At 43.5% G+C, this 144,179-nt stretch overlaps 1 long non-coding RNA gene across 1 annotated transcript; it reads left to right on the top strand.

The window, feature by feature from the left end:
- Nucleotides 1-81,442: 81,442 nt before the first annotated feature.
- On the top strand, nucleotides 81,443-129,688 carry LOC124090907 (uncharacterized). Its single transcript, XR_006851277.2, has 2 exons — nucleotides 81,443-82,022; nucleotides 128,088-129,688. It is a non-coding gene; the product is annotated as an uncharacterized LOC124090907 (long non-coding RNA).
- Nucleotides 129,689-144,179: the final 14,491 nt, after the last annotated feature.

Raw genomic sequence — 144,179 nt, 5'->3', positions numbered from 1 at the left:
ATCAGTGCAAAAACCGTCCTGCCCTTCCATTGTCTTGCAAGATGCACTATGGCCCACACCCCTCCTGGCTACATTATCTCCAGAAGGCCACGTCACTTCCAGCCACAAGACCTTTCACCATGCTGTTCCCTCCACCTGGAGCACCCTACTCATGCTTCACATTCCATCCAAGTCACCTCCAGGAAACCCCCCTCATGCCCACTCCCCTCCCCAGGAACCCAGCTGTCAAGTACTCCCATGAAATGCTCTCCAGAGGAGCTTCAGGGCTACTGGAACTCACAATCGTGATTCTAGATCTACTTGGTGGCTATTTGATTATTATATATCTTTCCACCAACACTGAGCACTTGGCCCACTAAAAGCAAGGCCCAGGATGGGCTACCCCTGCACTCCCAACCCCATGCCTGGGGCTTGGCAAGTCATGCGAGTTTAGAAAACAAGTGAATAAAGAATCAAATCCATCAGAATTTGCTGAGAACCATGCTAGATGCCTCAAAAACTAAGTTTTCCAAAATTGGAAAGGTGGCACTATCTCACTTTGTTACCTCTCAGCACAATGGCCTTTAAGCTACTATAAGCCCACGTGGATGGAAAATTACACCAAGTAGGAGATGCCCGTCACCTCACCCACTCTGACCCAGTACCACATTCCTAATTCTGTGTCCTGTGTCCAGCTTATGCCACACCTGTAGGCATCGACAGGCTCCAAAAATTGAGAAGCCATTTAGTAAAAGCAGCCCTGTTCGACTTACGTGATTATGTTTTTAAACTGTACTCCTGCATTTTAACTCCTATTTCTAAACCCAGGGCCATGATTTTAGATAGCAGTAAGATTTTTAGATAAAGGGAATAAACTTTGGGTCTTCAATACTCTTTGCTACAAAGCCGATACCAAAATGGAAGAAATTCTGACTTAAAATTTGAAATGCCATTCTACATCTAAAGTGACACTGAGCAGATTCATGAAAGTGGGAAGTGCTCAAAGTAACTTTAGTGTTCTTCTCAGATTTGTCATCCGAGTTTTGAGTCCAGTTGAATCCAACTTTGTAATAAAAGTCACATGATACTAGGGAAAAAGCACACGCCTTAGTGAGCGTTTTCCTTCCGTTTGAAACACACAGGGAGGGTAAGAGCACATAAGTGAGTCGGGGTTAGGGTAATCAAATTTCAAGGAATGCCTGAAAACAAGACAACCCCCATCTGGGTGAAAAGATCACTATGGCAAGTGGCGGCGGCCCTGCACTCCACGGGAAAGGCCCCACTGTGTTCAGGGAACACAGCCAATCATGCCTCAGGACACAACCAGAGCAAGCTCCATGGAAGGCAGAATGGGCTGGGAACAGGCCGACATGAGGCCCAGAGCACCTCCAGGCCAGGTCCTACACGTGTTCTGAAGTGTGACGTCCTGTAGCTCAGGAGGGAGGGGTACTGTCTACGGGCCTGGCCCTGCACAGAATCCACAGTGGAGCTCCGAGGGGTAAAGCCCACACTTCATAATGCAAATGCAGGGCCCTCCGCTGCTGTGCAGCCCCAGATGACAGGCCACGGCAACCAGGAAGACATGTGAAGTGAGCTCCCATAAAACCCACAGCTTGGCAGAGACCTGGAGGAAACACCTGAGGGACACTCGGGAGGGAATTCACTTGATGTAACCTCAAGAAAAAAAATGACGAAGTAGTCTCAAAGTATTTGAGTACATTACATTCTTACAAAGTAGCCAACTTTCAGTGAGTGCAGAGATGCAAACAGATAACAAAGGCAAAACACGAACATGGAAATAAAATCTACGGTAATAAAGGAATGAAGTGGATTCCTTTAGAAATAAAATCTGGTGAACCTGCAAGAGTTGATTTCACTGGTGAATTCCAGATTTAGACAGAATAAATCATTCCAACTTTGAACATGTAGAAGATGGTTATTACACATATAAAGTACTTTATATGTGTAATAACCAAGTCAGAGAAATTATGAGAAAGGAACCCAAGTCCTAGTCATGAACATCAATGGGAAAATCGAAAACACACTAGCATTCCAAGCCCAGCAAAAAAATAGAATGCATTATAACCAGTCTGGGATTCTTCAGGAATGGGAATTTAACATTGCAAATAATCAATTTGAGATATTCATAAATCAAAGAAAAATCATTTAATCCAACAGATGCCGGAAAGTATTTCATAGAGTTCAATCATGATGGGCATTAAATATTTTTAGAAAATTAGGAATAGGATTGTTTTCATACGATTATATTAGGACAAGACATGCTAATACACTTAAAGTTTTCAGCAAAATAATGCATGCAAATCTTCCTTGCTCACATAAAGAAATGCCTATAGACTGAAAGCAGACCGAGTCCAAAAAGTGACTCAGACCTAGCTAGGAAAAATTCTGGCTTACTCTTCCGACCACCACTCCTATTCAGCACTTTTCTGGAAGTCTTGGCTACTAAGTTTAGCAAGAAAAATAGAAGATATGAGAATTGGAAAAAAAAACATTACATTCAAAATCCAAAAGAACCTTGGGATCACTAGCATAAGACATTACAAAAAAGGGTAGATAGCCAAAATTAACTGCTTTTGAATGTGACATATATACAATAAACTTTCATTTCCATTAATCTTAGTGAACAGCCCAATTATTTTCTATGTATGTAAATGCAATGTCACTACCACTCCAATTAAGACATAAACATGTCCCCTCCTACATTTTCCAGATTATAACTCTCCATTAAGGGGCCACCAACTATTCCATCACAAGCAATTAGCTTTGCCTGGTTTTCATCCTCATAATTGGAACCATGTAGTATGCTCCTGTTTTACAATACTTAAATAGTAAGGCATAGCCAGGTGTGGTAATGCTCCCTGTAATCCCAGCAACTCCAGAGGCTGAGGTAGGAGGATCAAAAGTTGGAGGCCAGCTGGGTGTGGTGATGCATGCCTGTAATTCCAAGCAGCTTGGGAGGCTGAGGCAGGAGGAGCTGAAGTTCAAATCCAGCCTCAGCAAAAGCAAGTCACTAGGCAACTCAGTAGAACCCCATCTAAATACAAAATAGGGATAGGGATGTGGGTCAGTGGCAAGTGCCCCCGAGTTCAATCCCCAGTACCCTACCTCCAAAAAAGTTAGAGGCCAACCTCAACAATGTAGTGAGACCTTGTTTCAAAATAAAATGGCTAGGGAGGTAGCTCATGGTACAGTGCTTGGCTGGCATGTGCAAGGCCCTGTGTTCAATCCCTAGTACCACAAGTTTTTAAAGATAAAAGGGCTAGGAATAAAGCTTAGCAGTAGAGCACCCCTCAGTACAATAAAAGTTTAAGAGACCCAGGGATATAGCTCAGTGGTAGAGTGCCCTGGGTTCAATTCCCACTAGTACAACCACAAGAAATAAGGCAAATTGTCTATCAGCAGCAAGAACTCCTTGGTTCTGGCATGGCCCTCTATGCAGCCACTGTAGCCCAGGGTATCCTGCAAAGCAGTGGTATCTGGCTTCACTAGCTCTGGTTCCTGTAGTAAGTTGCTTCTTAGCACTGAGCTCCTGCAGTGCCCAGCATGTGTCAGCTCCTCTTGGTATGCATCTCCCCACCCCACAGCTGTATAGTGGAAGGTCACCTGTGAGGCACACATCCATTCCCGACACCTCCTTGGTAGCTCTGAAGCAGACTACTGTTGGCAAGGATGCCGCTATCAATGACTTTCCCTGTAACCTCATGGTGACTTCAGTGATTTTCAAGGTGAGGTACAATAGATGTCTTTCCCCAGCAGCCTAGAGGGAGGACTCCCATAATGCATGCAACTCTTCCTTGCTCACAGAAAGAAATGCCTGTAGACTGAAAGCAGAGTCCAAAAAGTGTCACAGACCTAGCTAAGGTGCTCTCCATTAGCAGAGCACCTTAGCAACTTTGCCACCCACTGCACCCTGCTTCGACATTAGAATTCAGGAAGTAAAATTATGTCTGGAGCTCACTCTTGAGGACTCCTGGGGACCAGACAGCAGAGAAGAGAACCTCTCGTCTATGTCGGTCTTCAGGTTAGTAACTACTTCCTATACTGTCAATTCACAAACCTACATCAAGTATACAATTTCTCTGGAAAATATTAGTGACAGAAGTCCTGTACAAATCCATTCTACATGAAACAGAGGACCAATTTTACCTCACTAAAGCCCAAGGCCCGTGGAGTTTTTACCAAGTATTCCACTCTACCATGAGCTATCTCCCTAGCCATTTTAGTTTATTTTGAAACAAGGTCTAAGTTGTTGAGGTTGGCCTCTAACTTTTTTTTTTGGGGGGGGGGGGTGGTAGGGGTACTGGGGATTGAACTTGGGGGCACTTACCACTGACCCACATCCCTAGCCCTATATTGTATTTTATTTAGATGGGGTCTAAAAATATTAAACTGTCAATGAACAGCTAGGTACAACAGTTGCATGAATAGTATTACTGATGGCACCAAAGGATATTATAACATCACATAAGATTATCAGCATAGAATTCCAAGAAACAGAAACAGGATCTAATCACTCATTAAAATTATAATGTACCAGGACCAGGGTGTCCCGAGATGTTTTCTACCACTGAACCAAACATCAATTTGCTACATTAATGGATGTAGGAAGAACCACCATAAAGTTATTTCTATAGTGGTTTAAGAAAACGGCTTGGATATAGTTCAATTATATCCATTCTTTATTGTTCTCAAATAGGAATAAGCAGCTATTTGCCTTACACTCAAAGTCACCATCTTACCTGGCTTACTTAATGGCAAAAGCTTGGGGGCATTTCCACTATAGTCAGGAACAAGATACAAGTAATGCCTCCACTATTACTGAATACTACATTACTTAACACCGGTCTAATCAGCCAACTTGGTTAAGCAAGCTCAGTTAGAGACATTAGAATTCAGAAAGTAAAATTATGTGCAAAGGATAAGATAGTATACCTAAAGTATTTCCACAGTGATGGGGCTGGGGCAGTGGCTCAGTGGTAGAGTGCCTGCCTCCACACATGTGAGGCCCTGGGTTTCATCCTCAGCCCCACATAAAGATAGTGTCCATCCACAACTAAGAACATTTAAAAAAAACAATTTCCTGAGTGAAATGATTTAGTAAAGTAGCATGTTAAACAGTAAAGATGATGTATTATATTTAGGAATATACTTAATAAATTTGCAAAAAAAATCTACAATAGTTTTAAACACTTTTTTTTTTTAAAGAGAAAGGAGGCTCCAACATGCAAAGACATTATTTGTTTTTGGACAGGATAACTGATGTCATTTTTTTGGGTGGGGGCGGGTACTGGGATTGAACTCAGTGGCACTCAACCATTGAGCCACATCCCCAGACCTATTTTGTATTTTATTTTGTTTTTTTATTGGTTGTTCAAAACATTACAAAGCTCTTGACATATCATATTTCATACATTAGATTCAAGTTGGTTATGAACTCCCAATTTTACCCCAAATACAGATTGCAGAATCACATCGGTTACACATCCACATTTTTACATAATGCCCTATTAATAACTGTTGTATTCTGCTACCTTTCCTATCCTCTACTATCCCCCCTCCCCTCCCCTCCCATCTTCTCTCTCTACCCCATCTACTGTAATTCATTTCTCTCCTTGTTTATTTTCCCATTCCCAACCTCTTATATGTAATTTTGTATAACAAGGAGGGTCTCCCTCCATTACTATGCAATTTCCCTTCTCTCTCCCTTTCCCTCCCACCTCATGTCTCTGTTTAATGTGAATCTTTTCTTCCTGCTCTTCCTCCCTGCTCTGTTCTTAGTTGCTCTCATTATATCAAAGAAGACATTTGGTATTTGTTTTTTAGGGATTGGCTAGCTTCACTAAGCATAATCTGCTCTAGTGCCATCCATTTCCCTGCAAATTCCATGATTTTGTCATTTTTTAGTGCTGCGTAATACTCCATGGTGTACAAATGCCACATTTTTTTTTATCCATTCATCTATTGAAGGGCATCTGGGTTGGTTCCACAGTCTAGCAATTGTGAATTGTGCTGCTATGAACATCGATGTGGCAGTAAATGAATTCAGCAAAGTGGCAGGATATAAAATCAACATGCATAAATCAAAGGCATTTCTGTATATCACCGACAAAACTTTTGAAATGGAAATGAGGAAAAACATTCCATTCACAATATCCTCAAAAAAAAATAAAATACTTGGGAATCAACCTAACAAAAGAGGTGAAAGATTTATACAATGAAAACTACAGAACCCTAAAAAGAGAAGTAGAAGAAGATCTTAGAAGATGGAAAAATATACCCTGTTCATGGATAGGCAGAACTATCATCATCAAAATGGCGATATTACCAAAAGTTCTCTATAGGTTTAATGTGATGCCAATCAAAATCCCAATGGCATTTCTTGTAGAAATAGAGAAAGCAATCATGAAATTCATATGGAAAAATAAAAGACCCAAAATAGCAAAAGCAATTCTAAGCAGGAAGTGTGAATCAGGCGGTATAGCGATACCAGATTTTAAACTATATTACAGAGCAATAGTAACAAAAACAGCATGGTACTGGTACCAAAACAGGCGGGTGGACCAATGGTACAGAATAGAGGACACAGACTAATCCATAAAACTACAACTATCTTATATTTGATAAAGGAGCTAAAAGCATGCAATGGAGGAAGGATAGCATCTTCAACAAATGGTGTTGGGAAAACTGGAAATTCATATGCAACAAAATGAAACTGAATCCCCTCCTCTCGCCATGCACAAAAGTTAACTCAAAGTGGATCAAGGAGCTAGATACTAAACATGTAGAAAACATGTAATACTTACAGAAATTAAAGGAAATGTGGGTGAACAGTCCTGCCAGATATGAACACCACATGCCTTCTTACAACAGGGAGGGAGCAGCACATGAGGACAGAGGGACCAATGGGATAGAATTAAAAATCCAGAGGCAGGGGCTGGGGTTGTAGCTCAGTGGTAGAGCACTTGCCTATCACGTATGAGGCACGGGGTTCAATCCTCAGCACCACATAAAGAAAATAAAAGTATTGTGTCCATCTGCAACTAAAAAACCTAAAAAATTCCAGAAGCAGACCTCATTACTTGGAGATTTAGTATACGAAATGGACCATCTCAAGTCACAGTAGGACAACAAAATAGCTGCAAAAGGTTAGATCTGGACTTCATCCCATGTGTAAGAACCAACACCAAGTGGACCCGAGATACAGATGTAAAGTTTTAAACTAAAAAAGGGCTAGAAGAAAACATGAGGGATAGTAATGATCATCACATTCCACATCATGAATTACCCCATGTCCCCTCCCACCCCTCTGCCCTATCTAGAGTTCATCTATTCCTCCCATGCTCCCTCTCCCACTATGAATCAGCCTCCTTACAAAGAAAACCTTCGGCATTTTTTGCGACTGGCTAACTTCACTTAGCGTTATCTTCTCCAACTCCATCCATTTGCCTGCAAATGCCATGATTTTATTCTTATTGCTGAGCAATATTCCACTGTGTGTGTGTGTGTGTGTGCGCGTGCCACTTTTTTAATCCATTCATCTATTGAAGGGCATCTAGGTTGGTTTCATGAAAAATTGGGTTCTATATGTAGTAAGCATAATGCATTCTGTCATATGTAAATAAAAAAATTTACATGAAGAAAATAGAAATATCCCAGAATTCATTATTTAAATTAAATATAACATGAAGCCATGAGATGTTATAAACAATGATTCTGAAAAAATGTATTACTTTAACCATAATTAAAAATTATGCATAGTTAAAAAAAAATGAGGGAATTTCTCTGTACCCTAGATATAAAAAGCAGCTTTCTAAGTATGATTAAACTCCAGATGCATTTTTTTTTTTTAAAAAACAGGTTAATAAGTTTGACTACCTATCAAAAAACCTCTGCAAGATGAAGAATGCCATAAGAAAAACTGGGAGGAAGTGTTTAACATAAAACTCATATATATATTATATATATAAATAAAACCAAAAGTTGGACAGAGGACAGAGGGAAGCAAAAAGCTCATAGAAAAATGGATAAAATTTATGAATAGGTAATTCATAAAGATGGTTCTTAAATACATTAAAATATTTTTCAGTTTACTCACAAAAGAAAAGCAAATTAAAATTACAGTGATACCACCTCACATATCAGATCAAAAAAGTGAAAGTTTGAAAATACATTCTTGCTAAAGCTCTGGAGAAATGGGCATGCCCATGTGTTGGCATACAAATTGTTACATCCCTTATGGAAGATATTAGGCAATACCTCAGTCAAAAATCCTACCAAAGCATTTATCTCTTAACTCCAGCAATCTCACTTAGGAATTCAGACTTCAAACAAAATGAAAGTACATGTGCATATTGCAGGATTATGTGTAATAACGAAGTATTGGGAAGAATACCTACCTACATATAAAGTTGAATGAACTACAGTATATCCACATACTGAAATACTCTGCAGCTGCAAAAAAAAAAAAAAGGATCCTTATACATTATGAAGACCCCTGCATATCAATGTGTAAGTGCAGAAAAGTAAAAACACCTCATATTCCAACTCAAGAAAGGGATAGAACTATATATAGCAATGTTCATGCCTATTTGTATAGAAAAACTAATGAGATTTGTAAGTGGAAATGAAATAAAGGGATTTGAGGGAAGAGGGACAGTTTCAGTACACTTGTGTAGCTTGGCCTTTTGGAACCATGTTTCACATGCTCACACATCACCTCAGTGAGGCTGAGAACACAAACTGCGGGAAACTCTACAAACAAAAGGGCCTAAGATGTTTAACAGGCAGACTGTTAGGGAGAAAGGTTAGAAGATGGAGAAGGCATTTGGAATTTTAAAGTGTGAAAATTCTAGAGCCTGGGGGTGCACACATGGTGATAAAACCATGAAGGCAAGGAGGCACTGGTCAGGACAACAGTTTTTGGGGAGGGAAAGAAGAATTGTGTTTTAGGACATAGTATGTGGAGAGCCTTTAGGTTGCTTAAGGAAAAAAATTGACCTGGGGATGATTGCTAGCGGCCCGACTTACAGTAAGCTGTACAGTTGTTCTGAGTGATATTTTAGAATTCACTTAAAAAAAAAAACTGTTGTAAATACAATGCCTGATCTCTCGTCAATTCCCACTCAAGTGTTCAACTCTTTACCTAGTATTTTTCTGCCACTCAATACAATTTCTTGACATGTTCTTTCTATTGGCTGCTGCAGGTTTGATGAACATTCTAATTTTCAGATTAGCTTTAAAAAAATGAATAGGCTTTAAGTATTACCAACATTTGTAATGCATTCCAGTACCAACTATAAATTCTAAGTTGTATGCTCAGTCAGCTGTTTTAGATTATCTGCACACAATTCTTTGGTAGCACCGATTATAAAAATATAGCCCCATTTTGCTAAAAGAGGCCAAGTGTTTTTATACAAGATAAGGCCCGAAGTTCTGTGAACTCTCCAGATATTTGTAATCTTTATAATCCTGGCTGCAGGCAGTTTTGGCTTGAATGGCTCTGAGATTCTTGATTTGTACTGGCATTTGATCATTTAAAGCATTTAGGAGGAAAAGCAAAGTCAAAGCTGTTCCTATTGTCCAGCTTCTAGCAGCTAGTTGTGCAAATTGTAACCGATTATCTAGTACCTAAGCTGTTAACAAATGATCATGGAAAGGGTTGACTTTAAAAGAGGGGGTGCCACACGAGCTGGTGGGTACCTGCATGGGTACCATTTTCAAAGGGGGCCTTCCCATTCCAAAGGCGTTGTCTTATTCTTACTTTGTGCAGTCAAGAATCCTATAACCTCCCCAAAACGCCCCTCAGAAAACCCTGGCAGAACTTCATGGTCTCCCTGTATCCTCAAAGTCCCCAGAAGTCTGGATGAGGGGCAGGAAATGTTTGCTTCGCTAGCAAGGCAACCTCATGAAAAACAGCAAGTTTCACTCTTCCCTCTGGTTCTTGCCACCTCGGGGCACCTCCAGTGCACGATGGCAGCACCCAGGGAACACATCGATAGTGTGAGCTCGCCTAGGTGGGCTGCCAGGAAGCTTAAGGAAGCAAAGCTCCAGGGTTCCTCCCCTGTAGAGCCCTGGTTAGCACCCGTTTTAGAATTTTGCAATTTTTCCCCCCTAGCTAGGACCCACTCCTCCCCACAATTCTGCCAACTTCAACAAAACTTGGATTCACTTCCGTGAGTCCCAGCATGAAAACCAATTTGGATCTCATTTCTGTTTCTTGTTAACAGGCAACTTAATTCCTTTTGTTTCTTTGCCTCAGTTTCCTCATCTGAGAAAAACTTTAATTTTGTGGCATCATCAGGATTAACTATGGTGACACAAGAAGATCACTTAGCACTGAACCTATTCATTTTAAGTTTCAATGTTGTTTATCACAGGGGTCCCTCTAAAACTAGGGCGAGTTCCTTTAGCCAGAAGTTTTTCTCCCACTCTGGGGACTACAGCTGCTTTTAATGCATATTAAAAGTGACTACTATTGGTTCTCAAATTTCACAGCATTAAACTTAGAAGTGTGTATACATCATTAAAATATTTCCAGACATTGAACCGTTTTTCATGCCTTGGTATATTTGAATGTTTAAGTTCTTACAAGTGGGTCCCTCGGTGACTGCCCCCATGAGCACGCCAAGGACTTCGATGCTTCCAAGAAATGACCAAGATGTGGTTTGGGTGCAAGAACACTTGCAGATTCCCTGGAAGCATCCAGTTTTCAAAAAGCTACATTTTCAAAAAATTAAGTATCTACAAGTTGGTCTACCTATTGTCTAGGACTTGATTCTATAAAACTCCACCTGAGCATTTATTTAACTGCATCCTTCGTTCATTTATTTTAAACATAAGGTTTGAACAGTGGTTGGTTGCCCTGTAACTCCCCACCCCCCCAATTCTCTCAAGAAACCACTTTTTTGAAAGTATAGCTCAAAACATTGGGTTTTGCAGCAAAAAGGAAGCAGAAGATGCATGGAAAGTATAAATGTCAGAGTCTACTCCCCCGACTCCGGAGATCAGATCATAGTGGCTCAAGTCTGCTTTTTAAAAATTATTTGCTAAATTGTTCTCCCCGTTTAACACTAAAGGTGTACATGGAGCCATTTACGTAAATTGACCATTAGGGAAATTTTTCCTTTTCAGTATCTGGATCATTTACAATAGCTTTAGCTGACAGAACACACTATTTCAGAAGTATGCTAAGGCAGGAAATCATTCTTGGCTACAGCACATGACAAAGGGGAAAAGGTTTAAGCAGCAAATGACAGTTTTACTATAAAAGCTACATTCATTCCTCCCATTCCCCCACCCACAAGTCCAGGCTCTTACAATGGACACCGAGAAGAGCCCACATTCCTGTCCCGTTGTTTAACAAGATTGTTGCGGCAAATTCTATGAACAGCCCAAGGACACTTACGGTTTGGATGTGAGGTGTCCCCCAAAAGCTCACGTGAGAGCACAAGAAGGTTCAGAGGAGACACGATTGGGTTGTGAGTCTTAACCCAGTGAGTTAATCCCAATAGGGAGTAACAGTGGTAACTGAAGTGGTGGGGTGTGGCTGGAGGAGGGGGCACTGGGGGTGTGGCTTTAGGTATGGATGTGTCTGGCAAGCGGAGTCTCTGCTGATGTCAGCCGCTTCCCTCAGCCCCTCTCCCCCCGCCAGGATGTGCAGCCTCACCTGGAGCCCTGAGGAATGGAGCCAGCCTTCTACGGACCAAGACCTCTGAAACCGTGAGCCCTCAAACTTTTCCTCCCCTACAATTGGTCTGGTCGGGTCCTTTAGTCAGTTAAAGGACTGAAACAGACTCACCCAGATAAGGTCACCCAAGGGTGCTCCTCACTGAAATAGCCGTGGGGAAGCATGCATGAATCCACAGATGAATCCGCAGACCAACAGGCTCGAGGACATTATTATGTCATCTTCAGGAGGGGAAGGCAGCACCTGTTCCACCTGTGAAGGCCTTCACAAGACCTTGCCGTTTTTGAGTCCGCCGAGCTTGGTTCCCAACTCCTGCACTCATAACTACTGCCCACATCAGCCTGGCAGATTCCCATGGGATTCACCCCCACCCCGCTGGGTCATCTTAGGCTAGTTCTCTCTCCTGGCCTCCATTCTCATCTATTCAGTATAACCAAAGCATCAAATGGTGTTGAGATTAAATGAGCTAATGCCCCAAAAGCACTTTATATTACTAGATTCCTAAGAGCTCAATAGCCATCAGCTGACACAACTTGGAGTCAGAAAAGGAAACAAGGGGCAAGGATAAGGCTTGAGGGGAAAAGAGGCTCGTACTGGGGAGTCCCAAGGGGAACGTGCAGAAGACACACTAGTTGATCTTTATAGCGAACCATGAGGTCTTATTACTTCCGTCCACAGACACGAGAATTCACGTCAGACACTGAACACAGCTACCCAAGGTCGGGCACCAGGGTCAGAAACTCCAAAATATTTAGTGGTACCCTTCCTAACAATCTGGAAGAGGGGGTCAATAGTGCACTTCTAACCCGTGAGGGGCACAAGTTGGAGCTTCACAGTCTGAATTTCAAGGGGATGCAGAGAGAAGGAAAAGGAAGAGGGAGACAGCAAAGACAGAACAACAGGGTCAAGGGACCATGGTGGACGTGTGCAGTGCTGCTTATCACCCGCCTAGTGTCCATTCCTCCCCCATCCACTAACAGCACTGTATGGGGAAGGGTCAGCAACGGTGAGCAGAGACCAGGTTAGCAAGTTAATAAAGGGAGTTACTGCCAGGTACTGTGATCTGCACAGTGGATTTCAAAGCTTGGGAAGGCAAGCGCTAGGTTAAGCTGCACAAAAATGTCCCCATCCCCCAGGGATCACACTGTCCCTGCTACAAACAATCCATTCACCCACCACTGAGAAGCTGCAGAACTATAAAATTGCTGGGTCCCAAATTACAAGGCCATGGGCAGAGGAAAAAAGTTAGAAAAGAGGCATGATGAACAGATAAAGGCTGGTGGTGAGGGATTTGTGCATTTTTATAGTGAAGATTTATAAGTTATATTCAGTTCTAGGCCTCATGCTGGGTGCCATCAATTCCATCATCTTTCTTGGAACTAATGAGCTTATTTAGGAGATTGTGTATAAACACATGCACATTCAATTCAGAGACATGTAGTTAGGGATCCAGCAGGCATCTAAAACTAAATACCCTATGGGATAAGAAGGTGCTGGAGCAATAAGATGAGATACAATTTATCAAGACTAACATTCATCCGTTTCTCCACATCCTGCTTCTATCCCTCAGCAATGTTAGGAAAGAGCATGAGGTTCTAGAGTCCTCGTTTAGTCCTTCCTTCTTCCATCATGATCCATTACAATTGCACTAAAGATTCAAAACACCAACATTTATATTTGTAGTTCTTTTATATGAAGAATATAGATGTATTATAAAACCACTGGATAAACCATTATGGTTTGGATATGGTTCGACTCCCCCTGAAGTTTTATGTATCAGAGCTTGGCGCCCAGTGTAGCAGTACTGGGAGATGGTGGGGCATTTGAGAGATGGTGCATGATGGGAGGTCCTTAGGTCACTGGGGACCACTGCCCTTGGAAGGGAATACTGGTCTCATGGGAAAATTCTCCTGAGAGCAAGTTATAAAAGCTGACCTGAATGTCTCTGGCTTCCTGTTTGAGTATGTAATAAAGACATTGTAATGCTCCCACACTGCCACCATTGCCATCTGCCATGATGTGATAGAGCACAGAAGGCCCTCACCAGAGCTGAGCCAATGTCAGTGCCATGTCCTTGAACCTCAAACTCATTTTAATGTTTTTTAAAATATTAATATTTTTAAAAACTTTTTTAAATCTTCATGCCTAAGTATCCTGCCTCTGGGTATTTTGTTATAACATCAAACTGAATAGTACAGAATAGTGCAATAAGTGAGTGCATTTTCTCATTTATAAAGATAAAAGATGTCACCCTGTGAAAACAAAAAATACATCTAATAACGGGGGAGTATGTGATAAGACATTTTAATTAAAAGGAAAAGCCCAAGTTAAGAGTGGGGCAAAGCTGAGAACGTGTGGTCACCACAATAACCAAGAAAGGCTTCATGAGAAACCTGAGGCATGAGAAAGACAGGGCAAAGTGACAGGCACAGGGAAAATGACACCACAGAGAAGCCAGGCCCAAAGGGATGGCATCTGACTACCAGAGTGATCCAAGCAGCCACAGGAAGAGTGGAACATAAGTTATCTTACCCCACAGCAGCAGGGCCTTACCACCACGGAGAGGGATGTACAGAGGCCATCATCTCTGACCCCAAATCAGGACACGTGGTCCGACAAAATGCAAGATGGTGCATCCCAAAGATTTTGGGGATCGAGTCAGCCAGATCTGGGCTCAAAGCCCCATATCACATTTACAGGCTCGGTGCCCCCAGACATGTTGCCAAGCCAGTGTCTCGAACCACAAATAAAGTTGGTAACACCAACCTCATGGTGTTATCCTGAGGACTGAAGGACACAGTGCTGAAGTGGGACCCACAAGCTCCCAGGATAAAAAAAGATGCTGGAGCCATAAGTATACTCCATTTGTTAGCTACTCTGACACACAGGTCTATTAGAACAAAGTACCTCATTTTAAACTATCCCTAAACAATTTAGGGGGCATGCCCATCATAGCCATATGCTCCCCAGGCTCTCAGAAAATTCCAGATGACCTTCACAAGTAAAGCTGACTCCTGCAGCCTCCAATGTCAAGGCATGGAGTTTGGTCCCTGGGGCTTTAAACTCTAAGTGGTTGAAAATGAGAGAAGCCAAGTGCTGCAAGGATTCATGAATTCATGTCAACTGGGCCGTTCAGGTCCTTGGCTGAAAGGTTTTAGTAAATAAAGTTTTTATTATGATTCCAAAGATGATCATTCTCCTCCACCCCTGTGAGGAGGCAGAATTTGGCCTTTAGAGATAAAGATGGCTCATCTCTCCATAAAAACATGTGACTTGAATAGTCTCTGGCCTTCTACAAGAATCTCTCCCTGTTTTAAGGCCTTTCAACTTCCTAGGTCGTTTTCAAGTTTCTGCTCATCTTTAAGTAATTACAGAATTATCTACTAAGTAATTATATGTCCCTACATTGTTATTAAATCCAGCGAGAACACAGAATGAAATCAGCATCATCTCCCTACTACAAGGTTGTTGTTGGTTCTTTTCCTCACCCCAGAAAACTGTTTTAAAAAAAAAAAAACACTGTTTTTGTTAAGAAACAGAGCCTCATACCCTTGTTTAGTTACTGGAGACTAAACCTGTAAGTTACCAAACAAGGAGAAAGGAGAGTTCAAACATGAAGGGGATCCAAGGAAGCACTCAGAGCCTGAGGTGAACATCCAAGCTCTGCTCTGACTTCAAGGCCTTCAGCCTCCATTTCCACATGCAGAAGGCATGACTCTGGGCACTGTCATAGAAAAGGAGTGCAAAGCCTCTCAATGCACGTCACTGTTGTTGCCTGTGACTTGTTTTAAACAATCTGGGGGGAAAAAAATCCCTCCTGTGTTTCATCTCTTAGAAGGTAGAAAAAACTGGAAAACGTACCTATCTCCACTAGACCCTTCCTTATTTGCTTAAGTGGCTCCCTTCTTTATTCCCTAAAAAGGTCATTGCTACAGGGCCACGTGAACTGCAGACAAAATCTCCTGCACCTGCCAGCAAGGAGTGTGTTGCTCCTGTGGATATAGCTGTGCAACACATGCCCGAGACACCCTTGTTCAGAGACCAGCTTCTGAGGGGTCTTACACTGACCCTCCCTATGTGTCTACTGGACAGATATAAAACAAGATCAAAAAAATTCAAAAGGAACGTAGTCCAGTGGTAGAATGCCTCCAGGTTCTCCAGTACAAAAAGAATGCACTGATGACTCCTTCAATATCAGCTATTGCTGTACGAGGCTGCAGCTACCTGTATTTGAAAGGAGAATTAACTCATTAGCTATTCAAAGATGTGAAATAAGCAGGTATGAGATTTAGTAAAGAAAATGGCACTGCACCATATGATCACTTCAACAGGCATTTGCTTCAATGTTCAACTTAAACTACTCCTGAGGATAATTGAGGTATTAGACCAGAAAGCTTGATTCTTAGAAAGTGAACTGTGCACGGCCTGGTTGTGCCAGCTTTGCATTAAATGTATTTTAAAACCGTTTCAAGCGTTTGAAGACACATCGTTCACTCTTAACCAGGTATTGATAAGGAGATTGGAAAGACCCCCGAGGGCAAGACCCCCATTTTACAAACCACAGACCCAAACGCTCACCCTGAAGGGTTAAGTAGTGCTTTCACTAGAGCAGCTGGTGACTGTTCCAGCAGATGTGACTGCAAAGGTTCAGGAAAGCGTCCACTGCAGGACAGTACAGGAGCTGATGGACCTGCCCTGTAGAGTGCTACTCAGTGCACTGAGGAAGAGTCTCCATCCAGCGGAGACACAAACCGTGGTCTTGATTTAAAAAAAAAAAAAACCATCTTCTAGAACATGTTACAGGTAAAAACTAAACTTTACAATCCAAACCTGACCACTCCTCCATTTGCTGAAAGCCAGTCACTGTGGTAGATGTCAAGATGAAGACAGGTTATGTCCCAAAGGAGCACAGGCAGGTGGGTGGGTCGAGGTGATGAACCAGGCTCCAGCCCAAGGGGGAGCACCTTGCTCTGCAGAGGAAAGGTGTTATGCGGGGACATCCCTCTAGCCGAGTCCCCAGGGACAGAAGAAGTGGTCCAGGTGGACACAGGGTGGCAAAGCCAGGCTGTCACAAGCCATCCATGGGCTGTGCGTGGACTATGTTGTGCACAGTAGCTTAATGAGGGGAGAAGGCTGGCATTGGGATCCTCCCCGGGACTGATCACTTGATGCAGTCAACTTCCTCAAGCTCTGCCAGAGATCCCACACAGCACCCGAGATGGGCATGACCTGCCAAGATGTCCACCAACCTGCTGACTGCAGGACACTGCCCTTGATGTTCCTTCCCCCTCACGGAAATCAAGTGCAGGTTCCATTTTGCCAGAGTACAGAAGCTCGATCCGTCTGATCTGCTTTCCCGTCCTGCCCCAGCTTTCAGAACTACTTTGTGTCCTGTGATTTTGTTTTAATTCTTCTTAGCTTTTATTTTTCAGCCCATTCCACCGAGGGGAACCCCATTTCTATCACCTGCGGGATGCAGATGAGACTAGGTGATTTGGGGCAGAGATAAGCAGGCCCTGGGGACAGCTCTGCAGCAGGCTGGCATTCCCCTCCCCTGCTATTTCTCCCTTTGTTAGGGCGTTGCTGGAAAGCCAGGGGAGTGGAAGATGACAGCTGCCTACTTAGAAGTCTCCGGGGACCCTCCTCTGCCTCTCACTTGTCCCAACACATTCCTAGATGGAGGACAGAACTATGTCCCCACAAGCCCTCAAAACTGAGGCTCAGGATATATGTGGGTCAGAGAAAAGCCAGAGGATGCCTCCAGAACAGGGGACAACTGCTCAGAGCAGACTTGGGGACAGCCTGTCATCCTCCTGGCCCTGTTTCTGGAAGGAAAGTGGAAGTGAACTGGTCCTCTGAAGAGCTGCCTGGGCCAGGCCCCAGCTGTTTTTTAGACCTGCGACCCTTAGGAATCAGGATGTTGAACCTTGCCAGCTTTTTGCCTGAAGCATGTTACCACTCTCACGCGGCAGTCACGAATTTCCGTGATGATTCAGGATTGAACTCTAGGTTCCAAGTTAAGACTATGCTTGTGTGACAGTCATTTAATTCTTAACTGTTCATGATTTCAGATAATGCTGCCAAAGCTCTAAGGGCAGAGGTCACACCTATTTTATGCATACTCCATGACAAACTTTAGAGGCATTAGAGCACCCAGAAATTCATTTCCTTCCTTAGCATGGAATTCCTCAACTGACAGGGACAGTGACCCTGTCATGGGAAGCAAAAGGCATCTGTGGCAAAGAAAACATCCACAGCAAACCACAGCGCATGTGTGAAATGCAGACTTCCTGGGCACCTTGCCGGATTGTTCAGAAATCAGGCTTCGTTTCCATCGTCTACATATTTAATGTGCCCGTTATGACATCTCATTACAAAGTGTCTTCAAACTAAATCAGAAGTGCAACTTTTCTTCTAAGATAACGTTCATATAGATCTCTCCACGATCCTCAGGCCCCGTCTTAGAGCTCATTGAGTACTGGAGATATTTAGCATTGCCACTGGGCAACTGGGTAACATACAAAGGTTACCTTGTACCTTGGCAGGGGTGGGGTGGGGTATCAAGAAACTCTCCAGGGGCTTTATTCTAATCTCGGATCTTTTGTTACTCCAGCTGTTTTAGAGTGGAAAAAACTCAGTAAGTCTTTATCAGAGAAATCTCACTTCAAGCATGACTGCTGCTTTAACCAAAATGGGTTAGCCTTACAGAGGCAAGATGAAGAATCAATAGTCTTTACAGCTGCTAGAAGAGATCTTTTCTGACAAATGCCCACACTCAATGAATTAAATTAGACTTGGTAAAGGGAGAGTGTAGTACTTGGTCTTGAAAGCAAAGGTTGACCCCCAAATCCTGTCCAGGACTCCTACAGACAGGGTGTATTTTTGCAATTGCCAGTTTAGTTTAATGCTGCAGGTCTTTGGCTCATTTAGAGAACCACATAGAGATGGCACACGAGCTCACATATGGGAAAGGCCCTCGAGTCCTGGATCTTATCGACTAAACTAGCTATAGGTTGGATTATTACAGGCTCAGATGAGCTAGACTGGAGCCCTAACCACTGTTCATATTTTTCCAATCATAATCACTCCGAATTTCAAATAGACAGTGAACAACTCACATAACAGCTGGGGACTTGCTGCATAGATAAACTGCAAAACATGGTCCTATAGATCACCCTTTAGCAGGGCATAGATGGACAATCATTCTCTTACTCCCTTGAGCTGCCCTTGACAGCCTCAGATGTCACCACACTGGGGTTTGAGAATGTGGCACTGGTTAGACAGATCCTGGAGTTGATCTAAGTTCAAATTCTAACCACGTCCATGACAACATTATTAGCCTCTTCCAACTTCAGGTTGTTAGTTTATCATGTACAAAATGGAGATTAACATAAGCTTTTATTAAGAGAAGTAGCTAACAAGTGACTCAATACAGTATTTTACATAGGGCTCAAACATTAGGTGCCATTGTTTTTTTTCCCTCCACGGAATTCCTTCCCCAGGATTTTTTTTTTCTTCAACTCTAGGTCAACACCACAATGAACTATCCCAGACTCCAGAGCCTTACTTCCTGTTTGTGATGAACACAGCCTCAATAAACTTGTGTTAACGTGAGACCAAAAGAGCTACCAGAGAGCATCCTTGCACCTCTAAGGAGTGCTACCCTCAAGTCCTTCTCACCTACTTAGGAGATGTTTAGGGAAAACAGGGGAATAAGGCCCAATTTTTATTTTCACATCAGACATGCAGTGATCTGGGATTCTTTGTCCAAAACCCAAATTGTCAACTGCTCAAGAAAGTTTAGGATTTCTCAGGGAAACTATAGAAGCGAACAAGGCATTTGTGGATGGAGGAAAACACCTAATGTCTGAAAACCCCAGCTTCACTGTCTTAACACCCTAAGACACCCATTCTTTCATACACATTTCCGTTTTCCTCATTTAAATTTTCTGTGACCAAGTTTTCAGCAGCCCTGTGACAGACACCGATCTGGCTACTGGGATATAAAGATGAAGCCTGTATTTAAAGGCATCTCATGAGCAGTCTACACTGTAGGTGAATAAAATACATCTTGGCAAAGGAGCTCAGGAGGACCACCACACTTGGCAGGAAGGCTGAGGTTTTACTGGGGGAATTGCCAGGGGGACTGGAGAGTAGCACCGCCCAGAACCTTATGCCGTAATCACTCTAGTCTGCCCCTGTGCTGTCCAGTATGGCGGCCATGAGCCCCACGTGGCCACTGCCCCTGCAAACATGGCCAGGATGACTCCAAGCCAACTTTTTCCAGTTTTCAATTTAATTAAGCTTACATATCCTCAAGAATGGCACTAGCCACTTGTGGCTGTGACGTTGAATGGCTTACAAGTGGAAGCTTTTCAGGAGTAGTGGTGATGATCTCTCAACCATCTTTGGAGTTTGTAGGGACAGAAACACCCTCAGCTTCCTGGCCTCCCACATTACAAGCTTATCCACATATAATCAGCAGTCTAAGGTGGGAAAGGAATACCGTCTGTTCCCAAGGATGCTCCACCTTTTAGACCCCATCCCTGCCCACCTGTCCGCCAACTCTCTGCACTAGTGCATGATCATCTTTCCCTTCTACACTGGTCTTTTCCATGCACCAAGCCACACTTTTCTCAACCCTTTAAGCACTCCCTACTGTCATCCGTTTCTCTCAGGCCCAACACAATCTCTTGTGGTCTGCAGTCTTGGTCCCTTTTCTCTCATTGTCCAGTCTTTACCCATCTATAACCTGGCTTCTTAGCCTAACCTCTACTGATCTGGCCTCCAGAAGTCAGTGTCCTCTGATACTAACTCTCATGGACTTGCCCTGACCCACCCACCCACATTTGGTCCTGTTGACCAATTCCTCCTCCTCGGAATTTCTTCCTCTGTTCAGAACACTTTTCTCCCTCCTTTTGGTAATCTCCCCCCCACACACACACGTTTCTGGACTCTCCATGTTTCCTCTCCAGCCATCTTCCCTTCTCCCCATGCACTCTCCCTCCTGAAGCGGCCTCAATCACCTCCATATCCCAGTAACTCTCAAAAGTCCACCTCTGCCTCAGTCATCATTTCCATGCTCTAGAGTCATTCAGTTGCTTTCTGGACAGTTCCTCCTGCATCTGTGTCACAAGTCTAACCCACATGATCATCTCAACAGCCACCTTTATCATCATTTGAGCAGTTGCTTCCTAGGTATTCCACCTGGTAGACCAAACCAGGCAGGAGTCGGTCCTGCCCCCTCCCTCTGCCCTCAGTCTCCCACCTGGACCACCAAGTACTAGTTTCTATTCTCTTAACATCCCTTAGATCCTTCTTTCAGTCCCTATTGCCACGTGTAATCAGGGACATCATACTTTTTGGTGTCGTCTCACATTATGTCTACCCGTTCCACCCTCCCCTACCATTCATTCTTACTATGTCATTTATTTAAACCATTTTGCAGCATTTCTTGTAGAGAATCAACAGCTTTTTTTTTTTAGTTAGCAAAAACCTTCCAAGTCTTAGAATATACCATAAATACTCATGAAGGACTGGACAATGATCCAGTCATTTCAACGTGATTAGGCAAAGACAGACTTCCATTTTTGTCTGTACCAATAAATGCCTTCTCTGATTTCAGTGTGTTCATGCAATGGAGAATTATAGAAAAGTGCCAAGGAGAGCTACATGGTAATAGCACACATGCCTAATAATGGGCAGGAAAAGAGATACACAATATTCAAACAAAGGTTAAAATGTGAATACTCTGTCACTTCAGATATACGTATGTGAAAATGTAGGGAACAGTATGTGGGAAGAATACATCCTAAGTTTGGGGCCATGACTATGTGGCTGGAATGGAGAGGGCTAAAATCAGGACGAGGTGATTAAGGGGTGTATTGTCTTCACCGAAATGATCCCTTTCTTAAGCTGGGTGATGGGTATAAGGCATGTTGTATATTTCCTCATACGTTTTTTAATATGTATTAAATACCTTGTTCCCCAATTTCCAGGAATTTTTTTTTTAAACGTAAAGACCATTTATCAATATTCTACGCTCAATTACCCATTGATCCCTCCCTCCCCAAAGTTTCTCTGTAACAAAATGACAGCAATATACCACTGGACAGAAAAGCTTGCTAGAGCCCAAAGGGACTCACCCTCAAGCAATGTCTGCCCAAAACAGACACACACCTTCAGACTAAAGGATTTGAGTCCACCAGGATACAACATGGCTTAAGGGTTTGTCTGAGGGCTCACCTTCAGAAAGGCTCTCGTTTCACACATCTGATGTAACTACACTCCTGTGACCAGTCTGAACAGGGAAAGCAGCACGGGTACCTGCAGCCATTTCCTGAGACGGCTCCAAAGCCCATCTAGAAGACAATCCCATCAACCCCCAGGGGGGACATGCAGAGCTGAGCCTCACAGACGCCAAAGGAGAAATGGTGCATCATCTTCTGAGCCAGATAGCTGTCCCCAAAAAGTGCATTTTAGAAGGCAGCTCCTCCCTGTCCAAAGCCCATCTAGAAAACAATCCCATCAACCCCCAGGTGGAGACAGTCAGAGCTGAGCCTCAGACACCAAAGGAGAAATGGTGCATCATCTTCTGAGCCAGCTAGCTGTCCCCAAAAAGTGCATTTTAGAATGCAGCTCCTTCCCTGTCCAAAGCCTGGAGTCATGGGATGCCAACAAGCAATAGCCAGGATTCAACAGGGTTCACACCTCCTTAGGCACCAGAGTCAACGGTTGAGATGCCCCGAAGCCAGTGCCTCCTTCAGTTCTGCTTTCTCAATTGCTTTCACCCTGTGGGGCCTCACACCTTAGCACTAGGGAAACAAGCCAGCCAGCTCAGCGCACCTGGATGGTACATCAACCAGCCCATCTCCCAGCTGGCTCTGGCTCTTCCAGCCTGAGAACAGTGGCACCTGGGCACGTGATTTTTGGTTTAATCAGGTGTCACTCCGCTGTCACATTCAGCATCTGCTTCTGGACAGGCTGACAGGAGCCTTAGTCAGGGCTGGAGAGTGCACAAAGCAGAGGACCTGGGAGACCCATGCTCGCACATAGCCTTTCTGAGCCCCTGAGCAGCGAGCGAGCTTAGAAATAAAGCAACCCCAAGTTTTCTAAAAGCAGGAAGATCACAATTCAAAGCTCTTTGCCTGGTGGGGGTTGACGGGGGAAGGGATTGATATCACCCAAATTATTTCATTGTATGTACATACTGTATATGTAACAAACTCCACATTATGTACAACTAATACACCAATAAGAATGTGAGGGGAGGCTATGCTCTTTTCAGGGAAACCCACACCTAGGCAAAGCAGAGCACCATCATGAAAAAGTACTTATGTTCATGGAGGGCAGGAAAACAGGATTTGAGACCTTGAACTAAGGATTTCAAAACTGACCCTGAGGCTTGAGCACACAGTTCAGAGTTACTGACTGAAATATATGATCGCCAAGAAAACACGTGGAAAGTCTTAGGATCAAGGTGAGGTTTAAAGCTATTCACTCTCCACCTCGGAGTTCTGCTCAGATGTGATAGGCAGCTGGGACTTTCCATGTGTCTTGGCCACAGTTTCCCTTCACTGTGACCAAAATACCAAATAAGCACAACTGGGAGACGGAAATGTTTACTTTGAGATTCCATGGTGGGCTCACTCCATTGCTCTGGACCCAAGAGGAGACAGATCATCACGGCAGAAGACTAGTAGAGGACTCCTCCATTCAGGGTAAGCAGAAAGCAGAGGGGAGGAAAGGGGCCCACAGGGAAGATGCACCCTTCCAGGGCACATCTACCCCCTCTGGTAATTGTAGGTAGGAGGGGTGTGGCCAATCAGTCGATTCAAACTAGGATGATCCATTAGGTCACAGCTCTCACAACCCCAATGATTTACCTCCGAATACTCCTACATGGCCACAGGAATGTTTGGGGGACACCTCACCCCCAAACCATAACACCATGGTTCTTCATGACCCTGAGCCAGATGATACTAAGAGATCCTGGAGTTCACAGGCATAAATTGGAAACCTAGGGTATGGACTTGGAAGGCATCTTCAAGTTTTGTTCACTTTCTGATAGTGTTTGCCCTAGTCACTCTGAACCTAGGTGTCCAAGAAGCACCTCATCCTTTGGAAGCACCGGTTCTTCACATTCCAAGGCACTTGCTCAGTGTTGTAGCAACAACTTGGAACGAGTCCAGACAGGACCCCACCTCTGGCCTTCTGCAGGGCAGCAGTAAAAAGGTAACAGGCATCCAGGTCTCCAACAGAGCACCACTGCCCCTGCCCCTCCCCTCTGGGCTGGCCAGAGAAGAACATCCCACATTGCCATTCTGCTCTTCCCTAGAATGGTTGAAGTTTCTGGACAGCTGGCTTTACCAGCAACAATGAATATTTATGACCAAAGCTTTGTGATTTGCCAGATTCTGGGGTAAGGCCCACAGAATCCAAGGCTTGGACAGCCGAGATAACACAGCTAGGAAATAGTGAGCCAAGATGTGAACACAGAGGCATTCTGAAGCCTCAGCAGAGCTCTAAGCCGTGGGAGCCTCCTGCTTAGAAGATTCTTAAAATATGCCCTGTGTGACTTCCTGTCCCCAAAAGTGGTTAGGGAAAAACCTCAAGACAGCCCAGAGAGTCTTTAGCTTATCAGATGGTTGACATCAAGATGTGGGGAAGAGGAACCAGTTCCTGGTTTAGTTGGAAGATTTACACACACTGAAAGAATTAGAAGCTATCCCAAAGGGGTATATAATTACGTGCTAAATTGCAAGGTATGGACTTTAAACCCTAAAGGAATTCAGACAGAAGACAGATCTTGAGGAAGCTCCCTGAACAGGGTCGGGGAAGATAGTGACCGGCACTCTGGGGAAAATGACCACAGTCAACACAGATGTGCGTGCATGTGCGTGCAGGTGTGCCCGGCTTGGGGAGGGGTGGGCCAGGTGTGGACACTACAGACACTTGGTGGCAGGCAGGGCACAGGGATCCCTCCCACCATTTCAGCTGTGTCAAGATACAGTGAAATCTATTTGGTTAGTTTGGTTTTCTGGTACTCTTGAAAGTGCTGTGTACAGAAATCAAAGTTATTTTATTGTATTTGAAAAGTTACCAGTTCAACGTATTCAATTTGAAATTCAGATCCCTACTTTTCTCTGGAGAACCAAAATAAAACTCCCAAATCAGGAAGGCTTCGCTTTTGTTGGAGGGGAATTTTTTTAAAAAAATTGTACTGTTAATGTTTTAATCTGCATTCAGAACTTTTAAATGTCTCATTCCTTTATAATACTTCAGTTAACTCTTAGAATGTAAAATACCACCATGATTTGTTCTTCATGTCTCATGTTCCCAGAGTTATAAGTTTGAATCTAGACCTCTTTTAGAGTACCATTTCTCTAATGGACAATGTTTTAATTTCTAAGTATCACTAGTACATAAAATATAATGTACAGTCAAGAAAATTAAGTTTAAAATGCTCTCCCACTGAAGTAAGATGTCTTCCTAAGCTCATGTTGGAAGATCCTTTCCATCTGACCCAGCCCCTTCAACAGAATCTGGAGCAGCAGACGCTTGGGGCGATCTCCCCCAAGCTGTTAACACCCCCCAGGAGGGGTGCCACAGGAGCACCTCCCAGCACTTGCAGGCAGGTTAGAGACCGCAGTTCTGGTCAGCCTCAGCACCAGGACCACAGCCAAGCTCCTCCAAGCCCAGCTTGCAGTTTTCATCCCAGAGGCTCTTAGACCATCTCTCCCTCAAGGTTTGTCCGTCTTTGTGGCCACTTTTCCTAAAGCTGAGCTGATGCAGACTATTCTATCTATTCACTTGTCATACACTGAGGTGACATTACCCAGTGTCTCAGGGTTCATTTCAGAACAAGTGTTAGTGTGAGGAAAACCATGTTTAATTCTCAGCTTATATGTTCCCTCCACCTCCACAAGGACCATAGCACATTCCATTTCCAGTTGGATGGCACACCTACAAATCCAAGAAACCAGGAATACTGTGACTCCTGTCCCTCCCCCACATAGCACAGCCAGTTATAATGCCTCACAACCATATATCCAGTACCCTGTCCATGGAGAACAGACCCTCACAAGTCTCGATTTGAAGACTCCCCAAGGAGGTGTTCTTCACTGAGTCACCAAGGTCTCCTGCTTCAACAGTGCTCAATCCTCAGCCTGGCCAGCCCGAGCCACGGGGCCCTTTGTCACCACCTCACAGCACCCGCAGAATGCCCCAAGGCCTCCAACACCACTCCAGCATCAAGCAGCCATCGGCATCCCCTGGCCGGTACACCCGAACTACCACCAGGACTTGGAGGCCTCCTATAGCTACCTGTCCACATATTACTACTTTGATGGCAATTACGTGACTTTGAAGATCCTTTCAAGCACTTTATTCACAAACCTCATGAGAGAGCATACTGCGAAACTGATGAAGCTACAGAACCAAAGAGGTGGCCGAACCTTCCCTTAGGATAAAGAGACCATACCATGGGGACTGGGGGAACAGGCTGCTTTCAGTGGAAAGTGCTTTATACTCAGCAATCCTCTGAGAAAAGCAAAGCAGGCATCACAATACCAGACCTCAAATCATACTACAGAGCCATAGTAACAAAAATGACATGGTATTGGCACCAAAAACAGACATGAAGACCAATGGTATACACAACCAGTGTAACGCCATAGAAGACAAACCCACGATTATCTCATACTAAACAAAGGTGCCATAAACATACATTGAAAAGAGCCTCTTCAACAAAGGGTGCTGGGAAAACTGGAAATCCATATGTTGCAAAATGAACTTAGACTCCTATTTCTCACCCTACACAAAAGTGTATCAAGAACCTAGGCAGACCAGAGACCCTGCACCTACAAGAAAAAAGTCGGCCCAAGTCTCCATCATGTCAGCTGACAAGCCAAATTCCTCGAGACTCCTGAAACATAAGTAAAAGTGAAGAGTAAATGGAATGGTGTCAAACTAAAAAGCTTCACAGCAAAGGAAACAAGAATGTGAACAGAGCACAGAATGGGAGAAAATCTTTGCCACTTATACCTCAGCATTAGGCTCTAGGATGTATAAAGAGCTCAAAATGAACACCAAAAAACCCCAGTCCATGAGTGGGCAACGGAATTGAACAGACACTACACAGAAGATGAAACATAATCAGCAAATTTAGAGAAAGGTTCAGCATCACTTGCAATTAGATAATCAAGTCAAAACTACCAAGATTACATCTCACTCCAGTCAGAATGGCAATTTTCAAGAATACAAGCAGCAATAAATGTTGGCGAGGATGTGGGGGAAAGGTACATTGCTGGTGGGACTGCAAATTGGTGCAACCACTCTGGAAAGCAGTATAGAGATTCCTCAGAAAAACCTAGAATGGAGCCACCATATGACCCAGTTGTTCCACTTCTTAGCATATACCCAGAAGACCTAAGGTTATCATACCATAGTGACACAGCCACAGTGTTTATAGCAGATCAATTCACAAGAGCTAAGCCATAGAACCTACCTAGATGCCCTTCAACAAATGAATGGATAAAGAAATTGTGGTATATATACACAATGGAATATTACTCAGCCTTATGGCATTTGCTGGTAAGTAGATAAAAATAGAGACTATCATGCTAAGTGAAATAAGCCAATCCCCAAACCCCAAAGCCCAAGTGTTCCGATATGTGTATTCTGACTCACGATAGGCAGAGGGAAGGAAGGAGGGAAAGTTCACTGGATTGGACAGGGAGAGTGGGGAGAAGAGGGGAAGGGAATGGGAGAGACAGGAAAATTATGTCTTACTCGTTTTTCCAGTGTTCATGTGAATATGCAACCAGTGTAACTCCACATCACATCCAACCACAAAAGATGAGAAGTTATACTCCATGTGTGTATGTATGTATGTTAACATATCTTTCACTATGATGTATAACCGAAAATTTTAAAAATAAGTAAGAAAATGTTTTAAAATAAGTAATCTGCTTTACATTTAGGGAAAAAAGGGAGCCTGTCACTACTGGAACTGTACTAACTGGCCACAAGATCAACTCACACTTGAGATGCATTATCTGATTAACCAGGTGAAATCCAAAGAATTGAGTGACCATGTAACTGACTTATACGAGATGGAAGCCCCAGAATCTGGCATGGCAGACTATCTGACACGCACATGTTGAGAGATGGTGAGGAGAGCCGAGTCTCAGGCCAACCTCCTCATTCCCTCTGGTAACCTCCCTGGTCACCAAGATGATGCATTTTGGGGTTACCTTTACTCTCTCTGTAAGGCATACAAAAGCCATCTACTTAATTTGTACCATTCCTTCAGATCAACAGATTTGGTTATTTTCTCCCAAGGCAGGCCCCCGCCCCATGGCTTGGAATCCCAGCCAGTCCCTCTAATACAGGTGACCACCCAAGTGAGTTTGGGAGCACACAGCTCTGGTGGCATCGGCCCATGAAGTGTAATACCTGGGATGGTCTCCAGTTAGCTGCAGGGTCACCCCCCATTATTGATCCAGGCTCCATTTCCAGGTCTGTTCCTCTTTGTTCCCAACACCACTCATTCAGGCTCACTACTCTTTTATCCACCTACTTTCTTCTCAATAGAGCAACCTTCTGTTTGCTCAGACACCACTACTCTAAGATCACTTCTAGCGTCATCTTCACTGGTCCAAGCTGTCAAGAAGAAAAATTAATGGAAATACCTAAGAGGTGAGTTAAGTATTTTGAACGCTTATTTCTCTTAAATAGGTTGTGAGCACAAGGCCAGAAGTTATTCTTTTTCCATGCAATACTTGACATGTATTTATTTAACTTGCTGCCATATTCCATAAAGCATATGAAGTTATTCCTGGCAGAAAATAGGTGCTAAATAAATCCTTCCCTTTCCCAAACCCATCAAAACCTTAGACACATTGCACTTGGGACCTTTCTTTTTGGGCACTGACATGGCTGGAATAGTGCACATCGTAGGTACTCAGTATTTGCAGAAGATAAAGGGAACAAAGATGATAGCAAACAAGCCGTTTTAGGGGAAAATGGCTTACCCAGGGGGCCATTGTTATTAGATGTAGGTGTGCTCTCTCTCTCTCTCTCTCACACACACACACACACACACACACACACACACACACTCACTCACTCACTCACTGTGGTTATATTGGGATCAAGAGGAAAATGGAAAGGCCTCACAGAAGCCAGAGCTAGTTGGCTCTGCTGCGGTCTAATGACGAGTCAGACCCTGTGACACAAGCACCTAGCCCCCCACCCGCCCAAGCACACACCAAGTGCATCCCTCTCCGAGGGCTTGCTTGCAGACCAGTGGGAGACAAATCCCCCCAGAAGTGCAGAGTGCAGTCTCAAACAAGCCAGGCAGCCCTGGGGGCTCTACGGGGAACATGTGTGCAGGGTGGAGGGAAAGGGATCGAGAGGTGACAGATTTGGGAGATGCTTGTTTCAAAGGAAAAATTGGCAAGACGGAAAAAGAAAACAGAAAGGGGAGCCAGAGGGTGTCCTGGGAAATGGTGGCTACATGATTTATGAGATCCCAATGTGATCAACACAAACTCTCAGGCGAGAAACTTCAGGTGAAGTAGCATTATCTAACATTTATAAAGAAAATGTTTAAGAAACAGGATCAGCTTCAAGTATAGTTACTAAGGACGGGACACACTCGAGTACTGCCCTTGTTCTTGGAGAACATGCTTCCCCAGGGAGAAGCAGGTCTCTGGGGCTGGAGGCGGCAGCACCGTCTGGGCTAGAATGTGTCTCTTGTGAGACTCCAAGGCTTGGGGCCAAACCCACTCCTTCAGTTCTGGCTCTAAGGTCCCAGTTGTCTCTACCCAGCACCGGGAGTTTGGGGCTCAGGAGACAGTCTAACAAGGTTGAAAAGGTTCCAGGACTAAAAAGCTCCACTGAGTTTCCCAGAAACATTCTTAATGTAATAACCAAAGAATTTCACACAGGGGCCACGGCATGACAAATGGGTTGCCAGACTTCAATTTCAAGGCCCACTCCAAGGGAAGCCTTTGTTTCCCATCCCAGCTCTGCCACTGACCAATTATATCCCACAACTGGGCAAGTCACTTTGTCCTTCTAGGCTTCTGCCTTCAGAGCTGATGCCACCCATTCTCTGTTGCACAAACCGAGTTGTCCAGCTTTTACCCCCGATTCACCAGGATCTCTAGGTCTGGAACCCAGGTTTCAGTTGTTGAAGCTTCCCATGATTCAAAGAAGCCCCCAAAGCAGGGAATCACAACACCTGACCCATTCACATGATGATGGCCATGCTGGAAATGATCCAGACCATCACTGATCATGGGTTCATGTGATCTGGAAATTCAGAGAATTACTCAGGCATACCTTTGAGGAGCAGGGACCACATTCCTTTTGTTTTTCCATCATTAACCTGCAAACCATAGACATTCAGCAGCTCCTTTGATGTAAATTTGACTTACAAATTTTAGTCTCGGACTCGGACTCGTTGCTTAGCAAAACTGCCTTTGAAGATGACACCTAGGCGATCACAAGCCTGCCCTGTGGCAAGGTCATCATTTTAAGACCTGTTCCTCAGCTCAAGGGTCAGCTTTAGAGAAACAGAACAGGAAACACGAGAAAGGTGATTCTGTTTAAAATGGAGAGAGATGCAATTTTCCACCATGGGGTGACTGCCTGTCATTCTCTGGCCAAAAGCAGGTCACAGGGCAGGTGGTGGGATGAAAGCAGGGGGCAACACCGCTTCGGGCAACTTTTCCGGAGATTCCTCGCAATGGGTTAAAAGCAATGCCCATCTGCCCTTGCCTTCCTCTCAGATCAACCCCTTTTCTTGGTGACTTGACCACACAGGCTCTTAGTTTTGGGCCTCTAGGGACCCAAATTAGCAAGGACACTTTAAGTCAACTTTCCTCACCTGGGGATTACCGAGTCAAACCCGTACTCATCTCACCCTGCCCCCTCTGAACACACTAGTATTTGATCCACCGCCCCCGGCTGAAAGGACAGGCCCAGTACCTGGACTAATCAGCCCAGCAAGTAACTTTCCTGACATGCAGAATTAGTCAGGTGTTCCACAACCTAATCAAAGGATCATGCCAGTCTTCCAAAGATTTGCTGAGTAAGTGGATCTAGAATCTACATGCTCTATTCAAAGTAGTTAAAAACCCAGGAAAAACCAAGAAATAACCAGTAACTAACCTAGAAGAGATTGTGTACAAAAAGTTCAGGGTCTCCCACAACTAGGCATTAATCCAATTTTATGGTGGTTTGTATGCAACTTAAACATGTAAGATTTGGAATAGACAATGAACTCCCAGGAGCCCAACAAGGTGACCTACTGACACATTTAAAACATCCTCATCAGAAAAGTCCTCCTTTGAACTAAACCTTGAGGGTCATTAAAAGGTATCCATCTTCACTCAGGATAAAAGAAAGTGCACAGGATTTATTATGTGTGCAGTGACCAGCCCAGGCTTTTTTTTTTTTAAGCTATAGTTTGATGTTGAAATTTTATAATTATGCTTTATTATATGTAGCAAAGGAGACAACAAATGTCTGCCAATTCTGGTACTGAATAAAATGCCATCTTTTTTTCAAAGTTATATTAAGATTGTTAAGAGAGTTTATATTGGTCTTTGGCATTTAGAAATTTAAATTTCCTTCCAATACATGAAGTATAGCAGAAACTGGTTGCTTCTATACGATAGTTCAATCACATCTACTTCCTGAGGTCTTATAGATGGAATTAGAGATACAACTAAATAATTTATCTTAATGTATCAATTGTATTGGCTAACATTAGCTTTAATATGATAGCATTTTTAGAACTAGAGTTTTTCACATAGGAATAAAGTTGTTAAACTGAAATTTCCTTAGAATAAACCCAAAAATGTTAAAGAAAAATATCAAAATCTTGGAAATGTATTAGCTCCCAAATGTTTACTCCAAAAGCATAATCACATTGGAAATGATGCCACCATTATATATTATGTACTTACCCAAATCCTAAGAGCAAATTTCAAAATTTGCTATTTCCCAATCTCTACTTGAATAATCATGTGAGAAAGTACTATTTTCTTTTTCAATTTGAAAACCAGTTGTACTAAACCTATATAAACAGTTCTTTCCTGGTTTGATACCCACTTTATTATATGTTAGAGTCAGAGATGTGAAGTTCTTTGATTTATTCTATTCCACTTGACTGTTTTTGGCCAACACAAACTGACTGAAAAGCAATTTTTAGCACTGTGTGTACATTTACTATCTGGTCAGACTGGCCACATCTCATAATTTTTGCTTGGACTTCTCTTACATATTCTTCCTGGTAGATGGCCCCAGATAAATTTTAAATGTTTTTAAAGCCCATAGATTTTTAAGACTCCCCTTGCTTTCAGGAAAGGTTTAAAATTATGCCAAGCCAGGTTTAACTTCAGCTTTGATGAAACCATGTTCACAAACTCCCAAGTCTACATCACTGATGAGATTTCAGGCCAAGCTGGCCAAGCAGAGGGGTCTCGGGGCAGAGAAGTGGACACAGGGCTGGTCTACAGCTGCAGGCTTTGGCACCACTGTAAGCCTATTCAAAACAGGTTGGGGGAGGGGCCGGGCAGGGGGAGAAGAGAGGGAAAGAGGACAGACATCCGCACACTTTTCCCCACATTATAAGCCTTGGCTCCAGGCTTCTTGGGGTGCCGGCTAGGAGTTTCCCCTGCACCTCAGCCCCCAGAGCTTCCTCATTCTTTACTCTTCTGGTATGCTAGAGAGCCCTAGATCAACAGAACCCCACTTCCTCTAGGACTAGGCACATACCGGTTGAAGAACTTTGAAGCAGCTAGAAAGGCCCACTGACAGGGCTGAACTCCCCTCTGCGGTAGAGCCACCGCCCTGCAGCCGGCAGTGAAAGCTGTGCCCAGTTTTCCTTTAAAAATGAGTTATTTTAAACCTACACGGGACTGCACAAATCCCAGAGTTGTATGATGTGGCAGCATGCCAGTTCAGGTGTCAAATGGGAAGGGTTTCCAGGATAATGTCCCTGTGCTGGCCAGGGACATCAGGGCAAACAGGCTTCACAGTGCTATGGAGGAAGCCACAGAGGCTTCAAGCACACGGGACCAGAGGAGGAGGAATGCCCAGATTCCAGGGCAGTGCGACTCAGCAGCCCAGTCCCCGACAACAGTGAGACATGGACACAAGGACCTGGAAGCCCACACCATTCTTAGAAGGGCTTCTCAGGACTCCAGAGCCTCAGAGCAGGTGGCTGGGGCTCAGGGGCTGCAGGGAAGTGATCCATCACTTCCAGGTGGACCCAGCTCTGAGACAAGCTGCTAGAAACCAACCCTGCAGCACACTCAGACCAGAGGGAGGAGACACTGTTCCTGCAGCCAACTCCGGTCAGTGTGCAGAGAGCCAGCCCATTGGGACAGGATCAACCAGTGGCTCCTTCCCCTTGGACTTGGAGTAAGTCTTATGAATTGTTCCTCTGTCCACAACCCACCCTGGGGCCTCTGGAGTCACAGGCTTTGAACTCAAAACCATCAGTGAAGCTGCTGGTAGATGGATGAGACTGCTGAGCACCCACTCTTGCCCCATAACAGAGATGGGGAACAAGTAAATCTCAAGGATAGTTGACACTCCTACGTCATGTGGCCTCAGCAATAAGCAATCCCCACAATAGCCATCAAGAAACAGCATTGGCTGGAGCTGGGGCTCAGTGGTAGAGTGCTTGCCTCACATGCTTGAGGCCTGGGTTCAATCCTCAGCACCCCATAAGATATTGTGTCCAACTAAAAAAATGTTAGAAATGAAAAGGTAAGAAACATGCATTGGCTTCATTTTGCAAGTGAGCACCAAGAGGCTCAGAGGTGCCCAACCTACCCCAGAGCCACACTGTAGTCAGTGGGCTCAGATTTCTTTATATACCCTTCTACCATAAGTGGCCAGAGCACCAAAGAAAGACCTATTTTCTGGGGGCCGCAGCCACTGCCTCTTTATTCTTTGCCTTAACATCAGAAACGAAGCTTCAGTAGATCAGCTTAACTCCACGTGGGGAGCCTGCTGCATAAATGATAAACCACAGGCAACACATGACGTCGCCCTTGGTTGCAGTCCAGCCATGGACTTCCCCTGACACTCTGCCTAAATGCACTTCCAGCACCATCTGACATCCTCAGTGCAAGGAGATTCACCTAAATGCATGCTCCCCAAGCTGCAGCTCTTCCCGTCCTCACAAAGACTAACCCAAAGCCACTGCTCTCAGCACATCCTTTTCCGTCCCCCTTCACCTGCCCAGGTCAGGTTTCACACCTGTTATTCTTTCTTCCATGGTAACCTCCAAGGGCGCTTCCTGTTATGAAGATCCATGTGCAGGGCCGATACAAGGCCACACCGCTCTGTGCTGCTCAGATCAGACAGGCACAGCCCTTCAGACCGACCTGTCCAAATGAGCAGCCTGCCCTTCCAAGTGGCCGCCTGTGTCATCCAACCATCCTGCCTCTCAGTATTTGTGGGAGAAGTTTCTATGGCGGTTTTTAACCTTCTACAATATTGTTCTAAGTATTCTCAGGATTAGAAATTCAGATTTATTCACATTTTCTGGACGTCAAAGAGCCAAAATATGATTTGAAAACAAAGGTAAAGGGACAATACTGCTTAGTTTTTAAGAGGTGGTATGAAAAGGTTACATACTGTAGGATTCCAACTAGATGGCGTTCTGGAAAAGATCAAACCAAGGAGGCAGTGAAGGAGGACCCTATACTGCGAGTTTGCTTTAAACTCAGTCTCATCCTGTTCCTGCTGGGAGACCCCCGGCTGCAGGGCAGCACTATGGGGGCTTCTCCTTTGCCTTCAAGCAGCAGGTGAGGGGGGCCTTTTGTTTAGACTATCGCTTGCCACCCCCTCCTGGCTGAAGGATAAAGGAGCCCACCAGCAGCTAGCGAGGGGCACATCTGAACTCTTGAAATGCAGCTGGTCTGTTTTTAAGGACACACACGAATTCAAAGGAATGCCTGGTTTTGCAACCAAAAAAGTACAAACTGAAAATAGAAACCCACCACGTCACCAGAAACTTCTCACTTCGAGATGGGCCAAGGCTATCACAGGGTGAATCGGGTGGTTTTCATTAACTACGTTCCCCCGTGCACAGACCCAAACCACAGGCCGCTAGCAGTAAGGAGTTCCAAATGATAAGTGGCAGGGCCTATAAACTTGGAGTTACCTTTCTGGTGGGGCCCTGGCTGAGATCACCAGAACGCAACCGAAGAGGACATGTAGCTGCTGCCCACGTTGCGGAGCTCCTGTTTTTGCAGGATACCCGCCCAGTCCTTCACTTCAAGGCCACGGACTGGACGGTGACACTATTGATGTTGTTTCCCTCTCACTGGCCAGACCTTCCCATTTCAGCCTGAAACTCTTTGGCCTGCGATACAGCTATTCCAAGGCTATGAGGGAACACGGGGCCTCGGCTGCAAAGGCAAGAACATCTCAGGGTAGAGACGAGGCTATGGTGGGAACAAGGGACAGTGGAAAAAGACGAGGCCTGCGATAGATTTAAGCTGATTTTTAAAGTTTTAAAAATGTTTGTGATTGTTGGAACCACCAACTCCTAGGGAACACAACTTTCCAACCTTGCTGTACTCCGGGGGCCACGGCAACCAACTGCTGAGTCGGGCTTTCTGCCATGGAAGCTGGGCACAGCAGAGCTTCTCAGCATTATCATGTAGGTGGCCACAGAATGAAGTCCCAGGTCCTACGGGAGCCACCACTTCCTTATAGCACAGTACAGAGTGGCATCAAGCATGCCAAGTTTTTCTTTTGAAAAATTTATTACACATCTAGGTGCCAAGCACATGTGAAATAACTTTCAATCAAAAAAATTAAAATCCAATTCATGAGATCAGAAATGTTTCTAAGGCAGTGGAAGTTCTATTCTAATATTTAAATGAAGAACTATTACTGCATTTCATATTTTATTCTTCCCTCATTTCCTTTTCCACTATTCTCATCGACTTTGGATCTTTAATGGGATCCAGCCTGGACTCCATGGTGATCAAGCATTTCACCTCCAAGTTTCTTAATGTTGGGGGAAAACAGCCTTGGAAAAGCTCAGAGACTTTTGCCACTACTGTGGCCCTCAACAAAGTGCCACTGTCAAGGTCCACTTATACCTCCCCCAGATTCATCAGTAGTTAAACCTTCATCATTTCTGTCACTACCTGGGGTACTTTCAATACACTAATCTGAAAAAAAAAAAGAAAAAGAAAAAAAAAGCATATAGGCCAGGCATCGTGGTGCATACTTGTAATCCCAGCAATTCCCCAGGCTGAGGCATGAGGACCTCAAGTTCAAGGCCAGCCTCAGCAACTTAGTGAGACCTATGTCTCAAAAAGGGCTGGGTATTAGCTCAGCAGTAGAGCATCCCTAGATTAAATCCCCAGTATTGGGGGAGGCAGTTGGGGGAAGCAAACATGTTGTCATGGATAAACAAGATAATAAGTTATGGTTAGAAATTGATGGTGATGTGCAGGAGTATCAAACGGGCATTTACAAAGGAATCACAGCTCGGTTTCTAGAATGGGGTGGGGTATACCCACAGCCTTCATTGCTTGATCAGCATGGGGGTCAGGCTGGATTCCAGAGATCCAAAGTCTGAATAAGAACAGTGGAACTGGAAATGAGAGGAAAGAATATGAAATGCAATAATGACTCTTCCTTTAAGTATTATCTCAGTGTAGAACTTTCATTACTTTAAAAGTTCAGAGAGCTGAGGATGCAGCTCAGTGGCAGAGCTCTTGTCTAGAATGCACAGGTCCTTGGATTCAATACCCAGCACAGAAACAAAGCACACACTTCAGATTTTTTTTATTTGTTCTTAATTGTAATGCATTCTGCGTCATGTATAACTCATACACAAATGGAGCACAACATTTCAATTCTCTGGTTGTACATGGTGTAAAGATATACCATTCATGCAATCATACATGTACCTAGGGAAATAATGTCCATCTCATTCCACCATCTTTCCTACCCCCACTCAACAAGTATCTCTAATATGCTTAATATGCTACCAAGGCTGACACCAGTGTCACAAGTGGAAACCAGAATCCCTCGATATGAAAGCTAAGATTAAGACAGGAGGTTGGGGCGCAATATACTGATGCCTGCAGGGCTTCAGAGACTTTTTTTTTTTTTTTTTAAGTACAGGCAAGTATTAAAAATGAGTGCTGGGCTGGGGACATCCCTCAGTGCTTGCCTAGCATGCAAGTTTTCTGGTTCTGTTCCCCAGCACCGAACACACAAGCACCAAATTAAGTCCTTGGACAGTGCAGTGAGACATCACATCCTGTCCCCATGTCACAGCTTTGTGGGACAGATGGTGGTCATAAGACATGATGGGCTGGAACACATTCTGAAACCCAATGCTGACGTCAGGAGGTGATAAGGCTGGGAGGACAGGGAGATGGGCCCTGGGGAACTTCCTGGGCAGAGGAGCACAGACAGCACCTGCCGATGTTTGCTAAGAAACTTACAAAAAGGTGGTTTTTAATCGGGACCTATGTAACTGAGGTCCATGCCTCTCCAAAGAGGGGAAAATGCCTGTTGTTTTGATTGGATTAAAGGCTGCATAAATACTTCATGGACACTAAATGCCTGACCCAGGATTGGGCAGGGGGCCAACTTCCTGAAACCTATAGCTCTGTATAAACCCCTAGACAATAGCCACTCCGGGGTATCCCTTTCTTGGGACCCTTCCCTCTTTACTCTCACCCTTCTGTCTCATGAATTTGAAAAAGGAAATCTACAAAGAACCCAAGCCCAGGCTACAGTGACAAAGCTGTTTGTCCACTCTGCCCTCAGGCCACCCAGCAGTCTTTGGGGAAGGGCTTCATCACAAAACCCTAGTCCTCACCCCTGGCCACCAGGTCTGTGTATCCCCTCTTCCCACTTGTAATCTCTGGATGGCCAGTACTCCTGCTTTCTATACGTGAGGTGGCCCAGCCAGAACTGATCTTCTCCCAAGGCTTTCTAAGCTACCCCGCCCGTCTAGTTACACACCAACTCTGAAACTCCAGCCATTTTTCACCTCTTCTACTGCCATGGGCCCAGTCACCATCACTCCTCTGTATCATGACAGCAGCCACCCATGGCATCTCCTGTCCCTACAGCGTATTCACAGCCACCAACTGGAGTGAGCTCAGCCATAAGTCAGATCCTGTTGCTCCTCTGTCCAAACTGTTCAATGGCTCCCATGCCTCGTAGGCTGGGAGGTCCTAGCAACAGCCCCACAGGGCTCAGGCCTCATCTGTGAGGTTGTGACATTCAGTCCTCCTGCTACTAACCGTGGGCTTTGCACTAGCAGCCTTTTCCCAGAATCATCTTTGCCAGATACCGTGGAACCGACCTCACTTTCTGACGTTCAAGGAAGCCTTCTTAGACTGTTGTTGCTACAAATCCCTCAACCACTCCCAGGCCTGTTCTTTTCATTTATCATTTCCCCAAAAACAGTTTTTTTTTTTTTAAATAACCAATCGCCTCTCTCCTGCTTTAGAGGGTGCACATCAGCTTTTGGTTGCTGTGACAAAATAGCCAAGAGAAACAGGAGGACAGATTTTAGCTCACCATTTCTGAGAATTTAGTCTATGGTCCACCAGCTCCATTGCTCGGGGCGTGGGTGAGGTGAACACAGTGGCGGGGCACAGCAAAGGAAAGCTGCTCACCTCACGGCAGTCAGGAAGCAGAGAAAGGAAGAGATTGAGAACAAGGTGTGGTTCCCAAGGGCATGCCAGCAAGAACCCCTTCCCTTCAGCTAGGTCCATCACTTCGTTTCCACCGTCACCCAATAATGCAATCAGCTCTAAACCCAATAATAGAGTTGGGCTGATGAGGTCAGAACCATCATGATTCAGTCATTTCCCAAAAGCCCACCTCAATACCATTGCACTGGGGAACAAGGTTTCAACACATGAGCCTTTGGGGGACAGTCCAAATCTAAACCAGAGGGGATAAATTCCACAATCACTGAAGTTTGTTTTGTTCATGAACTTACTCCCAAAATCTAGAGCACTGCCCAGCACACCAGATGAGTGCCATGAACACTTGGGTAAAAGGAAAGACCCAATGGAACTGCCATCTCAATCTCTTGCAGCAAGAAACTGCATACCTTTGCTGTCTGAGGTCAGCAATAGGAAACAGTATTTTAGGAGTGGTCCCAGTAAGCCCTGGCTAGGGGGACTGCTTCTTGAAGAGATGGCAGGTTCTCAAACACTTGCCCATGGACCTGGCTGTTCTGAACAGCTTGTGGAGGTGGGGATAGTGCTTTCAGCGGGAAGAGACGAGGCGGCCAGGAGAATGCATCTGAGCTGGGTCTAAATCGCATCAGAAACTTCAGCCTGGTTTTCTCCCTGTTGGTTACTTGCAAGGCTCTTGAGAAAGGGTGGGTAGGTCATCTGCAAAAGGCAGAAGACAAATGAGATTTCCAAAAAGGGAGCCTACTTTAAATCTTGCAGTACTGCCGACACTGTGCCGGACCGCCAAGATCACAAGGAAACAGAAGTCATCAGGTCTCTCAGGACCTGTAAGCCAGCCACCATCTGCAGCAAAGCTGTGACAAGCAAGTGAAACTCCAGCCCCTGGCTCGTGCTGCATTAGTCTCCCAGAGATAAAGGGGGCAGCTTGCCAACCAGCTGCTGGTGGGAGGAAGATAAATTTATTATCTCACAGCCTTTTGGGAAAAATAGTTTAATTTTCTTCATAAATATTTGAGTTGAGATCACAGTCAAAGTATTTTTGAAACGTGTCTGGTCTTCACTGTCTCATTAAGGTATTAGAGATGGCAGTTTGCTCGAGTAATCCATTGCTGGATAACAGACTACCCCTAATTTAATGGCCTAGTATGACCACCATCTGGTTGTTCCACAGTCGTGGGTCAGGAATCCAGGAAGGGCTTAGCTGGATGGTTCTTCTGTTTGGTGTGGCAACAGCAGTGGCTCCACAGCATCACTCAGCTGGTGGATGGAGTGGGCCAGAGGATCCTTTGTAGGGATGGCCAGGAGGCTCAGCTCAAGCTGGGACTGTCCCAATCCTAGAGGTGGTCTCTCCAGTGTGGCGAACTGTTGAGCTTTTTCCATAGTAGAGCTAGGCTCCCAGATCCAGCACCCCAATGAACAGGGCTGCATGGTCTCATGACTGCCAAGTGCCACATGTTATATTGCACCAAAGTCACAATCTCACTGACTGGAATTGAAGGCGAGAGAACACAGATCTCCTTGCTGGAAATGGTTTCAGAATATTTGCAGCCATGTTCTAAAATCACTACACAGTTCTTTTTCACCCAGTGTCTGATTTTCTGCCCTTCTCAGATTACTCAGGTAGCCTCCCTTCCCACCAGTTCCTCAAGCATTCGCTCTTATTTATCAAGCCTACCTTAGGTCTCCTGCAGTGTGCAAACACTAGCAGATACCAAAACAAATGGCATGCTGCCTGCAGGGGTTCACAGCAGCCATGTCCAAGGCCATGGCCATGTGGTGTTTTTGCTAGTCTAGAGATCATTCTGGAATGATCTCTTCCCCCTTTCGTTTTATGTGACTGGGTTGGGCATATGACCCAGACCAACCATAATACATCAGTGTGTCCCAAAGCAACCGACTCCAACACTGACACACAGAATAAACTCTAGTTCTTCCAGATTGGAAGGAGGAGACAGCATGTGGGGTGGGGAAGTGAAGGGTGCCAGATGAAAAGGCAGCACCAGAAAGTGTCTAAGAGTCGAGTCAAGAAGTGGGAAGAGGCTGAACCCCTTCACGTGCCTCAGCCAGCCAGCCCCAGGGGAGTTCTATTGCATCAGCCAATAGACTCCCTCCAGAGGCTCTAAGCAAGTCCGAACTGGATTTCTTTTGCTTCTGAAATACTAACTTACACTCAGGGGACAGTAAGAGCAGCAATGTCATGGACGGATATACTGCAAAACAAAGGCACCATGGAATGAACCTCCAAAGCTAGACATGAGAGGCCACTGGGGTAAGAGAGGCCTTTGAACAGCAGAGCCCAGATGGCTACAGTCACATCACACAGGGCGACACCTACTGCCTTATGCTGAAGGGCAGCATGGTTCAAGTCACTTTGTTGCAACTCTAAAAAGATAACTTCTCAGTCTTGAATTAAACAAAGAACAGGAGGTTAAGGAGCATGGGAAGGAACAGTGTACAGTTACTACCTTTTCCCAGTAGGTGGCACCCCTGCACCAGGGAGACAGGTGGGGGTTAACAAATAAATTGAATTAGGACCTTAAAAGCCAAGTACCAATAGTTTGATATTTCAGAGTGAGAAAGAAATGTAGCAGAAAAAAATCTGATACAGCCACCATTTGTTTAGCTTATTTGAATCCTTAGGACAATGCTAACGTGTGTGACCTTGTGAATCTAAGTATTAATCTAAATCATGTTAAGGCAACACCTGCAAAAGCAGCATGGTCCAGAAACACCGATCATTTGTGCCACAAGCTAAAAGAACCACAGGAGTCACATACCTGGTGTTAGAAAAGTCATTCCAGACCACTCATTCCATTGATGAAGAAACCAAGACCCCAAAGGCCGTAGGGTGACCTCATGATCCCAGGAGAAACCAAGGACTCACTGTAGACATGGGTTCTGGCCATGACTTGACAACTGGGTTCAAGTTTATGAAGGAAGATGTGAAGTGGACCAAGGGGAGGATCACAACAGACAAGTCAGGCCTCTCCTGGCTTTATGTATTCTGTGCCTAAATAACCTCATTCAAAGGGAATGATCCACACAGCCTCCTCCTTCCCAAGCACCTGCAAGGAGTCCATCTCCAGGAGCTCAGAGGTGGGACATCTAAAATCCAGCACATGCCAGAAGTGACCTTCAGTGATGGATCTAACAGATTTGAAGCAGTAAAGCACTACACAGCACTTACTCTTATACAGGGGTGAGAGTTAAGAAAACCAGAACGTAACACTGCTCAACTTAAGACCAAGGAGCTCACAGTGGCAGCCATGGTTTAGCTCTCCAGTCTCCCCTCTCACATTTCTTCCTTGAATCTAGTTCTCACTCCAGGATCACTGCTCTGAGAATCGCTGCAGATCATTTTCCCAAAGACAATTTTCCTCAAGTCCAAGTTCAGGCATATTTTCTTGTTGTTTCATTGTTATTAGTAGCATTAGTTTTTCCTTCTGCTATTGTGCTCCTGCCCCCGCTGAGAATAGAACAAATCCCTCCTTTAAGCATCATCTGTACATTTCATTAAGCTGCGTTTCCAGGCTCCTTTGGATCCATACAGTTAGTGAAGGATATTCAGCCAGCAATAACCCCTGAGGCAAGACATTGAGAGCACTGTCTACATAGTTCAGAGGTTGAGTAGCAAGAACTGGCCAATCTATCCAAAGACAGGCTGCTTTTTCCTGTACTAATCCCCACTCTGATTTTTTTGAGAAAAAAATAGACTTATTGTGTCAACATTCTAGTTAACATGGGCCCCCAACAAGTAGGTTTTATAAATTGCACAAACACCCAAGCTAAGGAGAGCACATGACTTAGCATAAAGAAGTGTTCGTCACTGACCCCTAGGGAAATACAGGCAACATGGGAAATAAAGCAGGCCTGGCAGACGTGTGCGCAAAAATTGTAGGAAAGAAAAATAAAGGACTTCTACGTAAGTTGGGTCTCAGCCTGAACATCCAAGGAACCTGAATCCAGCTGGGAAGCAAAATCTAGAACAAAATGAAGTCAAATCGTCATTTTGCACAATGGGCTTCATGAGGGGAAGAGTTAGGAAAACCTGGCCCCTCGATATGGGGAGCTAGTAGAAAACGTCTAGGCCTCAGTGACAAATGGCGAGCAAAGGTTACTCTACAGGAAACCTAATTCTAGACCTATTTCACAGCTCCAGGGTTTGCATTTACCCCAAGTGCATGATCTGGGATCCCCAAAATGAACTTACACTAGTCCCTACTGAAAGCACCTTGGCTTAGTGCAAACCCGAGACTTCCTAGAGAATCGTGACCACAGGCAGGCAGGCCTTCCAACAGTCCTGTAGACAACTCAGTTCCCCTCAAATTAGTGAGAAGTACTCAGAAAACAAAACTTCAACTAGAGCTGTTGAACGCAAGGAACAGCAAATTAGAGAATCAGAACACCCCCGGACTCTGCAGATGACTAGGATCTTCCATAGTATGCAATAACCAAATTTGAAAAGATTTGAAGAGTTGAAACAAAATGAGCAAGGAACTTAAGTTGAATGAACTGAGATCTTAGAATTTCTAAGTATGCAACACACATGTTTAGTCTTAGTATATCATAAATTCAGAAATGGGCTAAGTAGATTAGGCAGTTGAAGAATCACTTCTCAGAAAACATCCAAGTACACAGAACAGAGAAAAGAGATGAAAGAAAATAAGGTTTAACGTGTCTAGTTTGGAAATCCAAAAGGCAAAATAGAAAGGATTTAAAGAGCTCAGAATTCCCCAGAGTTGATGAAGATAAATCTTCAGATTCTGAAGGCACAACTATATTCTAATTAGGGAAGGAAGGAAAGAAGGGACCTAGTGACAGAGTTGAAATGGAGAAAGCAAGGAGTATAAAGGCAAAAGAGAAGTACAGATTACTTCAAAGCAATGACAATTTGTTATTAGACTTTAATGGCTCCAAATGGAGGCCAGATGACAGTGAAATGATAACTTCAAAGTGCTGTTGGGAAATAACTATCAATCTAGAATTGCATACACACTGCTAAATTAGCCTTCAAGAAATTGGACAGAATCGTTTTTAGCAAATGAAAAAGTCTGAACAGCTTCAAAGGAACTGAAGGATGGATCTAAGAATCACGGGATCTGAAGTGAAGTAAGAAAAAAAGCAGAGAAACTTAAACATGCAGAAATTCAAAAGTCATCTACAAACTAACAGGTGTCTAGGGAACTGAAACATTTCTAAAATACCGATTAAAAATTACTGGCAGAATAGAAAGGAATGGTCAAAACAAAACATTCTAATGAAATCCTGGATTCAGGAGGAAAAGGTAAATTCATTTTCCCTACAAGCTACAATATACTTCCCTGCAGTGTTCCCTAAGGCATTTTTATAGGTAGGAAGTAGGAGGCTCTATAATATATACAACCTAAAAGGTGAAATTCCAGCCTCGCACTTGGAATTTACACATTCAATTATAAAGTGAGTTCACCATCTTACAACATGAACTAATCTTAATTCTTCATGACCTGAAGTATTTCCACCTTTGGTGATCCAAGTTCCATTAATCTCACATTGTAATGCTAATGATCATTTTTTTAATGCAACCAAATTGAAGTCAACAAAAAGTTTCACTAAAACAAAAGAAGGCTTGGTAGCCGATTCATCCAATTACAAGTAAGTGTTAAAATCTCAGTGGATCCAAAAGGAAGCAAAAGAAATAGGACAAAAAACTTCAGCTATAGACAAACGAGAGAAGCCGAACAAAGCAAAGTACAGGAGGCTAAGGCAAGAGGATCCCAAGTGCAAAACCAGTTTCAGTAGCTCAGCAAGGCCCTTGGTGAGACCCGTCTCCAAAAAAAAAAAGAAGAAAAAAAAAAAATCAGTGGTTGGGGATGTAGCTGGGTAGTAAAATGCCCCTTGGTTTAATCCCCAGCATCCCCCTCCCCCTCAAAAAAAAGAAATAAGTACACTGATGAGAAAATCTTAAAGTTTCTTTGTAAAGAAAACAGGGAAACCCCTGGAGAGATCAATGAGAAAAAAGGGATAAACTTTACATGCAGATTTTTTAAAGTCAGTATAATGAATAAGTCCATGCCTAGAATTTAAAAACTGATTTTAAATCATGAAAACATGGTTCCTAATGAAATTTAACTTAACAGTTCTTGAGCAAGTAGGACATCAGAACATTCCTATAACTATTTAGTACATCAAATCCAAGCAAAAATATAAAAAACCAGGTCCAGATCACTCCCTAGTAAGCTCTACAAAAATTGTAGAGGACAGGTAATTCCAATTTACAAACTCTTCCAGAAACAAGGGTGATAAGTTCCTGAAGTTAACATACCCTGGATAACAACCAAAGATCCAGAAAAAAAATTACAGAAAAATCCTACTTGTGATCATAGATGCAAAAATATCAGCAAGTCGAATCTCACGAGGTACAACGAAAGAGAAGCATCATAACCAAAATGGGGTTTCTATCCTAGACACAGGAGCCTAAGATTAGAAAAATGAGTGATCAAGAAATCAAAGTGATCAATAAAATTTGACAATTTCATAATTTCAAAATAAGATCCAGTATATAATAGAGCTGGATTTCTTTAACTCACAGAACCCTCTAGACACACTCCTTGCAAATATACTTTAGCTTAAAAGAATACTTAAGCAATTTCACCATAAATGATATCTTCTTTTAACCAAGTCAACTGACACTGTACTGAGCAATAGTTCTGAAATCATCCTACTTATCTTTCAACCAGACTTTATTTGACTGGTTCTCAAAGTCTCCCCCAAAATAAAGACAAGCTAAAGAGGCTATTTCGGCAGATTCTTCATTGGCTCAAAGGCAATTGATTCAACCTGAAAAGCATTTTCTCAAGAGCAGCTGTTAAGGAAGGCATCTGAACCTCCAAAGAGGAGGTGGCCCAATATGACAAATGCATAGCCCTGACACCAGAGGCAGAGGGTGTTCCCCAGTTGAACTTAGGGAAACACTTTAGTCCAGTTAAACAAGTTTCTGAACTACAAGTCTCACAACCTTCAACATTCTGGTGTTGGCTGTGAAGTCCGGGATAGACCAAGTAGTACTTAATGGATGCATTTAGCCACAGACCCTTCCTCCCTCCCAGTAACAGCCCACAGGGTTAGTGGTTTATGGAGCACATTTGAATGTGGAAGTTTCGCTGTTCCTATGCTCTTTAGATATACAAGGCACCCCTGCCAGATGCTAGCCTGGCACCTACTTTAACCCGCTTAACAGTGAAGAGCTGGGTGTTCCAAAAGGACATTTTCCCATTCATAAGTATCATTACTTCAGAACAATTTGATTATCCAATTGCATGTGCCTGTAGTTAAGCCTTTCAAGGACTAGTTGCCCTTTTAAGCTCCTTGCTAAATACAAGTTTATCTTGAACTGGTACAACATTTCCCTGTATACATGCCTCCTTAATACCTCCAATTCTCCCTCCACATCTCCTTCCACCGACCTCCAGCTTGGTGTGTAGGGTTGAGAAGAGACTCCACCTATGTCACTCTTCCCATATGGACATCCTGCTAATTCCTCAGAAAAAAAGTATTCTTTACAAGCATGTGAAATCCTAAAGATTCTCCTGCTTCTCACCAGGTATTAGTGGAAAAAAGAGGTATCTCATCGTTGCTGTCCATTCTTATTCTCCTAGACATAATGATGCAAAGTTATGCCCAATCTAAGTCACCCATTGGATTGAGAGAACCTAGGAATAACACAGGTTTGCATATGGCTTCTGAAAAGCACTTTACATCTGGTTGAAGACATTATGATGGGTTACGAAAAATGTGCTGAAGCAAGTCCCTCCAGCTACTCAGTGAGAAAAAAGACTTTAAAACTACCCTTTTCCTTTCAGATTCAGTCCTGTAGATGCTCCCAGCACACCTGTAGCACTTCTCAGTCCAAATTCCCTCCTCTACCTTGCTCTTGAGGTCTCTCAGCCATGGAGAGAACAATCTAGGCTTGGATGTTAGTGGAATACTTTCCATCTCAGGTCATCCAGAGGCTTCACAAAGCTAACACAAACCATCTGTGGCAAGGATTTTGCCTCATTCCACAGAAGCTGCAGGCCACTTAGGTGAGACACATGCATGGTTGTGCAACCTAATTCAAGAGCCGTTCTGGAAAACCAAGTGAAGTTTCTCAAGTGCCGCTTGGAATTCACAGGGCACAGCAACTAGTGGTGGAATTGTGTGGAAAATTCTAAAAGTAGATCCCTTTGAAAAGTTATCAGGGCCAAGAGTGAGCATTTTATATGGGCTACTTTCAGACCCAAAAGAGGGAGCAGGACTGGACTGCCCCAAGAGGGACCTGGAAGAAGAAATGTTCCCAAGAAGTACACGACCAAGAACTACTAGGAGGTGAATCCACGTGACATGGCCGTGTGGAGGAACCAGGCCTGTGCTCAGAAAAGGCTGCCAAGAGGCCGATGGGGGCCTCAGGTAGGGAGGGGGGCCAGAGCATCTGATACAAGCCTTCAACCTGGGAACAAGCTTGGGCAAGAGGAACTGCAAACCACGTGAAATGCAGACTTTCACATGCATTTTATTTGTTCAGAATCACAGAAGTATGTGTGCCCTCGTATGAGAATAGCTGCCCTAAAGGAATAAAGGGCCCCCAAAAAACCTCAGCAGAGATTGACAGGTGTCTTGAAGCAATAGTTCCAGAACTATCCTTTCTGACACAGGCCTGGGTTATAGCCCCCCTCTGTAGCTGATGAGATGTCAATCCAAAGATTTCACAGCCAGCCAGGCTGTGAGTGGGATCAGGGTCATGTGAATACGGAGGACCTATGACCATGCTCAGGGTCCAGATGCATTTCCTCCTAGAAAGTTTAGGTCCACGTGAACCCTGATCAAGCACAGGGGACCGCCAGTCTTAACCAAACCTTGCCTCTGCATCCACTCTGGTCATTGTATGGGTCTAAAGGATGGGAGCGTGAATTCCAGAAGGAATTTGCTGAGTGGATTTGTCTAATAATAGAAATGGTGACTAAAGCAAAAAGCCAAAGTCAGACGCTTCACAAAAACTGTGGTAACAGTTTCCCAGACCCTTTTTCTTTAATCTCTATTTACATTTGGCTTCATGTCTGCCTAAAAATATCCAGCACATATTCAATAACAGTAAGTTCAGCCTTAAGATGTTCAACAATAAAGTGGAGTTTATTAAAAGTAATCCCCACATATAATTATTCCATGTTAGTTAAACGGCTGTATAGTTAGTGATATGGGAATATGGGAAATGTTCACTATAATTTTAAGTCAAAAACAAAAGTTGGTCAATGTATACTCAGTCATGGTTAGAGAAAAGTTGTGGGGTGCTACTGCACAGAAAGGCAAGTGCAGATAGCCATAATGAACTATGTTTTTCAAAAAGCTGCTAGTATTTTGAATGTTTTAACCATAAAAGGAGTATATGATGATCTAGGTATATTTACTGATTTAAACATACAATATATACATGCATTGAAACCAGGTACCCCATAAATATGTGATTTTTTACTTTATATCAGTTAAAATACATAAATGTTTTGGCACTGGGGGTATATATGATGACTGGCATGTGGAAGGCCCTGGGTATTGTCTAAGAATTTTAAAAATTAGAGAATACATAACATGATCAATAGGAAGGGTACCAACAGTATAGATGCTAAAATAATGTCATCTCTGATCCAATTACAGTCAGATTGCTTTCATCTTTCATGGTGTTCTATGTTGTCCAAGCTTTTTTTTTTTTTTTTAGAGTCAGCATTTTGCTCTTGCAATTAGACTCGAGAAAACTTAAAGCTTGGTAACTGAACAATTGGACCACATAAATGAGTCCCAAGTCCAAAGAAAATGCACACATTATAGGCTTGTCCTTCCACCTGAGAAGGATCAACTCCAATTTAGAACGTGCCACTGGACTATATCCTCAGCCCTAGGACTGTCTTCAAAATCTCAATGTGCTTACCTAAACAGAGGGGAAGCACACGATTACCATGTAAGATACAGGAAGCTTCCCTCCCTCTCCATTTCTTGGAGGACAGTGGCCACCAGTGACTCAGGCACTGCCCCTTTGAGCCTGATGGTCGTGCCTCTGGGCTCAGCTCCCTGGCCCTCCCAACTGGGACTCCCTCACAGCCAGCTTTGTAAGCCCTGCATATACACTAGGTACCCCAGCAGCCCGAGAAGCCACCTGACGTTCCCCAGAAAACGCAGGCTCAATCAAGGTGAACCCACACCCCACCCTCTTCAAACTCACGTGGCTTTTCATTTTGGTAACTAAGGCTCTATGCCTGACAGCAGCTATTCACAGCACTCTAACGATGACAGGCACCCAGACATACCAGCTTATTTCCTCTCACAGCAATCATTTTACTAATAGGCAAACAGACTCAGGGCCCCACTGCCTCTAACTATCAAGGGGCAGAATCTGGATTCAAGGCCTGCTTTTTTGGATGCTAAAGCCCAGGTTCTTTCAACCATACGCTCCCGCGACCTCAGGCTACTGTTGGATTTCACATAACACCCTTCTACTCTTCTCATAAGAAAAAGCAGCCAGAGTAGATGGATGCAAATGGCTTGTGCTGTGGGGCAGGGGCCACTCTGGTCAAGGTGCTGCAGCTCTAGGAGCACTGGGCCAAGGCTACCATCATCGGGGAGCTCCAGCCTTGTGTTACCCATGGCCAGAAATGATGGCAAAAAGGTTGTGTGAAGGGGCACATGGGTAGGGAGAGGCCCGGACAACCTTTGTCACTTGTTTTAGTAACAGTTTGGGAGAGTGAAGAACCATCTTTACCCAGCTGTAAGCCACCTACCAGAGCCTTCCCTTCCTCCTCTGTGGGGTCCCCATGCAAAGCCATAAGGATGACTTGAAATACCTCAGGATCCATGGACAGAGGTACCTCTCAGAAGAGATTCTGCCTAGAGAACAATCTCACTCTGGAGTGTAAAATAACCCATTTCAAAACAACAAAGATTTCTAAAAAGGCCAGCTTCCCGTGTCTGCCTCTGCTGAGACACCAGGTGGATGGACGGACGGACCATGCCAATGTACCCACAAAGCAAAAAGCTCCTCTCCAAAGCAAAACAAGTGTTGCAAACCTGCAGAATGAGGCAGTTCCTCCCAGGTTCCTCCATGTGAGTGACATTTAACCTCCTGTTCCTTTGGCTTTTCATCACCCCCTGGGAATCCTCCTAACGTGATTAGGTTCAGAAAGTCCCCAACATGCTAAAGGTGCCTAATCCTTTTAGTGTAAGGATAATCATTTCAGAGAAAACTAGTACCAGCTTCCACTCGGTGTAATTTCCTCTGAAGTTATTATCCCAGCTGGAATTTGAGTTGTCAAGAGTTTCTGATGCCCTGGGAAAGCTCAAACATTCCAGAACCACACTTGTCCCCCTCACACATTCTGGGCTTGGGCGGTGCAACCGCCTCTTGAGTTTACTGTCGAGTTTCTCCACTGGCACAACCTTGCACATCCCACCCGAGAACACTCCCATTTGCACTGCACCCAGCAAGTAGCTCCCAAGCAGGAGGGGAGTCAGTCCTCAGCAGCAGGAATTGTGAGTTTTAAGGAAACAGATTCATGTGCACGTGTGCTACGGACAGCAGAGAACACCCATCCACAGAGCCTCAACAAAGACTGGTGTAGCCCCAGAAACTCCAGGTGAATTTTCTGAAGAGTTTATCAAGAACAGATCATTTTCAGACCTAATGAACCTGTAATATAGAATGGTATTTCTTAATGTCACCCCAAATTGTGATAACACTAGTTCTGCTCCCTAAAGGCATAAACAGAGCAGCCAAACCCAGATTACAGGAAGGGAAAGACTCGGGTTCCCCCAACTTCAAAGTGTTCTAAGGAAAACCTAGTTGCTTTGGTAAAGCTCCTTTGGATAAGGCAGCATGACAGTGCTGAGAACTCTCAAGCAGCAGACACTGGGAGTTCCTGCAAGTGTCCTGCAATATATATGCACATACCGCCTAGGCTTGGAACAAAACCCAGCGTTTCTGAACAAGACTACACCTTTTTGAGTCAGGTTATCACGAAGAGTGCATGCTAGTTTTGGTTCTTTTAGACCAAGTGCAGATATTAGGCTGGCAATCACAGAATCAAATCCAGACTGCACTGTTAATTTTCTTTTGAGAACCAAAGAATTTGTTAGCTATGGCTCAGCATTTCTTAGCGAGGGTTTTTCTTCCTAAGATGGAGAGTGACAGGGATCAAGTTGATCTGTAGCTTTAACTTGGCATTTTTCAAGACCCTCAGAAAGGTAGCACTCAGTTTAGAAATAAAGCAAAGCTAGTGGAAGTCTCAGCCCAAAGGACACCAAGTGAAGTGCCGATGCAGTACATGATCTACTTCCCCCTAAATCTCAACCCCAGAGTGGAAGAATCGAGGAAAATTCAGCCATCTTTCATCCCTGATGGGTTTGAACAAGTTTTGCAGAACCCAGCTCAGTTTTCATTGATAGTTATCACAAGTCAGCAGCACCCATGGGTCTTGTTCTGCCATTCAGGCAGCTGTATTAGCTTTTTGACACCGACAGCACCCCAGATGATCAACTCAATAAGGGAAGGTTTATTTTGGCTCAGTTTCACAAGTTTCAATTCCTGGTTGCCTGGCTCATTGCTTTGGAGCCTGTGGTGAGGCAGAACATCATGGCAGAATCACAAAGTGAGCCGCTCACCTCATGGCAGGCTCCCAATAGCCTCCCCAAAGGTGTGTCCCCAGTGACCTCAGACCTCCCACTAGGCCCCACTTCTTAAAGCTCCCACCACCTAGTCTGCACAGGCTAGAGACCAAGTCTTTAACACATGGGCTCCTGGGGGACATTGAAGATTCAAATTATAGCAGTAGAGATCCGGCCCAAGTCCATGAGCTACAGGGATGTGTTCAAGCTCCTTCTACTGGGTTTCTAGAGGATCAGAAGTAATGCAAACCAATGCCCTTTTGACTTTCAATGTGGAATCGACAGCCCAGAATAAATGCTCCAATCCCTGAAAGCTTGATCTCCAACACTTCTGCAACAATGGGGTAAAGCAAGCAGAAGCTGCCACTGTGGAAGAGCGGCGTCCCAGGGACATGGGGCCAAGGAAGAGTGACACTTCCCCCACCGCAGCAAGGACTCCCAGTCCCAGCAGATTGATGCCTGCCCCACAGTAAAGGTCCTTTCCAAGAAAGCTCTGGAATGACAGCTTCTTCCTCCTGTTCTGACCGCTTCACCTCTCAGCACCTCGCCATGTTCCAAAACCACCAAAATTCATGACAGAAGCCTGGACAAAGCCTTCCTGATGACCATCTTCCCCTTCCTGCAGCTCTCTAAGAATGCCCTTGTTCCTGCCCCTGGCACCACAGCTGGGCACACTTGCCTCCTGTCCCTGGGACCTAATGAGAATCTTCAATGAATCCAAACAGCCAACTGTCCCTCCTAGGAAGGAGGGGACCTCAAAACTTCACACCAACTTAAGGGAAGCCATCTGACCTGTTGATGCACCTGTTTGACAGTACAGGTTGGGGGTTCGCTTATCCATATGAAAGCGCAAACAGCTCCCACAGCTTACAGGCTTTTGTTTGGGGTGTTTCACAAACAGTACTACGTGCTTTTTGCCTTCTGCCAGTTTCTGTGTAGCAACCACCCTATGAGATCAATACCATTTTTTTCTACTTGATAAGGAAATTATAGCTCGAGAAAGCTAACCTCAGCCCCCAAGTTACTAGTAAAGCCCCCAAAATTTACAAACATCAGCATGGCTCTGCATCCCCCCAATGCTGACAGAGGCCAAAATTCAGAATGTGGCATGTTACTGCTTTTTACTGGGCTAGTTGCTTTTTTTGATTCAAGAAGTTATTATCCAATATTAATCCCAACAAGAAAAATCAGAAGTCTGTTAAAAACTGATGTGATGACTGCATGTTAACAAAATTTTAGTGTTTATAATGGGCACATTGTAAGCAAAAATATCAGCTTAGTAAGAAACATTAGTACATAAAGCCACCAATTCTAAAAATTGTAGGGCCAGGAGGCTTTACATATCACTAAGTTACCACATTAGAAAGAGCATAATTCAGCATTTATAAAACTAGGCTAGAAAAATGCATATCATTAGTGACAGGAAGTGTTAAACATCCTCTGTCCAATGGCCGAGCTGCTGATTGAACAATGAAGGAAACACTCCTGAATAGCCAGGATATTCACTGCTCCTGAGCACATTTCTCTTGGCCAATCTGGTATAAAGTCATATATGGTAGAAATAAAGCAGAAAATTTCACTGTAAAACAAGCTTACCAAGCACATGTGTTTTGTCTGGGTGTGAGGGGATGTATGGCAGCATCAGGGCCAGAAAGGGCTCAGGTGGACCCTGCTTGTGCGACTTCAGGCGGTCCCTCACCTCTTAGTCACTGCATCCCTGTCTAAACAGTGAGGGATCTCTAAATTGTCCCACTTATCTAGCTAATCCTGGTTTGTGACCATTCCACTGATGCGCCTTATTCAATGTAGAAATCCAGACAAGGTCCGAGACCACGGATGAGAGCCCGTCCCCAAGCACTGCTCTGCAAGCCTGCTCGCTCCTTGGGAGAGCAGATCAAGCGGAGCACCACCAAGCATGAAGCCAGTCAGTGCCACGAGGAGACGGGAAACGGGTTTTAAGGACTTGAATGATTTGAATAGTTTCTTTCAGCAAGTTCCGCAAGGAGCCAGATGGTACATCTTTTAGACTTTACAAGCTACACAGTATCACTAACAACTCCAGCACTGCAGTGGGAAAGCGGCCATAGACACCACGGAAAGGAATGTGGCTTCATGCCAATAAAACTTTATTTACAAAAGCAGGCAGTCAGATCCACCCAGGAGCTGGTTGTGCCGACTCCGGAGAAGGGATGATTCCCGAGTCAAAATGTCTCACCCAAGGCATGAGGGGCTGCAGAGCCCACTGGCATCAGCTGTTGGCCAAAGTCCATTTCTGAGGTCTCTGGACTCTGGCTCCCAACCGCCACCACCACCCAGACACTGCAGCCCCACCTGAGCACCCCAAACACTACCACCTTGGGAGCAAAGAGAACACCATTCTTCTACAAAGCCCGATAGCCAGTCTGGGATGTTCTCACAAACCCGTAAGTAGCACGGCCTGGTGGTTTATTCCAAAATGTTTACCATACTGCAGTGTGATAGCCAGAATTATAAAGCACAAGGGGGTGGTGCGAGGAAAAGGCAAGAAGAGGAGGTGTCCTAAATATAACTTCTTTTGAGACTAGAGCCTGTCCCCTAAGGCAGTCGACTATGCATGCTATAGTTTCAGTTAGATTCTCAATGCACAAGTCCACATCAAGTGATCAGAGTGTTCATTTAAAGAGGATGGGGTAGGATTTCTGAAGACACAATAGTTGACTAAAGTTTTCTATACTTAATTTAAAAAAGTAATGTACTATTTATAAACAGATTTTTTTAAAACCCTAGAAAGCATTCATGGTCGTCTCATCCCACTGTAGACCAGTTGAAGCATTTTGAGGTATATTAAACTTTAGGAGAGCAACTAGCCTACTTGAACACTAAATTTTCTTGGGTATTTGGTAATTACTAGCTTGCAATGCAATATATTTTAAGTGGAAGGAGGTTAATTTACCTTCGAGAACCACTGCTTTAAATTGGTCTTAAAAGAATTAAGATCACTGCTCTGTGGACTCCAGGTCACTAGTTTTGTTCTTGGTGGTCAAGAATAGCATCTGGGCCTCATTATGTGCATGTGCATCTAGGGGCAATTATTTGACTAATGTTTTAAGAGGTCAGCATTTTTAATAATGAAGTTGTAAACAAGTCTTTCTGAAGAGCAAGTCTTATACATCAGATGCTAATTTTGCAAGCCTCCGGTACTATAGAAATTACTCAGCCAGACACGGTGATGCAGCGTAATCCTAGCAACTTGGGAGGTGGAGGCAGGAAGATAGCAAGTTCAAGGCCAGCATCAGCAACTTAGCAAGACCTTGTCTCAAAATAAAGGACTGGGGAGGTAGCTCAGTGGTAAAGTGCTCCTGGTTCAATACCTAGAACCAAGGGGAAAAAAACTACTTGGTATTAGTTTGGCCATAAACTTCAGTTATAGAGTAGACAGGACCAAAACCTCCTTCTCAGGATGCTCCAGCACCCAGATACCACCATCATTTGCCACTGGATGGCTAGCCCACAGATCCCAGCAGGCAAAAAGACGATTACACCTGAGAATATAGACATGGGTCACTTTAGAGGTGGTTTAGCAGCTTCATAGGTTGTCCACTGGTCAGGTTACAGCCCTCAGAAGTCTCCATTCCTTCTTTCATAGCCTAGAATTCTACCTTGAGCATTCCATTTCCTTGGTTCTATCATCTCTACAGGTCCTTTGCAAAGTTACATTACCTCAAAAAGCCAATCACATGCACATGATGGGTGCAATATAAATTCAGATTTAGCCAAGCAACTTGGCCAAGCTTCCATGGAAAACCCAAGACAGATTTGAGAGCAGAGGGAGGATGTCAAAGCCCCCAGCAGGTCCTTGTGCAGTGTGGGATGTGAAATACCCAAGAAATAGCAAGGAAATGGCCGAACTAAGAAACCCTCAAAAGGGGGGAGACTGACCCCAAAAGTTAATCCCTTCTCCATTTGTATCACACCTGATCAGGGAGGACTCTACACAGTTCTTACACATGGTGGACAACAGTCCTGGGATAATTTTTATAGAGAACATTGCTTTCATTGATTCTAGATGAGTCCTAAGACTACTAATGACATGAACCCATTAGACCTTTAATTAAAAGGTAAGCCTAAAGTAGTAAAAGAGGCACTGGGGCTATAGCTCGGTGGCAGAGCTCTTGCCTGGCATATGTTCAATCCTTAGCACCACATAAAGGCATGCTATCCATCTACAACTATAAAAAAAACTTGTTAAATAAAATAGATGCAGTCAAGACTCCCTGTAACTGGTGGTCTGTGTACTCAGATGAGAGTTAGAGAGCACCACTGCTGCCTAACTCTCCTCTCATGGCTACTGTGCGGATTAGATGAGTTCAGACATGGAGTGACCAGTCAAGAGGACCAGGCACCTAATCCTGAATAAGCACTACTAAGTTCTACTTACATGTCATTATGTTGTCAGAACTGAGAAGTCATGCTCAAGGCTATATAATCAGAGACTTGGCCAGTTTATATTTCCATTATCATTACATTGGTGCCCATAGCTCCACAGAAAATATTTAAAATGGATGAGAATAACGGCCCAAGCTCTCGCATGTCACTTGCACCTCTACAGGGCATCCATCTATATCAGAGCTACTGGGGTCCTGAAGTAAGGATTCAGGGTACTCTGAACTCTTTAGAAAAAGGGTCTATAAATAGTAAGAACTAGGTTACTAGAGTAGTGTTTAAAGGCAACAGAGCCTCCCACACCGAAGTTGAAGTACATTCCCAAAATGCTCTTGATAAAGTACACAATTTTTTGTAGAAACTAATTTTGAATATGAAAACCCAGAATACAGACTGCCACATCTAACATAATGTATATCTTACATTGTTTTCAAACAACCAGTTTTTAAAGCACAGTGTAGGCCCTCTCTCGGGTACCAAATGGTGGTAAGATGGGCAGGTAGAAATCTGCCCGCAGAATTTCTAAGTAAGAGTGATTTGGTTGCACATTTAGCAACTTTTAGTCTTTGCTTGGCACATTAAAAAAAAAGATGTAACAAAAAACCCTTCAAGTCCAATGTGTAGCAAGAAAACCATGCCAGGGATGTGCTCGGCCACTGTACCAGGATTTCTGAAGTACCTGGGTCCCAGGGATACGTAGAAGGGCCTGGCCACAGCACCTATTGGCACTAGACCGTGCTGACATGCAGAGGGATAAGAAGGTTCGAGTGGACAGAAACAAATTTTTCCCACCATCAAATGCATGATCATACAGTCAAGGGCGCCTCCTGGAGTAGTTGCTGTTTTGTTAAGTGGAGGGATTATATAGAGAAGAGCTCAGCGGTCCCTTCCAGTTCGAAGTTTGTGTGTCACCAAGTCCCGTTTATCCCCGACACCTCCAGCAAAACATTCTCCTCTCCTCTCATTAATCATGTCTTTGAAGCCAGGTTGTGGACAACACATGAGTTTCAGAGCATGTGTGCTCTCCGGATAACTATAGAGATCCCAAACTCTGGGGAAGTTATGTGCTTTGTCCTGAACATGGGGAATCCTAGGGGACTCAAGTGCAGCCTGCACTCCCTCCAATCAGGGAAGAGGGGAGACACTACTATTCAAGTCAAACCAGGGCAGCAGATGTACTTGCTGTTCCCCATCTGGGAACAAGCCCTTCACAAACACAAAGCCGAGAACTACTTAAGTAGACAAACCATCACTCAGCCCAACACACGAGCAGAACTGTAAACACCAAGACATCTCGATTTCTACAGACCAAATCTTAGTTTTACACCAATATCAGTCTTGTTGACCAAGGAAATCTGTCTCCTAAATATTTGATTCTCCGTGGACTGTGTTCCAATTCTGAGATACCAACTTTAATTGCTCTTCTCAGAACACAGCCCCCTGTGTAACACTCTGGTATGTGCACAGAGGGCAAAGGCTCTGAGCCCAAGTTAAGAATCTGCTCTATACAAACTACTTGAACCACAATGGACAAATACTGTCCACGTTCTCAGCTTTGACATTTCTGCATGTGTTCTTTTTACCGCTTCCCAAAGAGGGAAGGTCACCTACAGTAATGTCCACCAACCAAGTTTCATCTCCAGCTTCTGACAAATAAGTGAAAACAGTTTGTTTTTCAAAAGTTCTATGAAGGGGCTGGAGTTGCGGCTCAGCAGTAGAGTGTTCGCCTAGCACATGTGAGGCACCGTATTCAATTCTCAGCACCACATATTGTGTACACTTACAACTAAAAAATATTTTTAAAAAGTGATAATGAAGTAATCAAGAAATATTTCCTGAACTGCTTAGGAAATTGGATTCATGGAAGCAATTAGCTAGAACTACTCACACTGGAATAACTTTATAATGCCATATCTAAAAGGTCAACCGCAGATTCAAATACCTTTTTGTCTAGACATCGCAATACCTGGCAGATTGTGGGACTAAGGGGAAAAATATAAACACATCTCTGAACGGTTTCCTCCCGTGACTACTCAATGATCATAGATTAAAATTTTTTGTGTACTTCCCCTCCCCTTCCCTTTGGCCAAAGCTGTTTTCCCTGGAGATGTTCCAACAATATACTGCTAACATACTCCCATTGTGGAATTCATCTGGAAGATTTTGCAACTTAAGAAAACATGTCAGACATCTAACAGGCGTCTCTATGGGCCTGCAGATTAGAAACTGAAAACATACAGTAAATATTTTTGGTAAAATTCAAAAGGAGTTTGATGATTTGTGCAACTGAGCTTATTTGTTTATTATAATTCACCGAAGTTGGGACACTATTCACATGCATTTGGTTTAGGAGGCCAAGGAGCTGCAGAGTCAAACGTACACAGTGCCCGACTCAGCAGGAGCTCAATAAATATTTGCTGAACAAATAAGTCTTATACTCATTAGCTAACTACTCTGGTGCAAGACATTTAAACCCTTGGAGCTTTGATTTCCACAAAGAAAGAAAGGGAGCTATCACAAATGATTCACATTATTTGAGTAGTTACATCCTATAAGTTTGTCACCAACATCGAGTCAATGAATACTGAACCATAGCTCCTAGGGAAAACAGGGCGAGGTTCTCGCAAGCCTGTGGTACTGATATTTTCTATCCATCGATTCCTCCATAACCTATGCTTCTGCCCAACAAACCTCGATGAATCATCAATGTCTACTAAATAACACTGAAGTCAGTGAACAGCATTAGAGCCCATGTTTCAACAAAGCTAGTCTAGCATGCGATTTCCCTTCAAGGAATGTCATAACCTTTCTGCCATTAGAACGTAGCACAGAACTTCAGCACTACACTTGGGGGCCATTTTAAGTGACATCAAAAACAAGTATGAAGAACAGCTTCGTGTACTGTAAACTCCTGCAGTTTTTGCAGTCTGAGCCGAAAGCTAGACAGGACGTCTCCTCCCACCTCAGCTGGGAGCACACGCACCCACAGGCGCTCAGCCGCTTCCAAGCTCTAAAGCACTAGAACTAGATTTTGGGGGTTACAAATTTTATGATGTAGACTACATTATTTGTAATGAGGATCAGCTACATTTTATCATTCTCTGTATATCAACAGCCTCCCTCAGGGCAGCCACCATGGTAGGAAGGCGACCAGCACAGTTCTCTTCCTCATTGTTTAACTAGTATAGATTTCACCCCCACTAGAATAATAATCACCCAAATATATAGTCACAAGAGTGACAGCTACATGTCAAAGCTATAGGAATGTTCACAAGGTGACTGAACCTACCAGTAGGTTCAGGAAGCCCATGATAGTTCAGTTCAGTTCTAAAGCCCAGGTGGGAGTCAGCCAGGTAAAGAGAAAGTCTGCTGGCAGACAGAACACACACAAGATTTGGGCACAATGGGGGGGAGGGATTAACACAAGTGTTTTGTTTTGGGTACTGGGGAGCTGAACTCTGGGGGCACTTGACCACTGAGCCACATCCCCAGCCCTAGTTTTTTGTGTTTTATTTAGAGACAGGGTCTCACATGAGTTGCTTAGTGCCTCACTTTTGCTGATGTGGGCTTTGAACTCGCAATCTTCCTGCCTCAGCCTCCCAAATCGCTGAGATTACAGGTGTGAGCCACTGCACCGGCCATATGAAAGTGTTTTAATGGAGGTCCAAATTATCAAAATGTCACATGCACATATGAGGAAACCCACCATTTTGTGTATTTACCATGTACTGATGAATTAAGTGCTTTATACATTCTAAGACACTGTACGAACATAAGTACTATCAAAGGTATACAATAGCAAAATAAGACCTAGAGCATAGCTTCAAGTTCACTATGCTTAATTTTAAAAGGTGAGTAGTTTTAAAGGTTCACTCTTTCCCACATGCCAGGCCTTGGTGCTAGGGGTACAAAGGAGAATAACATTGCTCTGTCAGTAATGGCAGGGTGAAAACCCTTAGTGGGAATCAGACTGTGGCAGGCACTAAGGAGGAAGCTAATAGTTTTCTTCGGAGGTAAAAGATGCACAAGACGGGTAATATCTGGGCTAGTTTCAAAGATAAAGGTGGGAATTTGCCAGAGTGATAGTGAACCTATGTCCTGATTTGCCCAAGCAAGTCCCCGTGTAGCTATTAAGAATGTCCCTTTTAAGTAACCCAATTTGGATGACAAGTCTATTTCAGAGTCCTGGGAGGCTGGGTCTTGGCAGAGGGCAGGATAGAAGAGATGGAGTTATATATTGAGATCAGTTAATCAGCTGAGCTAAGGGGACATGTCTCCACAGTGCAGAGCCTGACACATCCAGGAGGGCTGTCTTAGGAAAGCTAGCCATCAGCACTCCTGGATAGCAGGGAGGATGACAGTCCAGAGGCTGAGCCCAGAGGGTATCATCCAGGGCAAGCAATGACCTGAATGACAACAGGAAGGACAGAAGAGATTGAATCCATGTGACCCTCTGGAAGAAACAGGACTTGGTGATCGACCGCATTAATGTGGAAAATGTTGAAAGGCTGGAAAGAAATGGGTAAGTCCCATAAATGCAGTTGGGGAGAGCAGGAACTGGGTGCTGATCAAGATCCAGAACGTACAGTGGAGGGGAGCAGGGGATGCGAGCTCAGCTTTGGATGCATTGCTGAGCCTGCAGGGTTATCATACTAGAAACCAGGTGACACAAACAGCCACTTCTCAGGAAATCTGATGTCAGGGTGCCCGCATGCTTGGGTTTTGGGGAGGGCCCTCGTCCCAGTTGCAGACTGCCAACTTCTTTTCATGTCCTCCCATGGTATGGGAACAAGCCAGATAGCTCCCTGGTAAAAGGGCACGAATCCTAAGGGAAGACAGAGCCCTACTTCCTTAAGATCTCACCTGTTCCCATCACCTTAGGGGTCTGGTTTTTAACATACGTATTTGGTGGGGACACAGATCATAACGAGGGCCTCCAAAGCTGTGCAACAGGCAACTATGGCTTCGCAGAAAGTAAAGAACAGTCCTCACGCATGTAGTGGCCAAAGAAAAAAGAACAGGAGGACATCACTGGAAAGACAGGGGAGGCACAGAAAGTCGACACCCATTGAGTAACCCTGAGCATTAATCCTCCCCAGACACCTCCCAGCATTCAACCTAAGTAAGAAGAACCAGCACACCACACAAACTCGCTTCAACACAAGCCCTCTGGCCACGGCCAGTCCCGGCCCTTCAAAGCAAGCTGCCCCAATTAAGTGCTCATCCTACTTAAGAACTGCTGACCCTTTAGCGATCTGAAAGCACCCACAGTGAAGGGGTGAGCTGAGGCAGAATAAAGTGAAAGACCGACACACAGGTGGAACAGGGCCAGCCACCTTTCGTGCATGTCCCAAGGGAGGAAGCTGGTGGGGAGGTATCTCCTTACACAAGCCATTAGCCAAAGGCAGCCTTGATTTGATTCAATTCTGCCAGTTTGCTCCATGCAAATAGTGGGGAGGATGTGAGGAGCAATCACAAAGGCCAAAGCAGTGCCAGGCGTCAGATGGCACCCTTCTCTTAGGGCACCTGTGACCATCTGAAAGCCATGACTACTCTGGAGAGGCCCTGCCTCCACTGCCCCTCTTCAACCAGGGTGCTCCCCACAGAACAGCCGATTCCTAAGAACACAGGCAAAAATCTGTTTCAAGCTATAACTGCATCTTTAAGTGCCCCTGTTCCATTTCTTCAGCATTTTAAACCCAGTTTTACTGGTTACTGTACAGAAAGTGTGTTGCCCTCCGTTTATACACATTAAAGGTCCCCCATGGTTAACAAACTAGAATGCCAGACTTAGGCAGCTAACCACAGGAGAGTCAGGACTGCAGAAATTTTTCCCATTATGAAGGGAAGTCTTGGGTAATCATTGTTGAGACTAGATGGAGCAGTCTATGTAGCAAATCCTACAAAAAGCAGGGGGTATACCACATCACGTTAACCACCAATTTGCACAATAAGAGCTGAAATGGACAGATTCAGCTAACACCTCGGTGCTCATGGAAACATGTGGGTACCACTTCACCATGCGTGAACAGGAAAACATGCGTTTCTTCTGGAGGCAAAGTAGAAACTAACGTCTAGCGTCAGGAAGTATTAAACTCAAGAGCAACAATGTTTACAGATCCAAGTTGACATGTATACACTCTGGGCCAAGCTCTTCCTGGTTAAGTGTTTCCCACTGAAAAGCATATTGCTCAACAGGCAGAGAAAATGTGTCTAGTGAGCATCTGTCTGTTTTGCGGCTATTATGATCAGTGAGGAACTTGGCTTTGACCAAGCAGGAAGACCGTAGGAGTCGAGTTAATCCATCAGTTCACCACGTGAGGTTACATCATGTGCAAAATGCTGCCACGGATACGCTGGGAGTGATGCCCAGGGCAGGGAGTAGAGGATCCAGGCTACGCTCGGGGAGATGGTCCTCCTTAAGGCAAAATGTTAATACCTTCATGGCCACAGTTCCCCATTTTTGTGACAAAGGATATTCTATATGAGCAGATGGTCTGGCATGAGCCACCCACTGTAATGGCTCAGGAAGGTGTCACACAGGGCCATGGAACTGCCACATCACATCTAGGAGAGCCTACTATTACCACCAGGCTTCCAGCCAAGCCACAGGCTCGTGTCTCTACCTTGTAAGCAACGGACGCCCACCACAGAAAGTTAAGGACGCCGCCGCTTCCTCGGAGGCCCAGGAGCAAAGGACTGTGCAGCCATTTGCAAAGGTGGGCGTCTGGGTGGAGAAACTAAGCCGAGACGTGGAGAACTGAGGGGGCTTGCAACTGCCTGAAGCTGCTCTCATGGGAGAGCCAACGCGAGTGCAGGATGATACTTAGGGCTTGTCTCAGTCATGTGTTCCCAGTCCTGGGACAGTCCACATCAGACAACCCCGATGATGTATCGTCTCACCGTGGATACCATTCTGCAATGGACTTGCCCGTCTCTTCCTTAGCAAGCGATTCTACTATCAAGCAGTCCGCCACCCCACCCCCATCTTCCCGATTTTCAATTCCAGCATTCTACTGTACAAGGGAATTTAAGAAGTTAAAATAAAACCTACATTCAAGACTGACATTCAAAGCTAACCTGGAGTTTGGCCTCAAGCTGACCTCCGCAGGGGGCGGCTAAATAGAACACTTCCACAATTACACTAGTGGAGACTTATTTAAATACCACTGAGTTGGGTAGGCAGGCACGAGCTGCTGACAGGCCTTGAACACAGGGAGAGCAGGCCAAGTCCCCAGCCACCAGTGGAAGGAAGGGAGGGCCTTCGAGGAAAGTAAGTTTTATTAATGGCACTTCTGAAGACCAGCATCCGTGGGAAGAATAGCAGCAGCAGGGAGAGATAAGGCAGAGAAGGTGGTTGCTCTCAACAACTATGTTCACCGAGAGATGAGGTGACGAGAGTCTGACCATGAGTTGCAAGGGAAGAGGGCAGGCCCAAAGGCTGGCATTACTGACTGCATCAGAGAGAGGATGGTGGGAGGTAAGAGGGCAGGTTCAGAGAATCAGGAAAACGTGGACCCCAGCACAAGTAGTCTGGCAGGGGATGCCGGTTTTGCGATAACAGACGAACTCGCCAAGGGTAAAACTTGTACGATATTCAAAAGGACAGAAAAAAGTAACCAGGACATTAGCCATGCACATGGCCTGTCTTTACTCACATGAAGTTTTAAGTGGATTATAATCCAACTCGAACTTGGGGCCACAGGATCTATTACATACAGAAATAGAGGATAGATTAGAAGTAGTTATAGCGATTGGAAAACGAGAATAGTCCCACAAGACACAAGAGGAAAGAAATGATAGAGATTCACAATCCCCAGGGTTGGTGTTCAGAGGGAAATGGTGAAGATTATGGTAGTGAATCTGCAATAAAGTCACCAACAATCCTTCTACCCCAGTGCACAGGCTACCTCACCTTGAATCTGGAGTGGCCTTGTCACTGGCTTTGGGTAGTATGGAGGGAAAGTGACTTATGCTATTCTGATTGTCATAGTTCGTATCTGGAATGTTCCCCCACAGGCTCGTGTGTTGAAGGCTGTCACCAACCGGTGGTGTAAAGTCCTTGAAAGGGATTCTCTGTTCTGCCTCACTTCAGGCTGAGAAATGATACGTCCAGCTGATTGTGGACTCTAAACTTCTGAAACTGAGCCAAAAATGTTGGTCACACTGACAAGGAACTGAGAAAATACTTAACACTGGTCTTCAGTGATTTAGGCCTTCAAAACTTCTACCTCTGACTGCTTCCAGGTTGGACTCTCGGGCTGCTTGTACTAGCGTGAAAGGAAGCCCAGGTTAGACCACTGAATGAAGGAACCAGTGGACAGGTCAGTTGAAGCAGAAGAGAGGCATTCCAGTTGGCAGCCAGCATCAGGGCCCAATCGTGAATGAGGCCATCTTGGTTCCACCAGCCCTGGCCGAGTCACCGCAGCCAAAGACACAGGAGGCAAAGCCAAACCATCCTCACCAAGCCCTGCCTAAACTGCAAACCCGCAGGACTACCAGCAGAGAATAACTGCCATTTTAAGCCACTAAGCCACAGGATAACGTGTGCTACAACAGATGTCAGACCCGAGAACAAAATTCTACAGAAAGTGACTAAGAAGTGAGTAAAGAATAAACTGTCAAATTCAGCTGGACACCTGGGTCCTCCACTTAGGAGCTGTGACTGAGGAAAGAGCTATGTGACTGAGGAAATCATTCAAACCTAAGGATTAGTCATCTCGTCTAAGATGAAAATAGTTTAAGACTTGAGAAGGTTAAGTAATATGATGCTTAACACTGGGACATAGTATATTGAGCACTTACTATTAAAAACAAGGTCAATACCATTTCTGAGCAAAACAATATATAATTTATTACATGCTTATCTGGCACTGCCCAGAAAAATTTAACAAGCACAGTCTTCTATTACACAATATTTGCATTTTCTACAAAATCTTGTGTAATCGACAACTGTTATAAAAATAATTGCTCTCAGAGGGAAAGGGGGTTTAAGATCTATAAAATTTCAGATTCATAACAAAATTCATTTTCTGCAGGAATTTAATAATAGGTTCTAGCTGTAAAACCTAAACATCCCCCAGCAAATCCAGCAGTTAATCATATCCAGGTTTTATTCCAAAAGCTTTTCATTTTCAAATGATAATCTCCACCAAGACTATCATTCGCACTCCGACACACTTTGTTATCTTTATCACCGTGGCTTTTCCTAAAGCACAAAATAGAAACAGGATGATTAATAATAAAAAAAAAATCCCCAAAGTCAAAATAAAATCACAGCTTGAATCATAAGATTGTTGAGGGAACTAACCAAAGTCCATCCGTCAACTACCCAAACTAAGCATCCCCAGAAGTCTTTGTTCCTATGAGTAGCTCTCCCGTGCCCATGAAAGCTTCATCACCAACAGCAGCAGCTTCAAAGCCAAGGGTGTTCCCTAATCGCCCTCCTATCCAGTTAGTAGCATGAAGACGTTCTGCAGGCGGAGTTTCTGCATTGTATCCTAACCATGGTGCTAAGTGAATTTGTTAATTCTGCATGTCTTCCATAACAGTGACTAGTGGATTCAATAACTGAGCTCTTTGTAGAAAAACCAAGCAATAACTAGAACTCACAGCAACTTCCCCATCTCTCACATGCACACACAGGACTCCTGAAATGTAGGGTTTAAACTCAGTTTTACTTGAGGCAGCTTCATTCTAAGTGGACAGCTCCCATGTAAAGACTTTTTTTTTTTTTTTGGCACAAAGTTAAGTAACTCCATTCTCTTTAGAATCCCCAGTAATTGTGAACACATACACATGACTGAACCGACAGAAAGCCCTTCAGCATTCAGAAGCTAAGTGAGAAAATTGTGCTTCAGGGCAGAGAAAGTCCAGAGTTGACAGTCAGCAATGTAAGGATAAGGTAGGTTCAGGCAGTTTCGAGATCTAGCCTGGGAGTCCACCACCTTCCAAGCAGGGAATGCTGCTAGAGGAAGTCCCCCCTCCCACTGCCAGAGCCAGACCTAGGGCTGGGATAGAAGGGATTAGCAAAGCCTTAAAAGAAAGCAGTGGGGTATGAGAGGGTCAACAGAAGCAAATAAAGAGAAACAATGCAATGGTAAACAGTCAGTAGTATTTGATTAGTTTCAAACAGAAGCAGAGGGCATGCTGGGCTGTCCCCCGTGTAGGAAAATGCCTAAAGCAGAGGCAAAAACAGCAGCAGTGGAGATTATACCGCGGAGCGCCCATACATCAGCCTTAACCAAACTACTTGGCAGGACAGGAGCAGTCCATGCTTGAAGATGACTGGAACAAGTCCTGTGACATTTGCCATGTCTCCCACAGGAACAATCTTTGTATTATATACTTTTTTTTAAACAATGATCCTTGGGTAAAGTTTCTCTGTGGTATCAAGATAAAGAACTGTTCTCATAGGCATTGCTGACCTGACCATACAGACTCTGTAATTGATCTCACCGGATGCTACAAAGCTCAGAGCCAAGGGCCCACCCACAGCAAGCCTGGTTAAGAACGCGCATCACTCAACCTCAGGGCTCCACTGAGTACTCTGTCCTGTTTATAGTTCCTTAATTTTCCCCTCTTAATTTATGCTATCTTCTACTTTCTGTATTGTAAACTGTCTTACATATCTGGAATCAATCCAAGTATAAATTTAAATCCACAAGTTACATGGCTTTTCCAGAGGTCAATTTTACTACACAGCAATTGTGTATATCCACCCACTCTTTCACAAATGAGTCTTCTGCATGGCCAGGCACGTGGACACTAGATGGGACCCTTGCCCTGACATCTAGTCAGGGAAAAAGCTACAAATACTGTAACAATAAAGGACTCAAAAATAAAGAATCATAGGTAGAAATGGGGGTGAGCTCCTGGTAGAGTCAGGGGCATCTCGATGATGAGATAATGTAATTACATTCTGGATGATTAAGAGCATTTTTTGTGTTTTATTTAAGTGGGAGAAGACTGTCCAGCCAAGTACACAGAATGAGTCACACTTGAGAGCTCAGTCTTATTTCAGAAAGTCTAAGCTATGCTGAGGAAGGGCACAAAAGATGAGGGTAGAGACACAGGAGAAGTCAGATCACTCAGGGCCTCGTGGGCCAAGGCAAGGAGTTTGGATTTTGTTTCAGAACAGTGAGAAGCCATAGCAGGCTCTTAGAAGTGGGTCAGGTATGGAACACTTGTTGTAAGGCAAAAAAAAAAAAACACAAAACAGGATCCTACCTTCTGCTACATGGGAACAGGTTGTAGAGACTCAAGACAGGAAGCAAGGAGAATAGTTGGGGTATTCCAAGCCAAAGGGGACTGACGACTTGGCCAAGATGGACATAGTGGAAGAGACAACCCGAGATCAGATATGTTCAGGGAAAAACTGAGAAAGGTATGCAAAAGCAGAACAATTTGAAATGGCTTCTAGCTTTGTGTCTAGATCCAAAGATTCCGACTGCAAGAGGGCACTCGGCATGCGTTGTGAGCAGGGTGGGTGAGTAGAAGTCACCATCTCTACTTTAGCTTGTTATCTTTGGAATACCATGACGACACCCAAGCAGAGATCGAGTAGGCAACTACATATGGGGATTGCTGAAGCCAAAAAACCCACAAACTAGAGTCTCAGGGGAGTGCTAGCCTCCACACTCCAAATGAAGAAGTCAATAGGGAAAGAAGGGAAATGTAGGATCCAGGAAACCCAGAATCTAACGGATGAATATCCCGCAGGATGACAGAAGGGAAATGCCAAGGCCACAGCCAGATTAGTGAGAAACCCGCTGGGCTGCTACTGGCCTCAAGGTTCTGGGAGGAATCTCAAGGTTGAGAAGGGCTGGGGGTGTACCTCGGTGTTGGGCACTTGCTGAGCATGAACAAGGCCCCGCAGCACTTAAAGTAGCTTGAAAGACAGAATAGCTAATAAGTTTGCTAATAAGTTTGTATATATTAAACACAAACCCCCCAATTAGTGTAGAAAAAATTTTAGAAGGAAAAAAGCAATCATCACATACAGCAAGGCTTTAATTCCAAAGCTTTCCAGTGTCATATGGTAAATCTCAGAAAGTGACCAATTCCAACTGAAAAAAAAAGATGACTATTCTGGGAGTCTGAGCAGGGCAAACATCACACGTATGGTGATGGATGCTGGGCAAATTCTCTTCTCCCCAGAAGGAATGAGAGACATTGAGAAAAAAATGTACATACGCAAGTTTCTTAGAACTATAGTGAAAAAGAAAGCTGAACAGTTGGGAAGCAGTTGCCATGGTAACAATAGGCTGGTCCAGGAGGTATTGGGTGCCCTGTGTCTTACTAGTTATTTGACTCTCTGAATACTTGGAAGAGGTTTAAAGGCAGTAGCCAAAACTCCTGCATCAGTCATGGATTTGACTCAATGTATGGGGGAGGGGGGAATGTAAGAATAGATGTCAGAATATTAAGAACAAGGATTATGAATACCCTTCACTTTGGAATATGTAAGTTTGGGTTTTTATATTAGAAAAACATTCTAGCATTACAGTAAACCCTGGAAACCGACTTATCTCAAATTGAATCCAATTTTGTTATAAAAAGTTAGTGAAGTTTGGTTTAAAAGGATGCCAAGAATGTAAATAAAATGCAGTCATAAGTACATAAGTAAAAATAAAGTGTTAGCAGATGAAGATACAGCTTGTAAAGGGAAGCTAAGGGTATACCCTGACCACACAATATTATCTTTGGAGCTAAAAGACATGGAACTGCCTTGGAATGAAATAACCTCACATTGTTCTTTTGGGAAAAAAGGAGGTAGTTCTCCAGTGATGGTCTCAGATCTCCTCTCACTGCGAACAGCGCTATGCAGTGGCATTCTAAAGTACAATGCAGTACTTTCATTCTGGAAACTGGCTCAGAATTTAGCACTCTGGTTAACGTGTAGAATTATTCATTGGCAATGGTATGCAAAAAGGTATGCAAAAGCAGAACAATTTGAAATAGCTTCTAGCTTTGTGTCTAGATCCACTAACCAAAGATTCCAACTGCAAGAGGGCACACGGCATGGCATATGTCCATGGCTTAAAAAAATCCACTTTATCTGGGAGAAAGATGTTCACAAGTAACATTCACATCAGGGTTCCAGTTTCGGAATGATGAATTTTAGTAACGTATAAAGACTCCACACTTCTCAGAGATGCATATTGAAACGCATAATGCTAAAGTGACTTGTGCCCAGGATTTTAGAATGCTTTAGCAAAGGACAAGTGGGACAGATGATAATTAAGCTTTTGCAGTGTTTTTAAGTCTTGGTGAACACATCTGAATTCATTCTACTGTTCTTTGAATACTCCAAGTTCTCATAATTAAAAGCTACATTCTGAGAAAATATGAACTTTACCCTCAAAAATAAGTAGGTCTGTATGTTTTGATAACCATGCACATTGAAAAGGCAAAAGCTACAGTGGGAATCCACTTTCATCCACCCAACGGCCCCAACCAGCAAAAATACTTTCAGAAGGAACACAGGAGAACAGGCAGAGAAGGCAGGCTACCTTACCCAGAACAAGCTGGCAGCTAACGGAGCATCCTGTTGACCAAACAGGAAACTCAAGGACACCTCTGTTAAGACAGTCCACACAGAAGAGAATCAAGAAAACTTGATGGTTATCTTGGTCACTGAGAATCCTCAAAGCTCATCCTTCCCTGTAGGGGATCTGGCCCAGGCAGGAAAACCTTTAAACAGCCACATGGTATCGCTGTGCTGTTTCACCATTTCCCTTGTTCTCTCTAAACAGAGCCAAATATGGAAGCCGTCTGAGGGCAGTGGAATAGGACAGCGAGCCTGCAGCAGGCAGATGCACACACTGTCTTTACAAGGGCCCTCAGCCTGCTGGGCAGTCTCTTTGGTCCATAAGACACATTCAGAAGGATTCACACATACTGAAACGTAAGCATGTAGTTAAAGTTTTAGTAAATAGAAGATGCAAGCGTCAAGCCCAGTATGTTAGGATGAGAAGTGAAAAGTTTTACGAGAAAGTTCATCCAGTGTCATCTTTCTTCCCCATTAGAATGGGCCTTACCAAATGAAAACAGTTTCTCCTCCTTAGATAGGGTACTCTATGACGACAGGGTGGCCCTAAGTGAGGAGAGGGGTACTTTACCATTTCCCAGTCCGTGAGACAGAACAGCCTGGGAGAAGCTGAAAAGGCGGTGGTGGGGGAGACAGCGCTGGGCTCCTGCACTAGCAAGGCACCAGCCTGCATCAGAGCGGGCCTGCCTGAGGCATATACCTGGGGAGCGAAAAGACTCATTTCCTCTTTAAATAACTGGGGTAAGACTATCAAAGGCATTCAAGAGATCCAGCTGACAGCCCACGATGGCAGCCTGCTTTGGAGCCGATTAGAGATAAGTTGGCCAGCCTTCCACTGCATCTCCACAGCCAAGATACTCGCCCTGATGTCCAGCAAATCCCCTGGGTTGTAAACTAAGCCTGCTTCCGTTCACTCCACTCTCAAGCGGCAAGTGATCAGACAGTCAGATCCAGAAGGAGCACAAAGCCCCACCCTCCCCTCAACTGAGTATCAAAGAGCCAGGTGGTTTCAGAGGACCCCTAAAGTCACTTGTTCTGCCACCGAGTGTGGCTGAAGGCCAGGGCACTAGAGGCCACACCTCAAGTGTCAGACCTAGTTATACCAGGTCACCTTCTAATTTGGTTAAGACAATGTATGATCAGTCCCTCAGCATCCTTGAGAGAGATGTTCTAGGACCACCACCCTCCCCCAAAGAAAACTCCAAGGACATGCAAGTTCCTTGTATAAAATGGTATAGCTGGGGGGTTGGGGATTTAGCTCAGTGGCCAGCTCAGTGGCAGAGCACTTGCCTAGCATGCACAAGGCCCCAAGTTCACTCCTTGACCCTGGCGGGGCAGGGCGGGGGGTGGGGTCGGGAAATGGTATATCCTGATGTAGTGGCACATGCCTATAATCCCAACTTTGGAGGCTGAGGAAGGAGGATCACAAGTTCAAGGCCAGCTTTAGCAACTTCGACCCTGTCACAAAAATACAAAAAGGGCTGGGAACGTGGCTGAGTGGTTCAATCCCTAATACCAAAAATACTCGGATAACCTATGCACATATTCTTGTATACTCTACCTAATGCAACAAATGTTATACAAATAGCTCTTATACTATGTTGTTTAGTGAATGACAACTCCACCCATGTTCTGTACAGATGAATGTTCCTCTGGATGTTCTTCCTGTGGTCATGTTGAGCCCATTATAGACAGGGCCAACTGTATTTGAAAGTAGTATCTTAGGTTTATACCCTGAACAGAAAGCATGAGGGTTCCCTTTGTATCCAATATCCTTATAAAAAGTTCAATAGATGGATACATCACCACAGTATAAAGGGAACCTCATGCTGTAGAGTTGTGAGCACCCAGGAAAGAAGCCCTTGTTATCAAGTGGAAAAAAAAAACCCAACTTCAGAATAAACCCATTTCTGTAAGTAATAATTGAAAGAATGTTAGTACGCAAGCTCAGGAAACACTCCGACACTTGATGGTCATCACCCTGGAGGGCTGGGGTCAGAGGAGCCTGCAAGTCGTCAGAGTCATAGGATGCTATGAAGTAAGACGGGGAAGGAGCAAATACAGCCATCATCACTACAAAAAAAAGTTTTAGGAGTCTCCAATGCAGAGCTCCCTTCTTCCCAGTGTCCCCTCCCCTGTAGGACCTATATAAAGAGACCTGTGGGTTTTTTTTTTTTTTTTTTTTTTTTAGTTGTAGGGACACAATACCTTTATATGCTGAGGACCAAACCCAGGGCCTCACACATGCTAGGTGAGTGCTCTACAGCTGAGTCACAACCTAGCCCTGTAGGAGGGGTTTGTGATTATCTTGCAGTCCCTTAGTTGTCCCATTTATAAACCTAAGAATCTCCATCCTCTTAGTTGGAGGGGTCACATGGGATGGTAGAAAGTGATCCCCCTGATGGTGCTCTTCCTCACATGAAGTCGTCTCCTAGGATCCAAACCTCTTGGATTTCAGGGTCCAAAGAAGCATGGATAAGATCCTGGGCTAGATCTTCACTGCAATAAAAAGTGAAACGAAAGCCCTCGCATTTCTCAAGGGACCAGACGTTAGACATGGCCCCAGTTTCAGAGTGTCACAAGACAAAGCTGATATCACCGCAAGAGTACACCCATGAGCTCATACCACTTGGGTGAGGACAACCTGATAGTGAGTCAGGCTGTGTCCAAGCAAAGGGACAGACATGTCCCAAAGCCACTCAAGTCCCGTTTTAAAGGCTGGACAATGGGAAACATTTGAGGAAACAGGATTCAGTGAAGAGAGGGCTCAGCGAGGAAGCGTAGATCAACAGGCAGATGGTTCAGAGCTGCACCAGGGCAAGTCCACACCGAAGCATCTCTAACAGGGCACAAAAACTTTTTCTTAACCCCCCAAAGTGCAGTGACTGACCAGGAGTGGCCCCAGGTATGCCAAGACTTCACTCTCACACCCCACCAACACAGGATGGCAGCTGAATTGCCAGAGCCCCGGGCCAGGCACCCTTTCCCATTGACCTTAGGGTGGTCTCCAACTATAATTTACATGTTCTAAGACCTGAAAGCATGCCTCCCCAAAAGGCTGGGGGGTCTCTGATAAAGGGCTCACAGAAAACTTCAGTGTGGACAGAGATGCACAGTGGACTGCCAGCCTGCTCAGATCCCTTCACACATTCACTTTGGACAGTCCTGCGACATCCTTCCTTGTACTAAGGTCAAACTCAAATTGCATTGAGAATTCAGTCACTTAGGAACATTTTGCATCTTGCCAGCCTCAAAATTCAAACCCCCCCCCCCATTCAGGACCTCATGGGCAACTCAACACAGGAAAGTATTTCTTGATCCATAACCATTTGTTTCTATGATTTAGTCAGCATAACCACTGTTCTAACACTCCAAGAAGCAATTAATCATAAGTATGCATGTATACATTCAGGGAATAGTGACTGGCTCAAAGACATGGTAAATACAGAGCTTGCGTTAGAATTATCAGGTCAAGTCACAGAAAGCATTGTTGTGTGTCACATGAAGGAACTCAAGACCATAAAAAGCCTTGTGTCTGCCAAGCATGGGGGTTAAGACTTTCTCTCAGTTATCAGAAGGGAGGATTGCAGGGTGAGGTGCCGCTTACAGATGGGATGGGAGAACCTCAGCCAGCAGAGATTTCCTATCATACTATGTGGGGGTAAAAAACTGTTTGATGCTCACAAGGAAAGAATAACACAGCCTGACACTGGAAAGCTTTCATTTATAATATGCTGAGCTGTGTTTACATCTCCAGAAGGTTCATGTAGTGCAGCAACAAAGCAATTGAAGAAAAAAAAAAAAGATGTACCAAAGATGGCTAAGTAACTCCAGACCAAGATAAGCCTGCAGTACAAAATGCAAAGTGATGTTCGGGAATCTGCACCATGGGATTTGGAACTAATCGGCTTCAACACAGGATTTGAAAAAAAGTGTTCTATTCTTGGTCCACTTTGACACACAGCATCACTTACTCCAGATTAAGCCTAAACCCTCACAGTAGAAAGGACAAGTGGTTTTAAACTTTTGCTGCATTTTTAGAATCAAAGAGCTCAGATTCTGAGTGCACCTCCAGAGTTTGATACGCTGGCCTGGAGTACAGCCTGAGACGGGATTTTAAGAGCTCAGGTGATTCCAGGGTGCCATCACAGCATAGGATCACCGCCAGTACCTTCAAGGAGGCAGTAAACAAGCATCACAGGCAGGGCATTCTGAGGGACTCATCCATAGGGATTGTACATGACATTTTTATCTCTTTGGCTATCCAAAGCTTAGGGTTTTTTTTCTTTGATATCTGTTGATATTCAAAACTCAGCTTCCCTCTCCCCTTCCAGAGATGTTCCAGTTAGAAACGCCAGACTGAGCGACCTCTCAAGCATGGAGTTACTACCTAAAATTTCTACCCGTCCAACCAGGCCAAGGCACATGAGGGTCTCTAGAAAACATAGGGCAAACGTCAAAAATGACCATTGACAAGTTTGTAAAACCCCTTCAACACTAAGAGCCCACTGATAATGTAGTCAGTGTTCTAGTCTTTTAGATTCTGCTAAGAACCAAATTCCAGTACTGTGTGTGGTGCTAAAAACCTATAGCAGGGCTGCAAGCATGCTCAGCACAGGCTTGAGCACTGAGCTCTGCCCCTAGCCTGGGAATGCATTTCTGCTTTGGGGCAGCCTTACTTCCCCAGGGGACCATGGGCAGCTCAGACACAGCTTGCAGCAGAGCTTAACAGTTTAACAGTCTGGGCTCCCAAGAAGGCAGCCTGTACTCTACCATCGACAAGTTGTGAGCCATTCCTCTGTGGGAAAGCTCTCAAGTCATCAAGAGAATCTCAACAAAACCAAGGAGGCGAGTTAGTGAAAGAGCTAGGGCATGGCCTCTGGGCTGGCTTGTAGGTGGCCTCCCACCTCCAGAGAAATGGTGCTAGAGGCAGAGGATGGCAAAACTCACGTTTAGGACACAAACTTACATTTACTTATCCTCAGAGCTGAAGTTCAAATGGACACGTCAGCAAGTTGGAAGCCTCCACATGACTCAGTCGTCTCCCACATAACTCATATCTAGGGGATCTATCCCTGACCAAGTTTCCATGCCTATGTTTCTCCTCTTTGCTCTACTCCACAGCATTCCTTTACCTTCCTAATAAATAGATGAATTCAAACCATCCCTCTCCCCCTTCATTAAAATACCAGACTTTGCTTCTCAGATTCTTTCAAGTAGTTCAGTCTTTACTGCTTCCTCCAATACTCGTCAGAAATAATTTAGATGTTTTCTTTGAGCTTTATGAAATAGCATTATTAGAGATTAAATTTAAGTTCCCAAGTTCATTTATGGATATACTGTGCAAAGGTAATTGTGAAGTAGTATATATAGAATTTGATAGTTGTAAAACCGATTGTAATCCTATGATTTGGAGTACTCTTCATTGAGGATGGCCGTTTTTCTACAGGTGTGTTCCTTAGTATACATGATCGTTTGGTTTTTGAATGTGAAAAGTTTTGTATCGTACAAATTCAAGAAAGGAAGTTTCCAAAGCATATGATGGATGTACAAGTCAAAGGCAGCAGGAAGAAAGCCGAAGACCGCTCACGGATTGCCTAAGTGGCACAGGAAGGCCTATCATGGAAACATGTAGAAAAGTACTTGAGCCCTGACTTCTGCTTGTCCAAAAAATAAATAAAACCAGCCTCTTGAACTGACAACTCAGGCTCTTTTAGAGTATCACTTAAGGATGAAGACTTGAGGTTCCAGCTCAACAAGAACGTGAACTCCTAGAGATCGGGAAACTAAGGCACAATGGATGATGTTCAGTCAAGAGGTTCAAACAGAGCATGGCAGCTCACGGGTGACCCAAAGATGAAGCCGACTAGATGACTACACAAAAGTCACCTCGTTGATGATTCAGACATGTAGACAATGTGTCCTACAGAAGGAAATCCACTCCTCGAAAATTGACAACGAAGACATAACCACCACCCTGCCGCCTACAAGTGTTTCACAATTGCCCAAAAGATTCCGATCCGTTTACGACAGCTGTAATACAGATTTAGGAATGTCGGAGCAGCACGCCTTCTTGTAACCCTCTGCTTCTAGTCACTGTTGAAAACCAAAGCCGCCCTCAATGGAGGTGAGCTGAGCTAGGGGTGTCTGTCCCTAGTGGGACAATTCTGACACCGCCCTCTACCTCACAGGTCACATGGCAGAGAATTCGCCTTCTTTGTAATGCTTTCACATTCCAATAATTTTTAGGAGAAACTTGGGGAATATGCTAGGTTCTTGCTGGTCCTTCCGCAGGAAAAAGCTCACTTTACCACCATCCCTGATTTTCCTGTCCCTGCTTGGAGCCGTGGCACTGCTTCTACTGAGAAGACACAGCTGGGCTACAGGAAATTTCCAGATCTAGCCCCCAAGTGTGACAGTCAGATGTGCGCCAAAAATATCTTTAATATGTCCCAAGAGACATCTTCAGCTCAAATTCCTCTACTAAAAGATAAGTTTAATTAAAATCCACGAATTCTGTTAGAACACAAGTTTGGAGGGTTAGGTTTTTTGGGGGGAAAGCCTTGCTGTATTCCAGATGTATCTTAAGTGCACAGAATAGCAGTTGGTACACGGTAAGCACCCAACACCCACAGATTGAAAGCTATTGGTAAGACTGCAATTAGTAAATGGCTTCATGAAATAAACCTAGCTTGGCAGGAGAGGAGCTGCAGATGTCATAGCTGTTTACTTTTTCATTCTCAAAACAAAAGCAATGAATTAGAACAGAATGAGACCTTTGTTCTCCAGATAGTCCGCAAACCCCAGCTTGGGCAGCCCCTTTAGCTCACAGAAGTGCTTGGGTCCATGCTGAGCAGGAAGACAGATAGGAGAAGCCGAACAGCAATTGATGTGGACAGATTGAAATACAAACCTTCTCCTGAGAAAAGAGTATCTAAAATAAAGGATGCATTTGGTTTTTCCAGGTGCACCCCCCCCCCAGCTTCATTTGGGAAAGATGAAGTTAACCAGAGGAAGTCAGGCAGCAATCATTACAACAATACGAATGAATAGCAACCAGTTCCATCTCCAAGGATACAGCCTGATCAGGCAGCCTCTTGTGCCTGGTTTAGTTGTCAGCAGTTTCTAGTCACTGAGAAGGCGTGAGACAGAACCTTGCCTTAGCCCACCCCATTCTTGTGGAGGAAGGTATCATCCTCCCCTTCAAAGCCAGCATCTGTAGCCCAACAGGTGAGCCACAGGTCCCCAGGTATTTAAAATAGCAAGTCCATGACATTAGCAACAGCCCCGAGACTCCAGCACTGGTAACATGTTAACAGCTAACATGAAGCAGGCAGAGCTGGGGACCAAGGAAAATGGCATCACTTCCCAGAGGAGCAGTTCATCCCTGGTTGCTACAAGAACATCCCAATCACTCAGCTTTTAAAGGACACACACTTGGGCATCAACAGAAGTCCTAGGAGGCCCAACAGGTTTAAGTCAAGTCTCAACACTCTTTCCTTTAAAACACATTCACTCATTAACAAATGTGCCTCGGCCACTGCATCCAGGCATAGCTGACCTCTGAGGATATGGCTGGGAACAAGAGAATGACCCGTGCCCTCAGAGGGTAGACAGTCCAGTGCTGCAGACTGCGTGGTGCACATGAGAAGCCACCTTCCCCACATGGAATTTTGGCCCTCTGTAAAAGACTACACCCCATCCCCACCTCTTCTCAAAACTTTTGTTCCTACCATTCCTCCCAGTAGGATATGGTTGGTTGTGAAAACACTGCTTTCTGAAAGGGGACTCCCAGGATCTACAGGAACCAACAATTCAGGACTATCTGCCATGCCTGTCCTAGGTGTGCCAACACAGGATGGGAGGCAACAGATGTTTCTCAAAGAGAAGCCTTCACGACCCTGGGCAAAGGGCACACCTCTGTTCATCTGCAAAACGTGGTAACCCCAAGTTTTAGAAGGCTATGCCCTCCCGCTGATCTATGGTCTTGGGTAGATAGTACCTTGGGAAAATTAACATGTTGCTCCCCAAGTTACAGAACTGCCCCACACTTGGGGAAACACCTAGAAACAAAGCATGTTGGCTGGTGGAGCCATTTCTGGCTGTGGTCTAGATACACTCTTCAGAAGTATTGTAAAGTTCCGAAAAATCCATATATAAGCAGTGTCCATCGAGCACCTCCTTCAAGCACATGGTGCCACGTTTAATGAGATGCAGCAGTGACAGGAGGGAACACTCACCCAGCACTTCCCGTTTTCAGTCTGACTATTTGGCCTCTATAACTCAACCCTTTCAGCCGCCCTATGACTTCAGCACTAGCAGGATGCTTGTTTTGTGAAGACAAAGCCTGGAGATTTAAGAACTGGTCAAGATCGTGAAATAAAAGCTGAGATTCAGAACGCAGCAAAATGTGTCAGTATTTTGCGATGATCAAAACCCCTCCATGGGGCCTGATCGAAATAGTGCTTTCACTGCAACTTTACTCTCCTCCACGATTAGAGCCCACTGCTGTCAATCCTATGGCATTGCCCTAGTTAAATGTTCATCTTGGTCTACAAACTAAGTGAAGGCAACTGCAAAAATAGCACATCAGCCTCCATGTTCTGGTAGGAATTGCAACATACTTGCATCATCTCAAAGTCAGTTTCTGCACCCTTGAGTCATTTTTCCCATGGGAACATCAGCCACCCTGAGCAAGAGTATTCCCTATGTATAAGGGATCCCTCAGGTGAACTAATGTAGGAACACAGGCATGCCTGAGGCAGGAGGGACACTGGTGCCACTCTACCTGGAGGTCTGTGAGTCAAGGGAGCAGGAAGTCAGCTAGTACAGTTGAGACACCCAAGATGCTACATTAAAGATCCACTAAGAAAACTAGTCTATTCTTCCTGGCTGCTTATCTCAACTCCATCATTAGCACTGAACTACACAACTTCAAACTCCATTGTACGATGTAGCATATTGGCTACAGTTTGTAAGACTTTAGTCTTTAAGCCTGTAAACTACAGAAGACCCGAGACTGGATTCTTTTATCCTCATTCTCTAGGACTATTTTGAGCTAATAGTTAAGGATTTATTAAGGAATGAAATTAGAATGTTTATTGGATACAGTCACAAACCTAAAATCTGGGTTTTATTCGTCTTTGGCACACAACATTCTTTAAAGAAATCATTTATCATTTTATTGGTGTAAAACCCAATAAGATTAAACAAACATTTTGTTTAAACTACATGGCTTAGGAAAGGAAAATATCAAGTTGTGGGAAAAGCTGACAGCCACAGAAGAGCAATACCATAACATGTGCTTGGTTCGGCTGCAATAAATTCATAGTTATGATCAGAGTCGGGGTGTGATTTATCTGAACTACTGATCCCACTTCAAATGCCAAGCAGATTTGTTCACTTTAAACTCCTCACTTAAAGCGGTCACTGGCATTACTGCAAGAGCATTTAAACTGGGGATTCAGCACAAATGCACCTTGGAGGTAGACAGTCTACAAGGACATCAACCGAGACTGAGAAAATCCTAAAATGAAGGAAAGCTATGCATTTATGAAACCAGTTTTGCATACAATAAAGTCAGTTACCCAAGGAAGACCTCAAGGGAAATAAAAAGATTACTGTGGATAGATGTGGATGGTTTGGTTTCTTATGAAACCATCTTGAAATGCAGCGCCATCCGAATTTAGTCTGCCTTAGATCCGGAACATTCATCCCATCCATAGGTACCTCCAGGATAATGACAGGGCCCAGGCTTTGAAGCCAGACCAACCTGGATGCAAGTCTCGGCTCTGAGACCTTAGCTTTGAGATAGTGGGCATGTTACTTAGTCCCATTTAATCCCGTTTCTGGTTCCCCTTTGCAAGACTAGTAGTGCAAATGCTGAAGTGTGGTTCTGTGGGTTAGTGTATGGGAAGTGCATAGGAGAGTGCCAGGTTACCAGGCAATTGTTCTACTTTTCACTCATAAGATGCCAAGAGCTGAAAGGTGCTTAGGTGAAGCCACAGGAGTTTCAGGGATAGGGAGACTACTTCGAGTCCACCTTTAAGTCATGTAGCTCACCATACACTTTTGGTTATCATGGCAGATCAGATCTCACCTACCATGCTTGTTTTAGTTACATCTACGTTCCATATCAGTAACTGAAAAACACTTTAACAAGTCAAGTTCTCTTGTGCTGATAAACATTCACCAAGAACATCTGGAAAGGGTGGGATTCTACCTAGTCCACATTCTCTGGGACTTTAATGTTACATAACCCATCAGTCAAGTCCTTGCAGAGTGATTTCCTGGCAAGCAGGTGGTTCTTATTTTAGGTTAATTTGATGAAAGTGCTAACTGCTCACTCTTCCATGGATAGTCCCATGCTCCTAATAATGGGTCCACAATCAATTTACTCTACGTTCCAGGATTGCAAACCCTGTTTTCTATAGCAGCGCTTCAAGGTTTGGGGGAAAAAAAAAGGACAAAGAAATTTTTTTATTTTTTAGTTTTCAGCAGACACAACATCTTTGTATGTGGTGCTGAGGATCGAACCCAGGCCGCATGCATGCCAGGCAAGTGCGCTACTGCTTGAGCCACATCCCCAGCCCCTCCATCTCATTAATAAATCATAATTTGTATCTTAATCTACAGATTTAGGGGTCTGGGGAAGCTCTTAAAATTTTGATTAACACCCAGATGATACAGTGGGTTTCTAGACTACACTTGAAGCAGCAAGGGCCACAGGCCCAGGACAATCAGTTCTCAACCAAGGACACGGCCTTCTGCCATGCTCAAGGCTCCAGAGCACGATGAAGGTATCAACTGCCAACTGAGATGAAGTTACGGGAATAGTGTAAGATTAATGGAATGGAATGCCCATGGAACTCGACTTCCATGGAGCTGGGGGGGGCATGTGAATCTAAAAACTAGAGTAAATTCTGAGGGACTTTTTCCAAGCTGAAAACCCTCCCCCACCCGGAAACTCCTTACTCTTTTCCTCGAGACCAAAATACCCTCTGCTCCCAATACACTTTGTTTACTGACAGCTACCTCACATTCGCAGGCACTGATAGTGTGTGGTTAAGACAGGGCAAGAAATATTTAGGTGTATGGCAACCTAAATAGCTTGTTGCTTTAAGAAATTTGAAAAAAAAGTTGGTAGTAATAGCATAACCATCAGGCATATCAGATTTCTGAAACCTTGATGTGCACTGTGCAAACTTTCACCAATTTGTGAAGTCTGACCTTTTAGGACTGAATGAACAAAACAGACATTTTCCATGTTAAAGGCTTTAAACGGCAGTGATGGCAAAACATGTCCTGAGGACAACTGGTCGGTTGTGTGGGGCTGGAACTAGGCAAGCAATCCTGCTCCCCACTCCACCAGGTCATTTCACCAGCTGGGCCACTGTGCTCACCCAGTTCTAACCACTGAAAGTCTTTACCAGCTAAGTCAAACATCTTTCATCCTCTAACACCTAGTTCAGTCATCACCCTCCATGTGACAGGAGATGGGACCTTTCCCAAGCCCAAGCAGCTAGTGATTCATACAGGTGATGGTTATTTCATTGCTATTCCCAAAGCAATTTAAAACCATAAGCACGAATGTAACTGATGGTACCTTTGAACCACAAAATTAACCAGCCCTAGAGCCACCGTACATCTGAGCCTTTGAGCTCGTGGAATGAAACTGCTTGCAGCCAGAGTGTTCTGATTGACTCAGCAGCTACAACATAAAACTTCAAGTACAGTTCTGGGATTTGCTGTTGCCTTCTACTACCCAAAAGTTATCCCAGTATACTAAACAGTGTTGAGTCTCAAAGGCAGATTTTGGTATAAGAATGTGATCCCAGTAACTTGGGTAGTATCATTAAAAGGCAAACAACCGACATTTACAGGTGTGTACCTCCTAAGTCCAGAGACTGGATCAGAAGCCAAGAATTGAATGAGGAAAATTCCAAGTCGGCCCTCACCTCCAAAATGCTGTAAGCACAAACGGCAGTTCTCCCCTTTGGGAGAGAAGAACCAACTGTTCTTACCTCCTGTTGGTTGACAGGAGCCACCTGGGGAACATTATTAAATTAGATTCCTTAGTTCTAACAAGCAGCCAAGTGATAGATATGACACCCAGGTGTGTTGGGTCACATTCATAAAAAAAAATCATTTTTCTGGTGTCAACAATCTTGACGTTTGTTTTCTTCACTGGAGAACATCAACCACCCACGATTCTCCCCCACAGGCCTTGTCAGTGATACACTGTCCTGACACAGGTCAAGAGACAGTTAAGAGCAAGTCTTTCCTTGTTGACTATTTTCAAAATAAAAAAACATTCACCTTCGCCATGCCCCACCGGTTACACCCACAGTTCAACCCATTCTCCTTGCAACTCTTTCCTTCTCGATCTCCACCAAGCAAGAGTTTCAGAGGGTGATAATCATTCCCAGGGTTTTAGGGCACTCCAGATGCAACTCCGTTGTCCTTCATTGCTTTGGCTCACCCATAACAAAGGTTTGCACCAAGGAGAAGGCACCCAGCACGTCCCAGTGTAAACACAGCCCCAGTTTGGTAGCGCGTCTCCACACCGCCCCTTTACAGCGCGGCGTTTCCCTTGTAGGGTGCGCAGCGGCGGACTCCGCAGAGCCCCGGGGCTTACCTGAAACACGTCGTGAGTTCGCCTGAAGACTTCAAACACGGGTATTTGGTTGTAGAAATCTTGTTTTCCGAGCAGATTTCTCTATGAGAGAGTTTGGGGGGGGGGGGGGGGGAACGTCAGCAGGATAGCTAAGGGCAGAGGGAGCCCTGGGATCTGCGTCCTGGCGCGCCGAGCAGGCGCGGGTCCCCCGAGCGCGTAGCCACCAGCCAGAAGAGGCTCACAACCGGGCGACCTCGGTCCCCAGGGAAGAGGAACGCTGTGGAGGCTGGACGCAGGGAGACGCAGCGCCCCAGCCCACGGACACGGGGAGCCCAGGCTGCTTGCTCCACGGGAGCGGAGGTACGAGTCGCCCAGGGCAGATGGGCAGCCTGCAGGAGGCCAGAGGAGCCGAGGCGTGCGGAACTCCTAAGGTGGGCGGGGGGAGGACCGCCGCACCCCGCAGGAGCTCGCCCACCGCTGGCGCTGATTGCGCTTACCTGTCGCTGTCCTCGGAGTTCTCCCGGTAGGTCCACGTGTGTCCCAGCGCCAGGAGCAGCAGCAGCGGACCCAGGCTCCGGCCCAGCTGCCCCCGGACCGCTCCTCCCCGGCTCGGAGGAGGTGGCGGCACCATCAGGGAAGCTCCGGGGTTCTTCCCCGCGCCGGAGCTCTCTTCCCGCCCGGCGGTCGGGCTCCTCCGTGGCCGCCGCTTTCCTTCTCCCCGGCAGGGGGCGCCAGAGAGCGGGGGCGTTTGCACCACCTGTACAAAGCGCAGGGTCTGTAGGGGGTTACCGGGCTGGGGGTGTCAGGCTGGGAGTCCCGGTACTGAGTGCAGACTCCGCAGGGAGGGCGTTTATCTGCCGGCGTGAGGATCCCAGGGCCAGGGCTGCCAGTTAGGACGTTCGCGCTGGATTGACAAGACTGGCTTGACTTGGCCCTGGACTCGCCCTCCACTCTTCCTCCTCTGGGAGAGGAGAGCCGGGTGGGGAAAACAGGCGGCTGTTTGCATTATGCATCAGGGTCGCACGCCTAGGAGGAGGAGCCGATTCTCACCCCGGGAAAGGGGAGGGGAGGAGAGCGATTAATAGGCTTCCTTCCTGCTGTCAGTTGATTTCTAAAGCCTAGGGTCAAGCCGAGGTTTGACTTTTCCCTTTGAGGACCTGCACTGTGCTTTTCAGCTACCCAATTTTCCTCTTAGAGCACGGGAGGAGGAAGCTTAAAAGGCTGAAACAGTCTCCCCAAGAGTCTCCCAAATCTTTTACAGACCTGAAATAGTCCTACTGACCAAGTGGAGGTTTTCATTAAAGTGTCTTCGAAGAAAATCCTCCAGTTTCACTTGGTAAAACTTGCCGCAGCTTCCCCCATAACTCCGAACGCGCACCACCCTCGCGAGGTGCTCGCCCTGAGCAGCTTTTATCTGATTTTCCACGCCACGCACAGCATCAGCAACGCCTGGCCCATCAGCAGAGACACCTGGGTGAACCGGGCGGGCACGTGAATCACAGGTCCTGCTACGTGCTGTTTGAGGCAGCCCTGTTTACAGGTACCTTGTAAAACCAGGGAGGGAAGGGTATTGTGATCCGTATAAGTTAGCTCTTAACACTAGAGCACTTCAGGAGTTTTCTGTGCTTGTCAAAGAGAAATCTGAGACAGAGATGTGGACCACAGAACCAAGCAAGTGGTGGTGGCCAAGAATTAATTTGGAAAAGCAAAAGATTTTAATGCCCCATCTGTAACATCTGTGCGTTCTGCCTCTCAGGACTATGTGAGAGGGTAGCTTTGCTCACAGTTATCCTGTGCGCATTGGTTAGCTAAGACAGGTGTTTTGATTTACCTGAAATTCTGGTCAGCTGAAAATTTTCATGCACGTCACATAACACGCTGACATTTTTGATAGCAAAGATATTCTCATTCCTCTGTAGAAAGCTTTGTATTTTTCCAAAGGTTTTCCACTTTCCCAATTTGATTCTCACAAAATTCCTTGGACCTAAATATCTCATTTCTTAGTTCAATACGGTGGCTTTTTTCCCTACAAAGCTTACAAAGAGAGAGGAGATGTCCATATAATGCTTGATATTAAAATATGGTCCTGCTAGTTAACAAAAAAACAGTTGATTTTCAAATGGTAATTCAAAAGACACTTCAGAATCTTACAGAACTTTGAGAGTAACCATTTTGAGGTGAGGGGAAAAACCTGGATTTAAACCCAGGCAGTGTGGTTACCTAGATGAGTGAGCAGGCAGTAATTTAACTTTTTGAAATGCAGTTTTCTCATTTGTGAAATGGGGAACTCTCCCTCTTAAATATTTATAATGCAGTAATGCCTATAAAGCATTTTTACACAGTGCCTGGCATATATTGCAGCTCAGGAGATTTTAACTCATTATTTTACACATAAATTATTGCACAGCATGAAAATTGAGGTTTTAGGTTTCTAGATTTCTAGCTTTTCACTTTTTAGATAAAGAGGAGCCTATTTCACAGCAGTTCTTTGAGTTTCTAAAGAGAGACCTCACTAAGCACATGAAAAATAAACCCATCCTGGAGTTTATCAAAACTGATCACTTTAAATTGTGCCAGAAAAGTGCTTGATCCCATCTTGGAAGGGAAAGGTCATCTTTCAGGCAGAAGGTTCCATATTTATTTTCTTAACAGTTACTCTGTTTTGAAAACTTGCCATTTTTTTTTCTCATCTTGTTTTGTTTTGCTACTATTGCATTAAGGATACTGGTTCTATATAGAGCATGGTATAAGAGATTAGTTATTGGCTTCGTTAAATAGTACTTACTGAGCCACGTGTGTGGACATGTAGCCTTTCAAGAAAAGTAATGCAGGCTACAAAAAGATTAAAAAAAAAAAAAAAAAAACCCAGAGCCATGTCCATTATATGAAACTGTGTGGCACAAAATTGTGTCAGAGCTGCTTATTTTTGGTCCTCTATGCCCAGCACCTATGAGGAGGAGGGGCTAGATACTCTGCAGAGAAACTCCAGATTTGCCTGGGGAGGAATCTTATGGGTGGGTGATCAGAGCATTTCTGCAAGAAGTGAGCAACTGAGACACCTTTTAAAACCCTTTGGCTGCAGGCCTGGAATGTCAACCCATTGGTAGCTACTGACAGCAGACATTAATTGTTGAGATGAGAGAGGGAGGAGCTTGGGCCAGAATGCAGAGCCTAGCGGAAGGAGCTGTGGAGGACCATATATGGATTCCAGTTACTGAAAAGTTAAACAGTCCTGCAAAAGACAAATTGCATTTGCTCAGGCTGCAGGCTGGGAGATGCTAGTAAGTGCCTAGGCTGCATGTGGTAGTCTTAGGTTTTCTGTCCTCATACCTATGCTCTCTCCAGGACCTCCCAGACCCATGCGAGCCCAGTTCATCTGCACCATCACCTCATCTATGAACCCCTGGTGTGAGAGAACCTGCCCCTTGCTCCTTCATAGCCTGTTGCAAAGATTAATGATATGGACCTAAATGCTCCTGGGGGGAGGTGCTGTGTGGATGTCTTTTCAGTAATGTTTTCCATATAGACCTGTCAGCTGCCCTGAAACAAACCAGAGATGGGAAAGCTACACAATTCACCAGCATGTCCTAGGGGCTTGGGGCTGTGCCCAGGGCTCTTAGAGCAGTCTTTGCTACAGGTTAGATTCCCCTGTGGAACTGATATTGTTAAGAAGTAACTGCTAAATGTTGCCTGGGGGTGGCTGAGATTGGCTGGCTGGAAGATAGAAACCAGTATTCAAAAATAAAGGGGGGAGGGGCTGAGGATATAACTCAGTGTGGTACGGTGATTTTTAGCAAGCATAAGGCCCTGAGTTGATTCCCAACATCATGGGGGGAAAAAGAGAAAATAAAAAATTAGACCACAGGGTAGGTTCTGAAAGCACTTCAACATCTTTATGTATAGTCTTAGAAAAGAAAGATCAACAAAAAAGATAACATGCTATAAAGAACAGACTACACTAATTGGGACATTTAATTTCCCAAATATTTAATTTTCCTTATAAAAAATATTTGTGGTGACTCACAAAAATACACTAATTTTTAGTGCTTGCATATAAAATAGGGCAGTTCAGGCAAAGGAAAAATCAAGATTGAATAATAAAGCCAAAGTAGCATTCAAGTCCTGTGCTATGTTTAAAGCAGATCACAAATCAGTTTTCAGATTCTCAGAAGACAGTTCAGGACAATTGCATGATGAGTTATAAAAGTCCATGTAACCATAAGCAAAGGCCTATCAACTACTTTTTTAAAATGACAGATGTTTCCTGCTGTTCTCCCTAACATGTAGCAACAGTCTCCTGTCTTTAAGGTAAAGGCCTTTCATAGAATCAAGATTCAACAAGGGTAAGCCAAGTTCACGCTGTACTGCAAGGGATCGACATGATAAGATGGACCCCAAATCATCAGGTGACAGAGATAGCTTCCTCCAGTTTCAGTTTTGATTGACATACAGCCAGGTCTGCTTAGAGAATTAGGGCTACATCTTAAAAGTGTTGGAGTGTGCCAGTCCCCAAGCCAGTGTGAAGGATAGCTTGAGGCAAGAAGAGTCAAAATGTTCTTAGTACAGTAAATGGGTTGGAAAGCCCTGGTTTGGAGGTGTGTCCCTTACCTCTGCACTAAGACAGCCTTAGCTTTAACTTGCACAAGTTCTGAATGTTGTTGAAGGTGTGGGTCTCTGGAATTTTCTCCCAAGACAGGAAGAAATGTTTCACACAGTCACACAATTTGTGCCCGATTTTGAAGTAAAAGCAACTTTTAAAGATTAGTCAGCTTTATGTACAGATATGCAACTTTTAGGGGGGAAAAATGCAAACAATACAGAAAGAGGAACTTCTTGCTCCTTGGTTGCATGTCTCAAGAATATGAAGAAAAATGACATGCTTTGGATGTCACATTTGTTCCTGAAAGTTCTAACACACACACACACACACACACACACACACACACACACACACACACACTGTGTCCCAGTCTAGAAGTCTAGGGCTTCTCCTGAAGGAAAATCTTTTGCAATAATAGGGGTGAGCGGATAGGAGTCAGCAGTCTCCTTGGCCAATCAGATGTGTAGGATCACACCTGGGATTTTTTTGGTTGGAGAAGTCTGTTCTAGACATAATTCAATTCTGCAGTTTGTTTTGCCACTACTGGGGGCTGCAGGACATTGGCTGGGGTGGCTCCTCTTACAGTCCCCACAAGCAACAATAAGGAAGAACAAGGGACCTTCAATGAGGGAGAACTGCTGGCCCCCACTGGGCAGTCTCTGGTCTAGATATTGGTGTTCGACTTATTTCAGGATTTGTGAGTTGATTCCTTTAAGTGTCTGTCATTCATCATCTCCTTCTTTTTATAGAACTAACCCTGTTTCTATTCTTTAAGTCTATGAGGAAAAGTGTTATTTAACACTGATTGAGAACTGGGAGAGGCTGGGGTTGTAGCTTAGTGGTAGAGCGCTCACCTAGCATGCACAAGGCACTGGGTTGGATCCTCAGCACCACATAAATGTAAAATAAAGATATTGTGTCCACCTAAACTTAAGAATAAATATTTAAAAAAAAAGAACTGGGAGAACTGAGCTCAATAATATGGTATCAAGCCAATTTGATAGGTAATAAGAAGGTTGACTTTAACATTTTTCTGATATAAGGCAAGATATCTTTTATGGTAGAATAAAAATACCTGTAGCTCAGTGGTAAAGTGTTTGCCTAGCATGTGTGAGGCACTGGATTCAATCATCAGCATCACATTAAGAAAATAAAATAAAGATATTATGTGTTCATCTACAATTAAATAAATATTTTTAAAAAAGAATAAAAATACCTATAGAACCCATGCCATCAAAACATTTGTACTTAATATAAGTAAAAATACATTTCCAATCTGGACATGTGGAGTTGACCTTACTTCCCTTTTTAAGGAAACAAACTTAAAGATATAACATCAGAAAGTGGAAAGAAACTAGACCTAAAAATCAAATTGGCATAGGCTTGAAATTAACTTCTACCACTTAATACTTCTGTGATGCTGATCAACTGGGTGACACTTAGAGAGTTTACAATAGTATAAAGGGCCCTTGCTACAAAGCCCACAGCCTTCCAGGAGATCAGTTAGGCTTAAAGAAAACATAGCTATCTATATTGCATGGAAAATTTTCAGGGTTCAGGATAAAGGTAGCTAGATTCCAATAGGATGTAAAATACATTTCTTAACCCAAAATGGAGGCCTGTTTATAACATAAAGCCAGGAAAGCTACATTCCTGCAAGTTTTTAATGATCATTGGTGATTTTCCAGGAATTTGGCACATAACTACAAATATTTATGAATGACTTGGTATGTGCAAACACTGTTCTAAGCACTTTACAGATATTACCTCATTTAATCCTCTTGCAATCTTCTGTCATTTATTCTTTTATTCTCTTTATTTTAGAAGTGAGAAAACTGAGGCAGTGGTTTTAATGAAATGTCTGAGGTGGAGTTTAAAAGCAGTTTTGACCCCCAACCCGTGCTCTCAACCCTACACTAAACTGCCTTTTGGACAAGGGAGCCTCAGGGTAGTTTCCTCCTAGACTAGTAAAAATACTCTCTCCTAAGACAATGACTGTATCCTGTGTTTTTTGTTCAGGGACAATTTTTTTTTTTTTTCCTGGAAGGCCCAAGGTTCACTGCTGTTGCCAATAACCCTGAGAATCTATCATCATCCATGCACAGATACAGTCCTTCTTCTGCAGCTCTGTCAACCAGCTGGACCCATAAGTTCCCCACTTTGTGTATTAGCTGACCTCTCTAGCAAATCTGTGTTCATTGGACTGGTCCTCGAGGAGGCAGTGAGTGGTGCTATGGGAATACAGGCTTGAGAAGGAGGCTAGGTTTCCAAACACTTGGAGTTCCAGTGCCTGTGCACACCATCCTTCCAGTCCCATCCCTGGACCTGAAAGAAACCCTTATCAGGTCTAGAATGCTCATGAAGCTCAGAAATTATGAAAACAGGGAGAGCATTTTTGCACTTATCACAAAGAAATACCTGGAGAAAATGGTTTGAGAACTTGAGAGTTCAGCCTCTTCCTTTGGAACCCCTTGATTAGAAACTGAAATCCAGAAAGAACAAAGGAGGGTGAATGGTTTTAAACAAGGTTTGGGACAGATGGTTGGAGAGCTTTGAATCTCTCTTTCCTTTCCCCCCATTCCTACCTGTCCCCCAACAACACACCCACAGGTCCCAAAGGTTGAAGGTTTGTCTGCAGAGAATGCTTTAGATCAGCATGGTTCTGCATTCTTGAGTCCTGATCTTTACCAACAATGCAGAATCCCCAAGGAAGGCCAGATAAAGTAAGTTGACTTGGTCTGTTTCGCTTAATTAGCATGCATCCCTTTTTGTTTGTGGTGAAACTGGGTAGTTGTTTACCTTCCTTCTGCCTGATCAGTGGTGTTGAGACCTGAATGTATCTCTTAGAGATGCTTATGTGGTTTGGAGCCTCTGAAGAGTGGCATGATCATTCATCGGAGAGCAAACTGAGTCTTTCTGAAGCTACTTCAATTCCACCATCTGTCTGTGGCATAATTACAATGAGCCTGAAAATCGTGCATTGGCATTTGACATGTATTTGGCTTCTCGTGTCTCCGTGTCCTGATAGAGGACTAATGGCCCCTGATCCTGCGTGTCTGTAACCTGTCATTGAACCCTCCAAGTGACCCTCTCTGAAGCCCAGTCCCTCTCAGGCTGGTGTCACCCCTGAACAGTGGCCTGATGCTGTGTTGGGTCCTTCTCTCTACCTTCTGCCTTCCGCTTGCCTTCGGGTCCTTTCTCTTTTTCATCTGTCATCTGGGCTGTCATTCCTCCCGGGTCCCAAGCTTTCACTTGCTGTCTTTGGCCTTTACTGCCTCCTTTGTTTGCTCTTCCTCTAAGTAGGTCCCTCCCCGTCTGATGATCCTGTTTCTTCCTCTAAATCATTGGTTATTGGCTGATCGACAATCTGTTACCAGAGGAAATTTGGCAATGTCTGGAGACATTCTTAGGTGTCCCCTCAGGGGCGGGGGTGCCTCACTCACTGGCAACAGGGGCGCCAGAAGCCAGGCCCAGGGCTGCCCCTCCCCCTCGCACAAGGAGGAGCCCAGGTTGAGAAATCCTGCTCTGAACAGCCCTTAGTCCATCCCTGCACTCAATTTTATTTATTTATTTTTTTAAACACCTGTTTCCAAATCTCAGTTGCTTAACCCCTCCCTCCCCACATGGCCCTTCGCCTCCTCTCCCATCTACCCTTAGGGCTCTTTCTTGCCTCCACAGCCTTCTTGAGTCAGCTGCCTTCAGGCCCCTACTTGGTCCCATCTCCTGCTCCCCAGGCATCTCCCTCCCCCTCGGCCTTTGTGTTCTGGGCTCAGTTCAGCAGCTACCTTATCTCTCAGCTGTCCTGGAGTGACCCCAGGATCTGTGAAAATATTTTTCTTAGAATTCCATTTATTTTCCAAGTTTTCACGGATCCAAAGCAGTCCTTAAGCTCCATGTTTCTGGTTTCAAAGTCTTTCAAGCATACCACCTGGGCCTGACCCGTGTGGGTGCTGGCCCTCCGCCCCATCCTTCCCGCTCCTTCCTGCCGTGCCCCCCTCAGCTGCCAGGTTGCTGGTCCCAGAGGCTGCTCTCCTGCTTTTCTTTGTGATGATGACACATGTGTTTGCTTGCTTTGTTGGCTTGGTGGTACCCGATCTTCTCCTTCTGCAAGAGAGGGAAGCAATGTCTTCCCCTACCTTCATTTACCCTTTAAAATAACCAGTGGATATTGACCAGATGCTGGGCAGTGCTGGCCATTGGAGTAACTAGAGTAGATGAAAGAGAAACTGTCTCCAAACAACTCCAAATTCTAGAAGAGAGACAAGCAAGAAAAGTAACAAGGTACTGATGCCCAAACCAGCGCTGCCTGCTAGAAGAGGTCAAGGCTACTGGAGCTGAAGGGGGAGAGCCCTTGTTCCTTAGTTACTGGAACAAGTTACCACAAGTTGAGCAGCTTCCCACAGTGCACATGTATCTCACAGCTCTATAGGTCAGAAGTCCAAAATCAGTCTATCTGAGTGAAAATCAAAGCATCAGCAGGATGCAGGATGGATTCCTTCTTTTTTTTTTTTTTAATTAGTTGCTCATGACAATACAATGATCTTGACATATCATACATTTGATTCAAATGGGGTATGGATTCTCATTTTTCCACGTGTACAGGTTGCAGGATCACATTGGTTATACGGCCACGTATATACATACAGCCATACTAGTGTCTGTTGTATTCTGCTGCCCTTCCTATCCCCCCTCCCCTCCCCTCCCCTCCCATCACCTCTCTCTACCCAATCTACTGTGACACATTTCTCTCTCTCTTTTTTTTTTCTTCCCCCTCACATCATCAAACATGTATTTTGTATAACGATGAGGGTCTCCTTCTATCTTCCGTGCAATTCCCCTTCTCCCTCCCATTCCCTCCCACCTCTCTTCCCTATTTAGTGGTAGTCTTCTTCACAGGCTCCACAGGAGGGTCATTCCTTGATGTTTCTGGCCTCCTGAGGCTGCCTGCTTTTCATGACCTCGGCCTCTTCAGCCAGCAGTGTGACACCCTCTAATCTCTTTTTCTCTGTTGTCCTTGTCACATCTCCTTCTTGGTCTCTCCTTCCTCTCTTTTTTAAGAATCCTTGTGATTACACTGGACCTACCCCATAATCCAGAAAGATCTCCCCATCTGAATATTCTTAATCAAATATGCAAACTCCTTTTGCCATGAAAGTTTCTGGTAAGAAAGTAGAATGTGGATACCTTGGGGGCCAACACCCAGGCTACCATACACCTCCCATTGCTTGGGGTGGGGAGGTGACCTCAAGGAAGAGCCCAGTGGAGGCTAAAGAGTAGAGTGAATCAAGGCTCTGGGACAACAGTCTGACACAGCTGAGACCTGTCAGAAGTTTGACATGGGGGGGATGGGAGTGTGTTGGGAGTTATGTTAGAAAGGAAGGGAGAGGTGAAATTTGGAGCTTCCCTTGTAGCCCCTGGGAGTCACTGAAGGACTTTGAAAGGTGCTCAGGTGCTGAGTTTCACTTAAAGCTGTGCTGCTCAGTCCGTGATTCGAGCAACCTGTGGCAGGTGATCACAGAAAATAAGGCTAGTCCAAATAAAGATGTGTAGTGCATATACAAAATTCCAAAGACAATATAAAAAAATATATACATAATATCCTACTGGATTTTTATAGAAATGATATTTTGGATATATTGAGTTAAATACAATTTATTATTAAAATTGACTTCACCTATTTCTTTTATTTTTTAATGTGGCCATTGGCAAATTAAAATTGCACATGAGGCTCACATTACATTCCTTTGGATAATGCTGGTCTAGAAGCTCTGGAGGAAGATGGATTGAGGGGATGAAACTGGAGGGGAATGGGCTGGACAAGAAGTGACATGGGCTTTACTGGGACGGAGAAGGGGAGGCACGGGAATTCTGGGAGGGTCTGGGGCAGGACCAGGTCCCAGCAACATCTACTCACCAGCGCTGTGGGGATGAAGCAGGTGGTCTGCATGTTCCTCCTCAACCCCAGTCCTCGTGGGGCACCTTTTTCAATCTGACCTGCTCCTTAGAATTAAGCACCTGGCACACATTTCCCTCTGTGGGGGCTGGGAGACATGGGAGTGACACCCTTCTCTGTCATACTCAAACACTGCCCTTCCTCATAGTCTGTCCACCCTTCCTGCCAGCCACCCACACGTCTCTTCCTTGGCCAGTATGCAGCCTAGGATTCGGAGTTATGTGAGGCCACCTAGTTGTAGCGGTGAAAACCAGCCCCCCACCTCCACCTTCTCTACAGTTCTCCAGGTGCTCCTCGGGACCTCATGCCAATAAAACACTTTTAGGCCATGTCTGGATGTGCCCAAGTTTTCTGAGTCTGGTTCCAGGGGACATTCTTCATTAAGTTCTCATACGTATGCTGAAAGGAAAAAAGCCATTCTGCAAGGCAGGCATCGTTACTGCCAATTTACAAATAACGAGCAAACACACCGAGGAAGATTCTGTCACACCCTAGTTGATACAGTTGGTACTAGAACTTTTACCTCCTGGATTCCAACTCTGCATTTTTTGTGTTTTGGGGTTTTTGCTGTTGTTTTCTCAGGATACTTGTTGGTCCTACCTGGCCCCATAATATTGAATAACAGTGAAATTATGATGCTTTTCAAGTATTTTTAATCAGTGTCTTGATGTCTATCAATCTGATATTATGAACTCTGCTGCTGTTCAATAACTTTTTGTCAATCATTCCTTAAATGTTTGTGGTATGAATGGATAGTGAATGAAAGATTTGTACTGTCTAAAAACACAGGGGATATAAAGCATTAAGAAAAAGTACTCAGAAGGCACTTTCTGAAAGTTCCCTGGGGTGAGAAGTTGTGGCGGGTTAGAGCAGGTTTATCCACTTCCAGGTTTATCTAAGACTGCAGGATGAAAGGATCCCATTAAAGATAAGCATGGAACTGCTGCTGACCAAGACTGGTTGCCTTACACCACAGAGGGAAGCGCTGAGGCTCTGAGCAGTAGCATATTTGTGCTTCAGCCTTCTCAAGGTTGCAGTGCCTGAGTGCAACCAAACCTTAACCTGAACTGATTAGTACAGGTGCAAACAGAGTAGTGGCAGTCTGGGATTCAGTATCCAATAGAGGGAGGAAAGTTGTGTTAAAGTAGCTTTAGTGCTCTAGAGAGACCCCAGGTGTTAGAGATGACAAAGGAGCCTGAAGCCTCATCTAGGAATTAGTTGCAGTTGATAGCAACTAATAACATAATGATTGGGACTCAGATTCTAGGTCAGGCCAACCTGGCAGGTCACTTAGTCTCTCCACTGTGCCTCTGTTTCCTTATCAGGAGAATGGGAATAATAGCCATGTCTTCTTTCAATGCTTGTGTGAGAATGGGGTGGTGTGGTGCATTTAAAGCTCATAGAGGGGCTGAGGCTGTGGTCCATAGTAGAGTGCTTGCCTGCCTGTGCTAGGCCTGGGGTCAGTCCCCAGCACCATACGCATGCACACACATACACACTCACACTCACACACACACACACACACACGCATGCATAGTGTCTGGCACATAATAAATATTCAACTGTGTGTTATTCTTGTTATTATTAGGATGCAGTGCTTAAGCAGAGAATCTTGCCTTATTAAGCTTCAAAATATTTCCAGGTGTTTTTTAAAGAGACAAGAAAAGCTGTTTTCCAAATCATACATAGAACGAGTGAATGGATGGGTGCACAATAATTGTGATTTGCAAAAGTTTTTGCAGTTTGCCATTTTGTCAAGGTAGGTGACGGTGGGATGCAGCAGTCATCAGAGACTCCAGATGCATCAGGAAGAAGATCTGGCAGGGGAGCTTTATGAGCAGCAAAGAAAATCTGTGGCAGGGCTGGGGGGCCCTCAGGTTCTCTCCTAGCTGCTGCCTTTTTGTCTGGAACTCCACCATGAAGTGGTCGTTTTCAATCAGAGCAAGCAGTCCTGAGAGGAGTTTCTTTTAAAGCCATTATCGGTCATCTTTGGCTTATTAAGAAAGAAGGATCTGGGAGCTTGAGCCAAGAAAGGAAAGAGCCAGAAAGCTTATTTATTTTTCTTGAAACCTCCAGGGTAGAGCTTGCTGGTTGATGTCTGCAGGCAATTGGTATTGAATGAGTGAGTGAACAAATGAATGGTGGGCAGCCCTTCCACGCGGGGATGCTGCACGGCAAGACGCAGGGATCTGCGGTGCCCAGTCACCCGTCCCACCCCAGCCAGTCCTCCTATCTAAGATCCCTCTTTTACCGATGAATGAACTGTGAAGTGAAGTGATCCAGTTGGACTCAAACGACACTTGGTGGAATCCGTCACAAGAATCCAGGCAAACCACATTGCTGCCCCTCCCTTTCTACCAGCACGAGAGAAAAACCCTCGGAAAAAGACCACTTGTAATTGGAGATTCCTGCATTTGACCTCAAAGCACAAAACACCCAGGACTCTGATGAGTGGCTGTATGGCTAGTGACAGCTCCGTAGCTCTGTATTTATTTATTTCTCACTTCTTGCAAAAACACTATCAACATTCAATCACATCTCAAAGGAAAGGGCCAGAAGGCAAGTGGTTGGAAGTACCTCAACCAAACAGTCCTTGCCTGGGAAAGCTATCTTCTTTCTCTTGGAGCCAAACTGTTGTTCTCAATGCTGTGAGCAATTAATAAATCAGAGTGGGCTGAGTAGCATGGTTGCCACGGGAAATTCTCTACCCATCAGGTGGCATCAGACAGCCTCAGCTGAAGTGCAGACACCTGGGAAAGCAGCATCCGCTGCCCCTGACAGGAGACCTGCACGACATTATGGAACTTGGAGCCTGCAGTAACTATTTTGAGGCTGCCATTATTTTTCTTCCAGCATCAATTCTCTGAAATTCAAGGTCAAGAGCTACATTTGGGGGGTTATAAGGAAACAGCAGGATTTGCCATAAGCCTTCAAAATGCTATCATTCCTACGAGGGTAACTTCCATATGGAAGACTGAATATTAGAAAGCTGTTTTTTCTCCTGAGATCAAATTGAGACCCAAACACATTTGAGAACCCTAATGCTTTCCCCCCAAGCATTTATCACCTCATTTTTTCCCCACAAGAAGGACCTTTTCCCTGTGGCTGTCTGGATGTCCCTGAGAGGATTTCCTGTTGGTGATACCACTATCTATGGCCAGGATGAGGTGCTGGTGCCAGAATGAGGGTTACACACACATTCTTTGCAGCTCTGGGAAGTGAATTTGCTCCCTGTGAGAACACAGATTGCCTGGTGTCCTCTCAAGGTTGAGCTTGTGCCCCACCATGTCTCCAAATCAACTGTTCACTACATCCCAAGTGCTGTTCAAATGATTTGCTATTCTGTCTAGTCCTCATACTAAGCCTGGGAGCTAAGGGGTATTATTCCATTTTATAGACGAAAAAGTAGAGACATGGGAAGGGCAGTCACTATTCCAAAGCCACATGGCCAAAAAGTGGGGGAGCCTGGAATCCAGCAAACTGCTCTGGATAAGCCCATGTTTAGCCACCACCCTGCCTGGCTGGTCCAGCCTCTTAGCTAACGGGGCTGTTCAGCAGAGTCACTGTCTAGGCTTCTCTCCTCATAGAGATCTTGCCTGGATTTCTCACTGTTGTTCCACTCATAGGTCCATCTCACTCCAGCCCTGGGAGACCCACAGTGGCCTGAGTCATGCAGCTGGGCAGCCTTGGGCATTCCTACAAACGGGCTGTGGGCTTCCCCTAAGCACGGAGGAAATGAATCAGCGGCTCATTCAGCATAATCTTCTGCAGCAATTTCTTACCATTCACAATTAGTTGGCCAATGGGGTGGTTCATGTCACCAAGTTTCTAAGAGCAGTCCCTTGTGACCAGGCAGCTCTAGGGAGCTCTGTGACCCAGGCCACGTGTGTAATTTCAGGTGGCCATATTGCAAATTCATAGAGCTGAGAGGAATCTTGTGAGCAAATTGGAAATGCATGGCTGCAAACATCACCACAACCAGAAGAACAGCTTCAAGTGTGAGCAGAGGCAAGAGGTGTACATGCAAGCCAAAGAAGGACGTGTTACTCCACAGTTTACAAGAACAATTGCAGGACCACTTAAAGTTTGCCTGAACCTGAATCCCAAGTTCAATGTTTAAGAGAAGGATGCCTATACGTTCTTTGATTATTTCACTTAGGCCCTGTGTGCAATGGGTTCCCAATGAATAACTATTGAATAAAGAAGGGGAAAGATTTACTTAGTGCATTGTGACATTCTTCGTGTAGGATGTATATTTCCTATTTGTTAAATGATTCCACCATGGTTGAAAGAAGGGATGAGAGGATACTCATTTCACATGTTAGTCATGAAACTATTTGCAAGATTTTACTGTCATTGCTGTCATAAGCAAGACCAGCTCTTCCAGGTATGAAAGCTGAAGGCCCATGTCCACTGCACCAGCTCCGCTAGTCCCACTTGGGCTGAAGCCACATTCCCCCTCAGCTGTGCTGCGGACTGTAACCTAGGTCACTTGCCTTGTTCCACCTTCTGTTTTTTTATTTACTGGTTCTTTTCTATCAACTGAGTTTCTGAGGATTTCCAGCTATAGCTAGCTTTCCTAAGAAACCCAGTAGCAGGGATCAACTGGGTGTGTAGGGACCCTAGACAAAGGACTTAGCAGAATTCCAGAAATAGAAATAGTTAACAGGATTGTACCATGGAAATCAAAATAGCTCAAAGAGAGGATCTGAATGTTCTCATCACAGATGATGAATGTTTGAGATGATGGATAATCTAAATATCCTGAGTTCATCATTACACAATGTACACAGTTACCAAAACATCACACCAAACCCCATAAATATGTATAATTATCTGTCAATTAAAAAAAAGAAATGGGTGGTGAGCTAGGCAGAGAACTGACCCCTACCCCGGCAGGGCTGTGAATGCTGGCTCACTGCATGGGCAGAGGCTGAGCAGACATTTAGAGATGACAGGCCACAGCTCAGTGTGCAGACCCTGCTAAGGGTGACATGGGTCAACACACACTCTCTGAATCAGGACCAGTGCTCATGGCTCCACAGTCATTGATTCCTCCTGTAACTAACAGAGAGCTTGTAAGTTCCCAGCCCTCGATTCCAGCACTCTCTGAAGCTCTTTGCTGCTCAGTTGCCTCACCAGACCTTCCCCATCTGCAGGAAGGAAAAGGAAATAGAATTAAAAACCCATCAGCCGCTTTCCCTATTGGCACAGTTTCACGGGAAGGCAGAGTGGGAGAGGACCTTGGAAGTGATGGCTTAATGAGGTGTTGTGGTTGTTGGAGGTGGCCTGGTCCCCGCTGGGAAGTTACTGTAATCCAGGAGAGGTCTGCCAGAGGCGATGGTGAGCCCCAAAGGGCAGGACGGGTGGGAGGGAGGCACCAGTGTGCTCTGTACTGAGCGTCTCTTTGCAGGCAGCACCTCTTCTTAGGGAGGCCCTGGCCTCAAAGTTAAGGGTCGAAGTAACACAGACCTTTCATGAGTAACAGAAAAGAATGGCATCTTGCCCATTCTCTGTGGTCAACAGCTTCCAGGCTGAATGTCACTCCCCCACCCTACCCCCCCGACATGGAACAATGGTTAAAAGCCTGGAAAAATAATTTAAGGGTGATGATATTAATAAGTCATACTTCCCCGTCTCCCTCATCCCCCATCAATGAATGTTATCCAAATGGTTTTCCAACACTTCATATAATTCAATTGTGAGGGTCAGCTGTGTGGCTCTTTTATTTTGCTTGTAGATGGAGTGTTTCTGTACCTATGTTGCATATTTAGAAAAACATTTTTTTTTTTGAGAGAAACAGACTGTCCTCACAGCAACTCACTTTTGCAGAGTTAAATCTCAGTATTCTGACCTCAAAATATGTTTCGGTCGTCATCTCCCTGGCCAAGGTTACTTATTCATCTTCCTCTAGGCTCCCAAAATATTTTCTTGGAATGTGCTCAAGGAGGCAGGGCGTGGGGTTGGTGTTGATAATTCCACTTAATCCTCATTCTCATACGGAACACATGCAATGATCACTTTCCATAGGAAGAATAGCCGTGCATGTGAGCAGGGCCGGGAGGGATGCAAGGGAGGCGCTTGGCACCCCAACATCTCCAGCCTGCGTCCAGCTTAGAAGTCTTGACTTTGTGAGGATGGGCTGAGGAGCAGGGGCTCCATCCCACAGACGCATCTCAGCCTGTCCTTCAGGAGCTGCAAGTTCAGTCCATACCTGGCCTGCAGCAGTGACATTATGGGATCGAACATAACGATGGCAGAGACAAGGACTGAGGCTCTCATCAGACGATTACTGAGCACACAACTGAGCTCACCCTTGGATCGTGATGAATTCTGGAATGAGCATTGGCTAGAAACACAGTCACAGAATGTCTCCAGAAAAGACAGAAGAGACCGCTTATGGATGCTATTTAGAGAAAGAGGAATAAACCAGACCTTGCAAGAAAGAACACCTTCTGGAATCACCCATGGTTCATTCCCATGCTTGTGCACTTTCCTGCCTGGAGCCACAGACAAGCAACTAGACCTCTCGTTCTCCTCATCTTTAAGACGTAGATGAGAACGAGTCCCACTGTATAAGGTTACTGTTCCAAATAGATGGAAACACTGCAGGACAGGCTACTGGGCATATCTAATTGTGCTCAATAAACTCTATACATGTTACCGTGAATTTGCACGTAATGACTAGAAATTATAAAAGGCATCCTGATTTTACCCAGCACTTTAGGATCATGAGAAAGTCATATCTCTGTGTCAGATTTTCCTTTTAGAAAACAATGTACCTACTGCAAGGACAGGGCAATGAATCAAATGGCATTCAGATAGTGCTTTCAATTCTTCTGAGAGGCATACTATCTATCAACATAAAATGTCATTATGTTCCCTCATCAGTCACTCCTGACATAAAGGAAAATAACCTGAAGAGAAACTTTAACCTTCTCAAGTATCTTTGTTGAACTTGTTCTAGGAGTATTTTATAAATCCGTTTCACCAGTGGGTTTATTTTACATACTAAAATTTCTTCATACCACCAGGGATATTCTATAAGCGTAAATGATTGGATAAAGCACGTACAGCTCAGCCACAGACAGCGTCTGTCTGTAATTGATTTATTACATGACAATCAATCAGAGCTTTGGGGTTTATATGAATGCTTTCTGAAAGCTCCTAGTGGCCAATGATTACTTATCAGGAATGATGAAGAGAGCAAATAAAAGAAAACCCAGAATTGAAATGTGCTCTTTGGTGATTCAGGACACTGCCAATTGGCCTGCACTTGAAATACACTAAGGCAGACTTTTCTAATCAAGCCGCATTCTGGGAAATATCTTCTTCTCTTTTGGCTCATTTACAACTGAGATGGACTCAATTAGCCAAATCGCACATCATGTGAGGAGTTAGGAAAATTTGCCCTTTGTGGCTGTATCTCCGTATATCACACACCACTGTCACACCGGGTCATATCATTAACGTTGATATTCAGGGGAAGTAGGGAAGTGTCCAGAAAGCAATAATTAACTCTTGAGCTTACCTTACTGGTGGTCATCATCTGTAGATGCCAGGCTCTCCGAATGTTAACATGTACTCTTGAATTTTGGAACTTAAAGGGATGTGTTGTTAAGTGACCAAAGGGGAACTTTCCATTGTTATGTTAATTCAAGCCATTCCACAATTGCAGAAACATGTTTTCATTATTTATTCACTGTTTCCAGCTAAGGAGTAAAAACAAGTGCTCAGGGGGTATGGCAAGTACTAAGGACTTCAACTTTTTATTTCCTGGTGTTAGGGGTTGAATTGCGTCCTTCAAAAAAGATATGTTGAAATCCTCACTACCCACCCCCTCCCCGTACTTCAGAATGAGACTTTATTTGGAAATTAAGATCAAGCCATACAGAAGTAGGGTGGGACCTTAGCTCAATACGAATGGTGTCCTTATGGAGAGGAGTAAAGACACACAAGGAGAGACAGCCATGTGCTGACAGGGGCAGATTATAGCCATGCAACTACAAGCCAAGGCCTGCCGAGGATTGCCAGAAAATACAGGAGCTAGAAGAGGCAAAGAAGGATTCTTCCCTCTGGCTTCTCAGGGAATATGCCCCTCCGACACTTTGATTTTAGTCTTCTGGCCTCTGCAAGTGTGAGACAATAAATTTCTTGTTGTTTTAAGCTGCCAAGTGCATGGTACTCTTCTGTGTAGGCAGTCCCAGGAAACTAATGCACCTGGTTTGCACATTTCTGTTTACTCTGTTCAATGTCAGTGTGTAGAACATGAAGCTAGTCATGGTGAATATTCAGAACTTAATCCTTAAACCATTTGTATCTGCTTACACTTTGAGCCTCATCAATACACAAGTATTGCCACATCTGAAGTGGTCAACCAGAGGAATAAATACGCAGGGCTCTTTAGAACTCTATAGGCAGCCCTAAAAGTACTTATAATGGAAAGCAGTTGCCATTTGCAAACTGACAGATTTCTTGATTTAAAGCCTTAATATGTCTCTTTGTCTAGCTATATAATAGCCAAGTGGAATATTCATCATCCTGTCGGTCCTTAGAAGAAAATCATTGGAAAGCTGTATTACTTTTAGTTTCAGAATAATAAATAAGCCAGGTACAAACTTTTAAAGAATTATTGTTAAAAAAGAAAGAATTATTGTGACTGCTGGCCCTGGTGGATTCTGGCTCCTGTCATAATTCACCTTACTCACTTAATAAAGTTTTAGTCACTGTTTTTACTAGTAAAAATTGTATAAGCAAAATTTTAATCAATATCTGAGATATACTCCCATTTTTTATTATTTGATTTTTTAAATATACATAATAAATACATTAACAAGGATAAATAGTTTATCTTTTTAGACTAACAAAGATAAATAGTTTAAACAAGTGATTGGATAGAGGATGGCTATGTGTTGCAATATTTGACTGCTGTGAACATTTGTTTGTGAAATATACTTTATGATATGGGAAATGCTTATTTGTATTTTGGTGAGAAAAATCAGGATGAGAAATCCATGTGTGGTGTGATCTCAATTAAGTGAAACAAAATCTATACAGAAAAAAAAATGTTAACAGAGATTACAATTGTGTTGTGGGATTTTTTTGTTTTTACTTTACAATCACATTGGTTTTATTTTCCTTTTTTTCACACTTTATTTAATTTTAATTAACATGGATTCTAAGACATGCCATCCATTGGAGAAAAGATAGCCTCTTCAACAAATGATGCGTTGTAGGATTTTAAACAAGTTTTGTGCTTTTCATTATTTTTCAAATTCTCAACATAGACAAAAGTTTCTTCTATAATCCAAGGCCAATTTAATACTAAAAGTAAAGGCACCCAAGCATAAATAGTAATTATCTGTAGACTGTTATATCATGGATAATTTTTTTTTCTTTAGCTTAGTGTTTTCTGCTTTCCATATGTTCTAATGTAAGATGATTTTAAATTTCACAATGAAAGAAAAAAAATAAAATTTTAAAAACCTAACCATAGTGGGTGTTTGCAAGATTTCAGAAGTGCTTTACACCGTCCCCTTAAACTTTCAAGGTGCCACCATAATACCTATTGTAGATGGCATAATGTTCCCAATTCTTCCCCTCCCCTATTTCCACACTCTTTGCCAAGTGATTTTGCAGAGAATATTCTTCCACTGTGTGGATGCCGTGCTCGGCATGTGACTTGCTTAGGGAAGTGATGTGGGCAGAGTGACAGTGTGCCATCTGGGAGCCTAGGCATAAAGATGCACGACACGTGCACATGACCTGCACATCTGCCATAAGAAAAGCCTCTCAAGAGTAGCTGCCGCTCTTTCAGCCTGGGCAAAGGAGTACATGTGGAGCAAATCCAAGTCAAACCCCAGGGACTAGCTGAGCCCAGCAAGAATGGCCGCCAGACGCAGCACCCCCTCTAGGTCTAGCCTGGAGCAGGTCAAGACCATGACAGCAAATGTCAATGGATAAAAACTCCTGAGTTCTGGGGTGGTTTGTTAAGCAGCAAAAAATGTCACTGACAAAGACACAACACTGTTTTGTATAAACAGCCCATTATGAGGATTCCTTTGTTCTTATATTACAGCCTAAAAATATACATAGCCGTGTATTACCCCCTGAATCTTTTTTTAATTTTTTTTTTAAATTTTTAATTTTTTTTTTAGTTGTAGATGAACACAATACCTTTATTTTATATATTTGTGTGTGGTGCTGAGGATCGAACCCAGTGCCTCACATGTGCTAGGCAAGTGCTCTACTACTGAGCCACAACCCCAGCCCCTACCCCCTGAATCTTGAGGAAGTGGTTTGTATATTTATGTCAGTTTCCAAAGTATATCAAAGTATTTATGTGGCCACATGATTGAATCCTATGACCCCCATGTACCACTGTATTCATATTTGGTTGTCTCATCTGTCCTTCATTTAAGCCCATTAACTATACATTGTTCACTTGGTCATTCTGGTTCCCATTGAAGAATAGTGTTTTGAGCTATAATCCTAAAGTTTTATTTAGAAACTCACTTTAGGAATTCTAAAACTATTAATCATGCTGCACTGTTCTTTGGTATGTATACTGACATTATCTCTCTTTTTAGACCAGGGTTTCTCAACCTTGGCACTATGACACTTTGAGCCAAATAATTGTCATGGAGGTTGTCCTTCGAATGACAAGAAGTTAAGCAGAATCCCTGGCCACTACCACTAAATGACAGTAGTGCAAACCCCTGCCCCATTAGTTAATCAGTGTTTCCAGATATTTATAAATGATCCTGGGGAGCAAAATCACTCTGAGTTGAGAAATGCTTTTTCAGAAAAAATGGGGATTCCATTTGGTTAAGTTGAACTTACAATGGTGGAGGTCATCTGGATATAGTTTAAGGTCTAGTCTTCCTCATAACAATTCAGCCTATATTAAAAAGAGCAAGATCTTAAACTCCTAACCTCCAGAACTTCTGATGTTTGTGGTAAAAATAAATATATTATCTTTGAAGGTTGTAAGCAAAACCCAAAAGGTATTATTGACCTGGCAGGTAGATTTTCTAAATTCATCTGCAATTACTCTGAAGCCAGAATAAAAACCTCCCTGTTATACACACACACACACACACACACACACACACACACACACACACGAATCAGAAGCATAGAGGGACAGGCCACACCATGGGTATTATTTTTTAGGGCACAACATCACAGCCAGCTTAGCACTTCATAAAAAAAAGAAGAGGGAATGGCCAAATTTAACTACAAGTGAGGAACTTCAAATACCACCATACTCAGAGATTCCATTTCTATCAAACAAAGGATGAAGCAAAAATTTAATTTCCTGACAGTTTAATATGCTTCAGCAGGAATGTGAGCAAGTGCCAGTTAAGTGCTGAACCTGAATATGGGACATGTGTTTAAAATAAATGTCAGAAAAGAGTTTGTATTCACGATTCTGTCCTTTTCAGTGGAACTCAGATATGCTTGAACTACCTTAACCTTGAAACACCCATAAAAACTTTTCAAATCCACAGTGCAAAATTGAGTTTGGAGACATCCATCAACATGACCTGTGCCTTGGTTTCCTCATCTGAAGAATGAGAATATTGAACAAAATAGGGTCTGTAGCCCCATTGGCTACAGCATTCTTTGAATTATGTGATAGTTCATTAGTCAGTGCCGGTTAAAGCTTACCCAACAGAGGAGTTAGGAGGTTGGTATTGGGGAGTTTTTCATAAGATTTGGCTTATAGTTAAGCAGTTTTCCCAGGAAGGTTTTCACACAAAGCTGCAAACCATAAACCCAGCAGAGTGATCCATTCTCATTAGAGGCCCATCAGGGATCCAGTTAAGAGGCAATAGGGGGGCCTGGGGATGTAGCTCAGTTGGTAGAGCACTTGCCTAGACTATGCATCGGCCCTGGGTTCAGTCCCTAGTACTGCCCCAAAACAAAGGAGGCAATAAGAGGGTAGAGAGAAGAGCCAGTGATTGGTCACTGGAAAATCAACAGATATTAAGAAAAATATGCCCAAGGATGTAGGCAGCCACTGAGGAGGAGAGTTAGAAGCTGGCAAGGCAGAGCTGTGAAGTTGCACAAGCTGGACCCGGAGAAGGTGAAATGGAATGAGGACCTGATCTCCTTCACTCTCCTCATCTACGTCACCCAGCTTCTAGTCATTCTGTTTGTCTTTAAAAACTTGGACAGGGACTGGGGTTGTGGCTCAGTGGTAATGCGCTTAAGCATGTGTGAGGCACTGGGTTCAATTCTCAGCACCACATACAAATAAATAAAATAAAAGTCATTAACAATAAAAAATATTTTTAAAAAACCTGGACAGCATATGAAGATTGGGCATCTGTGCACACATGATACAAAGAACCTGGTTACAGTTTCTCCTCCCGCATGCAAAGTGTAAGAAAGGTGTAAGAATCCGCTTGAATGAATGGAACTAAAAATTATTCTTGTTAAGGGCAACTTTGGCTAAGGTACCTGAACTTCACAGCTAAAATATAAAGCCAGGAAGTATGAAAAGATGTCTTGTGGTCCTCATGAGCCCTCATGCTTGTGATATTCAGTCTTCATGAAGGTTGGTGTAATTGTATATAATGTCAAACTCCATTTTCTACCAAGTATTAATTATAAGGGGATTATGTCTGAAAGGACACTGTCTTGTTGGTCATTTCTGTTTATGCTTTTACTTCTGTCCAGAGTGTATTGTAATTGTAAGAGTCCCTTACAATTATGTCTTACGAAGTCAGCACACATCCACGATGACATTTAATCACAGGACCATAAGTCGTATTTTTAAGAAATATACCAATTAAGGGGGAAAAAACATGCCCCCCAAAAGACAGATAAAGTAGACGAGGATTGCATCAGTATTCATACCACTAAGTTACAAAATAAGAAAGAAACTTCAGAGAATTATGCTAGGTGATCAGGACTGATTTCTACAACCCCTAACCCATTATTGGATTTATTAGTTAAGAATATTTGTGATCGGGGCTGGGGATGTGGCTCAAGCGGTAGCTCGCTCGCCTGGCATGCGTGCGGCCCGGGTTCGATCCTCAGCACCACATACAAACAAAGATGTTGTGTCCGCCGAAAACTAAAACAAATAAATAAAAAAAAAAAAAGAATATTTGTGATCAATTTAAAGAAAGAATTTTCTATAGCATTTATCAAAAAGTGGTGGGAAATTATATTTTTACTAGGAGTTTTTTTTAATGTTATTGTTGTTTGTTTGTTTACCAGAGATTGAACCCAGGGGCCCTTACCCACTGAGCCTCATCCCCAGCCCTTTTTATTTTTATTTTGAGGCAGGGTCTCACTAAGTTGCTTAGGGCCTCACTAAGTTGCTGAGGCTGGCTTTGAACTCGTGATCCTCCTGCCTCAGCCTCCCGAGCCATAGGGATTACAGGCTTGCACTACCATGCCTGACAAAGAAAGAATATTCTATAGCACTTATCAAATAGTATTTCTACTATAAGGTATTCTTTATTGGTTCTAATACATGTTGGGTGGGGAGAGGAGCACCCTGACAGACAACAGAGAGAAAAAATGTCCTTTCTCTGGGGTGTACATCAGCTAAGAGCCAGGTAGCCTCCAGGGCTACCCTCTTGAGAGAAATGTCTCAGGTCCACCTCTGTGCCAGGAACTGATTCTGTCACCATCCATTACCAACAGGATACATCACAAAAGCACCCACTGCCTCTCCTGCCCCTCCACGCCACCCCTCACTTCTTCAGGGAGGAAGGACTTATAAACACTGCTCTTACTGCATAAGATTTGTTTACTTAGAACGAAGATGTTGTCACAGAATTTCAACTCCTAATTTATTCATTATTTTACTCTCTTCCAACTCTACCGCAAGGGAATTAGAGTTTGTATCCAATTTGTGTTTGAAATTTTTTAAAAAGAAAATTAAACACAAATAGTCTGATCATGGGGAAGTGACCTGAAGGAGGCACTGAGAATCCTTCCCGATGCGTGTTGGACTGGGCGCATTCTTGTCTCTTACATACATACCAGAGGTACTTTATTTAGTTTAAGTGAATGGAAAGATCCATCCACGCTCCAGCACTTGGAAAGAATTGTTACTCGAATTGTTTGTTCCCATAAACAACTCAACTTCTTGTTGCTCAATAAGAATCAAAACCGACAGTTTGTAAAAACCAGAAAACATAAAACCTTGGACTGCGTTTAAGGGCTGATTGCTATTTCCAGACTCTTATGAGGATCCTGGGGGAAAAGCCTATTTAGGATTCCACAATGTCAGTGAAAAATATTTCTCTGGAAAACCTGCTACAAATTGGCCCAAAGTTTTTCCGATTCCAATTCCAGTTTGTATCTATTGAAAAATTTTGGGCCCATGAAGCAGCATTAGTGGAACTAAGCTCACATCACTGTAGCTCAAAAACCCAATAGGCGTTAACTCTGCAAATAACAGTAAGACCGGATAAAATGTCAAGGATTTGCCATTGAATCCTCTTAACAATGGACCAGGAGCATAGTTTAAAGATACACTGGATTGAAGTGGACTTTAGCTATGTCTCTCCAGGTCAAATAAAGAAGACCTTTGAATTAAGTGATTGACAGAACAATGCAGCCAGGAGAACTTCCTCTAAAGAAGACCTCTCTGTGAAGATACTGGAATATGAATGAGGAAGACACATAAATAATGGCAGGGACTGGTGGTAGACAATGTCCCAAAATGGGCCCCCAAGACTTCCTTTCCCAATGCCTGGAACTGTACTATGACGTCATACATAAGCTTAAGTTATGCAAAAGATAGCAGATGTAATTAAGGTTACTAATCAGTTGAGCATGAGCTAATCAAAAAGAGATGATCTAGAAATGTCCAATGTAATCACATGAGCCCTTAAAAGTGGAGAGGCTTCTCTGACTGATGGCAGCAGGGAAATCAGAGACCAGAAATTCTGGGTGGACTAGACCCATAGCTGTGAGCCGGGAGATGGAAGGATCCTTCCTAAGCAAAGGTGGAATTGCCTAGAGGATCCAACAGTGACCCCAGTTGACAGTCAGCCTAGAAATGCGGATTTAGTTCTCTATGTGCAAAGAACTAAATGCTAACAACTTGCATGAGTTTGGAAACAGAAAATCCCCAAGAGTCCCCAGATTAGAGCCCCACCTGGCCAACATCTTGATTCTAACCTAAGCAGTGAAGCCAGCAGAACCCACTCAGATATCTGATCTACCAAGCCCCGAGGGAAAAAAGGCAGTTGTTCTCCAGCAAAAGAAAATGGAGGGAATAGGAGAGAAAAGGGAAATTGCATGGAAATGGAAGGAGACCCTCATTGTTATACAAAATTACATATAAGAGGTTGTGAGGGGAATGGGAAAATAAACAAGGAGAGAAATGAATTACAGTAGATGGGGTAGAGAGAGAAGATGGGAGGGGAGGGGAGGGGGGATAGTTGAGGATAGGAAAGGTAGCAGAATACAACAGTCACTAATATAGCATTATGTAAAAATGTGGATGTGTAACCTATGTGATTCTGTAATCTGTATTTGGGGTAAAAATGGGAGTTCATAACCCACTTGAATCTAATGTATGAAATATGATATGTCAAGAGCTCTGTAATGTTTTGAACAACCAATAATTAAAAAAAAAAGAAAAGAAAATGGATATGGGACTCTTGGCAAAGTTTGGATACCAGCTCTAAATTTTGGCTATATGCTATATATATATCACCTAGGACAGGCATCTTTGTTATTTAAAAATTTTTATCATGGAAAAGTTTAACCACACATTTACCATCTGTTATCCATTTGGGAAGTGGTGAGGGAGAGAATTTAAAATCAAATCAAATTGTGGCTGAGGGACAATCGGAATCGGCACCACCTGGGGAACAAACTGGAAACTAGACCCACTGATTTAAACCCTATGGGGCCCAAGAAGCTGTCAGCATCACCCAGACTCTAAAGCACTGGCACCTGCTAACACCCTAACTGGAAGCCTCACCCCAGCACCCAGCCTGCTGCTCAGAACCTTGATGGCTAAGGATCTACACACCAGTCACTCCACCCCTCCCTTCCCCCCACCATCCTCACACCTAGGGGAGAGAGCAGGTTTGGGTGGGAAGTGTCAGAGTGCAGTTCTGGGGACAGTGTGGCCGTCCCTGAGGGTGGCCTCAGGAGTCGGAATGCCTGGCCTCCAGCCCCAGCTCTGCTGCGTTGAGCTACTTGAGTGATCTTGGGCACGTTACCTGGATGCCTTAATTGTCCTATGTGGAAAACATAGGTGATAAAGTGACCCACCTCATAGAGGAGTGAGGATGAAATTAGTAAATACAACTGAAGTTCTTCCAAGTGCCTGGTGCACAGTAATCCCTCAAGGTGAGGGAGAGTATTAACATTTCTAGGGACAGGGGCTGGATGTAGCTCAGAAACTAGAGTACATGTGTGCTGTGCTGCTCAAACAAAACAAAACAAAACAAAAGTTGTTCTTTTGGCCTACTGTCCAAATCCACTTACCTCTTCGTCAGACACTACATTAAATATTCCAGGTGTGGGCTAGGGTTGTACTTCAGTGGTAGCGTGCTTGCCTAGCACACAAGAGGCCCTGGATTAGATCCATAATACTGAAAAAAAAAGTAAAGAAATAATTTTTTTTTAATTCCAGTACATGCCCAGAGTCAGATTAAATCACAAAATTCTAGTAAACTTATGTTGCAATAAACTAACCTACCAAAATGAAGATCACATTGATTTTTAAAGCTTATTGTAACTAATTGTAATTGTGTGGGGCATCATTTATCCATTTAAAAAAAATACTATTCTTAAAATCATACTATTGTGTGCCTGAACAAATTAACTCAGGTTTTACATAATGGACAGACATGTTTGTTGTTTTTCTATAAAGAAACCTGAACACTCATTGAACTTTTACAAATGGGTAAATGGATTTATTTTAACATGATAATGTTACCACAGGTAATTCCTTTAGATAATCCTCTTCTTAATTGTAATGCCATCGAGATATCAGGTTCTTTGTGTATTGTTTGTTTGCTTTTCCCAGGACCCAAGGAGGAAATACTCCCAAGGAAATTCTGTCTAAATAAATGTGGCAATTGGTTTAAAGAAACTTGGTAGTTGGGGAGGGGGACATCATGAGAGCTCTCTCTCACTTGCTTTCGGGTCCTTTGTTCATTCTCTCTTTTATTCAAACGTGTATGTCAACAATTTATTATACGATGTGTTAGGAAACAATGACAGAAAGGCAGACCCAGGCCCTATCCTCTCAGATACCAAAATCATGTGCGAGCAGCATTTGTTGCAAGCGTATAGGTCCAGGCACTGTGCTGGCTACTTACCATCGCTTGACTTTTGATTTTTCACAACCTGATGAGCTACACAGCTGCATCCTACAGATGAAAAACTTGAGACTCAGGTTAAGTGTCTTGCCTGATGTCACACAGCTGCAAAGAAACAGCTCAGATTCAAACCCACGTTGCTAATTCTGGGACTGCCACCGTTTCGTTCCAATCACACCTTAATACCAAACCATCCCTTCTTGTTAGGTGAATTACTTTATGCTTCAGGCACCAAAATTTCCCTACTTTTGCCCTTGTCAGGCAACCAGATCCCAAATATAGCCCAAGCTTACATATATAAATATACATATACATAAATATAGCCCAACCCCTAATCTTTCCAGCGCATTCCATCTCCTGGCCGAGCTCTAACACTGCAGCATGCCCTCCCCTCCCACCACAAGTCTCAAGTCTTCTTGAGTGTTCATCAGATGTTTCAGACTGTATTGTAAGTTCTAAATTAGACTATCAAGTTCCCCAAAGACCTATATTCTCTTTTCTCTTATATTTGCCACAGAAGTTAGGCAAAGAGTCAGGTGCTCAAAAAATGACAGTTGTCTTTTCCATTGCTTAATTGGTTCTGTGATCCTAACAACCCTAATAGATTCACAGAAAGAGAAGTTAAGTGACCCATTTAAGAATCAGAAAAGACAGGGTTCTTATATAGCTGCCTCCTTTCTCCTTCAATCACTGCCACTGTCAAGACACTGTGTCTTATGATCATCGACTTTGCCTGACCAGTTTTGAGATGACTACACAGTCCTGGTTTACCTGATGCAGATGGGGCTCTACCCTAAGCTTTGGGATAAGGCCAAACTTAGACTTCACTGCAGCACCCACTTAGCCTGAAATTGGAAGAAACTCGAGAGTCTGTCGGTGGTTGTCTCCTGCTCTGATAATCCATGGGCCTTTGTATTATCCTTCTGTTAACTTAACACCACCTTGAGATGTCATTGGTGTAGCCCAGCACCTTGGAACAAGTGCGATCTCATGACTGTCGACATCCTGGATTGACTGAGAGGATTATTCCTAGAACCTGTCGTTTGGAAGCCACTAGAGTTTCACAGGGTGTTGATAGCCACTGGCTATCACAGTAGTTCAGGGCAGCCAGGAAGTCCTTCTCCCTCGTGGATGTTTGGGCTGAACTTGTGGTTTCCATGCGCCACCTTTCCCATTGCTATGTGGCTGCAGTCAGGACATCATGGCGTTGCCTTGCCAGCTCGTGAGAGAAGACAGGGTTGAGACAGAGAGGAATGCTGTGGGAATCCATCATCCTCAATCCATCTGTACGGTGTTCACCACCTCTCAACCTCAGCAAGATTGTGCATTTCTTTTCCCTTTTCCTTCTGGAAGAGAGGCATAGGAGCAAGCCAAGCAGGCTCTGAGGCCCAGGGAGGTCTGGAGTGTCATCTGTAGATGAAAGCTGTCCTCCTCAGGGGGCTTCTGGGAGACCCTCCACTGGGAGACAAGTAGGAGCTAACAGCTTATCATGCGCTAACCTTTCTCTTCCTTCTCACCTCTACAGAGGCTGCCCCAGGGCCCCTTGCTGTCTGCTTTGGGGTTGTTATAAAATCAATATCCCTGCTCCTCCCTTTACCCTCCTCTCTTACCCAGAAAAGGGATGAAGCCAAGTCTCCATGACATTGGGAGGACTTTGCAGGAGTTCTCTTTTCTCATCTGCCTCTCCATCCCTCAGACAGCCTGCGAGATAATGTAGTGTTGATTTCTACTCTCGTGGAGGAGGATTCCAAGTGATCACAGAGGAGAGGGATCAGAATCCCTGAACCATTGGCTTAACGTTCCAAAATGCTAGTTTTCATCCTTCTTCATGGTCTCGTTTATCTTAAAAGAATATTTCCTATTATTTCTCCACTCTGCTTTCTCATGGGTTTGGATTCTGCAAACAGCTCAAACCACTTCCTGACCACATATTTCTTCATTTGGAAAATATGGACAAAGGTTGCTTTAACCCCTTGCCTTATTTATCAACTCTTTTTCCTCATCTCCTGTGCATCCCTGATCATTTTTGTTTTAATTTCTGCTGTTGATGGCTGTTATTTCCTAAATAGAACAGTTTTCTACGTGTCTCTGGGGTTCCTTCCTTTCCTCCCCAATCTCTCCATATTTAAAGTCATCACCCCGGAGGAGTCCTTAGGAATCACATTGAACAGTTTGGCCGCACATTCAAGTGGTCAGACAGGACATTAGGTCACACTCTCAGTCATCATCAAAATAAAAGTGTGTTGACGATTTAATGGAAACCACCATCAACGCTGCTTGGCCAAGAAAGAAGTACTCTTCTAGGGAAATCAAGCAAGTGAAGGAATCCAACAGGCCATCAAGGAGCGATCGTCTGAAGACTTAAATAAGGAAAAAGGATCTGGCAAAATATAAATGAGAGGTCAGTTCCTTGAAGAATGTCCCCAGTTGGGTCATTCTGAATGTAACTCAGCATTCTGTGGTCAAAGTGAACCCTGGTTGCAGGACAAGGTGGGTGACATGTACGTTCCTTAACAGTGAGTGAATAACTCTGCTGAAATGAGGAATAAGATGCTTTCAGCACCCGGGTGTGTTAATATTCTTACCATATGTATATTTACTGGAAAACTGAAATAGACAAGGCTCCGTGACTCCAGAGTCACAGTACTAAGAAGCGTCACTCCTGGGTCTTCTGCAGCAGCTCTTCTCCGTCTTATCTCACTGGCGCTGAGCAGGGACCGCCAAGGGGAGGGTTGCACACACTGCGAGGGTCTACAGCTTTCTCCCCCATGGTGTGGATCATATTCCTTCCCCATCTGTGGGCATCTCTCTGAGTCCACAGCTGCTCACAGAACCACAGGGCAAAGACAAGAGGCTTTCTCCTTACAGCGAGTCTCTAATTGCCCTGATAGTAATTAGTCCCTAATTGGCCATTTTTTGAGCAAATGCTGATTACTTCTCCCTCTCCTTTATCCTTTTTTATTCTCCCAGTTTTTTTTATTCTCCCTCCAATAAAATCCTAAAATACAGATAGGCTAAACTTCAAGGAAAAATTGGGGGAAATTTCCTTTTGATGGTTAAAAGCTGTAGCTCTACTAGGCACAGTGGTGTAAACCTTTCATCACAGTGTCTTGGAGGACTGAGGCAGGAGGATCACAAGTTCAAGGCCAGCTTCAGCAACTTAGTGAGACCCTGTCTCAAAATAAAAACTAAAAAAGAGCTGAGAATGTAATTCAGTGGTAGAGTACCCCTGGGTTCAGTTCCCGGTACCTAGATAAATAAAAAAATTATCAAAATTTACTTATTTTTAATAAATTTTAGTTTTAGAGCAGTTCACAGAAAAATTAAATGGAAAGTATGGAGAGATCCCATCTGCCTCTTGACTACAAATACACAGCCTCCCCACTATCCATATCCCACACCAGAGTGGCCTTTGTTACAATTGATGAACCCACATTGACACATCATTATCACCTAGAGTCCTTAATTTACATAAGGGTTTCACTCTTGGTATTGGATAATCTATGGATCTGAACAAATGCGTAATGTACCCACCATTATGGTATCATACAGAACAGATGCAAAGCCTAAAAATTCTTCCAGCTCTGCTTGCTCATCTCTCCCTTCTCCCCCTAGTTAGCAATCACTGAAGTTTTTACTATAAACAGTTTTGCCTGCCCTAGAATGTCATATACTAGAAATCATACGGTGTGTGATCTTTTCAGATGGGCTTCTTTCACTTAGTGATACACATTTAAGTTTCCTCTGTGTCTTTTCAATCTTCATTTTAGCTTCATTTCACTTCCTTTTAGCACTGAATTATATCCCTTTGTGTGGATGTACCAATTATCTATTCAACCACTGAAGGACATCTCAGTTTTCAAGTGAAGGCAATTATGAATAAAGCTGTTTATACACATCTATGTGCAGGTTTTTCTGTGGACTTCAGTTTTCAACTTACTTGAGGAAGTGTGCTGGGATTGACTGCTGAATTGAATGATAAAAAAATAGGTGTAATTTTCTAAGAAACTGCCAAACTGTCTTCCAAAATGACTGTACTAGTTTGTATTCCCACCATTAATGACTCAGAGTTCCGTTGCTTCACATCCTCTGCATAACTTGGTATCATCAGCATTTTGGATTTTGGCCATTCTGATAGGCAATGATGATATTTCACTGTTGATTTAATTTGCATTTCTCGGATGACCTATGACACGGGGCATCTTTTCATGTGCTGTTTACCATCTCTGTATCTTCTTTGGTGAGGTGTCTGTTAAGGACTTTGGCCCATTTTTTAATCAGTTGGTTTTCTTATTGTTGAGTTTTAAGAGTTCTTTGCATATTTTAGATAATAGGCCTTTATCAAGTGTGACTTTTGCAAGTATTTTCTTCTAGTCTGTGACTCACCTCCTTATTTTTTGACAGTGTTTTTGGCAGAGCAGAATTTTTTTTTTCATTTTAATGAAGTCATGCTATCAATTCTTTCTCTCATAGGTTGTGCCTTTTGCTGTCATGTCTCGAAAGTGATCACTGTACCCAAAGTCATCTAGGTTTTCTCCTGGTAACAGTTTTACATTCAGGTTCATGATTTATTTTGAATTAGTTTTTGTAAAGGGTAGTGTATGTGTCCTTCCTCCCTCGCTCCCTTTCTTTTCTTCGTGCAGATGTGCAGTTATTCTAGCCCTGTTTATTAAAAAGCCCATCTTTTCTCTATTGTGTTGATTTTTCGCCTTTGTCACAGATCTATTTGTGGGGTCTCTTGCTGGGTTCCCTCTTCCGTTCCATTTATCTGTTCTTTCAGATACCAACTGTCCTGATCATTGTTGCCTTAAAGAAAATCTTAAAAGTTGGCTCCTATTGGTCCTGCAGCTTTTGTTTGTCTACTTCAGTATTGAGTCGGCTCTCTGGGTTCTTTTGCCCTTCCATATAAACTATAGAATCCGTCTGTCAATATCCACAAAATAACTTGCCAGGATTTTGGTTGAGATTGCATTGAATCTAGAGATAACTTGGGATAACCAATGAGAAGACAGTATGGAGTCTTCTTATGCATGGATAAGCACTCACTATTTAGTTCTTTAACTTCTTTCCACAGAGTTGTATAGTTTTCTTCATGTAAATCTTGTCTATAGTTTGTTAGATTTATATCAAAGTATTTCATTTCTGAGGGGTTCTAATGTAAATTGTCAAAAGGATTGTGCTTTTACAGATCATATGTTTAGTCATTCAACTTTTTAATTTGTTCTAATTAGTTATACCTAACAGTAGAATGCATTCTGACACATCATACATAAATGGAGTATAACTTCTCATTCATCTGGTTGTACATGATGTAGAGTTACACAGGTCATGTAATCATATACCCACTAGGGTAATAATGTTCAATTCATCCTACTATCATTTCTACCTCATGTCCTCTCACCTCCCTTCACTCCTCTGTCTAGTCCAAAATACCACTATTCTTCCCCCCACCTTGTTGTGAATTGGTATCCACATATCGTAGAAAATATTTGGCCTTTGGTCTTTTGGGATTGGCTTATTTTGCTTAACATAATACTCTCCAATTCCATCCATTTGCCAGCAAATGTCATCAGTTCATTCTTCTTTAAGGCTGAGTAATATTCCATTGTGTATATATACCAAAGTTTCTTTATCTATTCATCTTTTGAAGGGTACTTAGCTCGGTTCAATAGTTTAGCTATTGTGAATTGTACAGCTATAATTATTGATGTGTCTGTGTCATTGTAGTATGCTGATTTTAAGTCCTTCAGGTATAAACTAAGGAGTGGGATGCTGGGTCAAATGGTGTTTCTGTTCCAGGTTTTCTAAGGAATCTCCATAATGTTTTCCATAGTGGTTGCACCAATTTGTAGTCCTATCAGTAACGCATGAGTGTACCTTTCCCCCCCATTTTTCTTTGCCAACATTTATTGTTGCTTAAATTCTTTTTTTTAAATGTTTATTTTTTAGCTTTAGGTGGACACAATATCTTTATTTTACATTTATGTGGTGCTGAGGATTGAACCCAGTGCCTCGTGCATGCTAGGTGAGCACTCTACCACTGAGCCACAACCCCAGTCCTGTTGCTTACATTCTTGATGATTCTTGATGATTGCCATTCTGACTGGAGTGAGATGGAATCTCAGTGTAGTTTTGATTTGCATTTCTCTAATTGCTAGAGTTGTTGAACATTTTTTTCATATATACATTTGTTTATCAACTGTATTTCTTTTCTATGAAGAGTGTGTTCAGTTCCTTTGCCCATTTATTAATTAGGGTATTTGGGGTTTTGGTGTTGAGTTTTCTGAGGTCTTTATAATGTGAAGAGAGTCCACAGAATTAGGAGAAAATCTTTACCACAAGTACCTCAGATGGAGCCTTACTCTCCAGGATATATAAAGAACTCATTCAACTTTTACTTCATGCTACTACTACATCTGGATATGAACTTGAAAACTCTTACTGTTCATGTTGTCATTGCTGACATTACCTAACATTCTTAAAGATAAATCTTTTCAACTTTTTCTAATACAGTAATTTATATTTTAATAAAATAATCTGAGTAGGTATAGAGAATTAGAATTTCCAAGTTGAAAGCAACTTTAATGTCTTCCAATCATATCTCATGTTTGTAGTCTGGATGCATTTAAAACAAGTGTTCATTCAACTTCTTTTTAAGTACTTTCGCTTATAGGTACCTTCTTTTTAAGTACCTTTGCTTTACCATCACATGATCAGAGTGTTATCATTTAAAAATATCTTTCTTTTTTTTCTTTGCACTCTTAAATATTTATTCCAGAGCCGGTGCGGTGGCACACACTGGTAAACCCAGAGGCTCAGGAGGCTGAGGCAGGAGGATCACGAATTCAAAGCCAGCCTCAGCAGTTTAGCGAGGCACTAAGCAACTCAGTGAGACCCTGTCTCCAAATGAAATATAAAATAGGGCTGGGGATGGGGCTCAGTAGTTGAATGCCCCTGAGTTCAATCTCAGTACCAAAAAAAAAATATTCCAGAGATATAAAAACTTAGATTCACATAGGAACTTGTGCATGAATGTTTATAGCAGCTTTACTGATAAGAAACCCAAATTGGAATCATCCCAGATGTTCTTCATTAGTGAATAGTTAAAATAAATGCATACTATAGAATCCTTTTAAGCAATAAAAAGGAATGATACACAAAATAACTTGGCTGAATCTCCAGGGAATTATTCTGAATTAAAGAGAACCAATCTTTAAAGGTCACATGCTGAATGATTCCCTTTATATAACATTCTTGAAATGACAAGATTGTGAAATGAAGAACATTAGTTATTGCCTGGAGTCAGGCAGGAGTATGGGGGTAGGAGATGAATGAGGTGGTTGTGTCTATAAAAGGACAACAGTATAGGTCTTTGTGGTGATAGAATTGTTTTATAAAAAAGATAACTTCTTGATGTTGAAAAATTCTTAAAATTAATAAAAATCCTGTCTTTTTCCATGTGTGGTAGGGCATACCTGTGATCCTAGCTACTCAGGAGGCTGAGGCAGGAGGGTCCAAAGTTCAAGGCCATCCTGAGCAATTTGGTGAGACCCTGCCTCAAAACAAAATGTTAAAAAGGAAAGGAATGTAGCTCAGTGGTAGAGTGCTCGTCTAGAATGTGCAAGGTTCTGGGTTCAACCAGTAGGACCACAAATAAAAATTAAAAACAAAACCTATCTTCTTGTCACTTCCAAACCCTGACCCAAGTTTTAGTACTTAATATATTTTGCATGTGATATCCCTTAGAATAAAGAAAATCACCTTGTATTCAAAAGTGTTTTTGTGTTCACACTGATCAAGCCTCACTTCTTCAAACCCATGGATTTTCATCTCCTTTTCACCCTAGCCCTCTCCTCAGAACAGTGCACTTTGCCCAGGTATTTCATAAATCATCGTGGGAATAGCGGGATATGCCTGAGTTGCGCTGACCATCACCTTTGTATCATCTCCACTTCAAAAATGATAAAACTGAGACTACCTGTTAAGTGATTTATGCAAGGTGTTAAACCAGGCCTTGAATTTGGATCTCTTTTCCCCTTAGTAGGGAAAAAAGAATCCCCTTTATTGCTTGGTAAAGCTTACAAATCTGGCCAGAGACCCTATTTAGCATTGAGACTGAACCTGGGATTCTACAGGTTTCCATGTAAATAAAACATCTAAAGGACATGGAAATAATGGAGTTTCCTGCTTGGGTTTGGGTCCTTCCCCACCCATCCCAATGCCTGCCTTCTCTCTCTCTCTCTCTCTCTCTCTCTCTCTCTCTCACTGGTGCATGTATGTTTGTTAGTCATCTGCTCTGAGAGGCGGTCTGTTTATAACTCACTTCCCTCCAGGATGGCCACATCAAATATGTGCTGCTGTCCCAGGACACCAATAAGGAGACTTCAATGAGAAAAATGCACTTTTGCAATTGAATATTCAGTGTGGCCCATTCAAACTTATCATTTTTAGCTACAAAGTGATACAATAAGAAAATCATTCTTTCTGGGGTATTTGCAGGCAAAAAGTTTTATGAAGGGATTCCAAACTTCAGAACCCCAAATCATACTGGGTCACGACTTGCTCAAGCAAAATAAATGTTCATTCCCTTTAAGGAATGCATGCACAGTATCTGGCCCTTTGAAGAGACCCAAGAAATCAAAACAACCTTTGTGTGTTGCCAGGTCCTGGATTCAATTGCAGAAAGAAGTGAATCATCAGGATTTAGCCATCCTATGATGGCTCAGAGTCTAGGAGACCCATCCTCAGAGAGTATTGGGCTTGACCTGTTCTCTTAGGAGGACAAAAAGAATAAGGGAAACTCAGACGGGAATTATCCTGATTATTCGCACTGCCCAGCAAGGCTGGAAGAAAGTGTCCAGACCAATAACCACTTGGACTATGCCTAATTAAGATGGTCTCTTGTACCTGTTCATTCATGCCCTCATTCAGTCATCCATTCATTGGGCGATTTTTTTTTTTAACATCAACTCCTGCAACCTTATCACTTAGGAACTGTACAAACAAGTTACATGTCTAAGTTATCATGTCTCATTTTTCTTATTTGCCAAACAGAGATAATTCGATTTCCTCTTCGGTGGTCACAAGCTTTATGTGAGTGAATGGCCAGTGCCTGGTGCCCTGGGAAGCACTCAGCTGTTGGCTCTTGTGATTGTTCCTGCGTGCCCAGCACTGCCACGCAAGGTATGGGGTTAATACAGCCCCCAGTGTGAACAAACAGGGGAGTGCGGCCACCCTCTGCATTCATGATCACCACTCTTTAATCACCTAAAGTTTCATGGCTAGACCAGACCAGGAAAATCACCTGGGATAAGCCCTTTATTTTACAAATGAGGCCCAGTGATAAAAAGGGGGGCCTGGTCACAGTTGGTAGGAAGCCCAGCACCGGGGAGTCATGTCTCCCAGTCCCCAGCTCCGTGGTTCTGCTGTTCCACTGCCTGTCTGTGGTGTTTTACTTGGTACTCCACTGGGGTGAACTGGGACAGTGAGGGCAGCCTGCCCTCATTTTGCCTGCCCTGGGTCCCTTACTCTATATATCCAAAATAAAATTTGGAGTTGTTCTTGTTAGAGACTTAATAATGTTTCACACACGCGTGTGCGCGCACACACACGTATTTATATACCCAACAGTTTTTCAGATACATACTGATTTTTTAATGAAAAATCCTCAGCAGTCTTCATAATTAATCTTTAATGAGCATTTACTATGGGTCAGACACTGCTCTAAACACTTTCACATATTGTCTCTCTAAGGGCCAAGTACTTACTTCCTAGCAGTCGGTGGAGAAACACTGACCTAAAAGAGTTGATTTAATGTGATGAGTTCCTTGATCTTAGACAGTTCAGATGTATCCAGTTGGGTTCTGTCCCAGAGATGCAACCATGTGAGCCACTGGATTAAGTAAAAGTAACACAGAGATTCCCTCTAATGGTTGTACAAAAAAAAAAAAAATCTTCTAGCTGGGCCTGGTGGCCCACGCCTGTAATCCCAGCAGCTAGGGAGGCTAAAACAGGAGGATCGCAAGTTCAAAGCCAGCCTCAGCAACGGCGAGGCACTAGGCAACTCAGTGAGACCCTGTCTCTAAATAAAATACAAAATAGGGCTGGGGATGTGGTCGAGTGCCCCTGAGTTCAATCCCCAGTACCCCCCTTGCCCCCCGCAAAAAAATCTTGGGAATTGCAAACATTTTGATCTGTTCCTTGGATTTATCTGGACCAGCTTGAAAAGCACTGACAGAAGTTACTGTTCTGTAATAATGTCTTTTAATGATAATTATCACTGCAAAAGAGAAGCTTTACCCATAGCACACCCAGTTTGATAAACGGTTTTAAACATAGAAACTATCCCAGATGCCTGTTCTTCCACAAGCCTCAACATCATTTCAGAATTATACACATGGTTCTTAGAGGTCTATTGTGCAGCCATCTATAACAGGGAGCTTTGCTTTCCTGGGCTGGTCTCTTTCTGGCTTCAGAGAAGAACTCTGTAGGCAAGGTTCTAGCACATTCCAGCACACCACTTTCAAACTGTAGCTACTCAAGCTCTTTCTAAATGAATGGAGACATATCTCCAGTTTCCAAATATTCTTGAGCATATTTTGGAACATGAATCAGATCTAGTGTGATGACTGTATTTCCGTTTGTACATTTTTAGCAGGGGAAGAAACTGTTTCTCCTGCCTGACCCAAAGGAGGAGCATAGAGTTAAAAATCTTAAAGTAGTGTTTGGGGGCTTAACACTTCCACGGAAAGTAATTTATCCTTGCTGTTGTAAATGACCTGTTACACCTACTCTCACCCTACACATATGTCTTCTTTGGGCTATGGTAACATGATTCTAATTCAATCTAGTAACCTATTAAAATTTTATTCTATCAGTTGTTTTATTTAAATCAGGAGTCAGCTAACATTTTCCACGAAGAGTCAAATGGTAAATATTTTAGGCATTGGGAGCCATATGATCTTTGTTGCAACCACTCAGTTCTGCCAGTATGGTCCAAAACAGCCTCAGGCAAATCATAAATGAACCAGCCTGGCTGCCTGAGTCACAATGAAACCGTTTTGATAGACATCAAAACTTGAACCTTATATCATTTTCATGGGTCATGAAATCTTATTCAACTGTTGATTTTTTTTCCCCTCAACCATTGAAAAAATGTGAGAATCATTATTGTCTCATAGGCCATACAAAAACAGGGCCAGAGTTGGCCACAGGCCATACTTTGTCAACCCCTGGTACGAAGGATTCCAACAAAATAGTTGGCTGAGTCACAGAATATCTTCACTGACGGACTTGTTATTAGTTTTAAAGAGATTCCAGCATCCCAATATGCAGTTGATACAGATAACTTCATACTGGGGACCCTAAGGATTTTTAAGCTTACATAATGTTGGCAGTTTGTAGATCAGTCATTGTGATGGTCAATTTATGTGTCAACTTGTCTAGGCCACAATACCAAAACATTTAGTCAAATACTAGTCTGTCTATTCCTGTGAAGGTATTTTTTAGATTAGATTAACATTTACATGTGTGGGTTTGGAGTAATGCTGATTATAATGTGGTTGGGCCTCATCAGTTGAAGTTCTGAAAAGACTGATTTCCCCTAAAGAACAGGTAATTTTTCCACAGCTCTTCTTTGGATCTCATAGCCTGCAGAATTTGGACTTGTCAGGATCTATCTTTCTCTACACACACACACACACACACACACAAACACACACATGGTTCTGTTTTTTTGGAGAACCATAATGAATGCATTCTATCTTTCACAATCTTTAAGGACTGGATTTGGGTCCCACATGATTTTTTTTCCCCCTGGTGCTGGGAGAGAGCAGGGCCTCAAGCATTGATTATTCTCTTAATACAGAAAATGTTCCTTCAATTTTTGATGGTATTGCTCCTTAAATCCCTTTATGGACTTTTGAGGTCCAGGTCAAGCAATTTATTGGATTTCTTGTCTTAAATCTTTTTCTTAAGTTTAAAGCAATAATGCAGCTTAACCATACTCCCAGGAACACTTAAAATGGTTTAGACCAATGCATCTTCTACGTCTTTACTAGCCAAACAGACATTTATGTACTGGCAATGTGTGCTGATCTTCTACTATGTTTTGAAATCAACACATTCCTTAATATACCAGATTTAAATATATTACAGCTGAAGCCTGTCAACATACTCAAGCTCACAAATATTCAACAACTAAATTAATAGGTCTTTGTGACTTCTTTTAGACTAATTTTGATTTTCTTAAAGTATGTTCTGCTGACATTCAGCCTCCTTGTCTTAGAAGTTGGTCCCATTTTTTTCTTTTTCTTTCTTTTTTTTTTTAGAAAAATAAGTTTGGGAAGCTCTTCATGCTATATGCCACCTGTGGAGGTTTGTAATATGCATGGCATACTGAAGATTTGAGAAGTTCAATAGCAAAGAAACCTGTTTACATTTGTTTAGTCCATTGTTTCCAAATGTATTTCACCACAGAGATTTTCTCTCTCTCTTTCTCTCTCATTTTTCCCATAACATCTATTGGAACACATTCTGGAAAATTATAGTCTCATAACTTTCTGTCCTCCTGAAGGGTCATAAAAGGGCTAGAAAGAACATTTCCTTAAGGACAAGTGATAAAGAAAAGCACAAATTATTTTATGAAACTAGTAAACAATCAAGGTACTAATGATCCCTGGTAAAGAGTGCAGGGTCAGTTAAATAAACTATCCTTTGCTATCTACTCTTTGTTTATATTTAAATACAATGTCTCCTCTTCACACCATTACCCTGGGGACAGTCTGTTACTTCCTTTGTAAAGCTAAGCAGTTTTATATTTGCTCCCAAGTCTATGCAAAGGGAATGTGACATTCCTCTTTTGCCTGTTTTGGAAGTGCCCAATAATGATAAATGTAGATGGGCAGAAATGAGTGAATCCATATCTTCCAAGGAAGGGGGAAATAAGTCACTTGCTTAGTTTGTGCCTTTCTGCAGCTCCCTTCCATCCACTACAGAGAGCAGGCACCTGGCATGCAAGATATACCTGATGCTTCATGCATCTCTGCTGGGGCCTCTCTGAGCTCTCCCCAAGGCTGTGCAAAGGAGCTCTGGGCTCATGCCCCGGCCCCTCTGCTCCTGCAGACCCCTGTTCATGGGTGTGGACATGTCAAATGCACGACAGTTCCCGGGACAGAGAGTGGCCCCCTCAGTTCCAGCTACTCCACTCTACATTTCCCAGCAAAAGCACAGAGCCAAGGCTCTGCAGACTGCTAGCTCAGCCCCAGTCTGGTGGTTCCCAGCCTTGCTGCTTATTAGGATCACTTGGGGAGCTTTCAAAATATCAGGAATCCAGGGACCTCACTCCCTGAAGCTCTGATTTAATTGTCTTGTGGTTGGTCCTCGGCATCTCTAGCTGCTGTGAAATCTGGGGTGACTACTATGCAGCCAACACTGTGAACTTCTCCCTCTTTGGGACATGATGCAGGGAGGTTCTGGATGAGGGGAGGGTCTCTTGACCTCTCGCTCCAGGAAACACATGGTCTGTTTCTTAAAAAGTACTTTCAGGTGCTGCATGCATGTTATTCCCTGTTGATTTATTGGGATCTTAACAATCTGAAAGAATGAAGGCCTCTGGTCAAACAACAAATGGTGCATTATATGTATCTGAGATAATATCAGTGGGGTAGGAAAACTGCTTATTGTCTCTGGATTTTGTTCACTGGGAGAAATTAGCTGAAAGCGACTCCCCCAGCACAGCCCGGCCCCTCTTCCAAGGCGGTCTCCACTCTTGGATCTGGGAACTCACAGTCTGTAGCTCTCTGGCCAAAATGTCAGAGGTCCCGTCTCTCACTCAACTCCTGCCCATCAGGAAATCCAGTCTATGGCTGCCAGCTCACCCACCTGCTACTAGCAAGCTTATAGGTCTCTGAGGGGCGGGCCTTGGCGGGCCATACTCTTTCAAACTTTCTACTTTGGAATTTCAAGTTGTGTTTATCTACTTTATTTTCTACTTTCCTCTTATTTTATTTTTCTTTTCATTGAAATGGTTTTGCAAATCCAGATTCTAATCCTGGCTTTGCCTCTTACTGGTTGTGCCCTTACCTGTTCTAATCTGCATGATGAGGTTATTAACATAAGACTGGCACTTTTCTCAAGAGAATGAATTGTTCAGTTTCAAAGATACTTGGAATCTGCTGCACCAGGAACTCAAGGCCGTGAACTGCAAGGTCCTTGCTGCAAACAGCCTAGGCTTCCAACCAATCCACATCAACTACTGAGAAGGGGAGGGCACTCATGTCACACCCTCAGTGTGACCTTGCCCCAGTTTTCATCCTAAAAAATGATCAGGTGATTGTGTTTCTTTTTTTCTTTTTGTTGGCTCCTGTGGACCACAATGTGACATTCCTAAAAGCCATCAGAGACAAATTGTCCCGTTTCTCTGGATTGCTCTAGGTCTCTCTCACTACTCATTTATTTCTGTTTACACTACCCTGCCTTCAGTGGCAGCCTCTGTCCTTTCTTACTTATGTGACCCTAGACATGCAGCCCTGGCATGGAAGGTGTTCCCCAGTGGACCTCAGCTTCCTCACAAGATCTGGATCACAGACACCCCCTCTACCAGCTCTGATGCTGGCTAGCCTCCAACATCCCTCCCAACCAGGGAAGGAGAATTCAAGAAGTCTTGAGCCCTTAGAGAACAGTTCTTAGGAGGAAACAACTGCAAGTCTATAATAACATTTTGGAAAAAGCTCCAACACCATCTTCCCTTTGCATCAGTCAGATTACATTGAGTCATCTCCAAGAAAGATGGGAATTCAAATGGTGCAGCCTCTGTTGGAGGGGAGTCTGGAGTGTTGGGTGTTTGTCTTGGCTCAGTTTTGGGAAAGATTTCCCTTGTCCTCTCTGGAAGATAGGGTCCTTGTCTGTAAATGAAGAGATGAGACTGGGAGGTCTCCAAGGTCTCTACCCACCCTGATGTGCTAATGTTTCTGTGGTTCTCCCTGTGCACCCTTCTGCCTAAGGTCACTCATCCTGAACACCAAGGACAAGACAGCCGAAGTGTGGATTATGCATGATAAATCTTAAATACTTAAATGCCTTTAGGCCAGATGATATTTCCATGGAGTTTATTTTGAAATTTCAAACAACAGCCAATTCCAGTGTAATATACATTATTCAAATCTCTCTCTCTCTCTCCCTCCTCTCTCTCTCTCTCTCTTTCTCGCACACACACACATACACACACACACACACACACACACGATGGGAGACTACCAAGTTCCATTTTTGAAACTACCACTATCTGTCAAAACACTACAATTCTAAAATTATACAAAGAAGAACATTCATGCAAAGCTGTAAATTGAAGTCAGGAGTCCATTAAAGATCTAGAAAGGAAAATTCATAGAAGCCCTAAATACAATAGTGGCTGGGGGGGGATGGAGGGGAGGGAGGGGAATGGGGGAAGGAAGGGGGTGTAATTTATGGGTACAAAGATTCTGTTTGGAATGATGAAAAAATTCTGGAAATGGTTAGTGGTGATGGTTATACAAGGTTGTGAATATACTTAATGCCACAGAATTGCACAATTTAAAAAGGTTAAAGTGATGATTTTTTTTTTGTTGTTATGTATGTTACACCACAGCAAAAACAAAACAAAGATCTCCATAAAAACAGTAGCAAAGTAAAAAAAAAGAAACAATTACCTACCCCCACACTATGCTAATTTCTGATTTGAGGTACCATAGTTACTTAAGAGGTAACCACTGGGACAAACTGAATGAAAGGAACTTGGAATCACCTCATGTTTTCTTTATAACTTCTTTTCAACCTAAAATTATTTTGAAATAAAAATTCAAACAAAAAGGATACATTAAAAGAATGAGTCACCATAAACAAGAAATATTTACCTATGAATACAAGGCGGATTCACAGTTGGGGATCCTAATATTTCTTACCTATAGCAGAGATAAGATAAAGACTATGATTCTTTTTGTATGCTTAAAAGATTCTAATTCATGTAGACTTCCCTGTAACCAATATTTTTCCTTAACATCACTAAAAAGACCCTTCTCACCAACAAACAGGCTTAACACTCCAGCATTGTAGCTACCTCTTAGTTTTTTGTTTGGTTGGGTTTTTCCTCCAGGGCTTTGTGCATGCTAGGCCAGCACTCTGCCCCAGAGCTACATCCACAGTCCACGTACGTGTTTTTAATAAAATTGGAAGTAATACAGGCTGTGCAATATCATTGTTACCTAACATTGTTCTGGAAGTTCAAGTTACTATGTGGTCAGTGGTTATAACTGATGAGACAGAGGCTGTTTTTACCTGGGCCATCACCTATGTAGGTCTTGGATATATCTTTTAACTTCTTGGCCTTGTTTTCTTTATTTTAATAGCTGGGGATTTATTGGACTAAACCATTACTTTTTAAATTGTTTAGTTTATTAGCATTAAACATTTTCCTTCAAAAAATATTTATACCAAAATATAAAACGGATAAAACTGAAATGTCTCTGATTGAAACAGGGCTGAGGCCCCCAAATCCTGGTCCTTCCCTCCATCCTTTCCTTTTCCCAGCCAGCTCTCCGTGAAATAATCCCCTAAGACACACCCAAGGACCCCCAGATGCTGAGGCCCCTTTCGTGTTCCGGGCAGGGGTAACATGGTACAGGTCTTTGAAGCCCAACAGATGAGGGGACCTGTGGGATTTGGTATGGAATGCACTGTGTCAAAGAGAAAAAGCACCGAGTCTCCAAGTGGTCTCCACTGGACCACTTGACCCAATTACAGACCCTGCTTCTGCCTCTGGGCTCATCTGTCTGATTGAGAGCCCTTTCCTGCTCCTTATCTGTGACGTGAGATTTGTTTACTTAACATTCATTCAACAAAAATCACATTACTATGGCCTTTGTTGTTGGATCACTTTTGTCACTGGAGCTGAACTGATGTCTGAACTGACCACAAACTCCATTCCACAGGCCACCTCCTTGAGCTGCTAAGAGTCAGCAGCAGCTAGTTCCTACAGTAGGTCTTGCCCTGGCTGCAGGTACAATCACAGGAGGGAGCTATTAAGATGGACACGTGCTGGGCCACTCAGCCCAATTAAATCAAATTCTACTCACTGTTTTTAGAAGTTTCCCTATGATTCTTATGAGCAGTCAAGATGGAAAACCATTGCTGTAGCAGAAATATAGGATGTGTTTCTAGCACTTTCACTCAAAAATAAGATAATCTGCAAGATCTGTTCATTGTTGGGGTGGCTAGCTGATAACACTTGCCCTGAATATTTTCAGATCAAACTTGTCTCCATTTTTTCATGACCCAGATCCACACCCTCTTAAGCAAATCCCTGCCCATGTACCTATGCAGATTCAAAGCTCTTTCTTGAGAAAAATGCAGACCCTGTCAAAGAAGCTGTCATTATCAGTAGTTGGTTACATGGCTCTAATGCCTTGCATGACTGCCAGGCCACAGGCAGTCATTCCCAGCTCTGTTCTGAGGGTCTGAGGCAAGGTCTCCCCTTTAAGGGGTGAACTTCTTTCTCTCTCTCTCTCTCGAGAGACATTACATACACTATATTTGAAGGCAGTAAGTGCGTGAGTGACTCTGTCTGGTAACTCTGAGGCTCTGTCTTGCTGGGGGTTGCTGGGGTGGTTGGTACCCTGTCAGGGTTCACTGGCTCACAAGACAGCAAAGAGCCCCTTTTGTGGCAAGGTCACTGGGTCTAGCCCGTCGGCTATTGGCAGGCATTTAAAGAGGAAGGCGGGTTTGGGTGACATCCTATGAACCAAGTAGACCTTTTAAGGTGATCCAGTTTCCACAGCACTCCTCCCTCCCTCTTAGCATGTGCTTATCCCCAATATCTCACGGTTTTGCTGTCATGTATGCTAAAACTCAGAAAGCAGTGTTAGAGAGAAGAGTAAGTTGCATAACTCCCTAAAAAAGGAGAATTGAACATTCAGGAGTTTTAGAACAGTGGAACTATTCCGTATGACACTATAATGCTGGATACACGTTTGAAAAAACCCATGTAATGGACATTACCAAGGGTGAGGCCTCATGTGAACCAAGGACTTGGGGTGAACCATGGACTTAGAGTGAGAATGAGGTATTTGTGTTGGCTCATGGACTGTAACAAATGCACCCCTCTGGGGGGACATGGATGGTGAGGAAAGGCTGTGTATGTGGGAGGCCAGGGGAATAGGGGAGCTCTCTGCACTTTCTGCTCAGTTTTGCAGTGAACCTAAAATTGCTCCTAAATAAATAAAGTTTATTTTAAAAATAAAGAAGAGTTTGGAACTCTGCTTCAAAACATATTGTTTTTTGGTTTATGGTTTTTGGTTTTTTTTTTTTTTTGTTTTTTTTTATCCCAGCTATCGGAGAGTAGTGAAACAAAACAGAGCCCTGGGGAATAATCTCATCTCCTTTACAGGTCACTCCCTTTCACAGGAGGCTTAGAGGCATCCGGTCCTCAGTTCCTGGGTCTCCTCACACACTCTTCTCACTGTCTCTTCCCTACTGATGACGTCTGTTTATCCTTATCTAACCCAGAATTATCTCTTAAATTCCAGGCTCTTCCATCCAAAGGATCCAAGAAGTCTGCCTTCAAATGTCCCTTAGGAATTTCAACATCAACTTGCCCCAAATGGAAACCATTAACTCCTCACCCCAACTCCTTCCTCCATATTCTGACCTTTAAGTAAAAGAGGTACAACCGATGGTCTGTATGGACTAGAGCTGTAGCTACCCTCTGAAATCTTCCCACCGAAATAGCAATAGTCCCACTCTCCTGAACTGTAGCACATTGAATACTCTCAATACTAAGGATACCTGTGTTCTTCCTAAAAATCCAATAAAATTACGTTACAATAAAAGGATTAAAAAAAAAAAGTATGAACGATCAAGGACAAATCCACCATGGAGAGAGGACAACTACACAACCTCAGAAGACGGAAAGTAGAAACTAGTTTGACCAACTAAAGAAACCTTGAACCCAGGCTGGCAATGGGAAAAACCCAGAACATGTTGATTAACAAGGATGAACCCCAGAAGAGCTCAAGAAGGAAGGCGCCAGGCACCCCTTGAAGACACAGTCGAATAAATCACATTTCAGACAATGGGAGGTCTCATTAGCACAGCCTTCTGGCTCATGCTTTCTGTTGGAAAGCGTGGAGAGACTGTGCTCCACCAAAGCAAAAGAGGAAGCCAAAAACTGACGACCTGGGATTTAATGAAGGAGGGAAGCTCAGGGCTTGGGGCGTCCTGAGCTGTTGATGAAGGAATGAATATCCCAGCACTTGGAAGTCAAAGAATTTGCTTGAAATCACACGACTCATCTAGTGAGTGTTGAAGCTAGGAAACCAAACCCAGGCATGTTGGATGCGAAGGCCACAACGGAACATTTCTGTAATTGTGGAATTCTAGGCTGGAGGATGCCTACTGCAGATAGAAACAGCTCCAAGACACAAGCTTACAATGAGAATGAAAGGAGATAGCGCCCAATTCAGTGCCTAGCACACGGGAACCTAGCTATTGCTGTCTTCTAGTTAAAAATATACACCGTAATTGTTGCCTCTACCAAATGTTCTGTAAAGGATTAGTATTTTAGCTGGACCTGGAAAGGTAATAATTTTGGTGGTCGGTATCCTAGTCAGCTTGGGAGACTATAACAAAATCCCATGGACTCAGTGACATAAACAACAGATAGCCACTTCTCATAGTTCTGAAGTCTGGGATATGCAGGACCAACGTTTTGGCATGTTCAGTTCCTGGTGGGGGTTTCTCTTCCCGCTATCCAGATGGCCACCTTCTCACTGTGTCCTCACATGGCAGAAAAAGAGAGAGAGAGGAGAGAGAGAGAGAGAGAGAGAGAGAGAGAGAGAGAGAGAGAGAGAAAGATACACAGACAGACTAACCCCATCTTGGGAATCCCAACCTCATGACCTCATCTATGCCTAATCGCCCACCTCCAAATATGGTAGCACCCCTCATCCATGAGGGATATATTCTAAGACCTCCAATTGGTACCTAAATCCAAGGACAGTACTGAACTATATGCATATTCTGTTTTTCCAATACATAGATATCTATAATAAAAATTTAATTTATAAATTAGGCAGAGTAAGAGATTAACAATAACTAATAATAAAGTAATACTATATTGTAATGTAAATTATGTGTTTCTCCTCTCTTAAAATATGTTATTGTACCGTGCTCACCCTTCTTCCTGTAATGATGCGAGATCATGCAGTGCCTAGGTGACGAGATGAAGTGAGGTGAGGGGCGCAGGTGTTGTGACATAGCATCAGGCAAGGAGGATCATGGAGCCATGAAGACGCAGGTAGTGAAACTGCACAGGGGGGAAGACTGCGCCAGCACATTGGAGGTTAGGACTTCAACCTAAGAAGGAGGGACAAGGTTAACAAAGGAAGAGAAGACAACAAAGATGTCCACTTTGACCATTTGTCAAAGGATCCAGTTGCAAACCAACTACAGTTCAGCATTTGCCAGAAGTTTGCTTAAAATATTTGAGATTTAGAGGAAATATATCATCTCTCCATTTCTCTAGTTTCTGTAAGCCCTATCCCTGAAGTAAATTAGATCATCAGAAAGGAATAAACCTGCACTCTATTATCTTAACTCCCCACAGACTAACTTGCATAGGATTAAGATTAATGCAATGTCCTTAAACCATGGAGAAGAGAAATAAATCATCAGCTTGAAGAATATTTTCTTATCTTGTGCAAAATCATAGTTGTAGACAACATGTACCATGTTACCCACCTTTAAAGGGTCTGAAAAAGACTTTGTCCCTAGATAAATTTGTACGCTTGCTTTTATCATGCAATGACAACTTCATAACCCAGTGCCAGGAGAAGATGTAGTGCTCAACAGCAGTGATTTAATTTGTACCAAATGGTTAAAGACAGCTCTTTTCTCCTTGCAAATATTTTTAAAATAAATGAGTTTGTCTTATCCTTAAAAATATTGTGTGTTATTTTTAAACAGATTAGTTTTAGACAAATAAAAGTGAAAATATGATTGAATTCTGGCATAACACAAGTGTCAGAAAGTAATGAAAATCATATTACCTGATAGAATACGATTTGGGGACACCTTATATTTAATGAAATCTATGCATCTTTGTGAGGAGGAGATTTAAAATACCAGCTAATTTGTTTACTAAACTTTTTTTAAAATATTTTTTTAGTTGTAGATGGACACGATATATTTATTTATTTATTTTTACGTGGTGCTGATGATCGAACCCAGTACCTCACATGTGTGAGGCAAGTGCTGTACCACTGAGCCACTGTTTACTAAACTTTTAACAGAAATATGTGGAAAATACTGGTGGAAGTATTCAGTAGGGCAAATTTAACTATTAGAAGACATTGTTTTTATGCATGAGGAAAATCTTTTAATATCCCGTTTAAACATTTCACCATCATTAGTCAGTATTAGCTAGGTTAGACTGCAGTAGTAATAAACAACCCCAACCTCTTAGGGGCTTAAAGCATGAAAAGTTTCTTTCTTTCTTTTTTTTTTTAATAATTTTTAGTTGTCAATGGACTTCTTTTTTATTTATTTATATGTGGTGCTGAGAAACGAACCCAGTGCCTCACATATGATAGGCAGACGCTTTACCACTGAGCCACCACTCCAGCCCCCCAAAAACTTATTTCTTATTTCCACACGTCCCTCTTGGGTGGGCAGGGTTTCCAGTCTACATTGTCCTCACTGGTCTGTAGCAATTCTAAATCCAACACAGCAGATATTCCACAGTCTCCTACTTGAAGATAGGAAAAGTTCCTTGCTTGGGTCTCAATCCTGCCCTAACAAAGGCTTTCTTATCCAGGCACCCTCCTGAAGCCTGGCCCAGCACCTGGACAAGCCTCTCACTATTCTCTGGAGCTGCTTTTCAAATGGATGCTATGGTCTGAATGGTTCATTTGCTATGCTCCTTTTCTCAGAACTTTGGCAACCACTGTTGTTCTAGAAGATGGAGTTTATACCAGTCTAGGTCCCTAAGTGAGGACAATGTAGACTGGAAACCTTGCCCACCCAAGATGGACATATGGAAATAAGAAATAAGCTTTTCATGTTATAAGCCCCTAAGAGGTTGGGGTTGTTTGTTACTTCAGTCTAACCTAGCTAATACTGACCAATGATAGTCCAGATTCCTATGTTGAAATCCTGACCCTTAAGGTGATGGCATGAGGGGCAAAGCCTTTGGGAGGTGGTTAGGATGTGAAGGTAGAGCACTTGTGAATGGAATTAGTGCCCTGAGAAGGAAGGTTCCAGAGAGCTCATGCACCATCAGCAGATGCATCTAGAAGACATCATGTAAGTACAGGAAACAGGCCACTACTGCATACTGAACCTGTTAGAAACTATAGCTTCTGCAACTATATGAAATAGATTTCTGTTGCTCTTATAGTTAATGGCATTTTGCTATAACAACCGAATGGACTAAGACAAGAGCTGTAAAATGTGTCCTTCTCTGGGACAGGCATCTTTCTCAATCCACTTCCTGCTCTTGTGATTGGAGTCCCCAAGTAATTTACATTTTCAACCATTACCCTCTGTCTGTCCCAATTGATGGACATTTCTTTTGTCAATACAACTCTGTCAAAAACAGAGCTTCTTTTGTGTTTTATTCTAATCAGCCAATAGCCACAGTTCCTTTTGAGGCATGATTCACATATTTATGTTGCTTTTCTTTCTTGTTCCCAGGTCTCTCTCAATTTAATTTCGATTCCCTGAAGATATGAGGCTTTAGGAGGAGTTACATTTTCAGTCTCTTTTCCCTAAACCATTTTGTTTAGGTGAAAGGGTACTTTTTCTTTTGAACACCACACCATTATCTGAACTGTTACTCAGAGACATCTTGATACAGGTTTTAACAATTGATATGATGATGGCACCCTGAATTTGTCCCTTGATACACGACCGAGTTTTCATTGATCCCTGTTGCTGCTGTTTAGGACTGAGTCTTATTTCAGGCTTATCAGTCCCTGAATTCTGTTTTTTTTTACATTCCTGCTTGAAAATGCATCCATTTCTTTCTAAACTCACCTCTTTCTTGTAACATCTTGCCAAAATAACCACCAGCACATGCTACTAACAATAATCATCTCTCCCAATCTTCTCCCCTAGAGGCATGAGCTCATCCAGAACACAATCTGCATCCTAAATTCCTGCAGGCACAGCCTCTTGCTGCCCCCTCCCTCCTTTATGGCCCTTATCAAGACAGCAATTCATTTCAATATCCTAATTTCTGTATTATTTATCACATATGTGGTTATGTTACAGGGAAAAAACCATCCCAACATCTCAGTAGCCTAGAACAAATTATTGTTTTTCTCTCTTGCTACATGTTCAGTACAGGTCAGTGAAGGTAGCTTCATTCCAGGACCCAACACGACAGAACCTCAACCAGGTGGAGCATCACCAGTTGCCATGGAAGGCGGAGGAGAACATGAAAAATTGTGAATCTGTCCAAAGGTGACACGTTATTTCTGCTTACATTTCATTGGCTAAAACTTGTCATTTTGTCAATCCTAACTTGATGGGGAAGCCAAATCTTATCACGTCTCCAAAAGGAGGATTGACAGTATTGGTAAGCAGTGCCAACCACTCCCAGGACGCCCACTTGATAAAACTGCAAGTAAGTGTGGACCTTCCCCCACATACTGTATGTTGGTCTTGCAGTCTCCAGGGCTGGCAGAGTCTACATTCTTAACCTTCCTGTATCTCCAAAACATTAAAGAGACTGAAATTTAATTCTCAGAGCTTCCAATTTCAAGTGAATGTTATTGGCATTGTTGACACATTAAAGAGAAAAGGGGTAAAATGGAAAGGAGTGTTCACACACAGGTACCAAAATGGAGCAACCCAGGGTATATTTCCTTTGTAAACGTCACAGCACAAGTTTGCCTGTGCATCGATATGTTTATATTTTTGAAACCAAGTGGGTCTTCTCTACACTCCAAAGCAAAGATGAGCATTAGTGATTTTAGACAAAGATGTCTAAAATCAAGACAGATCGACCCAGCCCAACGGTACGGAATACAATATGATCCGAGCCTCAGTTTTGCATTGGTTGTCTGGTTACTCAATAAATATTTGATTGATGGAGTAATCCCATGGCCCAGACAAAGACTGTGGCCACAGAAGGGAAAGCAATAAGCCAGATGAAAACAGAGATTCCATTCCAACCCATTTGGCCACAGTGTCAGAAGTTTAGTTATAAAACTGGAAGTGTTTGTTCAAGGTTGATGCTGGAACAAAGTGAGGCACTATTTATAAACTTTGAGGAGATTCTCTAGATAAAATGTTTTTAAATCGGCTTTTGGAAAGTGAGTGGCTTTGTTCATGTTATTGTCCAAACACTCTTTGATCCCTTAATTTCACATTTCCTTTGATTTTTTCCAAACATTCAACAGAGAAAGTTCATTTTTTCTTAATATGGTGAGCAGCACCAATAGCTTGCTCATGATGGAGAGACCTTCTGAGTACAGTGTCACAGTATCCCACGGTGCTCTCTGTATCCCTGAGCCTCACCTTCTGTGAAGACATTGAAGGCAAAAATGTCTTCTTCACATGGGCACACATGACAAATGGCCCTGACCACACCAGAGCTGGCCTTACTAAGGACAGGTCTAGGAAGGATGCTCTCAGAAACTTCTGCAATTGCTTTCAGAGCCTTCCTTGCTCCCGCCACCCCCACCCCATGGTGACCCTTTTGCTAAGGCAAAGCTCCACAAACTGGAACATACCAGGGCAGAGCAAGGACCTCTTTGTGCCAATATAAAGTAGTTTATTATTTGTGGCTAGGGTTTTTTAAAGTAATAATAAGAATTGGTCCAGCCACATTCATAAGTACTGGCAAGGTTGGGATTTCAACAGATCTTTTCGAAAGTCACAATTAGACCTACAGTAGCTGGCCTTGAAGGATGAATAAATGCCCCTCAGCTGAATGAAGCATCTACATGGACTCTGATCTCTTTGCACAAGGGAACGTACAGTTACCAAGGTCTGTGTATGAACAACAAAACAGCAGCTCACCCCATAGTCCATCTAGAATGTTCAGCTATTTCAATGAATTCCTTAGCTTTAAGGCATGAGCTCTGCAGGCCTTGGCCATTAGTAATGGTCCCAGGTGATCTGCTTGGTAGTCAATGTAAATGTTATTTAAAGCTGGACATGTTGGTGCATGCCTGTGATCCCAGCAGCTCAGGAGGCTGAGGCAAGAAGATTGCAAGTTCAAAGCCAGGCTCAGCAACTTAGTGAGAGACTTAGCAAATCAGCAAGACCCTGTCTCTAAATAAAATACAAAAAGGGCTGGGGATGTGGCTCAGTGGTTAAGCGTCCGGTACCAAACAAACAAACAAAAAAAGAATTATCTAAGCCCTGGTATCAGAGCCATCTGATCCATCCTCCTGCCTGCAGAAAGGGCCACATCAACCACAAACTGGAGAAATAAGACTAGACATTTTTTAAAGATCTTCTCATCTCTATACATCCATGTGAGTTGGTTACAAAAACAAGCAGTCATCCAAAAGTACAAAGAAATTTAATATATAGTAAGAGTGGCATTTTAAATCCTTGAGGGAAGGTACTTTATAAAAGGGGGATGTTGGGACACATTGGCAAAGTAAAAAAAAGAGTGAGAACACTCCAAATTCCAGGCTGATCAAACATTAAATTTAAAAGACTAACCATAAAAGAATAATAAAAAAAAACAATGTGGGGATAGAGATGTGGCTAAGAGGTACAGTGCTTGCCTGGCATGCATGAAGCCCCAGATCTGACCCCCAGAACTGCAAAACGAAAACAAAATAACAAAAACATGCAACAGTTTAATAATCTCAAGAAAAGGGAAGACCTTTCTAAGTATAAAATTAAAACCCAAATAAGGGCTGGGGATGCAGCTCAGTGGTAGAGGACTTACTACATGTGTGAGACCCTGAGCTGGATACCCAGCACCAAAAACAAACAAGTCCCCCAAATAAGAAAAGGTTGCATGTCAAAAATCATCGTAAAGCAAAGTCAAAAGAGAAATGACACACTGGAAAAAAGTTGCAACTCACATCTCAAAGGGCTCACTGACCCAATAAATAAAAAGCTCCTACAAATCAGTTTTCAAAGACCAATAACTCCATGGGAAAATGGATCAAGTATAAGGTGACAATTCACAGAGAAGAAAATCAGAAGAAGGGGCTGGGGCTGTAGCTCAGTGGCAAAGCACTTGCCCAGCATGTGGGAGTGGGAGGCCCTGGAGTCAATCCCAACAGACACACACACACACACACACACACACACACACACACACACTGAAGTTATTAGCTCACTCACAATGAGAGAAATGCAAAATAAAAATACCATACATTTTACCTATCAAATTAGCAGTAACAAAAAGTCCCCTGATAATGCAGTTTGTTGGTGTGTGAAGAAAAGTGCACTCTTATACATTATTCAGTGGGATGGAAATTGCTAAAGCTTGTGATAATGATTAAAATATTCCTTAATCACTCGGTTTGGTGGTGCTTGCCTGTAATCCTAGTGACTCAGGAGGCTGAGGCAGGAGGTTTGCAATTTCAAGGCCAGCCTCAGCAATTTATTGAGACCCCTTCAAAATAAAAAATAAAAAGGGCTGGGGATGTAATTCAGTGGGTAAGCACTCTGGCTGTTTTTCAATCCCTAGTACCCAAACCAACAAACAAGGCCTTTCTCTTCCATTTTAAATAGAGCCCTAATATCCAGAGTATACAAAGAACTCAAAAAATTAAACAATAAGAAAACAAATAACCCAATCAACAAATGGGCCAAGGACCTGAACAGACACTTCTCAGAGGAGGACATACAATCAATCAATAAGTACATGAAAAAATGCTCACCATCTCTAGCAGTCAGAGAAATGCAAATCAAAACCACCCTAAGATACCATCTCACTCCAGTAAGATTGGCAGCCATTATGAAGTCAAACAACAAGTGCTGGCGAGGATGTGGGGAAAAGGGTACACTTGTACATTGTTGGTGGGACTGCAAATTGGTGCAGCCAATTTGGAAAGCAATATGGAGATTTCTTGGAAAGCTGGGAATGGAACCACCATTTGACCCAGCTATTCCCCTTCTCGGTCTATTCCCTAAAGACCTAAAAAGAGCATGCTACAGGGACACTGCTACATCGATGTTCATAGCAGCACAATTCACAATAGCAAGACCTAGATGCCCTTCAATAGACAAATGGATAAAAAAAATGTGGCATTTATACACAATGGAGTATTACTCTGCATTAAAAAATGACAAAATCATAGAATTTGCAGGGAAATGGATGGCATTAGAACAGATTATGCTAAGTGAAGCCAGCCAATCCCTAAAAAACAAATGCCAAATGTTTTCTTTGATATAAGGAGAGTAACTAAGAACAGAGTTGGGAGGAAGAGCATGAGAAGAAGATTAACATTAAACAGGGATGAGAGGTGGGAGGGAAAGGGAGAGAGAAGGGAAATTGCATGGAAATGGAAGGAGACCCTCAGGGTTATACAAAATTACATACAAGAGGAAGTGAGGGGAAAGGGGAAAAAAAACAAGGGGGAGAAATGAATGACAGTAGAGGGGGTAGAGAGAGAAGAGGGGAGGGGAGGGGAGGGGAGGGGAGGGGAGGGGGGATAGTAGAGGATAGGAAAGGCAGCAGAATACAACAGACACTAGTATGGCAATATGTAAAACAGTGGATGTGTAACCGATGTGATGCTGCAATCTGTATACGGGGTAAAAATGGGAGTTCGTAACCCACTTGAATCGAAGTGTGAAATATGATATGTCAAGAACTATGTAATGTTTTGGACAACCAACAATAAAAATTAAAGAAAAATATAAAAAAAATTAAAACTTGCAATATTTAAGTATTTTGCATACTTACATTTTAAAGCCAGGTAGTAAAATTCATTAATTTCTTTCTCAACTGAGCACTCAATGAATGAGGTCTTAACTTTTGAATCCTCACCCCCACTTGGTGAGAACGTACAATAACTTTATGTTCATACCTTTTGAGTGATAAATTGGCCTCTTGAAAGATGGGTTTATTCTCACGTAAACTCTCTCACAAAAGAAGATGCCTCTTATTTTTCTCACGTTAGGCCTGCCCTCTATTCTCTCCACCCTCACACACACATAACAAGGATGGAACCTTCAGCTACCCTTAACCCCTCGGTGGCCACACGTCACCAAATCCCTCAGATCCCACCTCGGAATCTCTGGGCTTTCTCTTTACATCTCTAGGAGTACCAAGGGCCTTGAGCACAAGGCTGTCCTCACTACCGCTAGATGTCACCCTCACCTAAACTAACAAGCAGTGCTTTACCTAAGAACTCTGTCCGTCCTCGTGTCCTCGTGGACCCTGGAACAGCTGGTTAACTCCAAAGAGCAAAGTTCTAACCACAACTGCAGTCTCTAGGGACAACAGGCAGGAAAAGGAAGACTTCGGGGGTCTGGCTAGAAGGGAGGGCTCCAAAAAATGAAAGAATGCTGTGCGTTGGAATCTGAGATTATCACTCAGTTTGTGGCAAAATGGATCTGGATAAAGTAAGGAAACAAGAGAAGCAAAGGTCCTGGGAGAAGCCGAGACACAGGTGCAAGCGGCCTGAGGCAGAGAGAGTGGTGAGTAGGGAGGAGACTGCGAAGATAGATATCGCAGGGCCTTGGGGGGCTTGGTAAAGTGTGTAAAATTCATTCTGAATTTAAAAATAAAGAAGAAAGAAATATGAGAAGCGTTCATAACTTCTGGGTTTTCACATAAGGGCCCCTAAAAATCTACTTGAGTATAATCACAAGGAAACATCAGAAAAACCCAAATGGAAGAGCTTTCCATAAAATAAGTGGCCTTGAGTGTTATTAAAAATGTCAATATTATAAAGTCAAAGGGAAGCTGGAAAACCCTTCCAGAGTAAGGACATTGCAGGACAACTGAATGCAGTAGTGATCCTGGGCTCACAGGGAGAACAAAGCACTCAAAGGGGCCACGGACAATGTGGGAATATAGATGTAGGTTAGATGAAATTACGGTGAATCTCCTGGAGTCGACGTCTGTGGTGTGGGCAGGTAAGGTAACCTATTTTGAGGGAATTCACAATGAAGTTTTAAAGGGTTAAGGGGGAGGCTTGTGGGCCTCTAAACACCCTTAGGCATCGGGAAACCAGCAAATTGCTATATTCATGTGACACATTTGACCATTTAGCCACCAAACCAAAGGGGATAAGGACCTCACCAAGAAGACTAGAAATCTAAAGTCACTTTTACAAACCTCATTGTCCACAACCCTGTTCTATTTCTGCTGATTTTTGTACTCCATCCCTGTTATGGTTTAGATGTGGTGTCCTCCAAAAGCTCACGTATAGAAAATGCAAGAAGGTTCAGAGGAGAAATGACTGGGTTGTAAGAGTCTTAACCCAATCAGTGGATTAATCCCTTGATAGGGATTAACTGAGTGGTAACTGAAGAGCTAGGTGTGGCTGGAGGAGGTGGGAATTGGGCTGTGGCTTTGGGGTATGTATTTTGTATCTGGAGAGTGGAGACCATCTCTCTGTCCTTCTGATCATGATGTGAGCTGCTTCCCTCTGCCACACTCTTCTGCCATGAAGTTGGGCCTCACCTAAAGCCCTGAGAAATGGGGCCAGCCTTCTACGGACTAAGACCTCTGAAGCTGTGAGCCCTCAAATAAACTTTTCTTCCTCTATAATGGCGCTGGTCAGATGCTTTCAGTCACAGCAGAAAAAAAAAAAAAAAAAAAAAAGCTGATGAAAACAATCCCCAAAGCAGTTTCTGTGGTTTCTGCATCTCTGGAGAACCTTCAGAAGAACAGCTAGCCAGCCACTCGGGAGGCTTCAAGAGTGCTTCCCATCTGAACAGAGGACAGTCACCCTTAGATAATGTGATAAACTCTGCTCAGATACGGAAATGGCCTCAAGGTTCTCCATAACTCACATCCCGAAGAGCACTGGCCTTTTGGCAAGAAAATCATTCCCAGAATGTAATCCTTGCACTTAGAGAAAGGCGGCTCAAAAATGTGACAAGAGATTAAGCCTGGACGAAGCAATGGAAATAGATGGCAATGGTTTAGAGTCCACATTTGGTGTGTTTGCTAAACACGGATGCTGGAAGGCATGGGAAATGTAATGGACAAGGAAGCTGGTGTGAGCTGGAATGGCCACACTTCAGCACCCATTAATCAACTAGCATTTTTATGGGCACCAATCCTAGGCAAGATGGTGCACTGAGCGGTGTGATCCGCATGGAGATCACTTCCACATCTGTCTGCCTGATTTGTGAACCTTCCACTAGAGGACCTCAGTGAAGTTCAGGGAAGGTCCAGAAAGGGACTGAGATTCAATTTTATTTTATTTCTAAAATGCTTACATCTGGGGAGGCATGACTGACAACATCCCTGAGGAACTAGAAGTCCTGTCGACCACAGAGCAAGCTGCACGGGCTGTTAGCTTTCCAAAGAAAACAGCAGCAGCCGTATCAAGTGGGCACAGCCCTTGTGCTTCGGAAATTATGTAAAAAAAAAAAAATAGAAGCAAATCCAATAAAAGATTATGATAGTGTAAAACAGTGTGAAAGGGTTCTTACTAAGAGAAGGCTGGAGAGATTAAGATTACATTGTCTGAGGAGAACAATACTCCATTGCTGTCCCCCCTTGTGTGATGGATCACTGAAGGCGGAGGGTTCTGGCCTGGTTGCTCTCCAGCTTTACTGAGATATAAACAGAAGAAATTTTTACAGAATTTTTAATCAAACTTTTGGATGTTTTGATCTTGGAAAATCAAACCCAGAAATGAGCTGCAATGGTTTCTGTGGTTTCCGGGTTCCAAGAGGACTTTCAAATGAAAACACAATCACCTCCTCTGCACCACTTAGTCAGGCTTCTCGCCTGAACAGACAGTGGCCACCCACGGATGAGGGTGCTACGGGGCAATAAGCCAAGCGTGCCTGGGAGCCACCTTAGCCCCTCCTTCCAGATCTAGCCATTCAAGGCCTCAATCAAACTGTAAATAGGATTCATGGGATGATACATTAACACCCCATCTCATTAAATTATCCAATTAGTAAATCACCTACGGGGAACCGTAGTTAATGAGGGACAAAACAAGTAAGTTTTGACTCCAGAGGCAGAGTGGGGAGGTCCCTGGGACCTGAGAAAGTCCAGAACAAGTGTTTTGGTGGTAGAGAAGGAAGGAGGAAACTGGAATTCTTCTGGAGAGGAAACCTCCAGCTGGGCTGCCGTGATTTGCAGCTTCAGAGTGGGGAGCATCTGGGCTTGGCTTCTCCCGTCATGGGCCTACATCCCTCTCTCCCTCCCTCTCCTTCTCTCCCTTCTACAATTCTTTCTTCAGTGATCACCAGGCATGGTTAGGGCTCAAGGCCCTGGGCTGGATTTAGAAGGTCTGCACGCATGCTAGCTCCCTTAAATTTCTCAAAGGGAAATGCTATTATTTGTGTACTGCACAGAGTCAAATAAATCATTTCACCTCCTTTAGTTCACAGGAACTCTCTGGAACAAAGAGAATGCTGCAGGAAAAACCCTCATCCCCGAGACCCTCAGCTGCAGAGGAAGTAATGGGCCGCATCCTTCAGACCCTCGTGTCCCATAAACGGAACCCACATGATCCGGCCAGATGGGCACTCACCTTTAACTGTCAGGACTACCTGCAGTTGATAGCCACTTTGTCTGATTCACTGTCATAGTTTATTAACCTTTTTTCTTAAGTCCAGAGAGCCTATTGTTTGCTTTTGTCAACTACAGGATAGCATTTGACAGTATTTCTGTTGTCTCCTAAGTACTTGGTGTGCAATTAATTTGTGAGGTCACATGTTGGCTTTGTTGCCTCCTCTGTGGCTTTTCATTAAAACAACAGTAAAAGTTCCTTTCAGTTTCTCCAGGCTCGGTGGTGCATAGCCTACAATCCCAGCTACTCAGGGGACTGAAGCATCAAACAATTGAGGCTGGCCTGCACAACTAAGCAAAGTCCTGCCTCAAAATGAAATTTTAAAACAGGCTGGGGAGGTAGCTCATTAGGGGAGTACTTGCCTAGCAAGTGCAAGACCCTGGGTTCAATCCCCAGGGTCACAGAAAAAAAAAATTCCCTATGAGTGTATTTAACTCAGAAAGTTCAACTCATTCAACCAGGTAGTTTTGCATTGATTTTTAAAGTTTAATGCATCATGCTGTAAACATGGAGATCAAGCTTGGCCCTGTGGCACACACCTGCAGTCCCAGCCACTCAGGAGGCTGATACAGGAGGATCACTTGAGCCCAGGAAGTCAGAAACCAGCCTGGGCAAAATAACCAAACCCTCTCTCATAAATATAAAATTAAATAAGATAAATAAAGTAAAATATTAAAACCACTTTGTATTAGGATCAGTAGTTTGAGTGCCATAGAGCAAAATGGATTAGACACAAATATCTGCAATTTGAAAATCTCCTTTTTAATCCCTAATGAGTACAATGCTCTCACCCCAGTAGTGTTTAGTGGGTGCCCACACTGTACAGACCCAACCCAGTTACTGCCAAGGTCTAGCTCTCCTATTCTCCACCCACACTTTCTCACCTGGGCCTGAATAAAACCAGGCCCTGGAGACAGGTGGGTTCCACTCTGAAGACTCAGGTGTAAAGTTGATTATTGGAGACACACAACCTGATTTCCCTGGGGAAGGGCAACAGCAGGGACAGTTATATTCCAATGCTGCCTGCAAACAGGCCGTGTCCATCTGCCTGCAGTGCTGTCTGCAGATCTGCCTCTGCTGCCTCCAACCACCATGGACATGTTGGGGGTCACCAACACCCTGCAGCTGCAGGCGAGAGGAACTCAGCTGCCCCAGGAATCCCTGCAAAGGAGAGAAACTGGAGTGCAGAATAAAGCCCAGGGCATGGTAAATCATTTTGCTACCTCTTTTGGCCCAGGAGAAGGCATTTCTCAAAGTGCATGGAGCTCAGATGTTTCCAGTTGTGGATCAAAAGGCAGCTGAGTGCGTGGGAGGGGGAAGTGTGAGATCATTCATAAATTATTGCTCTCGACTGGAAGTCAACAAGCCTGTCGTGCAAGTACATGGCACTCAGCTAGAGGCAACTTCAGCAACCACCAGCTTTGAGGTTCTGGGCCACGCTGGCTGTGTGTTCTGTGTGACTCATCCCCCAGTGACTGGCCCCACACAGCCTTGGAGGCCAGTATCGTTCTGTACTGAAGTTTTTTGGGTTTTTGTACCTGGGACTGCACATCAGGGGCACTTAATCACTGAGCCACATCCACAACCCTTTTTATTTTTTATTTTCAGACAGGGTCTCAATAAGTTGCTGAGGCTAGGATCAAACTTATAATCCTCCTGCCTCAGCCTCCAGAGTCCCTCGGATTACAGGCGTGTGGCACCATACGTGGCCTTATTTTACTTTGAATCGATAAATAATAGCTGTGTATACTATGGATATATCGTAGTGTTTTGATCTACATTATCAAGCTAAGTAAACTATCACCTTACCAATTTATCATTTTTTAATTTTTTATATTTTTAAGTTGTAGATGGACACAATATCTTTATTTTATTTATTTTTTTAATGTGGTGTTGAGGCTCAAACCTAGTGCCTCACATGTGCTAGGCAAGCGTTCTACCGCTGAGCCACAACCCTAGCCCCAATGTATCATTTTTTTCTACCACATTGTTCTCTCCTTTCTCAGTTGCACTTGATCTTCTCAGCGTTGATGGAAAGATTAAGAGCCCACCTCAGTGAATCTCCACAGGCATATCCCAGAGCACTAAGGCAGTTTACTATGATACTTACTGTCCACCATGCTCTTCTCCCCCAGTGGTCAGGTAGAACAGGAACAATTGGGACATTTTAATTTTTCCCCCTCTATTTTCCTGACTCCTCTCTGTCTTCCTACCTGCCTATTCACCTATCCACTTCTCAGCCAGACTGATCCCTCCTTACCTGGGGCCAGCCACGTGGATACACACAGCTACTATGCACCTCTGAAGCTCTAGGACTAGTTCTCAGGGTTGATCCCCCATGAGATGACACTCATTGAGGCTTGGGACCTTGTCCTACTTGCCTTCGACTCTCCTGTCAAATACAGCAATAAGAATTCAGAAAGAGTTTGATAGGGCTGGGGATATAGCTCAGATGGTAGAGTGCTTGCCTTGCATGCACAAAGTCCTGGGTTCAATCCCCAGCACCAAAAAAAAAAAAAAGGGTTTGATAAAAAGGTAAAATATATCTACCAGTGTCACTTATGTTTCAAGATGGAGGAGCAAGTCACAGCATTGGTGTCAACTCCTTGGCCCTCCCCCAATATGTGTGGGGGGGCAAGGTACATAATTTGACACACATATGTACTCAATTCTGTCTCCCTCCAGAAACACAAAAGAATCACATAGTGCTATTTTCTGATGCAGAAGAGCTTATAAAGTTTTGTAATTATTGTACCAGGCTTATGATTTTTAAAATAAATTAAATAAAATTAATTTACTTTATACAAATAAATTTATTAAAAATTCAGGATTTCAAGGAGATGTTAATTTCTCCAAACACTATGGCAACCCTCAAAATGGTATTAGGTTAGTAAGGATCTTCTTAAAATGCAAATTCCAAAGTTGATG

This window comes from Marmota monax, unplaced genomic scaffold (assembly GCF_021218885.2).
Source record: "Marmota monax isolate L192 unplaced genomic scaffold, Marmota_monax_Labrador192_F-V1.1 WCK01_AAM20220418_F8-fsc00286, whole genome shotgun sequence".
NCBI classification, from domain to species: Eukaryota; Metazoa; Chordata; class Mammalia; order Rodentia; family Sciuridae; genus Marmota; species Marmota monax.
This window is presented reverse-complemented; position numbering and strand designations above follow the sequence as displayed.